Source organism: Tursiops truncatus, chromosome 13 (assembly GCF_011762595.2).
Source record: "Tursiops truncatus isolate mTurTru1 chromosome 13, mTurTru1.mat.Y, whole genome shotgun sequence".
In the NCBI taxonomy this organism is placed as follows: domain Eukaryota; kingdom Metazoa; phylum Chordata; class Mammalia; order Artiodactyla; family Delphinidae; genus Tursiops; species Tursiops truncatus.
Window position 1 is genome coordinate 1,089,659 of NC_047046.1, and position 121,786 is coordinate 1,211,444.

Here is a 121,786-nt window from a genome sequence, read left to right on the forward strand (position 1 = left end):
GCAGGCCCATTGCACCCCAGGACGTGTGCGCCTGCCCTGCCCCGGCCCCCCCGCGCCCCCGGCCGGCCTCTTCCCTCAGATCGCTGCACAACCAGCTCCTCCTCGCTGTTTCAGCTCATTCCCCGGCTCAGGCGGCCTTTCCGGAGCCCCCTGGAAAGCAGCTGTTCACAAACTTCCCCGTGTATCACACTCGCAGAAAGGGGGGGAGGGTAACACATGGCCGGCCCCACCCCCAGCCTTCTGATCAGCAGGCAGGGCCAGGCCCAAGAATCTGCATTTCTACCGGCTCTGGGTGATGTCGATGCTGCTGGCTGGGCACCCCGCCTGGAGAACCCCGGCTCTAAGGCGGCCCCTGCAGGGGCTCTTCGCACCCCCTTATGGCCTGATGCTCACATCACCTACTCTCCTCTTTCTAACCGACACCATTTTTGCTGCAGGTGTTCACCTGCCCCAGCCCGAGGGAGGGGTGCTGATTCCTCTAGACCAGAGGTTCTCAACCGAGGTGACCCTACCTTTGGGGCTATCTATGGCTGCGACAGGGATGGGCAAGGACCGTCCCACCCCCATGTCCACGCACCCCCAGGAGAAGCACTGATGAATCGCTCCCTGCCAGTGAGAGCGGGCAGGCAGCCAGGGCTTCTGGGAAAGGTCGCCCTCCCGGGTGAAGGGGGTACAGCTCCCACTCTTTGCCCCTCCGGGTGGTAGAGCGGTGGCTGCCATCCTGGCCTTGGAGCCAGAAGCAGAAGGAGCAATGGGACGGAGCCACCTCCCTGCACTTCCTGTTGGGAGGCCCTCAGGGGCATTCGGGGTGGCAGACAGCGTCCCAGGTGCCCCACCCAAAACCTTGTCTCGTTCTGCACGTCCCGCACTGAGAGCAGTACCTGCACGTACTCCATCAGGGAGCAGTACCTCCATCAGGGAGGGTTGGGCGAATGTGCCAGAACCCCAGGTCCTGACACCTGACCCGGCCCGACCCCTGCCTGTGGGCAGGAGGCTCGTTTCCCTGAGCTGGGCCTCAGCTTGTCCATCTGTGAAATGGGTGTAATGACCCAGGGGTCATGGAGTCGTCAAGTAAGCGCTGGGCAGGAAGGTGTTGGTGACCACTGCACAGGCCTCCCTGGAGGCCCCCCACCCCAGAGTGCAGGTGGTCTGGGGCCAGGGCTGCACAGGCCCCGGAGGACGCCCACGCTCGGACCGCCTGAGCGCGTCAGGGAGCCGAGCCTGAGCCGTTACAAAGCAGGAAGAGATCATGTTTGTCTGAAACGCGTCACAAGGGAAGCCCACCACGGCCCCAGCTTGGGGGCTCGCCCGTGGAGGCGGCTGCCCTGGTCAAGGCGGCCGGCAGGCCCACTGGGACCAGGAGAGGAAGCCCCACGGGCGGGCGGAAGCACCAGGGGCGGCTCTGCGGCAGGGGACGGGGAGGCGGTGCCCGTGGGCCTCCGGGCTGCTCTTGCCAGGGTCTGCGGACCCGATGTAACGCCCCCAGCCCAGCCTACCCCTGGCTCCTCGGTCAGTCTCCGTGAGATTCAGTCACTCGCTCACCGAAAGGACGGCTTCCGGCCCCAGCCCGGCCGGGCCGTGACGCAACCTCCCCAGCTGGCAGAGGGCAGGCAGGCCAGGCGGGAGCTCCCCCAGCATCCGCGCCCGGGGAGCAGCGCCCTCTGCTGGCCTCTGCCGAGTCGGGGGGCTGCACCCGGTGGCCTCGGCCTGGGGGGCTGGCGGCGCCGTCCCCGTCTGCAAGGCGCGGTCCGCTCTGCAGGGACGCTTGGCTCCGGCGCTGGAGGGGCGGGCATCAGTCCTTGCGCTTTGTGGCTCTGGACTGCAGCCCCTTCTGTCCTGTCGCAGGCCAGCGCCGAATGTCACAGCGCCAGGGCCCGGGCCGCTGTCCACAGGAGGCTCAGCAGCGCGGCCAGCAGTGGGCCCGCGGCCCGCGGTGCTGCGGCGGCGATGGAGGTGCAGGAACAGACCTCGTAGGCGTCCTCTGAGCGGCTGTGGTCGCGCTGCCCCGGCCGGGCGTGGGCCCCTGCCTCTCCGTCTGCGTCCTCGGGGTCAGCGGGCGGGTCTCTGCAGACCAGCCAGTCCCGGGCCGTGGACTGCGGGTACCCGGGCGCCACCTCCAGCTCGCCATCCATCACCTTCCAGTACTCCTTGCCGCGGAAGAAGTAGGCGGCACCTGGGGGAGAAGAGGGCAGGCAGCTGAGCTCCGGCCGCTGCAGCACGCGGGATTCGGTGTAGACGGCAGGAGGACGGGATACAGAGAGCTGCGGGGCCAGTAGGAAGGACGGACGTAGAATGTCTCAGGTGAGAGTCAGAGTCTTGGTCTCAGCCTACGGGGAGCCCATCTGTGGGCACTCAGAGCATTGCAGGCCTGGGAAAGCTCAAGGAGCCGCCTGGAGGCAGGGGGATGGACGAGATGGCCTCTGCTTTCCCCTACTATTTATTTAGTGAGGGCCTACAATGTGCCAGGCTGTTCTAGGTACTGGGGACATGGCTTTGCAAATAGAACAAATGAAACTTCCCGTAGGGGTGGAGCTGCCCCTGTGGGAGGGTGCTGTACTTCTCACTGCAGCCAGGGGGCGCTGCAATGACGTTTGGGCGGAGGCCTGAAGCCGGTGGGGAAAGTGTTGGCGGGGGGGGGGGGGGGGGGGGGGGGGCGCACGGCAGGTGCAAAGGCCCTGAGGTGTGTGTGTGAGAGCAGGAGGCAAGGCTGCTATGGCTGGAGGGGTGACGGGGGCGAGGAAGGGACCCCGAGAGGTGAACAAGAGCCAGAAGGGGCGACCCAGGGGCCCCTCTGGGGGCGGGTGGTGTCTGCAGCGGGGGTGGGGGGGGCGGAGCAGACGCACGCATCTGCCGCTGGATCCCAGCTCCCCAGGTGTGGGTGCTGAGGCTGCCCCGGAGTCGCCCTTCCCCCCGCGCCCGGCTCACCATCGGACCAGCGCATGGCATCGTCGAGCGTGCTGGGGATGCCCCTCCACGGGGGGCTCTGGGCGGGGTGGCCAGGGTCCATGCGCCGTGTGTGCTCATCGTAGCGCCAGTACAGCTGGTCCTTAAAGAAATAAGTCTTGTCATTGTGGGCCCAGGAGAAGGCAGCATCGACGCCGCCCGGCGGGAGGCCGAAGTCCGAGATGGGCCGCGGGTATCCTTCCTCTACGTTATTGTCCTTAAACACCCAGTATCTGTCTCCTGGGGGCGAGAGAAAGAGCCGTGGGCCGGGGTTCGCCCAGCCCGCCGGGCGAGGGCCCCAGCCCTTGCTCCTCCCACAGACGGGCACCCCGATGCGCAGTGCCCATGGCGTAAGTCCCAGGAGGGTTCACCGAGCGCCTGCTGTGCTCCCGGCAGGGGTCCCACACGTGCCAGCAGCCTGGGGAGGCGGGGCCAGATGAGGCGGCCGCGTCACAGCCAGGGGGCAAGACTACCCGCTCCCACCCCGAGAAGCCACTTCGGTCAGCGGGGCCTTGTCCACTTCTGCTGTGAGGCAGGCTGAGCACGTTCACGGGCAAAGCAGGAAGGGCGCCGGGTGAAGGCCCACCGGACCTGCACGTGTGCAGCCTCGTCAGATTACACAGAAGCAGAGCTTTAGAAATCACCAAGAACTTCAAATCCGCACGTAAAGCTTTTGGGAAATGGTGTGATTAAGACCCTTGTTGGGTGTCCTTGACTCTGTGCTCTGGAAACACATCCTCAGCTGCTCCGCCGCAGGCGGGTGGGAATCAAATTTGGGTATGTGTTGTCATGTCCCCCACTCCCACCCGGTTTAGCAACTAATCGACCCTGTTATTTAGAAAACAAATGAGGGAATTCCCTGGCGGTCCAGCGGTTAGGACTCTGTGCTTTCACCCTGCAAGCTGCAAGGTGCGGCCACAGAAACAAACAAAACAACAAATGGAAAAAGAAACAAATGAAAACAGAAGATACAAATGAAGAAGAAGCAAAACATTAAAAAAATCTTTGGCTGGACAAAGGACTGGAATAGACATTTCTCCAAGGAAGATATTCAAGTGGTCAGTAAGCACACGAGAAGATGCTCAACATCACTGATCATCAGGGAAATGCATGTCGAAACCCTAACGAGACACCGCCTCACACCCAGTAGGACGGGCACGATCAAACCCGCCCCCCGAAAACAGCAAGCGTAGGTGAGGATGGGGGGAATCGGGCACCGCTGGTAGGAATGTAAACTGGGAGCGGCTGCTGTGGGAGAAAGAAATAGTCCAGGACCCAGTAACCCCACCCCTGGGTATATACACAAAGGAACTGAAAGCAAGTTCTCAAAGAGCTATCCGTACACCCATGTCCACGGCAGCCTTATTCACAACGGCTAAGACGTGGAAGCAAAGCCAAGTGTCCATCGACAGATGGTAAAATGTGCTCCATCCACGCAATGGAACACGACTCAGCCTTGAAAAAGGAAGGCAATTCTGACCCCTGCCGCACCGTGGATGACCCTGAGGACGTGATGCTCAGTGAAATAAGCCAGTCGCAAAAAGACAGATCCCGTGTGCTTCCGCGATATGAGGCCCCCAGGGCAGCAAGTCCATGGAGACAGAGAGCAGGCTGGTGGGTGCCGGGGGCTGGGGGGGGGGGATGGGGAGTTAGTGTTTCATGGGGACAGTTTCAACTTTGCAAGATGAAAAAGCTTTAGAGATGGACGGTGGTGACGGGTGCACACAGCATGAAGGTACTTAGTGCCCCTGAACTCTACACTTATAAATGGTTAAGACGGTAACTTTTACAGTGTGTGTGTGTGTGTGTGTGTGTGTGTGTGTTTTACCACAATTAACAATAAGTTCTAAAAGATCATCTGTCAGAGACTGGCAACAACTGAAGGAAACGACGGCACAGCTGCAGACAGGGCCCCGTCGATCACAACGAGAAGGGCCGTGAGGACTTCCTCTGAGTGGGCACACGTGGGGTGACGTCGACAGGGCAGCCCGACCTGCTCCAGCGGACGCTGCCAGGCGAGTGCAGAGGCCCCAAGTGCCCACACTGTCTCACATTTCAAGTCTGGAGCTGTGGTTTCTCGTGGGGATCTCCCGATTTTTAAATGTTAAGAAATAATCCAAGTTACTTAGAAGATGCCAGACAGGTGCCCCCACCATGACTGTGGCCGGCCCTTGACATCCAGCCTGGGAGACGGTGATTCCACTGTCAGGGGGCGCGTCAGGGTGAGTGTGGAGGGGTCGAGCCCAGGCACCACACAAGGGAGGCCAGGTTGGAGAGCCTGGGTCAGGGCAGCAGGGTGGCTTCACTCTGGGGAGCTACAGACCCTACACCCCCAAAACACAGCTGCACGTACATACAGCAGTGCGTGAGACTGAGGAAGGCTCACGGCCCCCAAGGCGCCCACAGAACTGGCAGGGCTCAGTCTCCTGCTGCAGGCGGGGCACCTTGCCTTTTCCCCAAAGAGACAGCACGCTCCCCAAGGGCAGGAACCACCACCCCAGCCCCGCCCGGGAGCGGGGCTGTTGAGGGTGAAGTGACACCCCTCCTCCAGTGGACCTGTCACCCTGGACTGAGATGGGAGAGCAGTCTCCCCCTGCTCTTAGGCTAAATCCAGCTCCTTCCTGCGGCCCCTGGCGAGCACCTGCACTTCCCACCCCCGCCTCCTCGCCCTTCACTCTGATCCAGCCTCATCACCCTCTTCCAGGTTCTTTCAATCAGCAAGCTTGTTCCTGCCTCAGGACCTTTGCACTGGCAGCTCCCTCGGCCTGGTATGCTGGTCCCGCAGGTCTACCTGAAGTTAACTCCCTCATTACTTGCAGGCGCTTATCGTGTGTCCCCCGGCCCAGAATGAGGGCAGGGATTTTCGTGTCTTGCCCACTGTGTGCCTGCAAGGCCTGCCACAGTGCAGAGCACACAGCAGGTGCTCAATAACTACAAACTGGTTGAGTGCACACGTGAACGTGAGCCTCTCTGCTCTGAGCTCTGGACCCACAGAGCAAAGCACAGGACTGGCCTCCTGCGTGGACGCGAGCTTTGGGGGTCCTGGGGAGCGCGGGCTGCGGCCCCCGGTCAGCGATGCCCGGCAGGCACCCAGATGGGGGGGCACCCACCTTTGAAGAAGACGATCTTGTGGTCACTGGTGCGCTCGTACACGGCATCCACGCTGTCCAGGCGCAGCGGCAGGCCCCGCCAGAAGCGGTGCACCTGTGCCGGCTGCAGCGACACCAGGTGCCGGTCCCGAGTCAGCCGCCAGAAGTACTTGCCTGGGGGGACACAGGGGGTGGGGCTGCAGGTGGCCGGCCTGGGGCCCAGGTGGGCTCTGCTCCTCTGTCCGTGGCCGCTGGACCCCGAGGGGGTTACCTTTGAAGAAGAAGGCCTCGCCTCGGATCTGGGCTACCGCGTCAAAGTGGCTGCTGCATCTGTGGGGCACGTCCTTCCCGGGCCTGGGGGCAGAGAGAGGGCCGGGCTGGGAGCTGCCCCGGGGAGCTGGGCTGGGCAAGGCCATGGGGACAAGCACCCCCGAAGGACCCTGCACGCCCGCATCACCGCCTGCAGGCCCAGTGACCTGAGCAGTTTAGTCAAGAGAGAAAAGCAGGTGAAACAGCCCCACGCTCGCCGTGCAGGATGCGAGACGGATCGCTGAGCGAGCGCACTGGACGAGCAGGCGCTCTCCACGCTGCCAGAGAAGCGTCGGGAAGCCAGCTGGGCACTTTCTACAGAAGCGCGGAGCGCGCGTGCCGGGACCCCGATTCTGAGTCTGGAGCCCTGTCCACGGACAGTACTCACAGCAACGTCATGTGTGACGACAAAAGGTCAGGAGCTTAAATGCCCGCCGATCCAGGACTCAGAAACAGGGCAGGGCACACGCGTACCGCAGTGCAGCTCAGCCCCGAGACCCAGGCATCTTCACAGACACAGAGGCCTCCACGGGCCCTGGGGCCAGAGCTGAGGCACGGAGCGGCACAGGAGACATCCCACTGGGCTCACGCATGTACATCTACACGCTGGGCTTTCTACACACGTGTGGAATCTCTCTGGAAGGACACGCACACGCACAAATGTCTGCCCCAGGGAGGGGCTGGTAGGTCAGCGGCGAGGACTGACTTCGCTGTGAGTTGCTTTTTGTGCCCCTGGAATCACGCACTGCTGCCAGGTGTTACTTATTCAATAAATAAGTGCAATGAAGACCAACAGTAACACAAGTTACAGCAACATCTGTGACCTCAGTGGCAATTCACCACATACAGCGGAGTGAGAAAAGCATGAAAACATCCCACGTCTGGAAAACCAAACCTCGAAACAAACCAAACCACGGAAGCCTAAATACATAGATTTCTGTTTGTATTTTTGTGTTTAGTGTTTTGTGTGAGCGTGAAGGTGGCACGGCGGCATGCCAGGCTGTGAGGGCAAAGGTGGGAGGGGTGGACGGGGACGCCTCCCTGCAGATTCTGTGGCACTTGTTCCACTGGGGGATGGGGGGGTGAGAGTAGGCAGGCTCTGACTGCTTTCACCACGGGGCTAGACGAATCCAAGCTGGGCCTTAAAAGGCGGACAGCTGCCGCACGGCCTCCAGCACTGCCAGCCCTCCGGATGCTCCCTTGGGACAGCCACTCCAGGAATCCAACCTCCGGCACGGGACACAGATGGTGCCCAGCTGAGCCCAGCCTTCGAGTCAGCCCAGCCCAGGCACCAGACCTGAGGCAAGATGCCCCCAGACGATCCCAGCCCCCAGCAGGTGTTCCCAACACCGTGGAGCCGACCCCCGACCCCCGACCGTGCCCTGTCCGAGTTCCTGACCCACAGAACCCACGAGCCTCACAATATAGTGGTGGTTTCATGCCACGAGGCAGGGCTGCTTGTTACGCAGCCGTCGATGACTGACTGGGATGAAGGGTGAGAGGAAATCGCACATTTGAAAGTCAAGGCCTCTGCACGGTTCTGGGCTGGGGTGAGTGGGGGGTCCCCTCCACTGTCTGTCCATAAGAAAAGAAACTAACTGTCACTCAGGGCTCAGCTGGCCCAGAAGCCCCACGAGCTCAGGACCCGGAGCCGCTGCTGGGGGCCGTGCTGGTCGCAGAGTGGAGACAAGGGGCCCACGGCTTACGGGGTGCTCGCGCGATCATCGGGGGGCTCCGGCAGGAGGGGCGGCTCCTCGGGCTCTGGGGCGTCTGGCTGTGCCGTTGGGGACACGGACTCCCGCACGCCTGTGGAGACAAGGAGGCTGCATCGGGCCCAGCACACCCGCCTCCCTGCAGACCCCACCACCCTTCCTGGAGCCGCCAGGACGGAGCCGGGGCCATCGGGTGGGTGGCACCGCGTCTTGACCGGGCCGAGCGCCGGGCTGCGGCGGCGAGCAGGGCAGGGGAGACTCCGTCCCTGGAGCCGGAGCCTCGGGATGCGTGAGCGGAAGGCGCAGGTGCCCCACTGACTCAAGGGAGGGTTTACACCCCCCCGCCCCCCAACTCCACTCCTGGGCACAGGCCCCAAATAACAGAAAACCGGTGTTCAGACAAAAAGCTGTACATGGATGTGCACAGCAGCGTTATTCATAATGGCCCAAAGGTGGAAACAACCCAAATGTCCACCAACGGAAGAAAGGATAAATAAAGTGATCGGCTGTCAAAAGGAATGAATTACCGATGCACGCTACGCTGGGGAGGACCCTGGAAAACACACGCTGCGTGAAAGCAGCCGGACACAAAAGGCCACACATTGTACGATTCCATTTATGTGAAACGTCCAGAAGAGGCAAGTCCAGAGACACAGAAAAGGGACGAGTGTTTGCCGGGGGCTGGGGAGTGGATGGGACGTGACTGCTAATGGGTGAGGTGGGAGGGCGGGGGAAAGGGGGGCGGGATGAGAACGTTCTGGAAGTGGAGAGAAACGGCAGCTGAACAGCATTGTGAATGTACCAAATGCTTTCAAAGGGTAAAAACCGTAAACTGTGCGTCAGTAAAGGACGCGCACAGATGCCAGAAGGTGGGAAGCGCTGGGGCAACAGCGACGCGGGGGTGGGGCGGTCCAGGCGGGGGGAGAGGCTGCGGCGACGCGGAATGAGGCGAGGCTGGCCTCCGAGGTGAGGCACCCGGTCCCAGGCTTTAAGACGACTGCTCTGGCCACTGTGGGTAGGGGCAGACTGGCGTGGGGTTAGGGAGACCAGCATGGAGAAGGGGGGTGACTGGGGGAGGTTCATCACCCCCACCTTGCTCTCGCAGCTCCCAGGACAGACCTCCTTCTGCCACCTTGCCTGATGTGTCCCCAGCAGAAGGGGGCCCGGAGCTGGCCCTGGCTCAGTCCTGGCTCAGCGCTCCCGTCTCTCAGTGGGGATGTGGCACCTACTTCACAGGTTGTAAAGACTGGATGACCTAATACATGTAAGTGCTTTGCATGGGCCCTGGGTCACCATCAACGTCAGCTGTCACAACCTGAAACCGTCTGGGGATTGGACGTGGGATCTTGCCCGGGGCTCTGAGATGAGCTCCGTGGAGAGGGCAGCGGGGGCCCCAGGTCCTAGGGACCCCTGGCGACACAACTCACCTGCTTATTCATTCTACACACACGGCGGGGCAGCCAGCGTGTGCCAGGCGGCCCCAGGTGCCGAGCGCGCAGCAGACAAGACAGAACCAGCCCTCTCGTGGGGCTCTGTGCTCTGGGGTCCCCGGCATTTCTGCCGTGGGGCTCTGTGCTCTGGGGTCCCCGGCATTTCTGCCGTGGGGCTCTGTGCTCTGGGGTCCCCGGCATTTCTGCCGTGGGGCTCTGTGCTCTGGGGTCCCCGGCATTTCTGCCGTGGGGCTCTGTGCTCTGGGGTCCCCGGCATCGCTGTCCCCATCCCCGGGCGACCCGTGATGGCTCTGGGGGGGACTCACCGTACAGCTGCCAGACGCGTACCCTGTCCTCATAGGGGAGCCCGTAGCGCAGCGGGTCACCCACCGGGCCCTGGTAGTACGGCTGCATGATGGAGCGTGTGGCCGCCACGTGGCTCAGCCCGATGGCGTGGCCAAACTCGTGGACAGCCACTGCGAACAGGTCCATGCCGTGGGCATCTGGGGACACAGGAGCCAGTGAGCCCAGGGAGGCACCGCCAGCTCCTGCTGGGCCACGGGGACGGGACCCGTGGGGTGAGGTGAGATGAGTCCGCCAAGCTGGTTACAGAGGAGGCCCCGGTCCTGACAGACGGGTCCTATGGAGTCACTCAGGGCTTGTCTGCTTCCCAGGAGGCCCTGTGGAGTTCACAGGGGCCTCTCGGGCCCCGGGGGTCTCTTGGTCCCCCTCACCTCCCACGTGCCCCTCACAGTAAAGTTGGCAAACTATTCTGTACGGGCCACGTGGTAAATATTTCAGGCCTTGCTGGCCGTCAGGATCCCAAGTTACAGGGGTCACTGTAAGCTCCCTCAACCCCACAGCACTGAATAGATGCTCCAGGCCCCACAGGACGGGCCTGGGCTCCCATCAAGGCATAAAACCCACAGGTTCTACGGGGCCACTTCTGGCTCCTCCAGCTGGGATGCGCTCCCCAGCCTGGGATATAGACTCACGCCACGAGGCCCCCGTCTCCCCCGCCCGCACCTGCAGCCTGTGCCACGCGGCTCTGCCCCTCGTCCCGCCTTGAAGCTAGGGGCCCGTGACTCCTTTGGCCAATGGGACTTAGAAGTGATGGCGTGCCGAGGCCTCAGAGGCCTTCCAAGCTTGCACTCCCGCTTGGGAGCTGGACCAGGGGGAGGATAAGCCTGGCTCACGGAGTCACGTCCCAGGCCTGCGAGCCCAGCCCGGGTCCGCCAGGTGGGTTGCCCGTGCAGAGGCGGCTGGATGCAGAGCTGTCCTGAGCTGGACAGGTGCCCACGGCTTTAGGCAGGGGACCCGTGGCGGTTTCCTCTTCCTGGGGGGCTGGTGTGGCTCCCTACACCATCGTGGGCTCTGTCAGGGGCTGGGGGTCATGCGGGGTCCCCGGGGCCACCCCAACCCGGACGCACCTGAGGAGCGGAACGTCCAGGCCTCGTCATCGTCAAAGTGGGTGTCCCCTGCGGTGTGGTGGTCGCCCGGGAAGAAGGCGTGGGCCACCGCGCCGCCGGGGCCGTCGAAGGGGTAGCGGTCGTTGTGGTCAGCTGTGGAGAAGTCGATCTGGATGTCGGCGGCGCTGCCGGCCACCTCGTGGAAGTTCAGGGGCGTGAGGTCGCTCCAGACTTTGAGCGCGTAGTGCATGAGCGCGCGCACCGTGTCGCGGCCCAGGGGCGAGTCCCGCGGGAACGTGCGGACCCTGGGGCAGGCGGGGTCAGAGCCGGGTCGGTCACAGGGACAGGCCCAGTGCCCCCGCCCCAGGCTGGAGTGCGCTCCCTGGAACAACTTGCCCCGGGGCGGTGGGGGGCACCGGGGCCCTTATTTGGAAAGGGGGTTTGGGGCGGGGATGGAGATGAGCTCATCCTGGAATAGGGTGGCCCCTAAATCCAGTGGTGTCCTCACAACAGACAGAAGGGGACACAGACGCGGAAGGAGGACACGTGAAGACGGAAGCCAAGATCAGAGCCACGGGCCCAGGGCTGCTGGCAGCACCCGGACAGGGGCTGGGCCGGATTCTCCCTCACAGCCTCCAAGGGACCTGTGGCCCCTGGACCTCGGGTTTCTGGCCTCCAGAACCGAGAGGATAAATTCCTGTCTCTTAAGCCCCGGTCTGTGGGTGCTCATTTTGGCCGACGCCCAGACCCCCGGAAAGGCCAGGCCCGGTGGAGCCCCGCCTGCCCACCTCCATGACAGGTTCCTCTTCCTCCACTTGGTTGGGGCCGGAGCCTGGCGCGTCCTTCGAGCCGGGGCTGCGGCTGGGAGGTCAGGGAGGGAACAGCGCGGGGTTCTCATCAGCGCCAGGGTGGCCTCATCTGCAGGGCGGGCGGGCGGGCGGGGGTCAGGAGCCAGGCCCCGCGCACGCGCACCCCCAACCGGGGATTCCCAGCAGCTCCCCGAGAGCTGGCCCCAAGCTCCAGTCCCGGCCCCTCGCTCTGCACCAGGTCTGGGGGGACGAGGCCCAGGCCTCCAGCTATGTCGGGCCCCCCTGCCAGGGGTGCGTCCACAGGCCAGGAGTGGGGGCTTTCAAAGCATTCACTGACGTACGGCAGGGATCTGAGCAGTCGGAGGGGGCACGGCCCCAACTCGGACTGTCGGCCAACGTTCCCTGCATCTCACGGGACACACACCCGACCGGGTCTGTGTGTGACACACGTGTCTACTCCCGAGAGGCCCGGGGACAGCCATGTTTTGATCAGCTGGCCCTTCGAAAAGTCTTTACAAAATTGGAATTTGTGGCCAAAATGTAAAAAGTGGGGTGCTCACATAAACCCCCCAGATCTCTGGTTTCTCCTGGAAAGCGGGCAGTTTCAACAGCACAGGCCTAGCACCCCAATGGGGCGACTCAACTGGGGCATGGGTGGCCAGACCCCACTCCGACAGCTGGCCTGCCTGGCCCGTGGCATGGAGTTTGAGACCCCACTGAAAGTGTGGAAAGGGGGTCTGGGTGCGGCTGGTACACACTCACCCCCTGCTGTGCCCACGGCCGGGGACGGGGAGGGGATGACGGAGGGATCCCATGCGGCGGGAATCCTCCCTCCATCCCAGGAGAGCAGGGCAGGCTGGAGGGGGCAGTTAGGAGGAACTGGGCTCAGCTCACCCATCTCCCACTGCACCCTGAGAACTGACCCAGGACGCCAGTGGCCTCCAGGCCTCCGAACTGCTGCATGGCCACGATGGCCTTGGACAGCTCCTCTGGCGTCTGCAGCTGCCCTGTGTCGGGGTCTGCTGGGGGCAGGTAGCCGAACCTGCTCAGCCACTCCTGCGGGCAGAGAGTACAGTGAGGGGTGGAGGGGGAGCTCAGCCCCACAGAAGAGCCACCTGCCTGGGGCCATCACTGCGGGGAGGGGCAGGCCTCTCCTAGCCCTGATCAACACTCCAGCCCCTGCCCAGTAGCCCACAGGGCGTCTCATGCTCCTTCCTTGCCTAAGTGTCTTAATAAACTTGATGCCCCTTAGATGGGTGGGTTTGAGCAGTGCACAACCTGTGCGACTGCTCATGGCAGCCTGCCCCACCTCACTCCTCCTGAGGCAGCAAAATGCCCAGGGGACACTTCCGGAAGTGAGATTTTTAAAAGGTTATTTAACATCGTGAGCGCCCAATTCAGGCCCGGAGCTGGCTTGTGAGGCAGCAGTTTAGGACCCAAGGTCTGAAACCCGTGCTGAGAAGGGCAATGGGCTCAGAATCTGGTTTTAGGAATCCGGTTATGAGCTGCATGTGCACAGTAGTTAAGAGCCCAGACTCTGGAGCGAGGCTGCCTGGGTGCAAATCCCACCCAGCTCCCTCCTCACTGTGCAACTGAGGCAAGTCACACCCCCTCTGGGCTGTTTCCTCGCCTATGGATGTGAGGATATAAAGAGTTAGAACGTGGAAATGCTCACATCAGCCCTGACACAGGTACCCTCCATATAAGGTGTGTGTTGTCAGCGGACAGCGCTGATGCAAAGTGCCCCAGTGGGGGTCCTCTGAGCAGGAATGGGGGGCAACCCTTTATACCACGGACACACATAGAACCCCTTTACCATCTGTGGGGGGCCAGGGGACAGGGAGGCACTGATGCCATCCGTGGGGACCTCCTGGGGGGCTTCTGTTTCTTCAGCTGCCACACGGCGCTCATGCCCACTTCCCAAGACATGTGACAATCCCATAAAAAGCACTCAGCCGGGCTTCCCTGGCGGCAGTGGTTGAGAATCCGCCTGCCGATGCAGGGGACACGGGTTCGAGCCCCGGTCCGGGAAGATCCCACATGCCGCAGAGCAACTAAGCCCGTGCGCCACAACTACTGAGCCTGCGCTCTAGAGCCTGTGAGCCACAACTACTGAGCCCACGTGCCACAACTACTGAAGCCCGCACACCTAGAGCCCGTCCGTGCTCTGCAACAAGAGAGGCCACTGCAGTGAGAGGCCACTGCAGTGAGAGGCCCGCGCACTGCAGCGAAGAGTAGCCCCCCTCGCTACAACTAGAGGAAGCCCGCGTGCAGCAACAAAGACCCAACGCAGCCAAAATAAATAAATAAATAAATGTCCTAAAGGATAAAAAAAAAAAAGCATTCAGCCATATGGACGCAATGCCAGGGGTGGGCTCATCAGCCAGCTTCAGATGACCCACAGGTGGGCGGAAGGCAGGGTTTGGGAGATTCTCTGAGCTCCACCCCCTCCCAGACCAGGCTTCAAGAAATGCACCGACTTGCAGGTCTATTTTTTTTTTTTTGGTGGACATGTAAAAAATCTTCGATTCATTTATGCTACCTGCAGGGCCCCCAGAAGCTTGCGAGTTTGCAGCCCCTGCCTGAGGACTCCCCGCCCCAGGGATCTGACCCCACAGGGGGCCCAGAGGGTGCTCAGTGGGAGGGGGTCTATCCTCCTGGAATTCCCAGGGAATGTAACTGACCAGGAGGGTCCTCAATGATTTGCATATAATTTGCATACACCTGCAGCAGACTAGCTGGATTCCCTCCTTTCCAGGAAACACTGAGTCCTTGCTGGGGTTCTCTCTGTTCCGTTACCTCCTCCCCAACTCCTGAAGGAACCCCCAGAATGCACAGAACTGGGGGACCGGGAGACCCCCCTCGACCCAGGCAGCACAGTGCACAGCAACCAAGGGGCGCTCCCGGTGGACACCCGGGTGACATCCTGTGCCCAGACGAGGGGAGCACGAGGGCCGGGCAGGCTCACCCCGACCCGGCTCTGCCGGCTGTGCTGTTGAGGCCTCTGCCACCCCGAGCACCCTTCTTTCCGGAGGACCGCCCTTCACATCACTTCAAACACATTTAAATGCACCCCGTCAGCCGTCAACAGGATTTACTGAGTCCCCCGGCTAATCAGTGTCTGAGAGCATTCCCGGTTACAGCTGTGTATTTGTATCCACTTGGCTGTACTAACAGAAACTGACGCGACATTGTAAGTCAACTATATACTCCGATAAAAATTATTTTAAAAATGTGTGCTTGTGGCTGCACATCTTGGGGGAAAGTTTTACATGTGCTTTAAGGTTTTGATGCTGCCGTTTTCTTTCGGAAAGTCAGAAAACACACACACTCTGCAGCTCTTTGTTAGGATTGCAGGACTGAGCTACAGAGCCTGGAGGCGCCCAGCACCACGAGGAATCCCTCCGGGGTGTCCTCAGACCGGACACGATGCTGGGTGACGATGCTGTCCCCACTCTCCTTACCAGGTAATGGTCCACCCAGGCAAGCGCCTTTCCCCACCCAGGCCAGTTGCTTTGGGTGGGCAGGGGCTGAGACAGCCTGGGGGGACCACCCGTCTCCCGGCTGTCCCCTTCTAGGCTGGGATAACAGCTGGGCGTCTGATCGTAGCAGAGCCCCGCTCTGAGCCCTCGCGGGGCTCCATGGGGCTCACAGAGGAGCTGCGCCCGCTGGTGCTGGGCAGCCTGGCCCGAAGGCCAAGCGCATCTTTGGGCTTCAGGCCTCAAGAGCACCTCAGGTGGTTTGGAAACGTCTGCTAACATTGAAAAGCAGGAGGTTTCAGCTACAGGTCAGAACAAGGGCAGAGCTGAGGGCCTGTGCCAGCCTGGGACAAGCTCTGCTCCGACCGCGGCCGGCAGCTGCTGGCGCCTGCCCGGGCCCTGGGCACTGCAGCTTGCAGCTCCTGCTGCACGCAGGAGCACAAGAAGGGACCAGATCTGAGGGGCTGGCGGGAGGCAGGGGCTCCCTCCCCCTTTCCCCGCAGGCTTGGGCTCAGACATCCCACCTGCCCCCAGTGCAGCTCCCTCCCCCATCGCAAAGCCCGTCCCTTCTCTTCACACCCCGGGCCCACCTCCTCCCCGTGGCCCCACCAGTGGCGGTGGGCTTCTGTGTCGATTCCTGGACGGCTCGCTGGGGGAAATCCTCAGGAGGTGTCTGACAACAGGACGAGCCCCTGGCAGCCACCGACCCTCAGGTGATGCGTGGATCGGGGGGCCTGAAGAACCCACGGGGACCCTAGCCCAGCCTGAGCCATCCTGTTCTGCCTTCAGTGGAAACACAAGTGTCCCCGACAAGAAGCCCCCATCCCTGCTGGGAAGGAACAGTCACCCTAGAGCCCTGTGAGGGAGGGGGCGTCTTGGACAGCCCCTTTCTCTCTCTCTTTCTCTCTCCCTCTCGCCCTGCCAGCTCGTTCCCCTCTTCAGGGGAGACAAGCAAATTCCCGAAGGGCCGGGGTTTCACTTTTTTTCCTGGTAGTACGTACACGCTGGAACATCACAGAGGAACCAGGCTGAGAGCCCGTCCTCAGGGCCGGGTCCTTGCATGGGGCGAAGGCTGACAAAAGCCCTGCCTCGGCTGCCCCTGGAGCCCGCGCAGCCCCGATCCCTGCACCCACCGCAGTGGTGCCCGCATGAGGATGGCCCCTGGGGTGGGGGCCCTGCCCCTTGCCCCCCAATACCCTGCAGAGCCTGTGGGTCGCCTGGGCCAGCCCCCTCCTGTGCTCATCCACTGGTCCTCCCTTCACTGTCACCACGGCTACCGTGTCTCCAGGGCAACGAGGCTGTGTGGGCAGAGGGTGAACTTTCCAGAAGGCTGAGGGGAGGGGGGAGGGGTGGGAGCGAGGGGAGCCCCAAACCCGCAGGGGCTGCCCCGCCTTGGAGAATCGCTAACAGCCAAGGACATGCTTTCACCCTCCTCCCCGCAAGGACCCCCGTGAGCTGAGCCATTACTGCAGATGGGGAAACCAAGGCCCAGAGAGGTGGGTGTCCTGCCCAAGGCACTGGCAGGAAGTGGGGCGCCGGCCCCTCCCGCAAATGCAGTCACCTACCATCCCTCCCGTGGCTTTCCCATTCGCCCTGCCCAGCCCCCGCCTGGTCTTGTTTTTCTCTATGTCGTTTATCGCTGGTTGACACAACGTGCATTCGTTCACAGCGTTAACGATGTTTAACGATGTTTAACGCACACACCACAGAACTCCCTCCTGACCTCCGCAGTCACAGGCCAGTGGGCCATCGCCGCCACGGAGCGGCCCCGCGTTCACGTCTTGAGCGGCCCTCGGCCCAGCAGGTCAGCCGTCAAGTGCAGGCACCTGCGGCCTCGCTGCTGGCTCCCAGGGGGCGCAGCAAACCAACCGTCCACAGACGGGTGGACCAGCGGGCGAGGGAAGGCCGCGCTGCGACGTGCTGTACGGCGCCGGTGCCGGTAAACAAGAAGTGCTTACTGTGTGCAGTGCCCCCGCAGGTCCCTCCCACAGCCCCAGGCCTGGCCACTGCTGTCCCCACTTACGGGGGGGAAATGAGGGCTCGCCGCACGCGCTGGCCGTGGGAGCAGGACCGGAGCGAAGCCACCGGGACCCCGGGACGCCTGTCGGCTCGCCGATGCCCCGTGAGGGGCCCGTGTCTGGCCGGGACAGTGGGGACGGCGGCTGAACTGTCGGCGCCCCCTTCGCCCTCCGTCTCTAACTGGATTCCGCCAGCCTCGTCTGGAGCGGGTATGGAGAGCGGGTGTCGTTAGCCCCACGGCACAGTTGAGGAAACGGAGGCCCAGGGCAGCGCAGACAGCGTCACGGCGCTGGGGGAGCGGAGGCGGGCGGGCGGTGGTTTAGAGCGCCCACCCCCACCCCCAAACAGTAACAGGCCCTTCGGCACCCACTGCGTGCCGCCGGCTCTGCACCTTCACCCACTCACTGCTCAGCACCCACGGGGCGGTGTCACCATCACCTCCACGTGCAGCTGCGGAAATGGCTCACGGTCCCAGGGCGCAGCTCTGGCTCAAGTCTGTGTCTGACCCGCTTGGCCGTCCGGGCGCTAAAGACCCAGAGCTAAAGGGGTTGGTGGCCCCCGGCAGGGTGCGTCTTCCTCCAGGGGCTGCTGGCGGTTGGGATGACCCCTTGCCCCAGCATCTTCCCCAGGGGGATGCTCCCAGAACCTCCTCTGACGGTCCACCCGTCCATCCGACACCCTCACCGAGGGATCCCTGTGTCAGGTGCCGGGGGGACAGGGAAGGTCTGGGGAGACACCGTCCTGCTGTCTACGCAGGAGGGACAGTCTTGCACAGAAAGCCAAAGATAAACACGTGATAAGTGTCACAGATGATAAATGATTAGTGATCCTAATGGCCAACGATTATTGAGCGCTGCTCAATTACAGCACCCACAGGGGAAAGCTGTGAGAACAGGGGTCTGTGGGGTTCAGTTCCCGCTTGGCACACAGTAGGCGCTCAACAGAGAACTACTGAAATGATCTTACAGGTGGGCGCTATTATTATGACCATTTTACAGATGAGGAAACAGGTGCAGAGAGGTCAGGACACTTGCCCACGGTCACACAGCCAGACAGTGCAGAGCTGGGAGGGGAACCCAGGCTATCTGGCTTCAGGGCCTATTCCCAGGACCGCTGTGCTATGAGGGGAAGTGAGACAGGGTGGAGGGGCTCCTTAAATGGGTGCTCGGGGGGGTGGCACCTGAAGGATGAGAAGGAGCCGGCCAGATGATGAGCCGAGGTGAGAATTCATGGCAGTGGGAACAGCTTGTGCAAAGGCCCTGGGGCAGGAACCAGCCTTGGAAGTTCAGGGAGCAGAAAGGAACTGGTAGGACTGGGGTACAGAGGGAAGAGAGGATGGAGGAGTGGGCAGGCGGGCCAGGGAAAGGGGGAAGTGGGTCCCGCATCCTGCCCAGGCCACTATCCATCCCTCCTGAGAGCTGGACAGTGCCTGGGAGGGACACAGCAGGCTGTCGGCTAGCGTGTGACAGACGCACCCGTCACCCCTCCCGTGCTCAGCAGAGGCCCTGCACCCAGAGCATCTCACTGGAAGCTCCGAGCCACCATTAACCGAGAGGCAAAAACCACATGCACGCAAAGCACCCTCGGAAACCCCCAGGAAGGCACTGCATCAGGGAGGACCCTGGTGAGCCCTCAAGCCCTTGTCCCTGTTCCCACACCCCCTCCTCAGAACACGAAGGCAGCTTACTGCCTGCAGACGCTGTGGTGAGAGATTCAGGGGCATCACCCAGGGAACGTCCCCACTGCCCCGCTCTCATGGCCCCACTTTACAGACGAGGAGACTGAGGCCCAACGCTCAGATCGCAGGCTGTGAGCAGAGGCTGGCCCCGGAGCCCCTTGAAAGAGCAACGACATTTCCTCAGCTGCCAGGCTGCTCGCCAGCCTGTTTAGTCAGCTTCCACAGTCCCGGGGCTCAGACCACAGGCGGCCAGGGCGGTCCCGCCCACGCCACAGGCCCCCGAAAGCACCACAAAGACTTCTCAGTCATCCAGACGCCCTAGGCCATGAGTGTCTGGGAAACGACTCACTTGTTGACAACGTGCCTCCAGGGTCGGGAAGGGGCCCAGTTGGGTCCTAAGCTCTGGGAGGGGAACCTGGAGGCGAGGCTCCCCTCTGGGCGGCTCAGTGACACCATCCCTGGTCCCCTCGGTTGGGTTCCCTGACTGCAGCCGAGAGGGTGTTCCCGGCCCCAAGCCAGGTCTGATACGGGTCCTGAGTGCACCGAGGTGCCAGACGCTTGCTGGGGACCCAGAGGCGACTGGCTGAGGCCAGGGTGATGGTCACCCCCGCCACCCCCCTCCCTACCCCCTGGAGGGGGATACGGGCTCACAGGAGCTCCAGCCCCTGCCCAGCCCCCTGGGCCGCTACTCCCGGCCACCCTCACATACTCTCAGCCACAAGCCACTGTCACCGTCTGGGTGTCAGGCATCAAAAGACCTGCCAGCACGCGTGGTACAAGGCACAAGAGCTCACAGACTTTGTTGCTGGGATAGGAACCTGAGAACAAACTTTAGAGGACGGTGGCGAATCTGCCAACATACGATACGTTACGTGCATACCTGTCACCTGGGCTCCCCCAGCATGGGTCCCTCACATACTCACGTCGCAGTAAGCGGGCGTCCTGGCAGCTCCTGGCCATGGCGAACTATTAGGAACAGCCTGCCCGTCCGTGCGGGGGTCTGGCTAATGGACGTGACATCCGTGCAGTGAAATGCGACGGGTGGAAAGAAAGAACCAGGAGGACCGAGACGTTCCAACACGGACCGTTCTCCAGGATAGACTGGGAAGTGAAAACCGCAGGGCGCGCGGCAGTGGGCAGCAGGTTGTCATCCGTAGAAATAAGGGACCGAGGTCCCCATGCCCTTTTACGTGCCCAGACAACCTCTGGAAGGATCCTCAGGAAATGAGGGAGACAACAGCCCCTGCAGACCCTTCTGCATGGTCTGAATATTCTGCTGTGGGTACTACCTACTCAGAAATAAAATAATGAAAACGGGCCCAGAAGGACTTGCGGCTCAGTCGACAACCCCAGGAGGGCACGGGGCTCTTTTGTCCCGCTCGCCGAGGCCTGAAAGCCCACCGTTGGACCGGCGCGTCAGGCCTCAATCCGGTGCTTTGTTCTCCTCTGAGGCTTGGGCGGGCTGGGCTGGGGAGCCCCCTCCCGGGGACAGCCAGCGCACAAGAGACCCGCTGGGCACGGCTCTGTCTGGCAGAAGCTGGGTCACACTTACAAAGGGGCCCTTCTCCTCACTGGCAGCCCTAGATCTGAATATCCAGTCAGTGGGCCCCTGGGGGCAGCGTGCAGAGCTGGGTGGAGGGGAGTCCTCCCTCCTCCCCGCAAATCCCTGCTGGTACTCCCAGCCTTCCGGCACCTCCGGGTCTGATGCGCTGAGGTGTCATTCCCCCGAAGGCCACCAGAGACCGCCCTCGGCCCGCAAGTCGGGGGCAGGAGGCAGGAAGGTTTCTCTCACTCAGGCTGGAGGGGTCCTGGCCTTCCCTGGGTGGGGCGGGGGTCTCTCTGGGCAAGGGCAGCATCCTCTGCTCTTTATGCGCCGGGTCGTATACCAGGGCCCTGCTGTCTCTGGGGCTCCAGGCTGGGGAGCCACGTCCCCTGCCCAGTGCCCCGCTGCCGGGGAACCCAGGGGAGCAGGGAGAGGCGGAGGCATGGCGGTGCAAGCCAGGAGCCGGAGTGTGCACCTGACCCGCTTCCTCTGGGTGGGCGGCGAGAAACTTCAGAACAGCCCTGGGCGAGACACACGCACTTGGCTGGGCTAGGAGCTCCACGCCCTGAGCGTGCGGGCCCGACCCCCAGGAGCCCTCCCGTGGGGCCCCTCACAGCTGGAAGGTGGGAGCCTGGTTCTACTACCACCCAGCCTAGACCTAGAGACTTGATGCCCTCAGACACCCCAGGGCCCGGAGGAGGTGGGCAAAGGCACCCCGATTTCAGAGCAGTTTGGCTGGGAGGAAGCGGCGCTGGGGACCCTCTGGCGTCTGGATGCAGACAGCAGGGACCGTGGTCGTTCCCCCGCAGGCGGCTGCAGGGGTTGCGGCAGCTGGGCGGGGGTGGCCGAGTCCTGCCAGCCACGGGGCTGCGGATGCCGCCCAAACGCCTGCACTGGCCTGAAAGCCACCCGGAGCTCGAGAATGCCACTGGCCTGGGAGAGGAGCCTTATCGGCACCCCTTTAGGAGACTGCCGTGGGCCGGGGGCAGAGGCAGGGAGCAAGGTCCCCGGCCCTGTCCCTTCATCTGTGCAAGTGAGGGCAACTGCAGGGGCGGAAGCCTCAGAAGGAATCTGCTTCATCCACCGCCCTGCTCTCGCCCTCGCCTGGCCTCCCGGGGCCCGGGGGTGGCGAGACCCATAAAGTCTGATCTAAATCTTCCAGGTCCCGAAGAGGAGGCTCCAAGCCTGGCGGGCTGAAAGGGGGAGGGGTGTGGGAAGAAGACACTGCGCAGTCCCCCAGTATGGTTTCCAAGCCAGTGGGACAGCTGATACTGAGGGAGGGGCGCAGGAGAAGGCGGGACGGCTACATCCGAGCCTGGGAATGGGAGGGGGACTCCAGCAGGCTCAGGACAGGGACAAGGGTGGCAAGGCAGGGCTGGCCACCCTGGGGGTGGAAGGAGACAGGGACTTGGGCCAAGATCCATGCCCAGCGGGGGGCTGGGAGGCCGGCTCCCTTGCTCCCCAACGTCTTCAACATCCTCAGCGGAGCAAACTCGAAACCACCGACTTTCCGGGGCGCCCACACTCAGCAGCCCTGTCTTTTTCTCGGTTGTGGGCGCGCACCCCTCCCCCCCGCCACTCCCACGGGGAACGCACTCGGGACCGCCCTGCTCTGGGCGGCTGCGACTGCTGTCCCACCCGCCTCAGGGGCCCCTTTGGGGCTACACGGAGCCGGTAACGGGGCTGGGGCCAGTGAGCCCCCAACCTCCGCGGGCTCCGGCGACTGCGGCGGGCTCTGAGCGCACGGAGCCCGGGAGACACCCGCCGCCTCTTTCCCAGACCCGGGTGCGCGCGCGTAAGACACTCAGACTGTGACCCAGCCTCAGCCTTCCTGCCCAGGAAATGGGTGCAGGGCGTCCGAGTTCCCGCAGGCACCGAGGCGCCCCGCTGGGGTCTCCCCGGCCCGCGGGAGCCCTGCATCCCGGCCGCGCACTCACCACTCCCAGGCTGAGGTCCTCGGCTCGGGGCGCGGGTGCAGCGCAGCCCCCACGGGCGGCCAGCGCGAGCAGAAGCAGCGGCAGCGGCGGGACCCGGGCCCAGGGAGGTGGCGGGCCGGGCCCCCGGGTGGCGCGGCGCCGCCGCATCGCGCTCACAGGGCGGACGGCGCGGCGGTGGCAGTCCCCGCGCCCGTGCGCCCCGCGCCCGCGCGCCCCGAGCCCGCGCCAGGCTGCCTGCCCGACCGAGCCCTGCGCCGCCTCCCAGCGGCGGGGCGGGGCATGCTAATATATGTTAATGAACGCCGCCGCCGCTCCCTCCCTCCGCCTTAAAGGGCCCGCGCCCCGCTCCCGCCAGAGTCCCGCGCCCCCTGGAGGATGCTCAGAGCTCACCCACGCCCCGCCCGGCGAGTCCACACGGGGACCTTGGCTGCGGTGGCCCTAAGGAAGACACTTCCAGAGTGTCCCCAGACGGCCCCGGGGCGGCGGAGGCATGCAGGCGGGGGCACAGTCCGGGGCTCTGTGCCGGCCCCCGGGGAACGGACCTCGCCTCCCGCCCGACCGCTCGTACTTGGACCCCGCGCGCCGAGCACTGTTTCACGGTCAGGGCTGGGGACCCGGAGCGGCAGCCGCAGCGCGCCCGGCGGACGCCTGGGGGAGCCTTTGCACCGTGGTAGAAGGGAGGTGGGGTCGGATGGCGGTTGAGGAGGGAGAGTGGGAGGGGTCGGGGTAGGGGTGGGAGCAGGGAGGGGCTGGGGGCGTGAGAGGAGCCGGGCTGCAGCGGGGCTGGGGGTGGGAGCTCGGGAGGGACTGCGGGAGGGGGTGGGGTGAGAGACTAGGAGGGGCGCGGGCGGCGGCCCTGACTCTGGTGGCGTCTGGGCGCAGCTGGGAGTCAGCGAGGGCCGTGGGTCTGTGGTCGCTGCGGGTTTGAGGGCTGGGTTTTCGGGCAGAGCCTCCTCTCCACTGTCCTCCCGTGGCTGGGGTCTTGCGCATCCTTCCCTGCTGTTACTCTCCAAGCCTGCTCAGAAGACCGTTATATTGACCCGCTGAGATCACTTGCAGTGAAGACCCTGCATACGATGGCCGTTCACAGGCACATCCCCCAACTTTGCTCAAGTGCTACTGGCAAAAGCCTAGCTCAGACTGGCTCTGGTCAGGGAAAGGAAATTTATGGGCTCATTAAACTAGGCCATCTCAGAGCAGGCTGACGTCAGGCAAGGCTGGATCAAGTTGCACCAGGACATGATCAGAATACGGTTTCTCTCTCCATCTCTGTGTTGGCTTCATCCTCAGGCGAGATCTCTCCAAATGGCAGCAAAGACAGAGTGGGCAGCCGCCCCCGACATTCTTCCAGATTAGCAAACCCGGCCGACCGACTCTCAGGCCGCAGTCCCACGGCCATCTCTCATTGGCCGCTGTGGGCCGTGTACCCATCCCTAACCAAGCATGTGGCTGGGGGACGAGCGGGACCAGCTGCGCTGACGAGGGGAAGGGAGGCGTTTTCTAAAGGAACTTTGAGATGCTGACGTCAGAGTGAAGGAGGGTGGGTGGCAGCCAGGGCTGGCGCAAGGGGCTCGGAAGAGATACCGGAGCAGTCGACCCCATGGTGTCACAGTTCTTCCTGCACCTGAGAGGGGGCGCTGCTGAGGAGCTGTAGGAGGCCCTGAAGGCGGTGAAGAGCCATGGCAGTGGCAGCGGCAGGGCCACAAGCATCAGAAGCTGCGGACAGACAGACCTGGTTCTCGCTAGGGAGGTCCAGACGGTGCCTGGTGGACGGTGCGGGAACCAAGGATGCTTGGTGTCGGGGGACGTGTCACTTCGTGGCGGGGGCCGTGTGGCACCACGGCTGCTGTTTTCTCCTCGAGCCTGCCCCTGAATGCTGGCATTTGAATGTGGCCCAAATACAAGCGCTGACGAGAGGCCACTTTTCACCCATCAGATGGGCGATGTTGAGAAAGTCATCTGTCATCACTCACCGCGGAGGGAAGTGGGGACTTTGGTGCTGCTGGAGGGGGTGCCACTGGTGCAGCCTCGCTGGGAGGCCATCAGGGAGCAGCTATTAAAATTTGAAATGTACACTTTCTACGGCCCAGCATTCTTGGTGTCTGCCCTGGAAAAACACGCCCATCTTTGTACAAGACGGCTGATGCGAGATGTAATAGTTAACCAAAAAAAAAAAAAAACCCAGAAACTGCCTAACTGTGTGCTCTGGTGCTGGCTGTGTTCAAGGACGAGGGTGACGGGCAGAGTCCCGCGGCGCCCGTTTGCCGGCCTGTGTTTGCTGCAGTGGGGTCATGTCCCACTGCAGGAATGGGCACTTTTCTAAGACCCGCAGCTGCTGTGTAAGCTGGTGGCTGCCCTGGGATGACCACGCTGGGACGTACCCCAAAGATGGAACACTGCATTGAGTGAGAAAGGGTGAACTAGATCCAGGTGTGCCAATGACGCTACTCAGACCTATTGTTGAGTGAAAAAAAAATTACAAGAAAAAAAGCAGAGAGCAGAAAAACCCCACAAAACAACTACATAGTTACATTTACCATGTGTACCGTGTACAAACACACGTGTCATCTCTTCTGAGCTTGGTCTGCTCAGGGGACCAGATGAGGACCAACAGGTAGATACCAGGATGTGAAGGGACCAAGGCCTTCAGGGTCTCAGCACAGTTTTACATTCTTACCAGGAGCAGCTATTCCTGGTTTACTTGTGTAACTCAAGGTCGGTGAGAAGAGCAGGGTGCATGTGTGTGTTGGATGGGAAAGGTCAGCTTGCTCAAGGAGGTCCCTGCTCCAAGATGGGGCCCCAAGGGGATGTGGTGCCCTTAGACCAGGCCCCAGGCCTTCAGTCCAGCAGAGCGATGGGGCACTGGCCACATGCCTGAATCCCTGCCCTTGTGGGGCTGACACCTGGCATGGTGGGCATAGATGAATCGGGTGCAAAGTGGAACAGTGGCTCCCAGAGGTTCCAGGCCCCATCCCTGGAATCCACGATGTGTCCCCTTATGTGGTAAGGGGAGCCTTGCAGATGTGATTAAGTTAGAGATGTTGAGATGGGGGTGGTCGCAGTGTCCTCACAAGGGCCCTTGAAAGAGGGAGGAGGGGGAGGCTCAGAGTCAGGGGAGGAGGCCACGTGGTGATGAAAGCAGAGGTCGGAGCGATGCAGCCAGGCACCGAGGGATGCAGGTGCTTCTAGCAGCTGGACGAGCCAAGGAGCAGAGCCTCCCCGGGAGCCCCAGAAGGAGCCAGCCCTGCTCACACCTTGCTTTCAGCCCAGCAAAACTGTCTCTAGACCTCCGGACTCCAGAACTGGGGGAGAACAAAGGTGCCTCACTTCGCACCACTGGGTTTGTGGTCACAGTTAAGGGCAGCCACGGGAAACTCCTGTGCATCTTACGGGCGGGGTCAGGAGGATGAGATGTCAGCTTCGCAAAGGCCTGAGGGAAGAGCAGTCAGCCAGGGGGCCAGCCCGTGCAAAGGCCCCGGGGCAGTCTCTGTGTGTTGGAGATTCAGCCATGGGGCTGGAGTGCCAACAGGGGGAGGTGGTTTTAAAACTTGTCCTTGGGACTTCCCTGGTGTCACAGTGGTTGAGAATCCGCCTGCCAATGCAGGGGACATGGGTTCCAGCCCTGGTCTGGGAAGATCCCACATGCCGCGGAGCAACTAAGCATGTGCGCCGCAACTACTGAGCCTATGTGCCGCAATTACTGAAGCCCGTGTGCTCTAGCGCCTGCCTGCTGCAACTACTGAGCCCGCATGCTGCAACTACTGAAGCCTGCGTGCCTAGAGCCTGTGCTCCGCAACAGGAGAAGCCCCTGCTTGCCACAACTAGAGAAAGCCTGTGCGCAGCAACAAAGACCCAACGTGGCCAAAAACAACAACAACAAAAAGCTTGTCCTTGAACTCTTGGCTACGCTCCCCAGCAGGGGCTACACCCCTGGCCTTTGTGTCCACCTCCATCGACAGATGGGCCTGCAGGCTCACTTCTGAGCCTGCCTTAGCAAAGGCCACGGGCTCCCCTGGACCCCCCGGCACTCAGTGCAAGACACTTGCCATCTCAGTGGGGGCGGAGAGAGGGGGAGAGAGAGAGGATGCACAGAAGCCCCAGGGCTCTAGCCGGCGGTTTGCGTCTTCCCAGCTCAGGGGCCAGCTTGTGGGTGAAGAAGCTTCGGATGGTCTGGGGGCGGCTGCAGGGAGGCCTTGAGGAGCGCTGCCCGGCCGAGCCCGGACAGCCGCAGCCGTGGGAGGTAGTCAGGATGGCTGAGAGGTGCTTAGTCCTGCCACATTTGGGATGTTTTTGCTGGTATCTAGATGCCGTGTGAGTCTGCTAGGGCCGCCGTAACAAGCACCCGGACACTTATGGTCCTGTGTCCTGGAGGCGGGAAGTCCGAGATGGAGGTGTCGCAGGGCTGGTCCCCCCGAGGCCTCTCTCCTGGGCGTGTAGATGGCCGTGTCCTCCCATGTCCTCACGTGGCCGTCCCTGTGCGTGTCTGTGCCCTGATCTCCTCCTCCTATAAGGACACCAGTCACGCTGGATCGGGGCTCACCCTATGGACTCATTTCACCTTAATCACCTTTAAGACCCCATCTCCAGGTACAGTCACATCTTGAGGACCGCAACACCCAGATTTTGGAGGAACACAGTTCAGCCCAGAGCAGACGCCCAGATGGAGGGAGAGGGGGTCGTAGCCAGAGGTGAGAGGTCGTCAGGGCGGGGACCACGTGCGCTGGGGGTTGTGCGGGCCGAGTGGCCATGGGGGCCGGGGTGGGGTGTCGCTGGCCCCCCTGGGCCCCGCCCCACTCAGCTGCCAGGTGCAACTCTTGGTCCTGGAGCCGGACCCTCTGCCCAGCCCGTGCCCCCGGGGAGCACCCCACCCCTCCCTCTCTGGGGCACCTGCCTGAAAGGGAGGCGGGTCCCCATGCCACGGCCTCCGGAGAGGGCGTTACAAGAGAAATCAGTTCTGGTTCAGAATACTTGTATTCACCTCTTGGTATTTGAAGAGAAGATGCTCTAACTGCTGGGATTGTCTGTGGGACATGCTTTCCGGCGCTCAGGCTGTCTCGTACCCTGTTGTCTTCCATCCAGGACGAGCCTCTGGCCCCCTTGGCCCCATTGGTCTCTGTGCAGGAGGAACAATTTCAGGCGCCTTCAAGAAACCCAGCTTAAGAGGGAAAATTAGAGGTTAGTTTCAGGCATGGCTGGTTCCAGGGTCTCTGAGCCCAGACTCTGCTTCCTCCCTTTGGCTGACCTCGCGTGCTCCCCCACCCTGCCCAGAAGAGGAGGCCTCCCTTTTTCTGGGCCATGCCATGCGGCACGCAGGATCTTAGCTCCCCAAACAGGGCTCAAACCTGTACACCCTGTGCTGGCAGCTTGGAGCCTTGACCACTGGACTGCCAGGGAAGTCCCGAGGAGGCCCTTCCTAACGTTTCAGGGAAGGTCCTGGATTGTCTCACCTGGGTCTTGTGCTCTTCTCTGAGCCCATCACTGGGCCAAGCAGACGTGAGTTCTGATTGGCTGGCCTGGGTCTTGGGCTGAGGGCCTGTCAGCCCCACCCTTACCACGTGGGCCAAGTCGGGGAGGGGCGGCTTTCCGGAGGAAAATTGGGGTGCAGGTGCCAGAAAGGGGTGTTGGCAGGAAAGAGGCCGGCAGTGCATGTTCCCGCACCCTTTCCAGGCTTGTCGTCCCGTCGCTGTGCTCTGGGAGCTGATCTAAGGATGTACAGACCCAACTCAGTGAATTCTGGGTGCCCTACTTGGAGGCGATGTAGCTATTCCCAATTTAAAAAGAACCAAAGCTGAAAACCTATGTCCACAGACAAACTTGTGCATGAGTGTCCGTTGCAGCATTACTCATAATGGCCCCAAATGGAAGCTGCCCAAAGAGCCACTGACCCGTGAAGAAGGGACACACAGATGTGGTGTACCCACACAATGGAGTATTATTCGGCCCTGAAAAGCTATGCAGTTGTGAGGCATGTTGCAGCGTGGAAGAGCCTGGAAAACACACTGTAAGTGGAAAGAAACAGGAAGATGAGGCCACGAGCTGTACGATTCCATTTATAGGAAATGTCCAGAACCAGCAAATCCAGAGAGGCGGGAAGCAACGCGGTGGCTGCCAGGGGCTGGGGGAGGGGAAGGGGGCGACTGGTAGTGAGTAGGTGGTTGGTTTATTTTGAGGAGGTGGGAATGTTCTGGAATTGCATAGTGGTTGATGTTTGTACGGTGCTATGAGTGTACCAAAAGCCACTTTAAAGGGGTGAATGGCACGTGTGTGAGTCTCTGCTTAAAAGGAGAGAAGGAAACGCGGGGATGACGGGTTGGGGGCTCTGCTCCAGGCGCGCTGGTGAAGGGTCGGCAGGTCGGACCCGCCTGCCCCGTCTGTGCTGTGTGGCCGCTGCTCTTCCGGCCCCGGCTGCACAGGGGACAGCTGCTCGCAGGGGTCAGCAGGTTGTGAAACTGAGAAGAAGCCAAGTTACTGTGCATCACTGAATCAGCGGTACCACGATCTCAGAGAGCGCGAAGAAGGGGAAGGGCCGCCACGCACACGGTGACGGGCTGCTTTGTCACGTGCAGTTGGTTCCCGACTTATAGGAAGAGGTTTCTAGACTCAGCAAGACACAGCCCTTCACCGTGCATCCCTATTAAACACACATTAAAGAGCGAGGAAAGTTAAGCAGGCTGGTGAGGTGTTGGAGGCGCTGTCAGGTCTGTGCTCTGTCCCTGTGTGGGGGAGGGGTAGGCAGAGGGAGGGGGCGGGGAGGGAGGGGGCGGGGGCGGGGGGAGAGGGAGGGAGGGGGAGGGAGGGGGAGAGGGAGGGAGGGGGAGGGAGGGGGAGAGGGAGGGAGGGGGAGGGAGGGGGAGAGGGAGGGAGGGGGAGGGAGGGGGAGAGGGAGGGAGGGGGAGGGAGGGGGAGGGAGGGGGAGAGGGAGGGAGGGGGAGGGATGCTGCTTCTTAAATAGTGCGGGGAGGAGCCTAGCCGGCTGGGAACACACGAAGAGGGTCTGACGCTCCCACTGCCCTCAGCCTATAGCCATGTGCTCCTCAGAGCTCAGGCCTGCTCCTGCACAGCAGCTGGGGTTTCCTTCCAAGGCCCTGTATCAGGGCAAGTGGTGTCCCCGCAAATTCACGTCCACCCCGAACCTGAGAACATGAGCTTATTTGGAAAGAGGTTGCTGCAGATGGAATCAAAGCTGAGGCCGGAGATGAGCCCATCCTGGATTGTCCGGGTGGGGCCCGAACCCAGTGACAGGGTCCTTGGAGAGGAGGTGAGAAGCGGGGAAACACACGGGCAGGTGGTGGCAGAGCCGGAAGCCGTGCGGCCACGAGCCGAGGACACAGCAGCGCCCAGGACGCCGGCAGCGCCAGGAGCGGACGGGCAGCAGCACATCTGCCCTCAGAGCCCCAGCCCTGTGGCAGCCGGGCCTCGGGCTTCTGGCCCCCAGAACTGAGCGGACAAACTCCCGAGTTTTCAAACCCTGCTTAGTGGTGGTTTGGGCGGCTGCCCAGGACCCTGACACACCTCCCAGCTGTCCTCTGTGCCCACCCTGCCTTCCTGCTGTTCCCTAAACTAGGCCCAGGGCGACCTTCCCCACATGTGGAGGGATGGTGCCACCTGCCTCAGCGTCAGGGGCTTCTGCTGTGCTCGGGGGGCAAGTCCCAGCTCGTATCCCAGCCTGTGGGCCCAGCCCGCCCCGCCCCCCCTCACCCCAGGCCTGCTCCTGCCTCAGGGCCTTTGCTCACGCTCTTCGTGGCCCCCCAGCCCCAGAGCTCCCCCAACCCTCTACTTCCTGCAGGTCTCGCCCGTGCCTCTTCCTGAGAGATGCCTCCTTACTGAAGCCTCTGCAAAGCAGCCTCTGCCCTCGCCCCACTCCCCGCTGTGCAGTCTCCACCACCCGCCGTCTGGTACCTTCTTGTCTGTTCATTCCGGGCCCCCCTCAAGGCCGGGGGGCTTTGCTGTCCTGCCCTCAGTGGCTCTCAGCAGCAGCACGAGGGCCTCAGGAGGGATCCTCCACCTTTGAGGGGAGGCTGCCCCAGCCCACTGCCAAGGCGGCGAGGGACTGAGGGGACCGGCCTCTGCCAGGGCTCCAGAGGCCTGGTGTCCCCGGGTCTCCTGGGCCCTCAGCTCCCCCGCCCAGCCCTTCGGTGCAGGCTCCCCAGGGGCTGGTCCCGCGCTGCTCTCTCCCTGCTCTGATGCCCGTGCTGCTGACTCTGGAGGCTCCGGTTACCAGCCACGTGCTGCGGGCACGAGGCCCCTGCCACCCGAGCTCCGGCCTGTTGGAGCCTTTGGCCAACAGCCTCCTCCCTGGACAGTCCCGTGGATGAGCCACGCCAGGCAAACCCGTGTGTCCCCAGCGCCGGTGCTGAAAGAAGCACGTGCGTGTAGTAACCCGTGTGCGCGCGCATATGCAGGTTGCGTCTACATGCCACCTTCCGGAGCCACGTTCAGCTAAACGTGCGCTCCCGCTGCGGTCCCCGCGTCTAGTCCGTCACCACAGGGATCACCCGGCCCCTCCCCTTGCCGACCTGGGACCCTGGGAGTCACTTGGGGCTCCTCTTTCTCTTTCTCTGTGTCTCTGTCTGTCTCCCTCATCGGCCCCTGAGCCCGGAACGCCTGGCCCTGCCCCCATTCGCGCCCTCTGCTCGGCGTCCCCTCTCCCCCAGGCCCACCGACCGCTGCCGTGGACCAGACCGTGTTGTCGGGCCTCCCGCCTCCAGGGCTTTGTCATCGCCTGGCTCGCGTGCTGAGCCCGGGCCCACGCCGGGCTGGAGGGCGCTGGCCCCTGGAGTGGGTTTTGCGTGCCGAGTTGAGAGATGGGAGGCCCCGTGCGCTGGCTGCGTGGACGGCTGTGGCCTGGCCTGTCAGGGGGACTCGGCACCGGCCCCAGACGCCAGGTGGGCAGCCCCCGACCCGCGGGCACGGAGCGGGGTGGACGGCTGGCTCTCGGAGGGCCCGGCGTCCTTCGCACCTTCTGTGGGCAGCGGAGCCCGATTTCCCTGGGGCTTGGCCTGCGTCCCTCCCTCGCCCGGGGACCTATGGCCACGCCGTGCCCGCCGAAGCCCCTGCCGGCGCTGAGCCCGGACAGAGCTGGAGGAAGACGGAGCAGGGCAGCCGCTCGCCTGCTCCCTTGCTGGGAGGTGGAAGGGCCGCTCCTACTGCCCTGCCCGACTCCACCCTCGGCCAGGTCAGTGGAGACGCTCTCTGCCGCTGCCCCCCCGACCCCCGACCGTCGTCAGGGACGGGCTGTGAGGGTCCCCCGAGGAGCTGAAGGCGGCTGAGGGAGGGGCACCGGTCAAAGGCAGGACGATCTGAAGCGTGTGGGCAGCAGGTGACGGAAATATATCAACATTGGCCCCGGAGAGCGACAGATGTCCCTCCTGACGGTGCAGCGGACAGTGCAGGGTGAGGGCTGCTGGCCGGCCTGTGAGAACTTTCTCTTCATACTTTTTCAATAAATCTAAACGTGTTCTAAAGCTTCTTACAGAGAAGATAAAGGAGCTTTCTGTACAGGTGCAGAAGCAGCTCCAAGACGCAGAGTAACTGCAGGCGCAGGGGAAGCAGACACGCGGTTTGCTTTTCTGCGTGTAGGAGACGCGGATGCACATGTGGGCCGGGCGGAGGAGACCGTAATTTCCCACTTCCTTGTAGTTGTAAAAAGCAACTTGAAAGGACACACGAGGAAGTCATATTTAACCAGGTGGAGGAATCACTTATTCAACACAAATGGAACCCCAAACTGCTGAAAGCCGCCTGTCGGTGCGGCCGTCGGATTGAGCTTCCAGCCCCTCCTGGCAGCAGCCCGGCCCCCTGCGCGCTCTGGGTGGCTCGCTCCCGCTGCCCGTCTTCTCATCTCTCTGGGAATCTGGGTCACGGACAGCAAGCTGATCTGGACGCAGGTCTCACCCGGGCGAGTGGGGACATCCAGGCAAAACCTCACTGAAAGCTGGTGGGAATGTGGTTTTTAAAAAAATATTTTATTTTTGGCTGCGTCCTGTCTTCATTGCGGCGCATGGGCTCAGTTGTCCCGCACGGGTTTAGCTGCCCCGCGGCACGTGGGATCTTAGTTCCCCAACCAGGGATCGAACCCTCGTCCCCTGCCTTGGAAGGCAGATTCTTAACCTGCCACCTGCCTCTCCTGCTTTGCGGGGGCTGAAATGGCTGTGGCCTCGCGCCCCGGTGCAGGGCTGGGGGAGCGGGACAGGCGACCCCTACAGCCGTCCCCATGCCGCGCGACACCCACGCAGCAAGTGTTAGAGGCCAGTGACAGACGACAAACAGTAATGAACTCACAAGCCAAACAAGGAAGAAACTGCCCACGGTGACTAGCTAGAAAAGGTGTTTTCTTCCCATTTTATTTGATAATACATTTTCACAGAAACAGGATATTATTTACAAATATACAGGTAAGAGACTGCTGGTCAAAAATCTTAAACCTAAAATGTCATCAAAAATTAATTTACAAAACCCGCCAACCGTCCAGGAGCCCCAGCGGGATGTCTGTGCAGGACGGGGCTCTCTGCTCTGCCAGCTCCTGGGGCCCCAGGCCCAGTCGCCCATGGCCGAATCTCAGGAGGCACTGGTCTGCATGTTTTTGGAAGCTGCGAGCATCGCTCTTACTTTGGCCATGAGGTCCTGTGCGAGGAGAAGAGGGCATCCCTGAGGGCTCCCGCTAAGTCTCAGGAAGGGGACGCTCCACACAGGGAAGTAGCTCGTGAATGTGTTAACGGGTGAAGACCGAGGAAACTGGGGGCAACGTGCTGGGTGGCTGGGGACACACCCAGGCAGGCTCAGGGCCCAGGAGGAGATGCTCAGGCCTGGCCGGGAAGGAGGAGACGGGGCTGACCGGAAAGGGGGGCCCAGGGACCAGCTGCCCTGGGCAACGCTGACACCACCGCCTCCAGAGGACCAGCTGGGACCCCCGTCAGGACCCACAAGATAAGGGGACAGGGAGTGGAAACCAGCCCCCTTAGAAGAAGATGGGAAGAAAGAGACCCTCCCGCCTTACCTGAGTGATTTTGCTCTGCACGGAAGAAACAATTGCTGAGGAGATCTGACCGTCTTTTTCCTGAGAAACTCCCCTAACGCAAGTAAACAGAGAGGTCAGAGGCTTAAAAAATACTTTAAGAAGGCATTTTGTTTTACTTGTTTCCAGTATCCTTAAAAAAGAAATCAACATTATAAATATATTTCACTTTTATGTTTTATGTAACACGTTTGAAATATTTCATAAAATGCAACATTACTCAAAGATATAGGGCTTCCCCGGTGGCGCAGTGGTTGAGAGTCCGCCTGCCGATGCAGGGGACACGGGTTCGTGCCCCGGTCCGGGAAGATCCCACGTGCCGCGGAGCGGCTGGGCCCGTGAGCCATGGCCGCTGAGCCTGCACGTCCGGAGCCTGTGCTCCGCAACGGGAGAGGCCACAGCAGTGAGAGGCCCGCGTACCGCAAATAAAAAAAAAAAAAAAAGATGAAGAAAAGGACAAAAGCACAGAAAGCGGGCGCCACACTCCCAGAGCCTGACCACAACCCGAGTGGGCGCCTCTGGTGCATCGTGAGGACTTTCGGGGCCGTGGACACGACACACAAGTGGTGGTCGGGGCCTGTACTGAGTCACGTTTTACCTTTGAAGAAGCTGCACCTTAGATTCTGACCCACCTCAAGTGAGCTGTGGCCTCTGCTACTCACCCACCAGCATCGGAGCACCGTAACGCACACTTGCGGAAGCAGGGGGTTTACAGGCGCGATGGAGGACCTGATCCCCTGCCCCCGACCCCCGCCCAGGCTCTGGGTGGGTGGGTGTGGGCGGGCGGCTTTTCAAAACAGGACTAGGTCTGGCAAATATCCCCCGACAACCACGGGCAGCCAGGCAACGGGGGTCACCTGCGCTGGCACGGGGAGACCGCGGGACGATCAGCGTGGACGCCGACATCCCCACAGCCTGCGTGGTCAGGAAGTGATGGGTTCACCCCTGCCCGCTTGGGCTGAGAGGGAGCGATGGGTGGGTGGGGGTCCTGGGCCCCTGTCACCGCGGAGTCCAGTGCCCGACCCCCTCCTTTGGTCACACCGGGCTCCCCAGCTCCCACGCCATACGGCCCACGTGAGCACAAGGCACTACCGGCAGGGAGCCTGGAGAGACACTGGTTTGGGAACCGGCCGCTGGCACACTACGCGGCCGCCCCACACCCACTCGTAGGGTTCCCCTGCCCAAGCGCGGGGCGGGTGGCCCGGGGCGGCCTCTGGACCCACCCCTCCGTGTGCGCCCTCTACTCATCTGGAGCCCGAGTGACACCCGGAGGGGGTGGGGCGCAGGGCCTGGGGCCGGGGGTCTGCCAGCCCGCCCCTTCTCGGTACCACCCCCACCGGCCCCCGTGGCCCAGAGGTCAGGGCGGGGTTACCTGGAGCGCTCCTGGCTGGAGCCCCGACTCTCCACAGGAGAGATGCTGGCCGAGTGCCGGCGCGCGGCCTGCTTGCTCGGGGAGGTTGGCTGCGAGCCGGCCTTGGACTTGGTCCGTGACCGCGAGCGCCGCTTCTTCTTCTTCTCGTGGGGGCTTCTGGAAGGAAAGCGGTTTTAGACAAAGGCACAGCGCGGGCTCTGAAGGAGCTCTGGGTGCTCTCCACGGGACAATTCAGCAATTTCACCCACCCTTCTATACACGTTGACTCCTTTTCAAAACCAAACACATTTAATTAACTTGAAACGGATGGATATAACAAAATAAAAGTCGTGCAGAAGTAAAACGTGGACCACCTTCTCGCCAGAAGTCCTGCAGTCAGATGCCTGTGGGTTTAAAACACCATCAGCACTTTATCTGCATTTAAAATAACCCAAGATAAGTAACCAAGCGCTGTTTGTACTGCTTGTTCATTTATGCTGACTTCATGGGAATTTCCAACCAGAAGTGGAAAATCATCAAAACCCAGCACTGCGAGCACAGACGCTAGGCGTGTCCTTGTGGCCTGAGGCTGACGGCCCCCGGGGCCACCCGCTCTCCCACCACCCTCGTGGCCGCGCCTCGCTCTCCGCGTCCTCGCATCCTCCGAGTCGCCAAGGCCCGTGACTCCACGTCAGAAACGACCCCCAGCCCCTCCCCACTCCAGCCCCGCAGCCCGCACTCTGCCTGGGCCCAGCGCCTCCCGCCCAGAGGCAGCTCTCACTCCACGCCCTGCCCTGTGACCCCCCCTCCCCACGGCCCTGAAACACAGCAAGAAAGAGGGTATGTGTAGGTGGTGGAAGCGCTGCGGTGCAGGCCCCTGTCCGCTTCTCCTGAGACCACGGTTGCCCACCCTTCAGAACCCGCTGGCGCCTGGGCTGCAGGCCGCCCTCCTGCTGGGACCATCTCCTGGAAAGTCTCTGCAGGCACAGGTCACCGCTGGTTTCATCAGCCCCCGTCTCAGTTTGTCGCTCCCCGCTTCCTCCCGGGCTGCGACTTGCTGCAAAGCACTAGAGGGTGGATCCCTGGCCGTGGGCAGCTGGGCGACAGGACGGGAACTGGACCTCGGGAGACATTGCCCGATGCCCACGCTCTCGTCCTCAGAGCGCGGCCGGAGGGTGGGCGACGGGCTTCTGGTGCTGTCACTTCCCTGCGTGCCGTCACTGCTCTAAACACGGACGTCCTGGGTCACCGCCTGCACAGCTCACACTCCTCCTGGTTCCTCGGGACTCAGGTGGCTCACAGGCCCTTCCCAACCTGGAGACACCCCGGGGCCTGTCTACACGCCCACCCACCCCACTCGTCGGGGCACCTCCCTGGGGCGGCTCCCGCGGACCCCTGGTGCAGGAGGCTGCTGGCCAGCGAAGCAAGCTGACCGTCCCGCCGGGCAGGGCGTGGCTTTCTGGCTCTGTCTCAACAACAAGGACCTGGCCCTGGGTGGTGGCAGCTGGGCAACTTCAGTTCAGCTGTGGGAAGTGTCCCTAGTGCGCTGGCCTACGTGCAGGACAGGAGCAAGAGAAGTGGTCCACAAAGAAGAGGCTGTTCCCGGTGCAGGGTACACAGAAGCGGGAAGTGCACACCACAGGCCTACTTCCTACATTGCAGACGTTTTGTGACTTTTTGTCACATGGCTAGGATTTCAAAAGCAGCAGCAAATAAAACAATAAATATTTAGGAGCACGTGGCATACGTCCCGAATGATTTCAGCCCCAAATCCGGCTAAGTTCCTACGGCTGCCTACGTGAACTAATTAAAGGTAGGTGAGCAATCCTGAACTGTAGATCACGTTCAATTTCACTACAGCTTGATCTCATGACAAAACTTTCTAAGCGTTCGCTTAAGGAATTAACTCATCTTTTTGCTTTTTAAATTGAGGTGTGCTTTATATCCAGAGAAATGCAAAGGTCTGAAGTGCTATTTGCTGAGTTTTGGCAGACATGGTGAAACCCAGACCCGTCACGACTAGGAACACTCTACCATCCAGAAGCTTCTTCCACTGATGCTCTCAGGCATCTGCATCCCCTGCCCCACCATCCCAGATACCCACTGCTCTGATTTCTACCACATAAATGGAAACTCAGATAAACCGGATCACACAGTGCTAGTCCTCTGTGACTGGCTTCTTCCGCTCAAGCAGTCTGACTCTGAGATTCCTCACGAGGGGGTTCTTTTCGCGGCCGGGTAGTGTTACACCGTATGAATCTGCCATCACTGGTCTTTTCGCGGCCGGGTAGCGTTACACTGTATGAATCTGCCATCACTGGTTGAGGCTCTCCTCTGTTAACAGACATTTGGGCTGTTTCCGGTTTCTAGCAATTACAAGTCAAGTTGCGTCTGTGGTCAGATGTTTATGGCGAGTAAACACCTGGGACTGGCACGGTCAGGCCATGGAGCAGTGTATGTTTCACACTGTAGGAACCCGCCAAACTGTTTCCCAAGCGTTTCAACACTTAGTAATGTCCGTCTGCTTGTTTCCAGCCATTCTTGTCAGTGTAAAGAGCGCCTCACTGTGGTTTTAACCTGCATTTTCCCTGACAGGTGACTAAGGAAGCTGAGCACATTTTCATATGCTACCTTCACTGGCTATTTAAATATATTCTGTTTTTCCACCAAGGTATTTGTGGTTTATTTATCAAGAGAAAACTATTCCTTAGCCCAGATATGCATAGTTCATAGTTTCGAAACACAAGCATGTGACAAACTCCTGTGGAACTCAACCCAAAGAAATCCTTTCCATTCCAAAATAACTTTGCACTCTAAGAGATACCGGCCTTCCGCATCTCCTCAAAATCTCTTATGGAACCGTAACTTCTGTAGACATCTGCATGTGCCTTCTTTCTTGGTTCAACCACAGCAAGCTTACAGACAGCTGCGACACCCGGGGACACAACGAACGCTCCAGCAGTAGGAAAGTGCAGGCGCTTGGCCAGGAGGCTGCCCCGCTGAGGCCTCCTTACGGGACGCGAAGCTCCTCTCTTCCACAGCTCAGTGACAACAGCCTTCCAGGCCGATGGAGAAATGGACCTGAAATACATTGTTATGAAATGTCTTTCAAGCCCTCTGCCCCTCTTCTAATCGGGTTGCCTTTTTGGAACTGACATAGGCCTCTGTCAAAGATGCACACTGCAAATCTCTCTCCCCGTCTGGGGCCTGCCGATGCACTTTCTTAACTGTCCCTTTTGAATGAAGTTTTTAATTTCAATGAAGTCAAATTTATAATTTTTTTCTCTTATGGTGGCGTTTTCTACATCCTCAGGAATCTCTGCCACCTCATAAATGTATTCTCCTTGTTTTCTACAAAAACAGAATGGTTCTAGTTTTCATGTTTAGGTCTGTGATCCATCTTGAGTTAAGCTTGGTATTCGGGGTACAGGTCACTTTTCTTCCATTCTGATGTCCAGTTGTTCAATCAAGTTTTGCTGAAAGACGACTTTTCCTCCCTGCACTGTTTCGGCTCTTCACCCTTTTAAGGTGTGCAGCGCACGCCGTCTGACTCCTGTGGCTCTTAGTAAAGTCCTGAATTGGTATGAGAGTCTCCAACTTAGCTTTCAAGGTTGTTCTGACTGCCAGTCAGCGTGCCGAGGGCACAAGAAGCCGAGGGCGGTTCTGATTGGGACCGTATTGGGCCTACAGATCCTTTTGTGGAGAAGAGCCATCTGAACGACACCGAGCCTTCCAGTCCACGAATATGGACTTTCTCTCCATTTATTTAGGTTTCTCCTAAACATTTTCTCTGAAATGTTTTGTGATTTTCAGTGTAGAGAGATCTTATACACATTTCCTTACATTTATCCGTAAGTAGTTTGTTTTTTTGATACTGTTCCAATTAGTATTGTTTTTAACTTCATTTTTCGGTTGTTCTAGGCTAGTATACAGAAGTAAACTTAGAGGTTCCTTAATAAGAAGACACAGTTTTGCGCTCTCCTTTGCAATCTTTAGGCCTTCTATTTCTTTTTTCTTGCCTTACTGTCGAGGCTGTGAATTCTATTACAGAGCAGACACCTTGGCCTTGTCTCTGATCTCAGGGGGAAGGCACCAGCAGGTGTGATGCTAGCTGTAGGCTTTGCAAAGATGTCCTTTGGGAATTCTCTGGTGGTCCAGTGATTAGGACTCCACACTTCCACTGCTGAGGGCCCGGGTTCAATCCCTGGTTGGGGAACTAAGATCCCACAAGCCACAGGGTGTGGCCAGAAAAAAAAATAGATGCCCTTTACCAGATGGAGAAAATTTCCTTCTATTCCTGCTTTGCCAAGTTTTTTTCCCCCCCCCTTTTCTCTTTTTAATGAACAGGTGATGAATTGTGTCAAATATTTTTTCTGCATCTATTGAGATGTCATATGATTTTCTTCACTTATTCTGTCAATACTGTGAATTACAATGACTGGTTTTTGAATGTTAAAGAACCTTGCATTTCTGAGACAAACCCCATTTGGTCCTGATGTATTTTATCCTTTTAATTAATTGCTAGACTCAAATCAGCTAACACTTTGTTAAGGATTTTTGCACTTATTTTCCTGAGAGTATTAGTTTATGAATAAACACATGCGTGTACACACACATCCACCCCCCCCCCCAACAAAGCACTCCACACCACACAGATGTGCACACACTGTCCATCTGCTTTAGGATGGTCTCATGCAGTGAACTGGGAAGTGTTCTCTCTTCTGTTTCCTTTGAAGTGTCTATAAAATTGGTTACCCCCTTTTCTTGAATGTCTGTTAGACTCTACTGGTAAAAGTCATCTGGGCCTGGAGTTTTGGGGAAAGGTTTTAAATTATAAATTCAGTTTATTTAGCAGATGTGGAGCTGCTTAGATTTTCCATTTCTTCTGCTGTCCATTTGGTAGTTTGTTTCTTTCAAGGAATTTGTCCATTTCACCTATGCTGTTAAATTAACCGGAAGGAGATTTATTTTCTTATTATCCTTTTAATGTCTATAGGGTCTTTCATTCTTGATCAATCTAAAAAAAGATTTATCATTTTTAAAATTATTTTCAAAGAACCATCATTTGCTTTTACTGTTTTCCTCTGTGAGTCTGTTTTCTATTTTGTTGATTTCTGATCTTACTTTTATTATTTCCTTGCCTCTATTTACTTTGAGATTAATTTGTTCTTCTTTTTCTAGCTTTAGACAGAAGATTGGTTTTTAGACCTTTCTTTTTTTTTCTAATAGAAACACTTAAAGCTACTAACTTCCTTCTGAGTACAGCTGCAGAAGGAGTATGTTACATTTTCATTATCATTCATTTCAACATATTTTCTACTCTCTCTTGTGATTTCTTCTTTGATCTATGGGTAATTTAAAATGTGTTAACTTCCAAGTATTTGGGGACTTTCCAGATACCTTTCTACAGATTTTTATGTGTAAGAAGACATACTCTGTATCATCTGAGTCTTTTGGAATGTGCTGGGACTAATTCAGTGTTACAGGGAACGATTTAGCCTGGTGACTGACCCACGTGCATGTCACGAGAGTGTGCATGCTTCACTGCAGGTGGTAGTGTTTAGCGGGTCAACAGTGCTGCTCATATTTGCTGCATCTGTCGTGTTCTACTGCCTGCCTTTCCCTTTAGTTCTGTCAGTTTTGTTTCAAGTATTTTAAAGCTCTTTTATTCAATGCACACATTTAAAACATTATGTCCTCATGAAGAGCTGGCCCCTTCATCATTATGAAACTGCCTTCTTTATCTCTAGCACTACTTTTTCAAGTCTGCATGGTCTCCTGTTAATACGGCCACACCACCTTTCTTCTTATTAGCACTGTACGGTGTATCTTTTAGATCTTAACCTATTTGTATATTTAAAGTATCTCTTATAAGCAGCTTAGTATTAAGTTTTGTTTTTTAATGCAGTCTAAAATCTCTGCTTTTTAACTAGAGTTTTTAGTCTGCTTACATTTAATGTAATTATTTGTATGGATGGTGTTAACAATCTTCTTGTTTTCTAGCTGTCCATTTGTCCTTTTTCCTCCTCTTCCCCACTTTTCTGCTTTCTTTTGCATTAATAAAGCATTTTTATGGTTCTCTTTAACAGTATTGGATTTTTAACCTTTTTATTTTTAGTGGTTGCTCTAGAGAATTATGATATGCATCTTTCAATTGTCATAATCTACACTGAATTAATAACACTTCATGTATGATACAAGAACCACAGAACAGCAGCATATTCCCATTCACTCACTCAACAAGCGTTTGCTGATGTGCTCGGTGAACACTGAGCTGTAGGGATTCAATGCTAAACCCTGCCCCCCGTCCTAACCAATCACATACTATTTACTGTCATAAAGTAACCGGGACTTCCTGTTGGAGTGTACTGTAATATGATTTGGCTAAACATTTTCATGAATTTTACTTTTAAAAATATTCACTCTGCCCAGATCTGGATCTCCAAACACTAAAAGGAACCAGGATTCCTAGGAGAAACAGCTGACCCCAGGTCTGGGGCAGGGAAAGCACAAGCTAAGCCTGGAATATCTTGGGCCAAAAGTGACAAAGTACTCAAAGAACAATGGGGCCAAATGTGAGACAATGTTACCATCAAATAGAATATAATGGCAACGGATTGTTGCACAACAAATAAAAAACAAATCCCCAAACCCAAAGTCCACAGTGATACTAAAACAAAGGGGGGTGTTTAGAGAAGAAATGAGGAGAAAGCTGCTGGCCACAGGACACTCACATTGTTCCAGTGCCACCCCACAGATGACTTGTTAGTTCAAAGAGGTATGATTACACAGCAGACACAACCTTAACCAAGTGATCAAACTCAGTGTCACTGGCAATGGGACAAAGGGACACTTGTGTGCCTCCTGGTGTGATGCAATGGGAAGTTACACAACATCACTATAGAGTATTCTTGCGAAAAATACTTAACATGAACACAACCAAAAGGACACAGTAAGACAAATCCAGAGTGTGGGATCTTCAATGATACAGGTGACCTGGGCTTGTCAAAGTCATGACATGCCCTCACAGGAGGGCATGAGGGAGGGAGGAAGAGGAGGAGAGAGAAAGGAAAGCAAATGTGGCAAAACGTTAACACTGAATCACGCTACAAGTTACATGCAGATGGGTGTTTTTAAGTAGTAAGTTAAAAACTTTCTAGTAAGTTAAAAGTTTTTCAAAAATAGAAGCCAGGGGCTTCCCTGGTGGCACAGTGGTTAAGAATCCGCCTGCCAATGCAGGGGACGTGGGTTTGAGCCCTGGTCCGGGAAGGTCCCACATGCTGTGGAGCAACTAAGCACGTGCGCCCCAACTACTGAGCCTGCGCTCTAGAGCCTGCGAGCCACAGCTACTGAGCCTGCACTCTAGAGCCCATGGTCCACAAAAAGAGAGGCCACCACAGTGAGAAGCCCACACAGCGCAACGAAGAGCAGCCCCCACTCGCTGCAACTAGAGAAAGCCCGTGCGCAGCAATGAAGAACCAACGCAGCCAAAAATAATTAATTAATTAATTAAAAAAAATGTTAAGTTAAAAAAAAAATAAAATAGAAAAAAAGTCAGTGAAAGAAGCACTCGGTGATCAGCCTGTAGAAATAATCCTTCAAATCTGGCAGGAGGCACTTCCCCTCAGTTGGGGTGACCTGACGGGATTAAAGTGACCCTGACTTGGCGGACGGATTAGTCACCTGCTGCCACACTGGAGCAGAGACCCCGAAGCTACTCCGAGTAGAAGGATGAGGGGACAGCCTGACTGCTGGGTAACAAAACGCGCCTGCTAACAGAACGTATTCCTGGCCTACAGAAACTCTGGGTTTATAACCAAGCCCAGGAAATCGACCAGTAATCGTGCACATGTTCACCTCTACTGGGTTCCTCCTGAGTCCACCACTGTCCACGACCCCTGAGTCAGGTCACAGGCTTGATCCCATCTATCAGGGCAGGGTAGCTAGGCCCTGCAGTAAGTTGAATCTTAACTTCTTTCATCTGACTTACTGAAGTTCTGATGATAGCACAAGCTCTGATGAACCCTAATATAATCACCGTCTTCTCTAGTGATAGCTCTTTTAATGCAAAGGTTAATTTGAGGGCAAAGCAAGAACTCTTCTGTTAGGAGAGATCTTCGGCTCCAAGGAATTAATTTTAGACCATGCCCTTTACATACACCAAGGGTGACGATAAATTTCAAATGTCAATTACTTGCATAAGGAATAAAATTTAAAATGGACTTCAATTTTCATCATTTTATCCTGCAACAGTCACGTATGCTTAGCGTGGGAGTTCCAAGGCACAAAGTGAAACTTATAAACAGACGGAGTGAGTCTGTGCGTGAAGCCTTCACTGAAATGTATCAGTTTTACAGCTCCTTTCCTGATTTTTCTGTTTTAAGAAAGAGAGATGACATTTTATCATTTAATGGAACTATTGCATAACTAGCCAGACTGCAGGAACGTTTTTCAGTTAGAAATGCCTTTCAGAACTGCTCCTGCATGTATACATGTAGCTGATTCACTCTGCTATACAGCAGAGACTAACACAACATTGTAAAGCAACTACACTCCAATAAAGATGTTAAAAAAAAAAAATAACTGCTCCTGTTGAGGATGTCTGCTGACGGAGGGGCGTCTCTGAGGCAGGTTTGGGTGATGGCTGGGTTCATTTGTCCAAGAATGGTGGACACCTGAAATGCAGATTTGTCCTCTGGAAGACCCTGGAAGGTTCTGGAACCCCGGGTGTCCTGACACTCAGCAGCATGGCATCATGAAGTCTGAGACTACGATGGGCAACAATGGCGTCTTGCCCTTTTCTGGGTGCCTTGGTCACCGGGCCAGCAATGCTCCTTGTCTACCTACCAGAGCCGGGGCCTGCCTTAACTCCAGTGCAGGGACACAAAAAATGGGAAGCCCTCATTTTCAGAGAGGATGGAAATACAGAAGCCAAGTGACAAAAAGCATTCAGGTGGCATCACCCAGGCTGGACGGGGCGATCCCCAGGTGGCGCCCCTCAGCCGAGAGGGACACGCCCACTGGCCCACCGGCCACGCTCCTGGCTTGGGCCCTGTGTCTCCTCAAGGCAGCGGTGGTGCCAGGGCCTCTGGTGGCAGAGGTCAGCCCCGGAGCGCTCTTCCTGGAAGCGGGGGCAGGGGCCCTGGCTTGCCGAGGGTCCAAGGCCCAGACTGGGGGTGACGGCGACATGGGAACCAGCCTCCCTCACTCTCCTCAACTAGACAGGTCTCTCCTAGCGGTCAAGGGGCCAGAGGACGGGCCCTCTCCCTGCTCTCAGACCCCACGAGGACCCTGCGGCACTCTCCTGGGAGCTGCAGCCGAGGCGTGGCCGCCTGGGCAGCAGGAGGGATCCACCTGAAATCTGAACTTCAGACTCTCCTTGTCGGTCGCCCCTCCACTCCTTTCCCTGCTCAACACGTGAAGGGTAAGGAGCTGCGTGTGGGGGGTCTAGGGGCATCTAGGCTTGGGGGAAATGTGACCCCAAGAGCTCCCAGCAGGGCCAACCACCTGCAAAGACAGACGTGTTCCAGCACAGGCAAGCACCCTCTGCTTCTGAGCTCCAGAGCAGTGAGAACGCTGCCAGGATGACTCGGGATCGGCCAAAGCAGCTGTTCCCCGGCTCCGGACAGCTCTGTGCCGGAGACGTGGGAGCCCCACCTTCCAGCGCAAGTCCCGTGTCTGCGAAAGCTCCGCCGCCTACCTGGACCGGGTCCGCTTCCTGCTGACTCCAGGGCTGTTACTCATTCGGTAGGCAGTGGGGACACTCCTGTCCTCCCGCCGTCTCTCGGGGGAGTGTGCTCGTCTCCGGGGGGACCGGGACCGGGACCTGGCAGAGGAAAGCAGGCATTTCAGTCCTGTGTGGGGTGGGCAGGGAAGCACCTCCACTGCTGAGACGGAGGCCAGCCCTGGCCTGAGCCCGTTGGGCGTGGTGGGTCCCTGCCTGTCCTTTCAAGGCCCGCCCCCAGCCTCCCTACTCTGCTGACCCGGAACTGGATCCAGGCTCAGAGGCAGAACGCTCATCACACCAATGCTAAGCTTCTAAGTGGGGCCCAACTCATGCTGAGGCTGGAGCCGTGGGCTGCTGGTGCGGACAGCCAGCAGGAGCCAGCTCCCGCCCACTGGGTCCCTGCAGTTCCTGGCGGACGCAGGCCCGCTGCTGCTCTTCCTTTCTCTTGCCTTTGCCCATCTGGTCTCCCTAAAACACGTTCAGCTCACTGGTATTGCTGTCAAAATTAGGTAAGCAAAGGCAACAAGGTCCAAGTGAGCTGTTTCCACTTGTTCTGAACACTGGCAAGAGGAAGAAACTGACACGTGATGAAGTTCGAGGACCCCCTGGAAACCTCTCTTGTTTGCACTCATCTTATGGCCTCTCAGCATGAGGAACAGCCTGCAGGCCCACTGGCAGGAAGCCTGAACCTTCAATCCGATTCAGACCGTGCCGTTCCCATGAAAGTTCTGGCTAAACCATTTGTTTATGAGATGTCTAATACTTTTTCTTCCCTTTCCTGTGCCTGGAAGAGGACTATTCCATTCGTGCAGTGCCGTGACCCACACACGGCAACCGTGCCCCAGACAGCAGCACGCAGAACTCCAACTCGAGACCCTCACCCACGGGGTCACGGTCCTAACGGACGGCCCTTTAACAATGGGTTTAGGACTCTTATTTTAGTTTTTTGTCCATTCAGTGAAATTACTGTTTTGGGGAGACCTGAAATAAGCAGAAATCTGGGGGGGGGATTTCTTTCCGTTCTGTTTCTATGACAACCCACTCAAAAAACGATATACAGAAGAGGTTTTGATTTTGTCATCTAAAGAAGTTCTACACGGAATCATTTGAAGTCACAGTAAAACCCCCAACAACGCACACCGTTGTTGCAAAGATCAGCTTGTATCCCATTCCACCCTCTGTGTCACAGGGGGAACGCTGAGTCACTCCTGAAAAACACCGCAGCCACGGAATGACCTGCTCCGGGAGAAACGCGCCTCGGCCCTGGGGCTCCTCTGACACAAGTGCTTTTCAGCTTATACAACGGTTGTGATTTTTGTTTCCAGAGCTTTCCTAAGATTTAAGTAACGATTACAAAGCTGAGGTCAGTCAGACACCTTGACATTTTACCAGGCTTTCCCTCAAAAGGGCTCCAGGAGTCAAATCTGTTCGTGGTGGAGGCTGCCCGATAACTGCCTCGCTGTGCTGCCGCCACTGCCGAGCTGCCCTGACAAGGCTCCGGGCTCAGCATCCCTGGGAGGCCGTGGGTCTGTGGCGCGGAGGCACACACTTAACGTTCAGAATGTGCTGGGCTGCGCGGTGCCAGAGCCCCGAGAAAAGCTCTGCTCAAAGCCACAGCGCCTACGGAACGCTTAAACACAGGCTTCTGCGACGAGCTCAATAATCAGGAAAATAAATCACTTTTTACTGTCTGCAAATCCCTAACTTTGACATACAATACCACTTTGCAGTGGCCACTGGTGCTTTCTTTGAAGTGAGGTGCCTGTGACCAGTAGATTCCAAGTTACCTGGGAAAAGCACATCTCAGAACGGAGGGCCATGAGCTACACCAGATGACGCTTAGGTTTTATTTTAATTAAAGAAGCTCCAATGCTTTTATTCTGCTAAGTAGGGTCTGAATATTGCTACCATGGCACAGTGCAAGGAACAGGAAGTCCATTTTGTAAGTAAATCATCTGCATAACGTGACCGGAGGCCTTCTCATAAAGAAAATGAAATAGTCTGAATTAAAAATTTTCAAGCATGATGCAACTCAGATTTTTTTCTTAAATGATCATAATGGTTTGCTTTCAAAGAGAGTCATAAGGAGGCTTCTCATCTGAACGACAGCGATATTTATAAACAGCTTCTTTCCACCAGTGTTTAACCATTTCAGGAACCCACTTCCTCCATTCCTGTTACTTTACTACTCACAGGTCCTCACGGAACTGAACAAGCAGCAACGATCTGGTACCAACCAGGCTGGGAACCTGGCGGCAAGGATCTGGTACCAACCACGCTGAACAAGCAAGAGGCTCCCAGGTTTTAGTTCTTCTCAAGCTTGAACTGTGGACCCGACTTCACCCGCAAACCCTTCCTCCCCTCCTGCGGGGACAGCTCCTCCCCGCAGCGCTGTTACCAACACGGCGGCCACGGCTCTGCCTGGGGTTACGACTCACTTCCTGGACACCAGCACGTGAACCGGCGCCTGGGGGAACGTCAAGCACCCCATCCTCCTTTAAGGGCCTGGATCAGGAGATTAAACCAACCACCCTCACCGGTTTGCTACGCAGTTTTATCAGGGGGAAAACGTAAGGAATTACAAATTTCAAACTAAAATACGAGCCCAATTTTGCCCGCCTGAGTTCTTTTTGAACATTAAATAGAGCACTTGCAAAAGTCACATTAACCCCCCAGCTCCCAGGCCCCTCCCCGAGTGAAAGCCCTGAGGGAGCCTGACCTCTGGAAGCCACACGGGGGGCCCCTGGCCCTCCTCCACATAGAGCACCTCACACCGCGGGGCTGCAGAGTTCCACCCAGAATCCCCCCAACCTCAGAACAAGCGAAACCAACCCCCCACCAACTAACCAACTATACGACGCTGCAGGTGATCTCATCAAAAGCCTTACAAACAAGCTGAATTTCAAGCTTTAGTCTCATCGAGCTTTGTTTTAAAATACCTACACTGTTACAAGTGGATTTTAATTTTAGGCAGTGAATTGCACGAGTACATCTTCATCCATTAAGGTATAAAACCTAATGTGATATAAAAGCAGAAGACAACAGAGAAAGAAGCCTTCTACTTTAATCAGTGTTGATTTAAAAGACACCAAATACTGTCTTTCGGTAATCACTGTGCTTTCTGAGAAGCAAAAGACTGATTTCCAAAACTAAAAATTTTCCTATGACAAATTCACCTTTGGAGAGCCAGAGTCATCTATAATTTAGACATATTTGATAAATGGGACTTCAACCATACGAGCATTAACATATTAACATAAAAATTACTTATGACATAAAAGCTTTTTAATCTTAACTTTCTATATTTTATACAGGATTTCAGTAATTTAATATACAAGAGAAAATATATTTCAACTGTAATATCCTACAACAAGTAGAAAGAAATAGTAACAAAAGTCATTTTACTTGGAGCTGGCGGTAGTCTTTTTAAAACAAATGATTAAGTTGTGTCAGGCCCAAGAAACAAGTCTTATATATCCTATGCAGACATTATGTCTGTCATGGGTTAGTCTATCTGGAAAGACAGATAGTTAAAGAGAAAATTATGACAGTATCATTAGCAGCTGGTTAAAATTTAAATTTCTTTTTTTTATACTTCAAACAATTCATATCACCAAGAATACCAACCTCTTTCATTTTATAAGATTATTTTATAAATCCAGTTGGATCCCTAGAAATTATTAGTGTGAGCCTGGATTAAGAAAGCAGGTCTGTAACCAGCTTAAGAAAAAAGGCAGTATTATCAAATAAAACTCACTCTTCTCAGAAATAAGAGCCGAAGCAGGATTCTACCTGGTGAAGGTGACTTATCCGACTTATGTCCCCAGGGCCCAGAGACCCACCACGAGACAGCTGGTCTCTCCTCCGTACCTCCGATCAGAGACCTGCAACCCGCCTCTGGGCCCTGAGCTCAGAGGTGGTCTGATTTCAAGGAGCGTCACTGCCACATATAAGCTGTCAAGGCAAATACTCCTGGACAAACACTTTGAAGGTTTGGTTTTATAATATTATTTTAAAAATATTTTATAATAAAGTTGCACTCTGCCTTGACATTTTATCTAAACTGCAAAATCAAACATCTGACTTATTTAGTGAACTTAAGTCAGCTGATTTAAATCAAATTAACTAAAAGTATCACACAGATACTATTGAGATTAAAAAAAATGTTTGGGAGTTATGAAAATACTCATCTCTTTTTACAAACATTTTAACTATAGGTCAAATTAAGGTAAAATTGATGGTTTGCCATCACAGAACTCACACTAAAAATTTTTTGAACTTAACTTTTTCTTTTAACTGAAAATTACAAACTAAGGATTAGGAATTTGCTTCCTGCAGTTGTCAGCACTGAATATATGAGAACAATATAAAATATACTTGAATATAAAATCTGTAAATCTATTCTAAAATAAAAAAAAATTTAAATGTATTAAAATAACATACAAAATGACTTACTATTATATATAGATAGTCAATAAATATCACACAAATCCTAGAAAGTTAGAATTCCAAGTGTTTCACGAACACTTCCAGTTCTGAACAGACCAACCTGGGGGAAAGGTCTGTGGCCATCAAATCTGACCAGACAGGCTCACTTCAGTACTAGACACCGGCACCTACTGTATGCGCTGAGCACTCACCATGAAAACCTACTCATTTCTTACCCTGGGAAACAATCTAAGGAATCCTGAGAGTTACCAGTCCCCTAGATGGGGGTTTATGAATGCATTTTACTCTCTTCTCTTTGAGCCCTGGAATAAAGGCTAACTAGGAAGAATTTTACTGGGTATGTTATTACTCAGAGGGCTTGTACAGGCCTATTTATTTATTTCCACTATATAACGTTATAAGAAATTTTTTCAAGTAAGAAACTTTAAAAAGTTTTGATATATACATACAAGTTTCTGGGGACTTTCAAAAATTGAAAATATGTCAGCAAAGTTGTTCATTTAGTTAAACAACAACAAGCTCTGTGTGTGTGTGTGTCTGTCTGTGTGTCTGTGTGTGTGTGTGTGTGTGTGTGTGTGTGTGTGAGAGAGAGAGGGAGGGGGAGAGGGAGAGAGAGAGAGAGAGAGAGAGAGAGAGAGGAGTGATGGAACGTCTAAAGAACTAGCAAAAACGCAGAAAGCGGGACTTCCCTGGTGGTGCAGTGGTTAAGAATCCACCTGCCAACGCAGGGGACACGGGTTTGAGACCCGGTCCGGGAAGATCCCACATGCCGCGGAGCAACTAAGCCCGTGCGCCACAACTACTGAGCCTGTGCTCTAGAGCCTGCGAGCGACAACTACTGAAGCCCGCATGCCACAACTGCTGAAGCCCGTGCTCCACAGCAAGAGAAGCCACAGCAATGAGAAGCCCGCACACCTCAACCAAGAGTAGGCCCCGCTCACCACAACTAGAGAAAGCCCGCGTGCAGCAACAAAGACCAATGCAGCCAAAAATAAATAAATAAATTTATTAAAAAGAAATGCAGAGAGCCAAAGATCAAATTTATTCTAATTTCATTGTAGACAAGTGTAAATACTTGTCAAGCCTTTAAGGTCTGGTCTGGGTAAAAATAGAGAAAGCATTGTTGTTCTAGGATATATTTAAGACAGGCAGATGTGTATACAAGTACACTTTTTTTTTAAACATTAAAAAATAAAAAGTATAGGGCACCTGCATTTTTCCCACGGAAAGGAAAGAACTAACAGCAGCTGGAGAAGAAGAACTAGATCAGTACAAGTGCTGTGCTAAAGAGAAACTGAGAGAAGTCCAATCAATGTTCAGTAATAAATCACAAGGCATGAAGTAAGTTTTAAAATTAAAAATTTGCTTTCCTGAACCTCCTGCAAGCCAGGTGCTTTAAGAAAAAGAAAAATACCTGCTTTACTAAGCAGCAAATTCTGTGATGCTTACAGGTTTTCATGTTTATTACTTCTGTTGCCTGAAATGTTAAGCTGCTTCCTCAAAAGCTGGCTCCTTGTAAAGGTGGTTTTGGGTTGAACAGTGACTGTGGGTGAGAGGTTTGGAGAAGCAAATTAATCGAGAAAACAGATGTGTGCCACTGTGCTCCCTCCTTTATGTGCACTTGTAGGTGCTGTGCCAGGGAAGCTGAACACAGCCGAAGTACAAATCCTCCTGCTTCGCCATCTGCACATTCACAAGGAGTTAGCCTGGGAAAGCCTGCTCGTTCACACCAAGCAAAAGACCCCCAACCTGTGGATCTTCCACCCATTTCAGCCGATACGCTAGGCTTGCTTCTAAGACCTGTTAAAACGTAAATACCTCTATTTTTTAAAAACCCTGGCAGTAGCTGATGAACCTTAGGAAGTCAGGTTAAAAAAATATTTTGAAAAGACCTTATTTGGGTTGGCAGGGCGCATCTCTCATCAACACACGCAGGTGTGTGGGTCTGTGCTTACGGGGAGCTGGTCTAGGGAGGCCCCACCCAGCTCTGCTGGTGAGCAGGTGCGGGGGTCTGCACCCACACCAGATGCACGGCCGCGAGGGCGCCCTGCACACCCACCTCGAGCGCCGTGCTGTCCGATAGGCACTGGGAAGACAATGCTTTGCTTTCGAGTGGGATCTAGACCTGGACTTGGATGACGAATGGTACTTGGGAGAGCGTGATCTTGTTCGAGACCGTTTTTTGTGCTTTTTCTTTTTCCTCTCTCTCTCTTCTTCTCTCGGCGGGTCTTTGCTTTTGCTTGAGCGCCCTTCCGGAGGCTTAATGTCTAAAGTGGGCAGAGGTCTGCCTCCGGCCAGTAGAGGGCAGGACACAGTACTGGCTTCCTGGGAACAGAAGCAAACGTCTGGATGTTAACAGGGAAAATGCGACATTTAAAAATGTATGTTTATAAGCTTCCGACTTTGGGGCCCTCTCACCAGTAACAAACCAACACCTCCTAGAGCGGACCACGCCTCCCTCTGTGGTGCTAAAAACCCTGCCCTGGCATCTTAGGGAGAATGACGGCTCCTTCGAAGTCAAGAGCTGAATGCCCACCTCTCCCGGCCGAGCCTTCCCGTGCAGGGTTCCCCCCAAAGCCTGCTGCGCTGCGGCAGCTGGATTTGGCGAAAGGAACGCGGCACGAAGGGCACTGTGTTAGGAAAAGAGCCCCGCTTGCTCTTTCGTAAATAATTGTGACCTTCCACCGAAAAGGAGATTCCTCTAGTATCGCGTTTTGATGAACCTCTGCTCTGCCTGAACCAAAAGAGGTTCCTCTTTGATTTTTAAAAAACTCTTTGTCACAAGGAAAATACATTTCTCTCCTTCTTTCTTTGTACCTGTGTGAGGGGATGGATGTTAACTCCTAACTCCTACTAACTTACTGTGGCAGTTATTTTGTTCTATATGTAAGTGAGATCATGCTGTGTACCTTGAACACACAATGCTGTGTGTCAACTGCTAACCAGAAAACTGTCACTCGCCATCTGCTCTACAAGGATGAAGACACTGGCCACTGCCGTCGCTGACCTCTGACACCCCCTGAAAGGAGCTCTGGGTGGAGATCAGGAAGGAGGCCCTCGGTGCTCTGGGGAAAACTGGCAGAACAGATCTTCATATAGTTAGAGATTTTCAGGGGAAGACGTTAAGAGCCCAATTCTAGTATTTCCTCATGTCTAGAAAAGCACTAACATCATTAATGGAGACACCTGCTCCTCGTGACGCGCAGCCACCTTCTGCCAAGATGTGTGCTCGCCTGCACGCACCCCCTCACCAGAGTCACTTATCTACTGACCCCCGGCCCCCAACCTCTGCGGAGCAGTTCCTCGGCGCTCCTGAGAGGCTGTCTCCTGGGCTGTCATCCTCATGTTGCCCCAAAGAAAACTTAACTCACAACTCTCACGTTGTGCACTTTTTTTCCATTGACACAATTATATCTCAGTAAAACTGAAAGAAAAAAATAAAGCCACTAATGGGAATCACAAACAAGATAATCCCATCAGCGCAAGTCAGCCGTGCCCCACACATGTGAACGCACCACACCACGGTACCGCACTTAGTAAGTTATCAGTCATCCTCAGAAACTCTTTACCCAAGCATGACAGACACACAGAAGAGTGCACAGGCCTTCAGGACGCTGCCTGCTAAACTCTCACGGTGGGACACCAGCACACACATCAAGAAGCCACCACCCTCAGCGCTGTGGCATCCAGAGCACGCCCATCGCTGGGACTTTACTGTAAAGTGCTGGAGACGCACACCTGAGGACCACATCGCACTCTACGATGACAGGAATGATAAGCTGCCTGCATGGCCATCAGAAGGGTGCACTCCTGGCTCACTATGGTCCATCCCAGCAGTGAGTCAGTACAAACCAGCTTGAAAGAATGATGTGGTGACATCCTATTTTTATTGACGTTAACACCTGTCCACATCACGTTGTAAGATGAAAAAATGAAAAACCCCAACAAACCCAGAACTCCAAAAACCCACCACCGGTATTTTACACTTGCAGCTGTGGCCACCCACCTGCAGCCCTTCCCCTTGTCCTGAGAAAAGTCATTTCCTCAATTCATTTACATGAGTTTTAACTACAGCCAGTAAATACCACACGAGCCAGTAAATACCACACGCAGAGATATATCGAGATATCTGCAATGTGTCACTTTGTGCCTCGGAGGATTCAGCTGTAAGGTTTACGGAAAACAACCCCAGGCAGGGGCTGTGGCCCGGCCCCGTCTCGTGGGCCGCGTGGACGCTGGCTGCTGTCGGGTGCTGGGCTCTAGCAGGACCGGCCTCCCCTCTCTTCTCCGCAGGTCCATTTGGACAAGGCCAACTGGATGAGGGAAAACAACACTTTGTGCAAATGGTTCTTCTAAAGTTGCGCTTCTTGCCCTGGCGGTGCTCCTGCGGCCGGACGAGGATGCCACCCTGGGTTAGGGGTCAGGGCTGCGACCCGAGGGCAGTGCTCTGCCTGCCTACTGTTTACACTCACAACACCGTCTCTCACACCTTCCCTTCCTTGTGAGCTGAGAGGCAGCAGGGCCGAGAATCGCTCAAGAACAGTAGAACAGTGCGCTCTGTTCCCAAAGCAGTTTGCTCTCTGTAGCCGGGGCCACCGCAGGACGGGGGGGTGCACGGGCCGCCTGCCGCTCCTGGCTGGCTTCGCTCGTCTCCTCCGTGTCAGCGCTGCCCAGTTCATTTTTAAGGCTCTGCCTAAATTGTCTCCAGGGAACCCAGTTCATCGTGAGACAGTTCTTCCTATCAAAAAGGTCTCTCTCACTTCAAATTCTTTTAGTGCAATAATATTTTTTGGGTTACATTTAAAAATAATTGGTTGTTGTTCAACAATTCTAACATGTAGAAATGAACCTTTACTTCTAAGAACACCTAACTCCCACTCTGGCACTCCATAAACTTATATACAAAATGATATGTTAAGACTGAAATAAATAAAATGTAGTGGCCTTTCTAACTTTAAAGGCTGGCGGAAGGGAAGTGCTGGCTGTGCCGCCAGCCGCGCTGCCTAGTAGAGAACCCTGTTGCCGCTCGGCTGCAAGAACCAGCTTTTAGTGCATTTAAAAATCCCAGTAACTGTGGACTCTGAATGAGGAATATACACATCGCACGAACAAGGAGACGGAAGTAGGGGTAAGAGGCGCCAGCGAGCACTTCCACGCCGGATGCGCGAGGCCTCCAGCAACGGGGAGTTAGTGGTCACGGCCCCAGGAGCCACAGGGCAGTCAGGGCTGCTGCGGAGATTTTCCCCGGAGAAGCAGAGACAGTCTATTTTAGGAGAACTGAGACATGGTTTCCATGCCTTATCTAAGTGGTTTGTTGAGTGAGGAGAAACACAGAATGGCTGTCTTTCTCCCTCAGGGTTCTCCCTTCCTGCACATGAGGACAGAACCACGGTACTAATTAGTGATGATTAGTGCTGCACTAAACGGGGGAGAGATGGGAAAACACGCCCCCCATGATGGACGTCTGCAAAGGATAAGAACCAGGTGGACGAGGCACACTGCAGGCGGCCAGTCCAGGACAACAGGAGAGGGTGAGTGGCAGCTTATTAGATGAATTCCTATTTATACGTTATTGCCAACCTGGTAATTTGTACCTCTGAACTTTATTACTGCTTCTTTTGCCTTTATCCTAACTAACGCCCGTCATTAGGAATACTTATTTCACCACTGTGATTATAGTTTAGTACTTCATTTTGAGGCGAGGGAATAAGTGAATCAATATATTCAAAATATAACTCGTAATTAGGTCATGGGGTCTATTTATTCCAATAAAATGATTGATTACCCTTCACCATTAAAGTGAAAATCAGCAACTGAGGTGGGGGGCCTTGGCTGGGCTGAATTAAGATGATGCATTGTGACGACCTCACTGTTTTTCTCAGCCTAAAAGTACTAAGAGGATATTAAAAAAAACCCCGGCAGTTAGACTTGAGAATAAGAAAAAAAAAAAGGATAACCAATCCCACACGCCCAGGGGCAGCCCCCCAACAATGGTGACCCCAGGGGCAGGCTGTCTGTGCCAGCACGTCTCGGGGTCCTGAGATGTACGCTCTCCCCAACACGGCTCCACATCTGAAACCAAGCAACCTCATGACGCGTCCCACCACGCAGGGCGGTGGCTCTCGTGACGACCGCACCAGGGGGAAGCAGGCGCGGGTCACGCCCTTCATGCAGGGTGAGGCTGAAGAGACTTGCAGGCCGCCCGCACTGCCAGACAGGACGGCTGGATGCAGGAGCTCTACCCAAACACAAGCCGAAGGGCCTGGCCTGCCCGGGCCTCCAGGGCTGCTCAGAGGCAGGGCTCCGGTATGTCCAGGCTCGGGGAGCGGCCAGCACCTGGGACACGTCAGGACAGGCGTGTGTTCTGGCCTCTTCAACTACACCCAAGGCGTTCCTGGGTGCACAGCTGGCGCAGGGGGCACGGACTCAACAACACAGAGGGGTGGTTCGTGGATATTAACGACATGAGCCACAGAACTATTTCAGGAAAACATCACTCGGGCTGTTCAGAAAAGCGTGGTGGCCCCCTGCTCTCTGCAGCCCGGCACCCTCTCCCCTACTTGCAAGAACACCGTTGATGTGGACAATGGCCCTTCCTGCCCTCTCAGTGCGTGAATTCCGCATGAAGATCTCCAGCTGAAGCCGAAGACAGACCAGAACATTCTGCTCTCCCCGGCCACCTTGCTACGTTGAGGGAGAAGCACATGACCCGAGTCTGGCCCAGGTCAACAGATTCAAGACCAGGCTGAGCGGGGCGGGGCTGCGGAGTGAGGCACTGAGACAGGGGCCGGAGGGAGCAGAGCTGCGGAGCTCAGCCCGCCCAGGAGGCTGAGCTTGCAGAGGAACCCTCGAGACCTACGTGAGCCCCAAGCACGCTGCGCCCCCCTCACAACTCAGAAAGTGAACCCAACTAGTTACTGGACTTGCTTAAGTCATTTGGGGGCAGTCGGGTGGTTTTCTAGCACGTGTAATCAGGGCCCTGACTGATGCAGCAATCCAGGCTTTCAAACGACTGGAAAAGAGATTTAAATACCCAGCTAGCTCTGTAATCTAGACCTGGCTGCAGTGACGGAAACGTACTGCTTCTGCACTGCCCCCACTGCAGTTAGCTACCAGCCATGTGCGGCTACTGAGCGCTTGAGACGCGGCCAGTGTGATCAGGGACCTGATCCTCAATGTTAATTGAGTGAAGCTGAGACTGCCACGTGTGGCTGGCGGCCACACTGCACAGTGCACGCCCGGAAGGAGTCAATGGCCCTGCTAATTTGTACTATAAATTATACGAAAACCCCAAGACCAAGTCACTGCTGAGTCAACACCCTCCCTGCAGCCCCACACCTCCCTTGTCTAGTTTCTGAAGGCGCCTGGCTGAGGCTCTGCACAGGGTGACCCGTGAGGAGCTGCCTGTGATGCCCGCGGGGGACACAGCAACAGAGCCGTGCGGCAACCAGTGTCCAACAAGCAAAGCGGCCTTTTGGGGATGGAATGTTAATACTCCAGCAAAAATGATCAGAGCACAGATCATCATGGGGTAGAAGAACACACAGGTTGGTCTGAGTCATGACTGGCAAAATCAGGAAGGAACATGAGAAAGATTAGTCATTTATAAGAGTATTTAAGGGCTTCCCTAGTGGCACAGTGGTTAGGAATCCGCCTACCAATGCAGGGGACACGGGTTTGAGCCCTGGTCCGGGAAGATCCCACGTGCTGCGGAGCAACTAAGCCGGTGCGCCACAACTACTGCGCCTGCACTCTAGAGCCCCTGAGCCACAACTACTGAGCCCACGAGCCACAGCTACTGAATCCCACGTGCCTAGAGCCCGTGTTCCGTAACAAGAGAAGCCACCGCAATGAGAAGCCCACGCACCACAATGAAGAGCAGCCCCCGCTCGCCGCAACTAGAGAAAGCCCGCGTGCAGCAACGAAGAACCAACGCAGCCAAAACTAAATAAAATAAGTAAATAAAAAAAAAAAAGAGTATTTAAAAACTTGTGCCCCTTATTTTGGTAACAGTGGGAAACAATACTGATCAGTCTTTGATCACAATAAAGTATTTGTCAACAAAGTAGCACACAAACTAGCAACTATTATTTCCTGCTGTGGGAAAATAAATTGCTCAAAAGCAGACTAACATACATTTTAAAATAAAATCTTATTTCTGAAGTAACACTACATTAACCACTAAATGGGATAATTATATAAAGGACTCAAGATATATTATACGTTTGAAATCAGACTTTGAAACGCATCCTCTAAAACCGCATTTGCAAATGTCTACCAGTGCACATCGAGCCAGAGTCTCCCCAGTCGACCTCACAGGCAGGGCAATCGCCCAGATCTGACTGCTGAGGCCTCTTTCCAGATGACCCTCTCCTGCCCTCTAATCAGCTGTGCCCGCTCAGAGTGCTGTTGCCGCCGTATCCACATTCTTCCGTGGAAACGTACTGCAGCGGTTCAGCCTCTGCAGACCTGTCCCCATCGCCGTGCTGGTTCTGCCCCTTCCTCCACAGACCCTTCATTCAGTGCGGGGTTGGGCCAATCACTGCTGCCTGCGCAGGCTTCCCCTGCCTCTGCAGCTTGTGGGTCTTTGGCCCCAGAGTGCCCTCGCCCCCGTCACCTCTCCAAATGACCATGGTTCCCCAAGACCCTGCTCTGTCCCCAAGCACTCTACGGACCCTGCCCTGGGCCGCCTCTGCTGTCCTGGGGGCCCGGCGCCCTCACCCTCTTGCTCAGAGCTGCTCTGTGCCCCGCAGGGCTGACCTGGTGGAAATGTCCATGGGCAGATGCCAACCACACGAATGCGACTGGTCACGGAATAAGAGACAGGCTTCTAATTCACATCCCAAAGCGCCCTGAATATAACAGAGGCTCAACAAACATGGGCTGATTTTTGTTCCCCTTTCCTTTTCAAACTCTTGTTGGACCTGTAAACTTGGCAGGATCATTAACTTGAAAAAATTACTGTTATCTAAACAATGTCTTGAAGTCTGTTGTTACCACGTAAATGACGGCATGATTCAACAGGGATTCAATTCAAGACTTCTGATTTCTCTTTGTTTTGAATTAAGAGCACAAACAAACACACACCAGAAATGGGATGGTATATACACAGATTTCTAAGTACTACTTATGAATAGTGTTTTAAATATTTTATATACTGCTTACAAATTTAACATACTAGTATCTGTCCACATCAATAAACACACTCCAAGGCATCATTAAAAGTTATACCTGAGTATGTAAAAATCACCTCTCCTAAGAGGTCGATGGAACCGAACAGACAACCATGCACTAACAGAGCATGTACAGCTGGGACTGAGTGTATAATAAAGGGGCCCTTGAACTAGTGCAAAAAGATGTGTGATTTAGTGGGTTGTGTTGTGTCTAGCTATATGCTCCCCAGAATGAAATAAATTCCCAGTGGGGCAGATTAAAAGACAAAAAGGAAACTGTTGGTAACTCTAGTGATACAGAGCTAACACAAAACAGGAGAGAAAAGCCAGCCAGCCAGGAGAAAAGTAAAGGCTATGGAAGGGGTTCACAGCAGGGGAATAAAAAGGCCACAAAACCCGTGAAAAGTTACTCAGTTAACACCTATAATTAAAATATGTAGGTTAAACCAAACAGATACCATCTTTTCCTATCTATCAGACTCACAGAATTAAGGTGATGACAGCCAGTGACGGCAGGGCGTGAAGACAGTTACATTCACGCACCACAGAGACAAACAAAACGAAAACAAACCCCCCCCCCCAAACTGCTATAATCGTTCCAGGCACTAATTTAGCAATAAAATAAATTTAAAAAATTTTAAATCTGAAATTTAAAAATCAATTCCACAGTCAGGGATTTATGCCGTGGATATACTCCCCTCAGTGAGCACAGAAGGCTTAAAGCAGCACTGCTGTAACAGTAAAACCCCAGGAGCGGCTCGCGTTTCCACCAGCAGGGAGGGGTGAACCAAGTACGGCACAGGCAGGCGGTGCCTGATTTCAGGACTGATGTATGCAAGGACTGACAGTCACTCATCCTGTAAACAGTTACCAAGTGTCTATTACACACGAGGCACTACTCTGGCATTGATATGGAAAGATCCCTAGCAGAAGTGAAAAGAATCGAGATACCAGAATATGGACAGGGCACAGTCCTATTATTGTAATATTCAAAATCTGTTCCTAACTAAATAGGATGACGGGCGCCAGGGGCCTGGAGAGGGGAGTGGGGAGCTGGGGTTTAACGCGGACAGCTTCAGTTTGGGAAGATGGAGACGTTCTGGAGATGGACGGTGGGGATGGCTTCACAACAATATGAATGTACTTAATGCCCCTGAACTATATGCTTAAAAAGCGTTAAAATGATAAACTGCATGTATATTTTACGCAATAAAAAATGAATTAAAAACGGATACTTTGGAGACGGCGGGGAAGATGGCGGAAGAGTAAGACACGGAGATCACCTTTCTCCCCACAGATACACCAGAAATACATCTACACGTGGAACAACTCCTACAGAACACCTACTGAACGCTGGCAGAAGACCTCAGACCTCCCAAAAGGCAAGAAACTCCCCACGTACCTGGGTAGGGCAAAAGAAAAAAGAAAAAACAGAGACAAAAGAATAGGTACAGGACCGGCACCACGGAGGTGCAGGGAGGAGCAGGGCGGAGACTGCGGATGGCGGAGGGGGAAAGCTTCGGAGACGTGGAGGAGAGCAACAGGGGTGCGGAAGGCAAAGCGGGGAGATTCCCGCACAGAGGATCGGTGCCCACCAGCACTCACCAGCCCGAGAGGCTTATCTGCTCACCCCCCGGGGCTGGTGGGGCTGGGAGCTGAGGCTCGGGCTTTGGTCGGAGTGCAGGGAGAGGACTGGGGTTGGCGGCGTCAACACAGCCTGCAGGGGGTTAGTGCGCCACGGCTGGCCGGGAGGGAGTCCGGGGAAAAGTCTGGACCTGCCGAAGAGGCAAGAGACTTTTTCTTGCCTCTTTGTTTCCTGGTGCGCGAGGAGAGGGGATTAAGAGCGCTGCTTAAAGGAGCTCCAGAGACGGGCGCGAGCCGTGGCTATCAGCGCGGACCCCAGAGACGGGCATGAGACGCTAAGGCTGCTGCTGCCGCCAAGAAGCCTGTGTGCGAGCACAGGTCACTATCCACACCCCCTCCCGGGAGGCCGTGCAGCCCGCCACTGCCAGGGTCCTGGGATCCAGGGACAACTTCCCCGGGAGAACTCACGGCGCGCCTCAGGCTGGTGCAACGTCACGCCGGCCTCTGCCGCCGCAGGCTCGCCCCGCATCGTGCCCCTCCCTCTCCCCCCGGCCTGAGTGAGCCGGAGCCCCCAAATCAGCGGCTCCGTTTTTTTTCTTATATTATTTTAAAATAATATCCTAGCAAATTCTACCACCATTTGAGTGATTAATAAAAAATAAAACTTTCATTTATTTTCTAGCACCTGAAAACATCTCTAAACCTTTCAACTGAAGTATGTATAGATGAATGTGCAGACCAAAGTAAAAGCATCAAGATAATTATATTTAAAAATGAGTCAGGATTAAAGGCGATGTCCTCCTTTTTAAAAGCATATTGCAGTATTCCAAGTACATATCCTTACTCTCAGCGGCTCCTTTAACCCCGTCCTATGTGAGTGAAGAACACACGCCCTCCTGCGACCTACGCGCAGAGGCGGGGCCAAATCCAAAGCTGAGCCCCCCAGCTGTGCGAACAAAGAAGAGAAAGGGAGGGAAATCTCTCCCAGCAGCCTCAGGAGCAGCGGATTAAAGCTCCACAAGCAACCTGATGTACCCTGCATCTGTGGAATACCTGAATAGACAACGAATCATCCCAAATTCAGGAGGTGGACTTTGAGAGCAAGATTTATGATTTTTTCCCCTTTTCCTCTTTTTGTGAGTGTGTATGTGTATGCTTCTGTGTGAGATTTTGTCTGTATAGCTTTGCTTTCACCATTTGTCCTAGGGTTCTATCTGTCCGTTTATTTTTACTTAAAAAATTTTTTTTCTTAATATTTTTTATTTTAATAACTTTATTTTATTTTATCTTACTTTATTTTATTTTCTTTTTTCCTCCCTCCCTCCCTCCCTCCTTTTTCTCCCTTTTATTCTGAGCGTGTGGATGAAAGGCTCTTGGTGCTGCAGCCAGGAGTCAGTGCTGTGCCTCTGAGGTGGCAGAGCCAACTTCAGGACACTGGTCCACAAGAGACCTCCCAGCTCCACGTAATATCAAATGGCGAAAATCTCCCAGAGATCTCCATCTCAACACCAACACCCAGCTTCACTCAACAACCAGCAACTACAGTGCTGGACACCCTATGCCAAACAACTAGCAAGACAGGAACACAACCCCACCCATTAGCAGAGAGGCTGCCTAAAATCATAATAAGTCCACAGACACCCCAAAACACACCACCAGATGTGGACCTGCCCACCAGAAAGACAAGATTCAGCCTCATCCACCAGAACACAGGCACCAGTCCCCTCCACCAGGAAGCCTACACAACCCACTGAACCAACTTTAGCCACTGGGGACAGACACCAAAAACAATGGGAACTACGAACCTGCAGCCTGCAAAAAGGAGACCCCAAACACAGTAAGTTAAGCAAAATGGGAAGACAGAGAGACACACAGCAGATGGTGAAGCAAGATAAAAACCCACCAGACCTAACAAATGAAGAGGAAATAGGCAGTCTACCTGAAAAAGAATTCAGAATAATGATAGTAAAGATGATCCAAAATCTTGGAAATAGAATAGAGAAAACGCAAGAAACTGTAACAAGGACCTAGAAGAACTAAAGATGAAACAAGCAATGACGAACAACACAATAAATGAAATTAAAAATACTCTAGAAGGGATCAATAGCAGAATAACTAAGGCAGAAGAACGGATAAATGACCGGGAAGATAAAATAGTGGAAATAACTACTGCAGAGCAGAATAAAGAAAAAAGAATGAAAAGAATTGAGGACAGTCTCAGAGACCTCTGGGACAACATTAAATGCACCAACATTCGAATTATAGGGGTCCCAGAAGAAGAAGAGAAAATATTTGAAGAGATTACAGTTGAAAACTTCCCTAATATGGGAAAGGAAATAGTTAACCAAGTCAGGAAACACAGAGAGTCCCATACAGGGTAAATCCAAGGAGAAACACACCAAGACACATATTAATCAAACTGTCAAAAATTAAATACAAAGAAAACATATTAAAAGCAGCAAGGGAAAAACAACAAATAACACACAAGGGAATCCCCATAAGGTTACCAGCTGATCTTTCAGCAGAAACTGTGCAAGCCAGAAGGGACTGGCAGGACATATGTGAAGTGATGAAGGAGAAAAACCTACAAGCAAGATTACTCTACCCAGCAAGGATCTCATTCAGATTTGATGGAGAAATTAAAACCTTTACAGACAAGCAAAAGCTGAGCGAGTTCAGCACCACCAAACCAGCTTTACAACAAATGCTAAAGGACCTTCTCCAGGCAAGAAACACAAGAGAAGGAAAAGACCTACAATAACAAACCCAAAACAATTAAGAAAATGGGAATAGGAACATACATATTGATAATTACCTTAAATGTAAATGGATTAAATACTCCCACCAAAAGACACAGACTGGCTGAATGGATACAAAAACAAGACCCATATATATGCTGTCTACAAGAGACCCACTTCAGACCTAGAGACACATACAGACTGAAAGCGAGGGGATAGAAAAAGATATTCCATGCAAATGGAAACCAAAAGAAAGCTGGAGTAGCAATTCTCATATCAGACAAAATAGACTTTAAAATAAAGAATATTACAAGAGACAAAGAAGGACACTACATAATGATCAAGGGATCAATCCAAGAAGATATAACAATTGTAAATATTTATGCACCCAACATAGGAGCACCTCAATACATAAGGCAAATACTAACAGCCATAAAAGGGGAAATCAACAGTAACACATTCATAGTAGGGGACTTTAACACCCCACTTTCACCAATGGACAGATCATCCAAAATGGAAATAAATAAGGAAACACAAGCTTTAAATGACACATTAAACAAGATGGACTTAATTGATATTTATAGGACACTCCATCCAAAAACAACAGAATACATTTTTCTCAAGTGCTCATGGAACATTCTCCAGGACAGATCATATCTTGGGTCACAAATCAAGCCTTGGTAAATTTAAGAAAATTGAAATTGTATCGAGTATCTTTTCCAACCACAATGCTATGAGACTAGATATCAATTACAGGAAAAGATCTGTAAAAAATACAAACACATGGAGGCTAAACAATACACTACTTAATAACGAAGTGATCCCTGAAGAAATCAAAGAGGAAATTAAAAAATACCTAGAAACAAATGACAACGGAGACACGACGACCCAAAACCTATGGGATGCAGCAAAAGCAGTTCTAAGAGGGAAGTTTATAGCAATACAATCCTACCTTAAGAAACAGGAAACATCTCGAATAAACAACCTAACCTTGCACCTAAAGCAATTAGAGAAAGAAGAACCAAAAAACCCCAAAGTTAGCAGAAGGAAAGAAATCATAAAGATCAGATCAGAAATAAATGAAAAAGAAACGAAGGAAACGATAGTAAAGATCAATAAAACTAAAAGCTGGTTCTTTGAGAAGATAAACAAAATTGATAAACCATTTGCCAGACTCATCAAGAAAAAAAGAGAGAAGACTCAAATCAGTAGAATTAGAAATGAAAAAGAAGAAGTAACAACTGACACTGCAGAAATAGAAAAGATCATGAGAGATTACTACAAGGAACTCTATGCCAATAAAATGGACAACCTGGAAGAAATGGACAAATTCTTAGCAACGCACAACCTGGCAAGACTGAATCAGGAAGAAATAGAAAATAGGAACAGACCAATCATAAGCACTGAAATTGAAACTGTGATAAAAAATCTTCCAACAAACAAAAGCCCAGGACCAGATGGCTTCACAGGCGAATTCTATCAAATATTTAGAGAAGAGCTAACACCAACCCTTCTCAAACTCTTCCAAAATATAGCAGAGGGAGAAACACTCCCAAACTCATTATACAAGGCCACCATCACCCTGATACCAAAACCAGACAAGGATGTCACAGAGAAAGAAAACTACAGGCCAATATCACTGATGAACATAGATGCAAAAATCCTCAACAAAATACTAGCAAACAGAATCCAACAGCACATTAAGAGGATCATACACCATGATCAGGTGGGGTTTATTCCAGGAATGCAAGGATTCTTCAATATACGCAAATCAATCAATGTGATACACCATATTAACAAATTGAAGGAGAAAAACCATATGGTCATCGCAATAGATGCAGAGAAAGCTTTCGACAAAATTCAACACCCATTTATGATAAAAACTCTCCAGAAAGTAGGCAGAGAGGGAACTTTCCTCAACATAATAAAGGCCATATATGACAAACCCACAGCCAACATCGTCCTCAATGATGAAAAACTGAAAGCATTTCCACTAAGATCAGGAACAAGACAAGGTTGCCCACTCTCACCACTCTTATTCAACAGAGTTTTGGAAGTTCTAGCCACAGCAATCAGGGAAGAAAAGGAAATAAAAGGAATCCAAATCGGAAAAGAAGAAGTAAAGCTGTCACTGTTTGCAGATGACATGATACTATACACAGAGAATCCTAAAGATGCTACCAGAAAACTACTAGAGCTAATCAATGAATTTGGTAAAGTAGCAGGATACAAAATTAATGCACAGAAATCTCTGGCATTCCTATACACTAATGATGAAAAACCTGAAAGTGAAATCAAGAAAACACTCCCATTTACCACTGCAACAAAAAGAATAAAATATCTAGGAATAAACCTACCTAAGGAGACAAAAGACCTGTATGCAGAAAATTATAAGACACTGATGAAAGAAATTAAAGATGATACAAATAGATGGAGAGATATACCATGTTCTTGGATTGGAAGAATCAACATTGTGAAAATGACTCTACTACCCAAAGCAATCTACAGATTCAATTCAATCCCTATCAAACTACCAATGGCATTTTTCACAGAACTAGAACAAAAACTTTCACAATTTGTATGGAAACACAAAAGACTCCGAATAGCCAAAGCAATCTTGAGAAAGAAAAACGGAGCTGGAGGAATCAGGCTACTTGACTTCAGACTGTACTACAAAGCTACAGTAATCAAGACAGTATGGTACTGGCACAAACACAGAAATATAGATCAATGGAACAAGATAGAAAGCCCAGACATAAACCCACACACATATGGTCACCTTATCTTTGATAAAGGAGGCAAGAATATACAGTGGAGAAGAGACAGCCTCTTCAGTAAGTGGTGCTGGGAAAACTGGACAGCTACATGTAAAAGAAAGAAATTAGAACACTTCCTGACACCATACACAAAAATAAACTCAAAATGGATTAAAGACCCAAATGTAATGCCAGACACTATAAAACTCTTAGAGGAAAACATAGGCAGAACACTCTATGACATACATCACAGTAAGATCCTTTTTGACAACACCTCCTAGAGTAACGGAAATAAAACCAAAAATAAACAAATGGGACCTAATGAAACTTAAAAGCTTTTTGCACAGCAAAGGAAACCATAAAAAAGATGAAAAGACAACCCTCAGAATGGGAGAAAATATTTGCAAACGAAGCAACTGACAAAGGATTAATCTCCAAAATACACAAGCAGCTCATGCAGCTCAATATCCAAAAAACAAACAACCCAATCCAAAAATGGGCAGAAGACCTACATAGACATTTCTCCGAAGAAGATATACAGACTGCCAACAAACACATGAAAGGATGCTCAACATCACTAATTATCAGAGAAATGCAAATCAAAACTACAATGAGGTGTCACCTCACACCGGTCAGAATGGCCATCATCAAAAAATCTACAGACAATAAATGCTGGAGAGGGTATGGAGAAAAGGGAACCCGCTTATACTGTTGGGGGGAATGTAAACTGATACAGCCACTATGGAGAACAGTATGGAGGTTCCTTAAAAAACTAAAAATAGAACTACCATACGACCCAGCAATCCCACTCCTGGGCATAAACCCTGAGAAAACCATAATTCAAAGAGTCATGCACCCCAATGTTCACTGCAGCACTATTTACAAAAGCCAGGACATGGAAACAACCTAAATGCCCACCAACAGACAAACGGATAAAGAAGATGTGGTACATATATACAATGGAATATTACTCAGCCATAAAAAGAAACCAAACTGAGTTATTTGTAGTGAGGTGGATGGACCTAGTCTGTCATACAGAATGAAGTAAGTCACAAAGAGAAAAAGAAATACCGTATGCTAACACATATATATGGAATCTAAAAAAAAAAAAAAGGGTTCTGAAGAACCTAGGGGCAGGACAGGAATAAAGACGCAGATGTAGAGAATGGACTTGAGGACACGGGGAGGGGGAAGGGTATAAGCAAGGATGAAGTGAGAGAGTGGCATGGACATATATACACTACCAAACGTAAAATAGATAGCTAGTGGGAAGCAGCTGCATAGCACAGGGAGATCAGTTCGGTGCTTTGTGACCACCTAGAGGGGTGGGATAGGGAAGGTGGGAGGGAGACGCAAGAGGGAGGAGATATGGGGATATATGTATAGCTGATTCACTTTGTTATACAGCAGAAACTAACACAGCATTGTAAAACAATTATACTCCAATATAGATATTAAAAAAACCCAAAACAAACAAAAAGCCCACAGTTTTATTAGAAAATATAGATGCAACCATGTAACATAATGGGTTACAGTATCTATGTATGCAGATACCTTTTAATTAAGCCCTATATTCCCTGCGCAAATGACATCAAAACAATAAAGGAAATTAAAGTAGTCCACTCACACCCCTCCCATGTGGCAGCTCCCTCACCTTCTTAAGTTCCCTGCCTGCCCACACTATATGCGCGTTTTTACAGCTGCAGCCATAAACGTGGAGCTGTTCTGTACTCTGCCTCTCCCCCCTTTTCTATCTGTGGCGGTTATAGTGGCTGCATGTTTTCATCACTGCCCTGGCGCAGAGGTGCTCCCAAAGCCAGGGCATGACTGCAGGTGCTTTTCTGGGCCCGCCTGCCTTTGGCCTCCCCAGGCGGCCGCCTCCGGAAGCAGCACAGGGAAGCACGGAGGCGGCCAGGCCGGTGCTCCAGCAGGTGGCCGGGGGCCCAGGAGGATGGCAAGCGCGCCCAGTCTGCCAGCGCGCAGCCCACAGTCCACAGGCTCTCACGGAAGCTGGCATTCGTGCTCCCCAGCCTGATCCAGCTACCATTTTTGAGGTCTCCTGCCAGATTTGAATTTCAGACTGACTCCTGAGGTGAGAAAGCTGATTCGACCTTCAACAGAATGCTGAAAATCTGAACTTAGAATGCTGCTTTCCATGGAGAAACAAATAAACCAGTGGCTACATGCAGCAAAAATCAGTTTTTAGTAACGGCCTTAGACGCTCAGAAATGTCAACATAATTAAAGTAAAAAACGCGCAGCGCCCGTTCTACGTTACAGGAAAAAGGCAGCTGCGAAAGACGTTTGGGGACCCCTGGAGAAGCGGGGCAGGCCGTGTTCTGAGCAGCCCAACGCCCCACGCCCCACTGCCATGTGAAGGGAGGAAATGGGCCGGGGACTAAGCTGTGGTTCTACAGCTTAGGAAAGAGTTGTGAGCATCTGACCCTTTTAAGAGAAGACGACGGTAACCATATCTTACTTTTCTTTTTAATTAAAGTGCTGCTATTAACACAGACCCCTGAGTAAGGTTCTTGGCCGTCAGTGTGAGCTCAAGGGCCACTGCTGTGGCAGGAGCCTCACTGCTCTGGTGAGTCTGTCCAGGCCCGAGGCGGCCCTCACAGCCGAAGCTGTCCTGCAGCTCCTGGGAGGCTCATCACGAAGCACAGGCTCCCAGCCTGGGCCCAAAGGTCCGTGTCTGTGACACTGCACCCAGTATTTGGTGTGCATGTGCACTCAGGGAGTTTTCATCAGGTTCTTACTGACCCCAGCTATACAGTACAGACAGACCTCATTTTATTGTACTTCACAGATACCGCGTTTTTTTTTGTTGTCGTTGTTTGTTTTTTTTTACAAATTGAAGGTTTGTGGCAACTCTGCATCGATCAAGTCTATCAGGGCCACCTTCCCAAGAGCACTTGCTTATTTCATGTCTCTGTGTCACATGTTGGTAATTCTCGTAATGTTTCAAACTTTTTCATTATTAGATCTGTGATCAGTGATGTTACTATTGCAAAAAGATTACCACTCGCTGAAGGCTCAGATGATGGTTGGCATTTTTTAGCAATAAAGGGTTTTTAAATTGAGGTATGTATATATTTTTCAGACATAATGCTATTGCACACTTAATAGACTACAGTATAATGTAAACATAACTCTTATACACACTGGGAAACCAAGAAGTGCATGTGATTTGCTTCGCTGCTATGGTCTGGAACTGAAACCACGGTATCTCCGAGGTCTGCCCGGAAAAGCACGCGATCCCCCGTGGCAGAAGGGCGGGGTCTGCTCACAGCCTTCACGCAGGCTCGAGCGCTGAGCGGCCGGAGGAACCCACACTCAGGTGCTTTTACCAACCACGCTTTGCCCAGAACACAGACGTGGACTCTTGTTTAACTCACCTCGACGCTGAAAGGATTTTCTTCCACTTTCCCGACTTCTGCTTCTGGCAGAGGATTTTTTAAGGTTTGTAAAAATAAAGCTGCCTTCCTTTTACGTTCCGCTTGAAGCTGCTTCTCCTTTGATTCCTTAGACGCCTGGGCAAGCTTTTCCCTGGCAGCAGCTGCCAGTCGGTCCTCCAACTTTTGCTTTGCTTAAGGAATAAACAGAAAAAAAGATGTTTAGAGCAAGCAGTACTGTATAAATATATTGCTATCTTAATTTCCATGGGCAGTAAAAGGGTCGTGAAATATAATGCAGTTATTTTAAAACGTGAATATGATACAGGTTTCAGGAAAGGCCAACAAATCAGGCAAACAATTCTCAGAGCATTAGTTTACAATGCTTTCGCTATTGGTACTTCTCACATTTTACATTCCAAATCAAAGTCAGAAAGTTGTTGGGATTCCACAGCAGTGAAACCTGAAATGATGAAAACCTCGGAATGGTTCTCATAAACATGTGCCCAAATTACCAGGTAAGGAGCACCGTGAAAAGTGTTTTATCCCAAATGACCTGACACACTGTCCAGTCCACACGCAATAAATGCAGATCTAGGTACACATGCACGAACACAAGTGTGCTCGGGGGGAGCAGCACAATGCTAGTTCCCGAGAGCAGGGCATCCTATGGTTAAAGAATTACCTTCCATCAATGTTGCGTGATCTGTTTGTGTATACAAAGAAAAATTCATTCACAAAACCAGTTAGAATAGATAAATACTGCAAACGCAACTGTTAATTCACTACTTTAGTGAGAGCAGAACAGAACTTATTTTGGAGGAGGGACAGAACACGACAAGACGTTCCCCACAAACACTGCTAGCCATGCGTCAGAGGCAAGCGGTGGCCACACCGTGACCCCTGAAGACGAGCCACAGCCTGAAAACCAGCTTGGGCCCCAGCACCTTCAAGGGTCCGATGGTTCTGCAGGGAGATGGCCTCGCAAAGAGGCGTCTCCCAGCTCGGAACATTACCCCGAGCTGGGCGCACAGGCTGAGCATTTGCCCCAAGGCTGCCATTAAAGCCTTCTCGGCCACCCTCAGCTGACCCTCTGAAAACACATCGCCGAGGGCACTGCATCTGAGCTTAAGGAACAGCAGCGCTCCTCACTCCACAGAGAGCTTCTCAGCTGAGCCAAAGCAGCCCGCGGCTCCGCAGTGGTTCTGATCTCCGAAGGCTGGAGACTCCAGCTGGCAGTCTCGTAGTTTTGCCTTAGTAGGTTAATCTTGTATTTATGCACTTTTCTTTTAAGAAGTTTAAAACATATTGACAAACCTTGCTTTGCTTCTAGCTCCTCCTGGGTAAGTTGAGGCCGCTTCTCCTCAACAACTACACAGGGTGGGGCAACTGCCGGGTTAGTGTTTGTAGCACTACTAGAACTTTCTTGGGCTTCTTTGCTTTCTTCATCATCATCACTGTCATCATCTAGCTTAACACGATTTTTTTCCAGGGGAAGTAGATCATTTTCTTTGGCCTTGATTGCAAAGCTTATTGGAGCAAATGAAGCTATTGAGAAAAGGTGAAAATGGTAATACATTTTTAAGTAACTGGAAGCACAGAGCAGAAATCTACACGGGCCCCACCATCCACATGAGCACCAGCTGGTGGAGCAATGTCCTGAGTGGAGCCACATCTTACGCAGAGGGAGGTTCTAGGGGCCGCAGGCAGTGCCTGTGATGTCAGAGGGCATTTAAGAGGACATCACACGTGCTGAGCCCGATGGAGGGGAAGGCAGAGCACCGGCTCCATCTCGGGCCACGTCAGGATGCACACACTGAGTGCCAGCTGGGGTCACTCTATGGGCAAATGGTCAATTTTTGTTGGTGTTTTCCTTTTTTTTCTGGGCTCAGCACATTGCTGAGTTTGCAGAAGTAAGCATATGATGGGACTCCACTATTAAAAGGTACTTCTAAAAAATCCCAACCATAGAAGGTAATCTTTTCTTACAAAAGCAAGCTGCAGAAACTGTTCCTTTATTCAGCAAACGTTTGACTGGGTGCCTACTTTGTGCTAGGCGTTATGTCAGACTATTCTCTGCACCTTTAAGAAAATCTTAAACCTAGTGTAACAAAAATTTAGGTGGTTCAATTTTTCTCTCCTAGAATATTTGGAAATTTTAATTGAAGAGAAATACAAAGGCCCCAAAGGAAACAATCTTCTTCCCCTTCCCCCGTCTACTCAGCACTCACTGAGTCCCTGCGTCCTCAGACTATGGCAAATGGCTCCTAACAACACCTAACTGGTTGTAATGAGATACTTTATTTTTAAAAACCATGTGTTATTACTGATGAAAGCTATTCAAGTAAACCACAGCGAAGGGCAATGTCAAGTGCAGTGCAAACGGGCTGACTCTGAGAGGGAAGTGGATCTAGGTTACCGAAGGCAGGTTCTGATGTGGCTGTAACTGTGGAGGTGAGCTCACCCAGCTGCCCCCGCCCCCCGGGCTTCTCTACTTTCAGCATTTCACGGTTCCAAACCCAAGTGTGACTTGAAGCTGGTAAATAATCTCTGACATATAATCTCTGACATATAATCATCTCTCGTCAATAATCTCTCAAGCTACACAGCACACCCCAAGATGTTAAATGTTAGCAAAGTGATATTTTATAAGTCAGAATGAAAAGGGGGCAAAATCACTCTCTGTGTTGATTATGCAACGCCATGCACTTGCACTGTACGTGGTGCGCTGAGGTCTACCTTCCTAACAAGCCCCAAACAAAGATATAACACGGGGTGGAAAGCACACTTTGCTGGGAGAGTCAATATTAACTATTTTACCGTGGTTATGTTAAGAACGGCCCTTATCTTTTGGAGATAAGTGCGATCACACTGATGGATAAAATGCCATGATGTTGGGATCTGCTTCAGAATATCCTGGGGGTGGGCTGGACTGAGAATTCTAAGATGTGTCCTGCGTCGGCCACGGGCGCTGGATGCTAGCACTGCGTGTGTGACTATTACACCAGGCTCTGTTTCTGTACTTGTTTGAAATTCTCCGTAAGAAAATACTTTCATAATATTAACCGTTTATAGCCTCTAGTAATATGGTCTCTTTAAGAATAGAGTCAAAGAAACAGAGAAAAGAAAACTTCAGTTAAATGTTAATCAAAATTACTCAAGTTAACTTGGGCTAAAGTATTATATCACAAAATAATTTTAAAACAATTACTCCCAATCTCTTCCTCCAAATTAAAAAATATGCAATCAACAAATATATTAAAATGAAAACTTCTGGAACACAGTTTAATGCATGTCGAATACAGTGCCAAACAGCACCACTGTTCGATACATACTTTAAAGTGATTTAGGGACTTCCCTGGTGGTGCAGTGGTTAAGAATCCGCCTGCCAATGCAGGGGGACACGGGTTCGAGCCCTGGTCTGGGAAGGTCCCACATGCCGCGGAACAACTAAGCCCGTGCGCCACAGCTACTGAGCCTGTGCTCTAGAGCCTGCGAGCTGCAACTACTGAGCCCACGTGCCACAACTACTGAAGCCCGTGAGCCCTAAAGCCCATGCTCCGCAACAAGAAGCCTGCGCACTGCAATGAGGAGTAGCCCCTGCTCGCCACAACTAGAGAAAGCCCGCGCACAGCAACGAAGACCCAACGCAGCCCCCAAAATAAATAAATAAATAAATTTATATTAAAAAAAAATAGTGACGTAACAAAAGAACTGACTAATGTGCAGAGTCTCCACGCCTCACCTCACTTAACATTTGCAACCCCTGGAGGAGACAGATACTATCAGGCCTCCCCATTTACAGATAAGGAAACTGAGGCTCAAAAGGTCAAGTAAGCTTCCCAGCATAGCTCAGCCAGAAAGCAGGGGATGAGGAACTACTTTCTTTGGAGAATTACTCAATTACACAACTACTGCTTCTACCTGGAACCTTATTTGCAAGTCACCTCACAACACGTGAAAAGCACTTCCTACAGCCTTCAGCGGTTTCCTGTTGTGTTAAGGATGAGCAGCAGCTGTGGAGGGGCCGCCCCGCCCTGTCTTCTGCCTGGAGCCGTCATCCTTTTCTCATGCCTGGCTTTCTTGCTCGTCTCATCTCAAATGAAGCCTCTCCTCAGACAGGCCCTGCCCGGCCTCTCTCCTTCACGCCACTCTTGACGTTCTGTGTTGTGTGTGCGGTCTGGTTACCCCGGAGCCTGGAGTGGGCAGGACCGCAGGACTAATGTGGCCCCGGTGTGCACTGACGCAGAGTAGCCTGTGCTCAGGAAACACGCGTGAGTGAGCTGACGGCGCCCGGCCCTCCACCTTCCACATCAAATATGCTTCGTTTCTTAAGGTATCAAGTTTCATTACTAACTTTTAACTTCTAAGGTAATACATATTCTCTATAGGAAATTTTGAAAACACAAGTGAACAAAATGAAAGACCAACTGCTATTCAGATACGGGAAAGAAATGATCTGAGCACAATGGTTCCGAGGCACGTACATGTGCATGTGTACAAACACACGAAAAACGGGACCATACTTTATAGCCTGCTGTTTTCACTTAGTAAGCGACACCTTTCCATAGAAAACGTTTAGACATCTTTCCATGTCAACATACATCATTTTAATAAATGGCAACAATATTCCTTAGTATGGACATGCCAACTGATTTCAGTCTCCCATGATGGTTCCCAATTTTTTATTTTTAAAAGCCCACGAGCCTTGGGAGGAACACCTGGTCGAGACGTCCTGGTGAGCCAGACGTTTCTAGGAGTGGGAGGGCATCCGCATTTAGGGTTTGGTCCCCATCACTGGGCTCTCCCCTGGAGAGGCCTTACCGACAACACTCCAAGGACAACGCACGAGTGAGGGTCCTGCCACTTGCACGCTCTCTGTTACTTTCTAACTTTACCAAATTGGAGGCAAAGAACAGTATCTTGTTAGTGAGGATATATTTTAAAAGTTTAGGACTTCCCTGGTGGTGCAGTGGTTAAGAATCCCCCTGCCAGTGCAGGGGACACGGGTTCGAGCCCTGGTCCAGGAAGATCCCACATGCTGCAGAGCAACTAAGCCCACGTGCCACAACTACTGAGTCTGCACTCTAGAGCCCGCGAGCCACAGCTACTGAGCCTGTGTGCCGCAACTACTGAAGCCTGTGCTCCGCAACAAAAGCCACCACAATGAGAAGCCCGCGCACTACAATGAAGAGTAGCCCCCGCTCGCCGCAACTAGAGAGAGCCCGTGTGCAGGAACAAAGACCTGACGCAGCCAAAAAAAAAAAAAGTTTATTCACTGACCAACTGTTTTCCTTCTTTTGTGAACTACCTTTTCATGTCCTTTGTTTTTCTACTGCAGTGACTCTTCTTACTGATTTACAAGAGCTCTTTCTATAGCAAGGACTTTGACCTTTATCTTCTGTTATATTAGCCATCACTGCCATCCTGACGTTTATCTTTCAACTTTATACAGGCCCAGTTCCCATCAGACCTATCTTTCTTTATCATTCATGGCTTCAATTCTTAGAAAATCCTTTCCACTCTGACTAGAAAAAAATTACCTTTATTTTCTTCTACTTCATGATTTTATTTTTTATGTTTAAACACTTAAATCTATCTGGAATCACTATAATTGTCAGAGGTAATGTGAGAGTCTTATTTTTTTCACAATGGAGAGCCTGTTTTTGCAACGTCAATTACTGTCATACTAGGGAAGCTTTATCATAAAAATCTCAGCAAATGTTGGTGCTTTTCCAGCATCTGCTAGCAAGGTAAGATTGTCCTTGGAGGCTTTTCTGGCGGGATGCCGCACTGGGATGGCTGCAAGGAGCCCCACCTGCTCACACCTGCTCTCACTGTCGTTCCCAGCTTGCTTCCATCTGAGGTGCTAACATCTGGGTTTCCCGGGGTCCTGGCCTGCAGACTGCTAAGCTTTATGGGGCTAAGGTGCTAGGGCTGGAGAGCTTCCTAACTGTCCATCTTTGGGCTCTGGAGTAGCTTTAATCAGACAGGCTTTCTCTTTCTTGAGGGAAGTTACCTTGACCTTAACTTTGTCCTGGCCTGCCTGCTTTTAGAGGTATTTCACTGACCAGTTTTCTAAATTCTTTCAGGCCTGTAGATCTGTCGTCTTACTGCCTCTCTGGAGACATTTTAGCAATTGATCAATATATTTTCTTAGACAATTTTTTTCAGTTATTTTCAAATTTATTCAAATTTAGTTAAATATATTGTTCTCGTGTACTTAAAAAACACCGTGTTTTCTCTCTCATTATGCTGTGCATTTGCTCTTTTTTCTGTATTAAACTTGTACAATGATGATAAGTTTTACTGGTCTTTTATTATATCCTCACCCATTTCTGCTTTGATTTTTACTGATTCTCCTTTTCTGCTTTTCTTACATGCATTTTTTTGTTTGTTTTCGTTTTTTTGCGGTACGCGGGCCTCTCACTGTTGTGGCCTCTCCCGTTGCGGAGCACAGGCTCCGGACGCGCAGGCTCAGCGGCCATGGCTCACGGGCCCAGCTGCTCCACGGCATGTGGGATCCTCCCAGACCAGGGCACGAACCCGTGTCCCCTGCATCGGCAGGCAGACTCCCAACCACTGCGCCACCAGGTAAGCCCTCTTACGTGCATTTTATAGAAAGTTTCTTCCTAGGTCCTTGAGTTGAATGCTTGCTTTGTTTTCACTTTCTCTTCACCAACATAAGCACATGAGGTTGTAGGTTTTCTTTAAGTTTTCACTGCATCTGATAAGTCTGGATAATATGCTCACTGCCCTCACCTTCCCTGACTGATCAATTTCAGGGTGCTGACATGTCTGTAAGAACCTTTGTCCTCCAGCATTCAGAACACTTTTCATTCAGAAGTTCAGATAGATCTGAACTCCCTGGCATTTAATGCTGTAGATACACGTCCGATGCGCCAGCCTCTGCTTTTTCTCCCCCGTGAAGGACAACCTGTCTATTTTCCCATCTGGATGCTTTTCCTTCCATCTCTATCCTTTCCCTTGGAAATCTGAGAAAAATTTTGAACTTGTCTTCTCACCCAGTCTGATTTTTAGTGTTTTTATTATATTTTAAAATTTGGCAATCTTTTTCTAAACAATCTTTTCCAGATGTCAGATTATCGGTTGCACTAATTCTACAGTACCTTTAATTCTGTGAGAATATGCATCAGAGACTAAAAGAATTTTCCTGTCACTTAGTAACTGTTTCCAAGGTGCCCACGTGCTCCGAGGCTCAGATCGTGTTCTCCTGAGCTCCTGCCTCTTTGCGGAGCCGAGACTCTCTGTCTCCTCGTCCTCACCCTGACGGAGCTGAGGGTGGGGTGCGTGCTTTCGGACACCCGCAGCTCTCGGGCGCCTCAGGCTCAGAGGGTACGACGAGGGAAGTGGCGAGCGAGCACCATTTCGTCTGCTGAATCCCAAGGCGCTTGCTCCCGGGAGCGGGGAGGGCGCTCCATGCGGGGGCTGGCCCACTGCGCCCCGACCACACCCTGTTGGGGCCCTGCTGCCCCCTGGACGCTCCTGGTGGTTCTGGCCTTCTGCCCGCCCCCTTCTTTGGTTGACAGTGGTTCCCCCGGGGTCACTGACACTGAGTCCCCAAATGTCCTACTCTTTCCTATGAACTGAAGTCCAGGTGGCCTGGCCTGTCCTTCTTAAACATGAACAGTACCTCCCCCTGCTTCTGGAGCAGTAACTGTTTTTACTCTCCTTACTAATACATTCCTTTGGTTATTCCAATGAGAGCTGAAGGCGGCTGGGAAGGGTGAGAGATTAAACACGTGTGCTCAGGTGACCTCCTGGACTGAGAGGCTCACAGGCACTTCCGTAAGTTTCCCAGTTACCCATCTGGGTCATTTGGGTTACTCCTGATCGCCATCTTTGTATCAGAAAAGGCATCTGTATGCACAGAAAAGGCCTTCCTGCAATCCTGGCCCGTCTGCCCGTCCCGCGTCTCCTCTGCCTTTCCTTTTAACCCGGGCACTGGCTCCTGCACCGCCCGGCCACGCCCCCTCCTCCACTTCAGGCCACCAGCTCCACCCTGAACCCCCCGCATGGCTTCTCTGCCTCGATCCCTTCACACACTCACCATACTGCATAAAGTGATTCCTCTGATCTAAGCCACAAGGTGTGCTGTCCCTGCTGGAAGCCCCGGGACCCGCCAGGAAGGCAGAGCCCCACGAGCTGCCCATGGTTACCTGGGCAGGTGTGCCCCCCTTGACACCCGGGTCCCTCAGACCACTTCCCGTCTCTGAACAGGCCACACGGCTCAGACCACGCCGTCCCGCCTGGCAGCTCCTCTGGCTCTGAACCCTCTTCCCTCTGCACAGCCCTTCTCATTCCCACCTGGTGCAACTCACTGCTTCTTCACACGTCCAACCACAGAGTTCTCTGCTACCGTGCCTGTGTCAGCTTTTTTTTCTTTCTATTTATTTATATTTGCTCTTTTCATGTATGTCTGTCCTGGTAGATGAAAAACTCCTCCCAAGAACATAAAAGGTAACTGAGGGGCTTCCCTGGTGGTGCAGTGGTTGAGAGTCCGCCTGACGATGCAGGGGACACGGGTTCGTGCCCCGGTCCGGGAAGATCCCACGTGCCGCGGAGCAGTTGGGCCCGTGAGCCATGGCCGCTGAGCCTGCGCCTCCGGAGCCTGTGCTCCGCAACGGGAGAGGCCACAACAGTGAGAGGCCCGCGTACCGCAAAAAAAAAAAAAAAGAAAAGGTAACTGAAACGGAGCGAGTGGAATACCGCCTGGTAGAGACCCTCAAGGGACTTGCCTTAACAAATAAAGAAAACGAATTCCATTGGCACAATAGTTTGCATATAGTTTCAGAAGTCCAAGGGGGGGGGGTACAAAACATCATTTGAAAAATTCTAAACATTTCCATTAAATTGGTAGAACAGGCTGTTAGCAACAACCTGTAGAACGCATACCTAAGATGAGCTTATATCCAAATGACCCCAAACCCGAAATCAGGAAAGTACTATGAAATAAGCAAGTTTTATTAATAACAGCAACTTAAAAGGGGCAGCCATTTCCTCCTGTCCTGTGGCTAAAGGCACCTGACCTTAAGCGGTCCAGCGTTCTTCCTTGCTAATTTGAAGTGACACCTGTGAGGTACAAGGTCAAAACTGGAACCCTTGGTAGTGAGGGCAGCGTACCTTTCACCAGCTTCCCGTCGGGGACGGCTTTGCTGCACGACAGCTCCTTCTTCCCCGAGGAGCCACCTCTGCCCCCTGCGTCGGCCACATCTTCAGACACACTATCGTCCCCAACGTCACTCGGCTTTTCAGGAGCAGACTCTGCAGGAGCCTCTTCCGGTGCTGACACAGCCTGCAGAGGTTAAACATGACTCTGAACTGCTCCATTGGAAATGACACAGGATTTGTCAGAAAAGATATGCAGCACATACATTTCATGGGACAAAAGCATGGCTACGTTACTGCCTAAGTAACACCACGGAATATATTTTCTAACTCAGATTTACTATTTTCTGATACAACAGAATGAAAAGAGGAACGGAAGGAGGTATTTTCCCTGTAATACTGTTTTGGGAACCAATGCCCACTAGCTCTTCTTTGGAGAATGACCACTGAGAACACGTTTAGAACACCAAATTATGCCCAGCACCTACAGATGAGTCCATTTTCTTCAGTTTGAGCAGTCAGATAAAAGCCTGTAGAAATCCACTGATATGCAAAGCCTACGTCATCTCTCTATCAAAACAGGTTTTAGAAAGACATTAGGGTGCCCATGTAATTGAGGAGAGGAGAGGAGAGGCAGAAGAAAGGATTACAAGGACAGGAGGAAATGCTTCTAACAGGTGCCTGAGAACCAAGTGTGGGGACGTCTGCAGGGATGGGAGTCGTGAGGCGAGCTGCTGGCAGGTGGCGCTCGAGGCCAGTGGGTGGGTGGCACCTGTGTGGCTCCAGCCTGTCAGCTTGGAGCATCTGTGGTTACACTTAGGCATTTAAGTACATGTTAACACAACAGAAGTATAATACACAGCTTCCATCCAAAGTAGTCAAGAACAACAGCCAACCAAAACACCAAATGCCTGAAGAGACAGGATTACTTTGTTTACAACATTCTGGACAAATGATCATCAATGAACTATGAATACGGGTCAAAGATTTCAACAGACGTAAAACAAGAGAGGTGGGAAAAGCTAAACTCGGCAAATGCAAGACATACGTTACACGTAAAAGTGAGTGTAAAATCAGCCAACCCTGTTAGCGCACATCCCGAGGATTGCTTCCTCCCAGACACACACCTGTGCGCTTTCAGCCCCTTCTTTCTGGAGGAAGAACTGCTTCTTAAACTCATAATAGGCATTATACTGGTGCCACGGCTGCAGGAACTCAAACCTAGGAACAGAGAAGGGGACGAGTCATTCAACAAGACACGCTCGCTCGCTGTGACACCCCTCGGCTCCGACGGACCACACCTGCTGCTCTGAGGCTTCGCAGTGACTGACCCTGGCGATCACACAGATCGTGTTGCGACCACAGCCTCCTGTTGTTATGTTACGACCCGAGCACGGAACATTATTTGATGAAAAAAACAAAGTGCAGTGTGTGTCTGAATTTCCACAGCAGATTCTTGAAAAGCATGAATTCCAGCTTTTTATTTTAGGGAGGTTCAACATTTTTAAAAAAACAAAGCAAAACAAGTTAAACAAACAAAAAAATTATAACAATAAAAAAGACAACCACCCCAACTCTAAGTAATTTAACAAGATATATTTATCTAAACACATAAGGATAAAAAAAAATATATGTGTGTGTGTATATATATATATATACACACACATATATATACATATATATAAACAATTATGTAGCTAGATTAAAAAAAGAAGCTAAACTAAACCCCAAATACCATTCATCTGCCCCACATAAACTCCTTCACTCACCTTTGATCATTCTTGGCACGAACGCTGGTCTCAAACTTAAGGCCGTTCCTGGCCACGTACTCTGCCAGCTTGTCAATCACGGGCTGAATGTCGGGGGGCGGGGGGATGATGGCGGCCACGGAAGCAAGTGCACTGCAGAGGAGAGCTGGGTCACACACACAGTGCCAGGCCCTCCTCCAGATCAGCGGCAGGGGGGCGGCCAGCAAGGCTGCTGGGGGACTTGCACTGTCTCAGTTCACACCGGCAGGTAAGTTACACACAGACAGGGAGGCCCTTATCTGAAATGACTGGGACTACAGAAAACTAGTCAAAGTCAATCCATTTGAAACAGGGACCAAAATATCATTGCCAATGATGAAAACAGGGGTTTTACTCAAAGTAAAGGTCATGAACACAGGTTCATCTTTTCTCTCCTCACATTTCCCCCAGTTGCTAATTCCAGAAACAACCAAGGACAAATCAAGTGTGAATTTGTGTATATATATGAAGGTATGCTGGCCAGCGTGACTCATCATCCTTCGTTTCCTGTTTCCTGCCTTAGCATGATCAGGAAGCGGGAACCATCCAAGTGCTCCGTCAAGGCTCCTGAGCGGCTGTCCTGTCAGCTTGAGACGTGCCAGTGCCTCTTAGGAAGTGCTCGCTCACCCGCAGACGCTCTTCAGAGCCCCCTCCACGCTCCCCAGGACAGGCGCGGGGGTCCAGTCCCTGCCTTGCTGGCTCTGTTAGTCGATGGTTAGCTGAACTAACAGCAGATCCGCATTTCCTACCAGCTTGTGAGCCATTCACTTGCATCGGCTTTTATGAAATCCTGCATTTTGGGCAGAAGCTGGGCCTCGCTTCCCACTGCCCGTGCCTGGTGCTGCCCCGCCGAGGTGGCGGCACACGGGAGAGAGCAGATGCTGGGCCAGGGCAGCGGCGCGGGACGCTGTCTGGGAGCTCATTTTCTCAGTGGTTAGACCTCACTGCTACAAGTGCTTATGTCATGACAGTTTCCGTTGCCCAATCAACCCTGTAACTCGGGGATTTGGATAATAAGTACCCAGGTAACGGAGACCCTCTATGGGACTCACACTATAAAGAAGCCCAAACCAAGAACACAGGTGCTGCAGGTGACCAGCGGAAGTGAGAGCATACCTTGTGGTGATGGTGGTGGAGGCCACCCCACTACTCGTCTCTGCTGTGCTTGGGGGGGGCGGTGGCGTGGTCCCTGGAGGGGGCGGGGCCGTGGCTGTCACTCCAGCGGAGCCGGACACGGCCACCCCGGCAGGCAGGGTGCTGTAGTAAGTGGCTACGTCAACCCCTGGAGGGGGAGGTGCCAGGCAGTAGGTGCCGTCGGGCAGCATGTAGTAGCTGTAGTACATGGCTGCCACTGTCGCTGTGAAAAGACACATTTTGGGGGCGTGAGAGTGGCAAAAGACAGGCTAGTTGGTGAGTATCCACAATGCAGGAAAAAGGGACACTTTTCCAAATGCAATATCACTGCTGTCCAATGTCAACCACATCGTTTTGTTTTTCGGATATAAGAAAGGCTGCCCAGGTGACACAGAGTTTGGAAGAATCAGGCAATGCCCAGACACACACCCAGGGACGATGGAAAGTGAACATGCACGGGGACATTCAAGGCAGCCCAACGTGGACCTTCCTACTACACAACTGATGTCCTCCCTAACCGCAGAGCAGGCAGATTAGGACAAAGTCCACTGTCCAGCAGCACTAGCTCCCTTCCTGTGTGGCCTGTGAGGTGATCCGTCTGAGGACTAAACACCCTTCCCTGGCTTCCCCGTTTGACACCAGCTCTCCACTCTCTCCTCTCCTTACTTTTCTCATTTAAACATTTGTCTGGGCATAAATCACAGCCATGTATTCTTAGGTCAGTCTCCCAAGGCACGACACAGAAGCAAAAATAAACAAATGGGACCTAATCAAACTTAATAAGCTTTTACACAACAAAGGAAACCACAAACAAAATGAAAAGGCAACCCACAGGATGGGAGAGAACATCTGCAAATGATGTGAACGACAAGGGCTTAATTTCAGAAATATACAAACAGCTCATGTAGCTCAGTAACAAAAAAAACAAACAACCCAATCAAAAAACGGGCAGAAGACTCAAATAGACATTTCTCCAAAAAAGACATACAGATGGCCAATAAGCACATGAAAAGATGCTGGACATGGCTAATTATTAGGGAAATGCAAATCAAAACTACAAGGTACCACCTCACACCAGTCAGAATGGCCACCATTAAAAAGTCTACAAATAACAAATGCTGGAGAGAGTGTGGAGAAAAGGGAACCCACCAACAGTGTAGGAGGGGATGTAAATTGGTACAGCCACTATGGAAAAGAGTATGGAGGTTCCTTTAAAAACTAAAAATAGAACTACCGTATGATCCAGCAATCCCACTCCTGGGCATATACCCTGAGAAAACTCTAACCGGTAAAGACACATGCACCCCAGTGTTCATAGCAGCATTATTTACAATAGCCAGGACATGGAACAACCTAAATGTCCATCAACAGAGGAATGGATAAAGAAAATGTGGTACATATACACAATGGAATATTACTCAGCAATAAAAAAGAATGAAATAATGCCACTTGCAGCAACATGGATGGAACTTGAGACTATCATACTAAGTGAACTAAGACAAAAAGAAAGACAAATATCATATGATATCACTAATATGTGAAATCTAAAATACGATACAAACGAACTTATTTACAAAATAGAAACAGACTCACAGTCATAGAGAACAATACCAAAGGGAGAAGAGAGAGGGAAGGGATGAATTAGCAGTTTGGGGTTAGCAGATACAAACTACTATATACAAAACAGATAAACAACAAGGTCCTACTGTATAGCACAGGGAACTATATTCAATATTTTGTAACAAACTATAATGGAAAAGAATCTGAAAAAGAATATATATTATGTACAACATTCATATAAATGAATCTGGTATGTATTTCTTATATACATGTAACTGAATCACTTTGCCGTATACCAGAAACTATCACAACACTGTAAATTAACTGTACTTCAATAATAAGCAAACAAACACTTGTCTTGGAAGTCATCTTGTCTACAAAGCTGTGCTGCTCTGTAACCCCTGCATGCCTTCACCCCAGCACAGAGACGTACTGCAATTGATTTAAGAAGTCCTGACGGCACTGAGATCATTTGGGGCTCTATTATTATAAACAGTGAAGTACAATCACTTCCTATATATTTTGCCCACCCATGCAAGTATCTGTAAGACAGAGCCCATTTTTTAAAACAATCAAAATTCCTGTAAATTTATTCATTTTTTATTTGGGGGGAAAATATTCAAAACCAGTGAAATCACAGAAGATCCAATGAACTAATTAAGAATTTAAATTTCTAATTCTGCTGTAGATAAGCAACTGGTTCTGACTACACAGAGATTTAATTTCCTCTGCATTAGAGCATGGTGAAAGATTTTTCTCATTAAGGAATTTTATTTTGATCTTCAGTTAATCTACTTTAAAACAAAAACATTTGCCAATAGTGAGAGCCTTTACACTGACCACAGTTTCCCGCACTGGAAGCTCCGTGGGGAAGGTGTCAGTGGTGCAGCAGCTCACAACCCGTCCTTGACAGCTATACCCCAGCCTTTCCGCCTCGGCTGGGACAACTGCATCACTCACACGTGCTGCAGGCATATCCGCGGCTGGTAGCGACTTACTTTCCATGAATTATACATGTCTGAACTCCCAAGTTGTGAATCGCTGGCTCGATGCCGTGCACCAACCACTGTTCACGTTCACCACAGTATTCCACATTTTCAAAAAAAGATGTGTGGCCTCAATATCCTCTCTGTGTGATCTTTAGCACAGAGACATTCAAAGCATATCTCTGAAGGAAGGCGGGGGCAGAGGGCAGGAAAGACACGTTTGTTCTGTAACCCCAGCGCTCAGCACACAGAATCTGTTGGGTGGACAGATGGATTCGATGCTTCAGATATAAGCTTTTCCTAACCCAATCAGGTATTCAAATATGAACAGAGGCTTCTGTGAGCTGTATCATCCTCCTTGAGACGATGGAACGACTTCCCCACTCACCCTGCACTCGGTCGAGTGACGGGGGCCCTTCTTCTCACCCCTGGGCACAGACACCGCCACGGAGGAGGGGTGAGGAAGCAACGGCAAGACCAGAGCGTAGCCCCGCCCACAGAGCACCCCCTGTCTTGGGAGGGGCAGCAAGAGCTGCTACTGCCCAAAGTGTCACATCTCAAGGACAGGACAGACACTCCATGTCCCTCCTATGCCAGGTGGCCAGCCTCTGGCCTGAAAACAGGCCAAAATACATCTCAAAGTCGTAGCTACAACCAATGAGGCGTCTGGATTAGAACAGTTTACAGTTAAGTGTCAACTATATATTATGCAATTGCAATTTAATGCATTCTTTATGTAACAGAAGTGAATAAATTATTTTCAAAACTAAGGATCATCCCTTTGAAAGAATGAATGCAGATTAACCATCAGTCTGTACCTGAGTCACCCATCAAATTAAACTAAAACAAAGTCTAAAAATAACCCTGCCAGAAAGACGGCAGATTAACTCAGGAACTCACCCATTACAAATACCTAAAAATGCTTGTAAAATATAAGGGAAAAATTTAAATGCATAGCTGAGCTCACAAAGAGAAGAGGCTCCATTTCCATGTGTGAAAATCAAACAAAGCCTCCAAGCCTGAAGGCAGCTCCTAAGCCTTGAGCCAAGTCTTACTCCGGAGGCAGGGATCCCACACTGGAAGGCCAGCCCAGGGCACGCCCCTGGGGATCTTGCAGAGGAGGACAGACTGGAAGCAGAAACCTAAAGACAAGGCACGCAGGATGCCCTCTCACTTCTCACCCACGCGCTCTGTGAGTCCTTTCCAACGAATTCTAATTACACCTTGCAAAGGTGAACAGGAATTTGAAAATCCCTCTGTATCCAAAACTAACCCTGATGCCAATGGAACACCTGAGGCCTGGCGAGCTGAGAACGCAGACTTTGCTGCTGCGTGGTGCCTGCTGGGGCAACGCCACAGCTGAGGGCCCAACAGTGCAGCCAACTGTGCACTGTTTCCCTCAGATTCCCATTTCATGTGCAGGATGTCATAGATGAAAAGATTTTAGGGAGAAGGTTGTTTCTGTCCTTTTCCCCACAGACACTGAGGCCCGGGGCGGATGTGACAGTGATAGGCCAACCTCAGCCCGGAGCCACGCCTGGCCTGGCCTGCCCCCCAATCTATGGTGAACAGTATCATGCCCCTCATTTCATTTGCAGGTGCCAGGGGCAGCTCCAAACAGTGTCTTCTGCCTGCTGTGAAGCCCCTCCTAAGTTTTACCTCCAACAAATAACAAAGGTTGGCGAGGATGTGGAGAAAAGGGACCCCTCATATGCTGCTGGTGGGAATGTAAATTGGTCCAGTCACTGTGGAAAACAGTACGGAGGTTTCTCAAAAAACTAAAAACCAGGGACTTCCCTGGTGGCGCAGTGGTTAAGATTCCACGCTCCCAATGCAGGGGGCCTGGGGTCCAATCCCTGATCAGGGAACTAGATCCCACATGCACGCCACAATTAAGAGTTCGCATGCCACAACTAAGGCCACATGCCTCAACTATGGAGCCAGTGACCCACAACTAAGGAACCCGCCTGCCGCAACTAAGACCTGGCACAACCAAGTAAATAAATATTAAAAACAAACAAAAAACCCCCTTGAAATCAAATAAATATATATATAAAAAAATGAAAACACTAATTTGAAAAGATACATGCACCCTAACTTTCAAAGCAGCATTATTTACAACATCCAAGATATGGAAGCAACCTAAGTGTCCATCAGCACATGAGCTGATAAAGAAGATGTGGTGTACACACACACACACACACACACACACAGTGGAATATTGCTGAGCCATAGAAAAGAATGAAATAATGCCATTTGCAACAACATGGATGGACCTGGAGGGTATTACACTTAGTGAATTAAGTCAGACAGAAAAAGACAAATACTGTATGACATGACATATGTGGAATCTAAAAACTAAAATGAGTAAACATAACAAAAAAGCAGATACAGAGAACAAACTGGTGGTTACCAGTGGGGAAAGGGAAATGGGGAGGGGCAAGACAAGGGTAGGAGATTAAGAGGCATAAACTATTACATATAAAATAAATAAGCTACAAGGACATACTGTACAGCACAGGGAATACAGCCAATTATTTTACAATAACTATAAATGGACTATAACCTTTAAAGGTTGTGATTCACTATGTTGCGTCCCCGTAACTTACATAATATTGCACATCAACTGTACCTCAATTAAACCAAAGTTTTTACCTCCAGAACCATCTCCCACCCCAGGAGGCCCCTGCTCTGCCCTCCTGCACACACATCCCTGGGGCAGTTCTCTGCGATCAGGGCTATGGTCCCAGAAGGCAAAGCATCTTAAAAGCAGTGAGAGGGAGGCTGCACAGCTCCCAGGTTAGAGCAGGCACTAGAGAAGCGTGTGACAAGCAAAGCCCGCTGACAGCAAGGTGCGTGCTGAGGTATTCCGCAAGAGCAGGAGCCAGCCGCCGGCACCACCCCGTGGCAGACACTGCAGATGTGCGCTCGTCGCTGCAGTGGGGCCTCAGCTCTTGAAATCCTTGAATTGGAAATCCTTTAAAATGACTACCAACTAGAGAACATGTGTTTTTGTGTACAGCTCCCAACTCCCAATTCTCACGAATGCTAAGTTTTGAGAATCGCTGGACCAGACAGAGCAAAGGACAGACAGAGGTCTGGCTCCCTGGAGCTCACCGTCCCATCCTAGACACGGGATGGTGTGGTGTGCAGGGTTCCAAAGGGTGCCCGCAGTCCCACTTCTCACCGGGCTTCCAAGGCATAACACTCCTTACTAGGGCTCTTGCTGTTCTCAGGGCTGTCTGTTGAATTTTTAAAGAGGGAATTGGGTTTTACACAAAGTTAAATGCCGATGTGATTTTAATAAACATCATGACAATGTTTACTTAAACATGCCTACTCCAAATAAATCCAAGACAGAGATGCCAACGGGTGCCTCCACTTCCCAAGGGCAGGCATAGCTGTGTGGAAAGATCAAGCCGCTTAAAACCACCGGCACATTCTTAAGCACTTCCTCCCTGACACTCTGTGCGCTCAGAAACGTACAGAGCTGCGGAACCCAGGGTCAGACAGACCTGCCTAATTACCTTCCAAAGCCCTTCTATTCAACGGGCTTCTTGCAAAAATCAGAGCCAATTTACTGATTCTTGTATGTGATCTTAATCTCGTACAAATCTAACTCTCAGAAGAGAATGTAAGCCTTGGAAGGGTTCTTGGAGATCAGCGGGCTGGTCAGCAATCCCTGCTGTCAGTTCAGAAATATAAACGTGTGTCTGTATTAAGAATGAAAGAAAATAGCTTTCCTGAGCTCCGTGGAGAAAAATAAGTATACTCTTAAAAGACCGATCTACTTTATCCACACAAGATCGTGAAAAAGAAGCGCTGTGCTACCAGCTGAGCGGGCCTGGGCAGCAGCAGCAGCAAGACTGCCCGCCCGCCCGCAGCGGCCCTGCCCACCCCCGGCAGCGCCTGGCCCCTTGGCCTCCGTCACTGGATGGCCAACCAGTCTCCATCCACCTGCATCCTTGGGACTTCCCTAATAACTTCAACGGCTTTAAATCCTACGTACACTTGCTGATTCCAGAACTGCTGTCTCTAGCTCTGAGCTGAACTGGTATGTTAAGTGCCTGCTCAACACGCGCACTGGGACATCTCATAAACCTCTCAACGGGACGCGTCCAGAACACAGCCGTCCCCACACACTGCCGCTCCTGCTTCCTGCGGCCGCGCCTCCTCCCGCTGAGTCAGCCCGGGCTCCGTGGTTTCTCTCGGACCCATACCCGCCTCCTGGGAACCAGAGCCCTTCCGGCCGCTGCCCTAGAGGCTCCAGGGACCCCTTCCCAGACCAGCCAGAGCCCCCATACTGCCCACCCAGCCGCGTCACTCCCCATCAAGGCCCCAGCCACGTTCCCTTTCTGTGAGGCACCTGCCTCGGGTCCCATGCCCCCTCCCCACCACTACCCAAATCGGGCCTCACCCGGGCTTCCTCAGGCCCCTGGGCCCCGGAAGCCTTGGCTCGAGGGCCTCCCTGGTTCCGTCCGCCAGCACTGCGGACTCCCCCAGGGGTGTCGCTGATTCTGCTCCACGATGGTGGGAACGCCATGCACTGCTCTTCCCAGCATGGCTTGCCCGCGATGCCAGTTTGTTCAAGGAATGTACAAGTCACGTGTGGAAGAACAGGAACTGGAATGGCACAGGGCAAAGGCTTCTAGGAGATGGTGGCCTGGAACCTTCCAAACTCTGAAGGGCGATATTCAAACCACAATTCTGGGCCCATCCAAATGACCTACCATGAGTGAGAGCAGAATTAGGGCATTTTCAGACATTCAAGAATCAAAAAAAACGGTCTTCCTGGTACCCTTTCTTCGCAAACTACTGGAGGACATGCTCTAGCAAAATACAGGAGTAAACAAACAAACAAGGAGAGAACAGCACTAACAACACAGGAAAGCAATGAATGGAAGTCAGCGGAACACCCCGGGTTACAGGCTGGGAACACGGCCTGTCCAGATTGGTGCCAGCAGCCAACAGCTCAAGAAACACAGCTGTCGGACTTCCCTGGTGGCGCAGAGGTTAAGAATCCGCCTGCCAATGCGGGACACAGGCCCTGGAAGATCCCATGTGCCGTGGAGCAACTAAGCCCGTGTGCCACAACTACTGAGCCTACATGCCACAACTACTGAAGCCCGCGGGCCTAGAGCCCGTGCTCCGCAACAAGAGAAGCCACAACAATAAGAAGCCCATGCACCACAACGAAGAGTAGCCCCTGCTCACCACAACTAGAGAAAGCCCGTGCACAGCAATGAAAACCCAACACAGCCAAAACTAAAAACAAATAAATAAATAAATATACTAAAAAAAACCCAAAAAACCAGTCTACTTGACTGGAGAATCTTTTTCTGCCTACAGATAAGAGTTAGCTTTCTCACACTGAAAACCTTTACCTGAGGAGAGGTTAAACTATAGGAGTTTAAATATTAAGCATCAACAACACAATTCAATGGTAAGCAAAATTATCACTGAATTCTGCATTTTCAAGGGGGAGGAAAGTGCCCAATAATCCCAGGGAATGTTAAAAACGTTCAAGGTGCTTCAGAAGTAGAATGAGAGAAATCAAAGCTGAAACCTCCCTCTCTATCCCTTTTCTTAAGACTCTCTTATCCACGCAACTGTCTCTTGATGTCTGTTCTCAAGCCTTCTGGCTTCACCTCATGGACTGGGATAATTTTCAGGACTTCCTTAAAAACCCCTCCTGGCCGCCGTTAGCTCTAGGCAGAGCACTTATCCACTAGCTCTCTATCATATACAATTGATGATACAATTGTGTATTATACACAATTGCAAGGGAAAATTACAGTCAAAACAAAAACTCCCTCCAATTCTACATCCACAGTTTTTAAGTAAAAAAATATGACCCTGGGACTTCCCTGGTGGCACAGTGGTTAAGAATCCGCCTGCCAATGCAGGGGACACAGGTTCGAGCCCTGGTCCGGGAAGATCCCACACGCCGTGGAGCAACTAAGCCCGTGCGCCACAACTACTGAGCCTGCCGCGCTCTAGAGCCTGCGAGCCACAACTACTGAAGCCGAGCGCCTGGAGCCCGTGCTCCACAACAAGAGAAGCCACCGCAATGAGAAGCCCGCGCACCGCAACGAGGAGTAGCCCCTGCTCGCCGCAGCTAGAGAAAGCCTGCGCGCAGCAACGAAGACCCAACGCGGCCAAAAATAAATAAATACATTTATTTAAAAAATAATATATTATGACCCTCCCCATGCCCCAAACACTTAAAAGCTTTCAGCATCTGGATCAGCACATACCGTGTCTAAAAACCCTGGGGCTCCTCTCACCACAGTGAATGGCGGTGGCCCACGGCTGTTAAGGGCTCAGAAGCCAGATGCTAGAGAAGATGGAAGCTCAACGTGGGCTCACAGCAGCCACCCTGCTTCATTTCCTTCACTGTGACATCCAGACAGCCCTGTGTTTAAGGAGAAAGAATCCCCAAACAAAAGGAGACTTGTTTTGCTGTCACCAAACTGGAAGAGGAAAATCTGAAGACTTCTGTAGTGACACGGAGAATTTCTCACTTGTAAACGCACTGGAAACCACCCAAATGGATCCGTTTTAGATACATGAATGTGTGACTCAGGAACTTTAAGGCCAGTGTTGAAAAGCAATTGCTCTTTTTTTTTGCTTCTCAAGATGCCTTGTCTCCAACTATTACTTAAAGTCTTCATCAGTGACCCTCAAGCAAAATGCCCTGGATTTTTCATACCGTGTGGAGGGTTTGGAGGCAAGCTACCTAAGAACAGGTCCTGGGGAGTCCGGGTGGAACCATCAGGCAGCTCAAGCGCGAGACCAGGAGCTCAGGGTGAGGCAGAGCCTCAGGGGTATGGGAGGTGGGAGCCTGCGGCCCGGGCTCTGTGCTGTCAGAAGTCTCCCCTGGGCCCCCGACTGGGGGAAGGACATCTGCTCCAGGGCATTTTGGGGATCTCGTGAGAGCAGAGAATGGAGTCTCCAGAGGAGCTGCACTTGGGAGGGACGACAAAGCATCTCAGGGCAGGTGAGAACGGTGTCGAGCAGGGGTGGCCAGTGCTGGGATGAAAGGTCTGGATGGAGCTGCCGACCTGAGTGGGGGAAGGTGAGAAGGACAAGGCCCAGCAAAAGGAGCCCAGGGAGGAACATGCCGTGCAAACAGCAAAGAACGGAGTCTGGAAGGAGACAGAACCCAGGCAACCCGAGTTCTCTGGGCCACGGACGAATCTGGAGAGACAGGACTTCAACTGAACACAAAGAAAAGGAAGTAAGACTAGTAATGAGATGGAAGGGATCCTGCTGAGCAGGGCCAGGAACTGGGCCCGTGCGCCTGCTTCAGCCCAGCTCGGGAGAGCTCAGGATGCTTTTACATTTTCAAACAGTTCAAAAACAAACCCAAAACAAACCAACAAAACAACACTTCATGATGTAAACATTCTATGAAATTCAAGGTTCGGTGTCCATAAATCAAGGTCTATTAAGGCTCGGCCACATGCCCTTGCTCCCGATGGTCAGTGTGGCTTTCATGCTCCACCAGCACCAGCAGCCGCCACAGAGGCTGCTCGGCTGCCACACTGGAAACGCTTACATCCTTTACAGAAAAGGTCTGCAAACCTGCTGGAGAGTTTAGAAAACAAACCGAGGCCCAAAATACCACCATTATCGACTATAAGGAACACAACAGTCACAGCTGAAAAAAACCAAGTCACCAACCAAGGAGAAGATGGATGGAAGTGGATGTAATCATGCTGAATGCCAAAGAGAAACATTAAAAAAAAAAAACAAAAGAAAATGACAGATACGGAAGAAAAAGATGATCCAAAATAAGGAAGCTGGTGTCTTTTAAAAGAAGTTCAGAGGTATAACAGAAAATAATTTCCCTGAAATGAGAACTGCATCTTTGACTGAAAGGGTATACAATGAATTCCAGGAAAACGGGGGGGCTTTATGCTGATTAAGTTATTAAAATGTAAGGGCAAAGAGAATTCTTCACGTATCCAGTCAGAAAAAGCAAGCTCTTAAGGGGTGAGGGAGGGGAAGATGGAGCTGGCCTCACCCCTTCCACAGCAACATGCAGCAACGCTCCCAAGTTCCAGGCAAGTGTGACTAAGTGTACTATTCTCTGCCTAGTTGCTATTTATGTCAAAGGGCAGCAGACATTTTCAAACATAAGATCTCAGAGAACAGCACCCAGGAGCAACTAATGAAAACCAACCAACTAACTCACTCAACTAGTCGGTGGCAAAAGTCAGCCAACCCAGGTTTCTCTGATAGGAAGGACCATGTGAGATTCTAGTTTACAAGATCTCAGAGAAAGAAAATACAACCCAAGTATTTTATACCCAGGCAAGTTTTCCTTCCTACACCAGGGTCAATGGCAGGCACTTTTCAAGAATGCATGAAATGGAACCCTTGTAAAACTGACTTGTTTATGAAATTCAAACAACCAAGAAACGAATCAGATAAAGAACTCAAAGACAGATGCTCTGACAAAAAAACTAATCCGCAGAACTCAGACTAACCAACCAGGGAAAAGAACAGAATGTAAATACTACTTTAAACTCTCACAATCTAAACACGGTATTTCTTAAAAAAAAAACCTCGCAGTTAGGGGAGGGGTGAAGGGAAGGCATTTTAATAGTGCTGAATTTTCTCTACTTTCTTAGTTGATTAATAACTCTAAGATAAAAAACATAGCTTGAAAAAACCCCTACAATTCCAACCTCTCTGATGTTCTCCTTTTAGAACTGAATTCTTGAGGTATGGAAGAAACTTTTAACTGAAGTTCAGGAATTACTTCATTTTCAGTTTGATTACAGTTCTTCAGCTAAATTCAAGTAAAATTATAAAGCTTATTTCTACTTTAACACAAATATTTCTATCTATACATTAACTTTTTAATCTACCTTTGCATAAAAATTATCTTTGTATTCTAAAGATATGAGCTTTCTTTTTTTCCCCTTTTCCCACAATAGCTCAGTCTTCTTCACTGTGTCAATGATGCTCACTTAATGTTAAAAATGGCTATTTCTGGATGGTGGCATCTTGGGTAATATTTTTACTTTTTCCCTTTTACTTCTCTTGAATTATAGTACAGCTACTTCTAAAAAAGAGCTTGCAAGGTAAGTAAAGCATTTCAAGGTCACGACTTTGCAGAAAAAATGCTAAAAACAATAGCAAAACCACATTTTAAAAACTGGGAAGAAGCATGAAAATATCTACTGCAGCCATGTGACGTGGTTTAATTTCTCTTAAGCTATTTATAGACCGAAACATCAAAAAACCCAAGCTGGCATTTTATTTAAAAAAACTGCACGCTGTAATAGTGGGTGGTATTTCAGCATTACTGCTTCCGGCATAATTTATTTTTATTATGCTTTTTTGCAAGGATTTATAGATAAATAGCAGAAGACAACTAAATAATAACAGAAAACAGCATGAAAGACAGTTCACTGTCAGGCTAATAAATGAAAGAGATTGTTTAAGTTTCGCATATCTATATTTAAGGAGCTTCTAGAAAAAAATTCTTTTAAAATAAAAATAGGGGCTTCCCTGGTGGTGCAGTGGTTGGGAGTCCGCCTACCGATGCAGGGGACACGGGTTCGTGCCCCGGTCTGGGAAGATCCCACATGCCGCGGAGCGGCTGGGCCCGTGAGCCATGGCCGCTGAGCCTGCGCGTCCGGAGCCTGTGCTCCGCAATGGAAGAGAAGCCACAGCGGTGAGAGGCCCGCGTATCGCCAAAAAAAAAAAAAAAAAAGATGCTTTTCTTCCTAGACTGCCAAATCTAGGAAAACCTCTGATCAGCAGAAAGTAACTAACAAGGGACGACTGAGTCCATTCTAAGGTGATTATTAAACACCAAGTAATGTAAAAAGACGGAAAAGCTCAGTGACTTCAGCTGCCTGGACGGGCCCCAGCCGGTGGGCTCCCTCGCCGCTGTTCGGGACACAAGCTGTCACAAGGACTGCTTCAGCCTCAACAGGATACAGGGAGAGCTGACAAAACAGTCTTGCCATTAAAATCTCAAAACTGCAAAGAATTAACTCAGGATACGAGTGTTTCAAATGAGCATCACACACACCTGCAATTTTTCTGAGAAGGTTCAAAGTGGTACAAATGGCCAGGGAAGGAGTCACCCCCTCACCCTGAACCCTCTTCTAAGCGCACCGCTGGTACCAGTCTCTTACCTGCCCCTCTAGTCTCACACCAAACGCCCCCTTCGGCCCCACCCTCGCCCACCAGGAGCCCCAGGCAGAGCCTCCAGCTGCCGCTGTGCCCTAACCCTACTCCACTCGTCCTCCCTGAGGGACACACAGGGCATCTCAGTCTTTTGCTGCTAATAAAAATCGTTCTTACAGTGAACATTCTTGTAAGCTCAGCCTTTACACACGTAAGCTCAGTTCTGGGTCAAAGGCGCGCATTTTAGGTTCTGGTCTACACGGCCAGCTTGCCCTCCACAAGTCTAGCACTCCCACCAGCAACATGATGTCGACCTGTTTTCCTTCTTTGCTTACGTGACAGCTGAAAAATGGCGTGTCTCTCTTTTATTTAATCTCTATGATTACTAAGAAATTCAAATAGGTATACATGAAACAACATTTCCCACAGCCCAGAAACCTCGATTTTATCTGAAGACTTATAATTTCAAAGTGTTCTTGTGTGCCTGCGAATGGGTATTTTTCCACCATAACAGAACGTCTCGGATTCTTCATGTATTTGCTGTAGCCTGATTTAAATGAAATGTTGGATTTTATTTTCCACGGAGGTTAGGTTCTAAAGTCAGCAGATACAATGCCATCTGAGTGAGCAGCAAGGGTAAACCTTTAAAAAAATTTTTATGGTCATTTTTACCTTTGTGAATTATTCATACTGCAGTTCACTTTTCTACTGGGCTATAAGTTGTTTTCCTATTTGACTGTAAAAGCTGTTTCTGTTAGTTTTTTCCTGCTTTCTCAACGGTTTTGTTTTTTCCATTAGTTGAATATAATGTCTGTTGGCTTAAAATAGATGATTCTTGTTCTGTTATTTTCGGGCTTCCCTGGTGGCGCACCGGTTAAGAATCCACCTGCCAATGCAGGGGACACGGGTTCGAGCCCTGGTCCGGGAAGATCCCACATGCCACGGAGCAACTAAGCCCGTGCGCCACAACTACTGAGCCTGTGCTCTAGAGCCCGTGAGCCACAGCTACTGAAGCCCGCGAGCCTAGAGCCCGTGCTCCGCAACAGGAGAAGCCACCGCAATGAGAAGCCTGCGCACCGCAATGAAGAGCAGCCCCCGCTCGCTGCAACTACAGAAAGCCCGCGTGCAGCAATGAAGACCCAACGCGGCCAAGACTAAGTAAATAAAATAAATTAAAAAAAAAAAAGTCGTTACTTTCCTGAGAACTCTCACATCTGGCACGTACACCTGGAAGTAGTTTTGCTGTTGGATAAAAGGTGAGGCTCTAATGGGATCTGTTTTCCGAACAGCTTTTCATAAGCCAGTCCTTCCTCGTTTGAACCTGTCTCGGGGGGCGCACTCACCCCTCCCCGCTGAAGGGCCTCCTGGGTCTTGGGCCGGGGAGGCCCCGGAGGCACTAACACACCAGGCCAGGGCACTGCTCTTGAGAACGCTGAACCTTTCTGCTTTTTACCAGCAGAGTTTTTCACTTAAACTTTGTCTGGTTAAACGTACTGTAATTACGTATTTAATTAAAATTTATGCGAACAGATGAAATCTGAGTGAGAAAAGAGAATTACTGATTCTGTGAAAATGAAACTGAATCCTCTGAAAAGATCAGATAAAAACACCAATTGCTTAAAAAACAAAACCAAAAAACTGTTGTGGAACCCAAGGAGGGAGAAAGAACTGTGAAAGCCTTGAAGTAAGACACTGCAAGCTTGCGGTTCTGCTCTTGGGCGCCTGGCGTGCACCTCACCTCACAGAACTCAGGCTGGCTGTGCTGAGGACGCGCGTCAGAGGCAAGGCCGTGGCCCACGTCAGAAGTGGGTCAACAGCAGCACGTGTCAGGCACGTACGTATGTAGCATTTTCAGACCTGTTTTAATCACACATTTTGTGTAAACCACCAATTACTTAGGCCTCCCAAGGACTTCTATTATAACATCTCATTTTATTATCTGATGAGCCATGTTGCCTTTATTTGCCTCTTTTTCAAATTTTTCATATTCTTGCTTGCTACTTTTTAAGATAACCATAGACTCTAATTACAAATAAAAACATCTTTGAGAACCCAAGTACAGGTGTCTGTGTTCATTTCTTCTAGGCATTTTTCTGATCTAGATCCAAATTCTAAGGCCACCTCTCCCATCCTATGACTCCCGGATGCTAGATGGGCTGTTGTCATGGCAACCCAAGGGGCCGATCCTGGAGGCAGGGCTCTCAGAGAACATTTTCTCCACTAGGCACTGCCCCTCCCCTCTTCACAAAGCGGCCCCGTGCTCAGGTCTCCACTTCTACACCACCCATTCACTTCCCACCCGGGTGGAGTCTGGCTTTTGTCCTCTCCATTTTAACGAAACTGCTCTCACTTCCCAGCACGATGCGTTTAAATCTGTGTGAAATCTGAAGGCCACTTGACAGCCCCTCCCCAGTTTCTGGGCAGAGCTGACTACTGCTGAGCATGGTCTCCACAGAGAAGCTCTGCGACCTCCCTCTGTCCCGCTGCCCAGGTACCCTCCTGCACCCACAGCAGAGGCTGGACACGGGCACCTATGAGTAGCATCTGGCTTGCCTTATGTTTTGTATTTTTATAAAATACGCCGTGTATTTTTACAAAATATGAATTCACTGCTGACATTTGTAAGTTGAGATGTTTCACCTAAACACGCTAGGTTCCTTGCTTCTCTGGAAAACCCAGAACCTGGTCCCAGCCCTCTGGCATGGCTGAAACCCACGTCTCAGCAGAACACACTCTGTCAGCACCGACTCCCTCCTTCCCCTCCACTGGCCTGGGCACACGTGAGGCTGGCCCTCAACGCAGCGTGTGTGTCCATCACCAGGCATAACCCCCATACCGCCTCTCTTACTCGTGTCTGTCACTCTTGCATGTGTGAAGAAGATGACTGTCAAAACAATTATTTCACTGAGGGGAAGAGGTGGTCACTAACTGGTGCTCCACTGCTGGAGCACCTCCGGCTGGGGTCAGGGGTCAGGGAGGGGACCAGGACACCCCGCCCACGGACTGGCCTGCAGGGTTTGCATAGAGCAAGGGTGGGATTTCCCCCGGGCGAGAGGCTGTCAAGGGTCACCCTGGCCTCTGGGGCCCCTGATGAGTGGCAGGAGGGACTGAAGTCATGGGGCTCCAGGCTCCCTGGGTCCTGCCCACCCCTCTCATCCTCCAGCCAGCCGTGACTCGGCCCAGGCCGTGGTCAACAATCAGAGCGTGGGACCTCGCAGTAAAACCCCGAGTCACGGAGTGGCCTCCCTCGGCTCCCCTGCCCAGTCCTACAGGCTATGTAGAAACGCAGAGCCGTTACCGACCTCGTAGTTAACTGCACGCACACTAGTGATTAGCAGCGCGGATAACCGGATAACGGCCACTCAACCCTGAATTTTTATTCCTTTCCGATGCAAGAAGTTTAATAGCTCTAGAAATCTAGAGGAGGCAAAGGGACACTGCATTCAACTTGTGCAAATTCAAAGACAGGTGTGAAAAGAGAAAGCAAGGAAAAAGGAAGCCAGAGACGTACCACTCAGTGAGCTTATAACCTAGACTGAGGTAAAGATGGGGGCAGAAGCTCCCGGTCACGCCCAACTCCTGATTCACGGGCTTCCCCGGGGTGGGCTGGCTGTCAGTACTGAGAGCCCCGCCGGGAGGCATGAGGAGTGATTTACAAAGCGCTTCCCTGGTGGCGCAGTGGTTGAGAGTCCGCCTGCCGATGCAGGGAACACGGGTTTGTGCCCCGGTCCGGAAAGATCCCACGTGCCGCGGAGCGGCTGGGCCCGTGAACCATGGCTGCTGAGCCTGTGAGTCCGGAGCCTGTGCTCCGCAGCAGGAGAGGCCACAACAGTGAGAGGCCCGCGTACCGCAAAAAAACAAAAGAAACAAAGAAAAACAAAGCGCTGCAGGGATTACCGCCCACTCTGACGCCCACTGCACCCCCAGCCCAGAACCAACAGGCAGGTAAGATGAGACCGCACCAGATCCGCTCTTTGATTTGAACATTTAAAGAAACTGTATTTAACTTGATTTATGCATTAAAGAAATTATCTGAGTTCTCTAAGACATTTTTTTAAAGACACATACATTAAGTTCACTCAAGTAATTGATTTTTGAAGTCTAAAAATGTTAATTTAGCACATCAAAATTACACATTGCATGCCAGCGCCAGACGGGAATGGCAAAGGGACACAGTTATCATTTTTAACAAAAGCTTCTTCCTAAAGTGACAAGCAGCTTACGTTTTAAAAGGGAATTAACCTCAGGCTGACCCTCCAATCTCTAGCTGAGAGTGACAGGCTTTATAAATTCATTGTATCAGGTGTCCCTGTGAAGTAGGCTGAAGAGATGAATTCCCGTGGCTTTGCTAAAGGTTCTTCTCATTCAGTATTTAACCTCTGAATAAAATAATTTTAAAAAGACCTGATAATGAGACCAAGGTTAAATACTTTCAAATGATTTCTTGAATAGAACTTCAAGATTCACCTTCTATTAATAACCTTTAAGTAATTAAAAAGGGAAAAGAGTAGCAACCAGCAGGAGCAAGCCAATTCCGAGGTGCACATTAGACCCCTGTGTCCTTTAGGAAAGCAACCCCGGCAAACAGCGGCACAACACACGTCCCCCGACGCCCACTTTCCCCGTCCTTCTTAACAGAACTCTGCTTTTGTTTAGGGCAGCGACGTAGCCGACTGAAAGCCCACTTCCCAGCCTGTGCTGCAGGACAGCAGGACCATGAGAAACTGCTTTCTGCTCTTGCTCTTCCTCTTCATCCTTCCTGGAATGCAGGGCTGATGCTGGTGATGGGGCAGCCATCTTGCCAACGTGAAGTGACAGGCAAAAGGATGAGGCCACATGCTAAGGGTGCTTAACATGAACGCTCCTCATGGCACCTCTACCGGACCTGCAAACCTGCCCCCGCACCTGACACCCTGCCCGGAGGCGCACAGTGAGGTACTCACAGTCAGTGGTGTACTCCACCTGGGAGGGCTGCACGGCCGTGCCATCTGCCGTGGGTGCAGTGGGGGCAGGACTGTCGGCCTGGGCTTTACGGACCAGGGCCGCAAGGGGGTGATCTGGGTCCACCACCTTCAAAGGCTGCAGAGAGAGAGGGTGCAAGGTCACACCACATCCTGCATTCTGAGTCACGCAGAACCCTTCTGTGGCAAGAAGGCTCTAGGACGGTGTCTACGCTTCAGAAAAACCTCAGCACACGCATGCACGCAGCACACACATGCACACCACACCCACACACGTGGGCAGGCGCACAGAGGGAGGCCCTGACCGTGGCCGACGAGAACTCTAGCTGGTTGTGAGTTCCAGAGGAACTGAATAAACAAATCACCTCAATCTTCCGAATGACATGAAGGAAAAGGAGGGATGACCAAGACTAGATTGCTGCTGAGAAAAGTGTAAGCCTCCAGATTCATGCAAAACCTCAAACTCTGTCCATCCTTAAAGCAATTTCTGATTTTTAATCACCAACAGCTTTTAAAGCCCAATCAATCAGCCGCACTGCGTGACTGCTGAAATGACATGCTTAGGTCTGATGGGCCCCTGTTTTTTCACATCACAAATGGCACAATGAATGGTGTGGATTAACTCCTTATAATAAGAATGAAAAGAAAATTTTTCTTTAATTTATGTTTCTCACTAATACATTATGTTATCCGTGACGGTAACAGACTATTTCAAGCGGCACATACCCTGGACACCTATGAAATCTAATCCTGTTTTAATAAAACCTGAATGAAAAAGTAATTTTCCAAGTCTTAACCAACATTTTACTTATTCTAAATATCCCAAACAGTAAAACTATAACAAAATGAACATAAATTGCTTGTGATTTTATAAAATGGGATATATAAGCAATAAAGGGAGCAAATCCTTTGCCACCAAGCCAAACAAAAAGGCGAGATACACGTCAATGCCAGTAAAATTAAAACAGCTATTATCATACAAAGAAACGCCTGCTTAACCATTTCCCGAAGTTAAATGAGCAGTTTTGCTATGGCATAAAGCTACAGCTCAGTAACGAGATGAGAACCTTCATGAGCTCCTCCAGGCGGCTGCACTTCTTGGAAGCGAACAGGGACGGGTGCAGGTAACTCCCGCCCTCTTCGTCATCGTCATCTTCGTTGTCAGAGCTGACCCCCGACTCTGAAAGCAAAACACATGTCAAGACGTCAAGGTACAAATAAACTACGTAAGACCTCAGACGCACACAAAGGCAGAACTGTATGCAGCCATTTCTTGGTTATCTGTCCAAAAACCACCTTCGGAAAATATTCCCTAGCTTGCTGCCACCCAAGTCGTTCAGCAGAATGACATTTGCTTGTGACTTTATCAAGTGGGATCACAAGAAACAAAGGCAGCGACAAAGGAGCCTGACCTCGGCCCCGCTGGCACCTTCCCTCCGGCATTTACTAGTCCGGAGCCACTGAATATTTAAATTTTTTGGAAAAAAGGCAAAAATCGTACTGATTTTGAAGGTAAAATAACAGCAACAGATTTTTTACTGAACTACAGCAAACGAACAACCGTGGAGGAGAGGAGGTCTGGGGTAAGATGCATACAACTGATTTTGAAAATCGTGTTTCAGCTGGAAGAAAAATTCAATGTAGACACATGTACTGCTGTCTCAGAATGTCATTCAAAATACTTAATTGGTCTTTGTAGTAAGAATTCCAAATTTAGACACTTATAAAAACAACAGCTTAAGGCAGAGTAAAGAAAAGAGAGTAAGATTAGGCACTTCATTCTGTGGACTTGTGTAATTCAGCCTCAGGCCCTAACACGGGGTGCACGCTAGAACGATGCACGGAGCACGAGGCTCGCTGTTCTGTCTGTGACATGTTCAACAACCAGAATGAGGGGGAGCGTTTCCAACCTAGATGGTTATGCTCTGATGGCATCAACATTTAATTCATGTCACCCATCTTTGAAAACGTTAATTAAGAATCTAGGGCTTCCCTGGTGGCGCAGTGGTTGAGAGTCCGCCTGCCGATGCAGGGGACGCGGGTTCGTGCCCTGGTCCGGGAAGATCCCACACGCCGCGGAGCGGCTGGGCCCGTGAGCCATGGCCGCTGAGCCTGCGCGTCCGGAGCCTGTGCTCCGCAACGGGAGAGGCCACAGCAGTGAGAGGCCCGCGTACCGCAAAAAAAAAAAAAAAAAAAAAAATCTAATACATGTTCAGACTTATTGCACAGCAGGTTTAATCCTCGTGCCTTAGTGGCAGGATTTCACAAACGTTCAGGAAGTCCTACAGCGCAGATCTCAACCCCTCCCCCAGCCCAACACGGGACAGAAACAGTTTCACATACTCTTTTTCTCTTCACTTTTGTTTTCTGCCAGTACCGTATACCGTCCTTCTTTCATAGCTTTCTGGATGAATTTGTAGTAGGGATTGAGGTAGTGATCAAAGCGCAGAAAGTCGAATTGAGAGTTTCGGGCCTGTTTGGCCTTCAGCATTATTTCAAACTGTGCACCCTGTTTGCACACGAAGTTGGCCGTGCGCTCAATAATGGCGTGCATTTTGGCTGTTGGTGGCTACAAGAGAACACACGCATTCACGTTATCAGTCTGTCCTCTTTTCCACTGAGCGTGTGGCTTAAAACACAGGAATAACCCTGGTTTTACTACTGACTAGAGACATTTCAATGGGAAGAGTCCAGTTTGAACAGACTGTGGCGCTGGCCCCGTTACACGACACTCAGTTTCTGAATTTTGCAGTATTTTGTGGGAAGAAAACTCACCTGCTGAGGCAGGCCATTCTAGCTTTGTACTGAACCCACAGGAGGCAAGCTTTTCCGCACCAATCAATGTGTTTCCTATATTGGGGGCCCTTAACCAGGGTTCCGTGATAGGGTTCAGGGGGTTGTGAATCAATCCTCTGGGGAGTTGTATGCAAATTTTGCACATACACATGCAATTTTCTAGGGAGAGGGGTGCATGTTTCAATAAGTTTCTCAAGGATCTAAGAATCATTTCTCTTCCCTTTTTCTCAGCAGGGACTAATGTTTAGAGCTTTGAAAACACTACTTTTGTACATCCAAGGAAAGCCGCAGGCTCACGCCCAGCCTTTCCTTCTGCACCTGACCTCTCCTCACCCCGTTCCTCCTTCTTACTCCCTGTAAGACTGCCCCGTGGCGCCCGTTCATCAACGCTCCCACTTAAAAGTACAAAGCTCCAGGGACTTCCTTGGTAGCGCAGTGGTTAAGAAACCACCTGCCAGTGCAGGGGACACTGGTTTGATCCCTGGTCCGGGGAAGATCCCACATGCCGCGGAGCAACTGAGCCCGTGCGCCACAACTACTGAGCCTGCGCTCTACAGCCCGCAAGCCACAACTACTGAGCAAGTGTGCCACAACTACTGAAGCCTGCAGGCCTACAGCCCGTGCTCCACAACAAGAGAAGCCACTGCAATGAGAAGCATGCGTATCACAATGAAGAGTAGCCCTGGCTCGCCACAATTAGGGAAAGCCCACATGCAGGAACGAAGACCCAACGCAGCCAAAAAAAAAAAAAAAAGTAGCGCTCTAAACTGAGGCCGAGCTACCTGTGGTCTGGCCAGAGCAGAGACGGTTTTACCCACATTTACTGGGCAAGTCATCTGGTTGCCTTGAAGTGCATTCACTACCTGGAACCAGACCCCACCTCTCTCCTGCATGTGCTGCTAAGTTACCTCCGCCACATCATGAGCTGAGCAATTCCTACCCACACAAGGAGCCCCTCGGACCAGAAGCTGGAAGCCACACATCTGAAATACTTTTAATATTAATGAAGAGATTAACACTAGAAAATTACATGCAAATAAAGTGGGAAATTATTCTCATTAATAACGGGTGGTTAAGAACTCAAGATGCTTACTGTAATTTCAGGGCTGAATCCTTCACAAAATACAAACGCCTTAATTCTCAAATGTGATTCCTGAACTAATGTCCTTCACACTTACACTGGATAAATGTCTATGACTAAAGTTACTTACTGGTCCCCAAATACACCAGAGTCCATGTCAAAGGCCCCCTGTTGCACCGAGGTGCGGATCCTGATGCACATGTTCAGTGGCTTTGGCTCAACAGGAAGATTCATTTTTGCATTAGTGTGTTCCGTATATATGACAATTGTGCTTCAGAATGATGATCCTTAAAGGAAAATACAACCCCTCCCGCCGCCCAAGTAGAGATGTTCTCCACTGACCAAACCAAAACGCTGGTCTAGAACTTCTTAAAAGCAGGCCCTCTTATGATGTCACCTTATGGTTACAGCAGTCACAGAGAGTGTGTGGGTCATTTTACAAAGCAGCTTACGAGCACCCTTCCAGATGTGCTACTGAAGCAAGTGGATATCAGATAAACATTTGGTTTGGAAAAAGTCATTCTCTGCTCTCCTTATCATGTAGGTTTTAGAAAAATCCTCTTCTATTTAAGAATATGATCATTCCTACCATAAGATGGGATCTTAAGGATGTAGCCAACACATAAATACGTATGTGTTACAAAGACTGACTGGTCCAGGGGAAAATGCTTTTCTAATTTATGGAAGCCTTTTAAGCAAGCAACTGAGCCCAGAAAGGGGGACTAACACCTCCCAGCATCTCCAAAATTAACGTGGCTCTAGAAACTCGAATAGGCATCGGGAAATGGGACAACAGTATGTGATGTCAGAAAACCTGCATCCATTTTCCAAAGAGCTTTGGAAAATGCTGGAGCTCTGATCCCTGCAGCAGGGTGGGGCTGGGGGCCAGGCTGGGCGGCAGGTGGGGTGAATAAGCGAGTAGCCCCAGGGGCAGCTGGGCTGGCCCTCTCTCCTCCTCTGTGATCAGAGCCCCAAATAATATCAGACTGAGGCACGAACTCAACTGTCAAAACAAAACTATGGAAGTAACAGCAGGAAGTATAGGAAAATATTTAAAAACTGTCAGGGGTGGAAAGGTCTTCTAAGACAAGATTCAAAATCCTGAAGCCAGAAAGGAATACAGTGACATATATGGCGACATAAATGACTTCACAAATACCTTTAAATTCTGCACGGAGAGAGGAACAAACAGGTAAAAGACAAAGCGTCAGGAGAACAAGAGTGCACGACGCTGACCGGACCAGGGCTTAGCACTCATCATACTGACAAGTCCTCACAAACCCCCAAGGAGAGGCAGGACTCCACAGGAACACGGGGTAAATCGTGCTTCTCTTGTCTCCCCACCCCCATCCCATGGCAACACAGCACCTGAAGGTACGGTGAGACTGACGCGCTAATCAGAACAACATTCGGTAAAGCGTAACCGCAGTGGCTCTGGGCTGGAAGTGCAGGCCTGACCCTTACAGGATGACCCGGGGCGGCTGCTCTCGACGGCTCTGCCCCGTGTCCCCGTCAGAGGCACTGGTGTCGTGAGGACAGAAGACCCGAGCTAACACAGCGCCTGGCACACAGCACGTGCTCCATGAATACTCACTGTCTGATGTTGTTACTAACCTACTGGTGCCACCGCGCAGGACCAGGACGGGAATCGTACATTGTATCCTCCCCCCTTTTCCTTCTGTCCATAAAATATGTTAAACAAGCACATTTCGCTCGTAAATACACTCAAACGGGCGTGCCGAACAAGCAGCACTTCCGCCCCCCTTGCTGACCCCAGCGGAACGTGAGGTGTCACACAACAGGCGGGGGCTCACGAGACCTCGCGCGCCTCTGGGCAGTGCTTGTGGAAACCTCGTTTGGGCTCAGAACCCGGATCTGCGGCGTCTCGGGTGGGTGAGAGACTTGGCTGAGACGCGCCCTCCACCTTCCCCGCAGTGCAAGACAACACAACACAGCCAGAGACGGACCTGGGCACGTGTAGAACTCAGGAGGTGACAGAGACAGGCCTTCGGGTCCCTGGGAAAGGGACAGGTAACTGAAAACACAATGTCGGGACAGGTGATGCTGGGCTACATATTCCGGGAGAAAACAGTTCCTTACTTCCCAAGAAACATACAAGTGGACAAACAGTCACTACGAAAAGCTAAAATAAAGCTGTGAGGTCACCTGAGGAGCTGGCGTCTAGAGGCCCAGTGGGACCAGGCGGCCAGCCTCGAGCAGGCGCCGGCACGCGGCTTCCAGGACGCTGTGACCTCTCACTGCTCCTGACCCTTCGCACGGACCCCCAGAGACCCTGCAGCCATGGGGTTCTACTCCAAAAGCCTAGTTTAAACCTGAGACCCCCTCAAGCACCCGCTCTCTTCACCACCCCGCCTCCGCCGCTGCCCGAGCAGCCCCTGCCCACCGAGGCAGCAAGCGTCACCTAAACACGAGCCGGCAGTTTCATGCTCGGCCACCAAGACGGAACGTACGACGCAGACACCTGTCTCCTAGGCAGTCTCCCCGCTAACGCGGACACGACAGTGTGTGACGCATACAGCAAATCACTGCCCCGATTCACAGCAATTCTGAAGAATGACATACTGCTACCACCGTACAGGAAAGGCCAGCTGTCCACAGGCCACCTGGTGAGCACTCACACACGGTTTCTCCACAATCGCGAGATTTCCTACCCGGGGGACCATTTCATACGAACATCGGGAGAGAGCAGACCACTATACGCCAGGCTTGCTGTGCTCTCCACGGGGAGCAGACGCTTCGGGTCCCGGCAGGCCACCACGCAGCCTAGTGGTGCTGACTCTGGGAACATACAGCCATGAAATACTTCAGTAGGAATTAAGGCAACAAAATCTACTACACTTCTATGTTTATGTTCGCATAAAAGCTTAAAAATGATCTTCATACCAAAACTTAATAAGAATCTATAAAGTCAACCTTAAATAAAAGCTTTTAGCATTACGTGTGGGTAAGAGAGCAACTGTTTTTAATGCGTCTCTCACGTAGAATAGCATATTCCAGAAAAAACAGAAATACAATACATAAAAATATTTCAATACAAGTCTCAGGATATCAAATCTTCAGAAAACATTTTCAGTTTTAACTGTAGCAAACTGATCAACGGTAGAAACGGGAACCAAACATAAATAGTGATTCTACTTGGCAAAATCCAAAGAAATTTTTACCCATATTTGCAAGAAAAGAGAAAGAGAAGGAGAGGATTTATAAATGAGTAAGTGGAGGAAGAAATGGGTGGAGGCAGGAATTAAATTCTGTTCTCTCCCATCGTCACATAAAACCGAAGGGCAAGAACCAGCAGATTCACGCTGCGCTAAATAAGGGAAGTATCACGTGCTAGTGTGGGGAACACAAGAGGCTCCTTCTATGGGGAATTTTCAGCATCCACTGTTTATTCAATGATGCTGTAGCAGGACACTATGAAGGGGCTGGAATACCCACGTCCGTGGTGCTTGCAATCCAGTTAGGAAGATGCCAGAGAAAAACCTTTACTCTGAGCACGAATATCCCTTTTCCAAGCATGTACACACAACACAAATATTTTAAACGTCCCTAATGACCATGTAAGAATCCCACAAAGCACAGCGACTCAGGATGGCACAACGGCTAAGACCATGGGTTAGAGGTCCCGCCTGGCACGCACGACCCAACTTCTTCACTTTTCTGCATCTGTGAAAGGGGAACAGGAAGCTACCTTATGGGGTTACTAGCATTAAGTAATACTTAGAAAATCCTCAATGGGGCCTGTCACAATGTAACCCTGACTGGACGTAGCTGAAATAGCAAAGTGAGATCAGTGGGAACTAGAGACCCAGCTGCAGAGCACTTAGGCCAAGAGGATGCGACCCAGGTGTCCCTCCCGAGGGCAGGGGCCGCCTGGAGATGCCACAGGGCCCTAGTCATAACGGAGAGGAGAACCGGGTGGAAGGGTGCCAAGAGAATGTTATAGTAAAGGTCCCCATCTTGAGCGCCCACAAAACCACACCAGCAAAAGACAGGACACAGCAACGGTACTGAAAGCCACGTGCCCTGAGCAGGAGGGTCTCTGCATCTAAACGTGGCTAACAGTCTCCTCACCAGTAGTTCTGACTGGGTTTTTCCATGTTGGTAAAGTCTGGGGATTCAACCGTATGGTCTCCGAGAGCGAGCCAGCTCCCCAGGCCCCTGATGCTCTGGTCTGGTGATTCTGCTAGAATTTCTCCCTTTTTCTTTAGGGGGGAAGAGGTGGTGTGTGATTTTTTCTCCGTTAACTCACAAATAATTTTAAAGCATTACACACCCAAACTAGAAAGCAACTGTGATCATGGCGGGGTGCTCTCACCAGTACTTCCCGATAAGTAGTAACAAAGGTTAACAGTATTGTGAACGAGAAAGACACCTACCAGCTCCACATCAGACGGCACGTTCAATCCTAAAGGGGCAATGAAAGGCTCCTCGTTTTCCTCCAAATTTTCAGCCTCGTGTTTTTCTGTATAAAAAGAAGACATAGAACTTCAGAACCGTGACCTGCAGAGGAGGCACACCCACCAGCCGTAAGCCACTATGGGGCCGGGGGGCGCGGGCATGACGGGCCCTTCCCGGTTCTGTCGCACACCATCCCTCCCAGGAACACTTCCGTTCTCTGCTCGCTCCACCACGTGTGGGCAGAATCACTTTACCAAACCCCCGAGGGGCTGGGGGTACAGACACAGCTGCGGCAGCGTGGACTCCCCGGCCGTGGGGAGGGTGCAGCGAGACAAGGCACGTGAGCATTTCCCCAACAAGGCTCCGCACTCGGCAGGCACTCGACACACGCTAGGCTCTCCTCCTTCCCAGCCCCTCTGACCTGCTAGGACCGCCCTTCAAACTATCGCTGTGGGTCCCCCAGAGCGTCAGGCACAGGTGCTCAATTCCAAGACAACACTTTCACCGCTGAACCGTAAAACCCCAGCATGTAACTGCCAAGACTTCTCCCCCCAAGCAAACCACCTCTCTTTCCACAAATAATCAGATGTATTTCCAATTCTTCTTCTTCTTCTTTTTTAAAGACGTATTTATTATTTATTTGTTTGTTTATTTATTTATTTATTGGGGCTGCATCGGGTCTTAGTTGAGGCACGCAGGATCTTTGTTGAGGCATGCGGGATCTTTCTTTGCGGCGAGCGGGCTTCTCTCTAGTTGCAGCGTGCGGGTTTTCTCTTCTCTGGTTGTGGTGTGCGGGTTCCAGGGCGTGTGGGCTCTGTAGCTGTGGCGCACGGGGTCCAGAGCGTGTGGGCTCTGTAGTTTGCAACATGTGGGCTCTCTCATTGTGGCACACAGGCTCAGCAGTTGTGGCATGGGGGCTTAGTTGCCCTGCGGCATGTGGGATCTTAGTTCCCCGACCAGGGGTTGAACCCGCGCCCTGCATCGTAAGGCAATTCTTTACCACTGGACCACCAGGGAAGTCCCTCCGTTTCTTCTTTAATGGTTCATTTAATAAACATTTGTCTACTGTATATTAGACAAGGCACTACACATTATAGCTTTCTGAACTCTAAGGTACCTATATACAATTCAATCACTCAGAGGATCAATTTAAAAGAATATAGTGAAATGTACAAAAAATAGTAGAAACCCTGTAAAAGCTAACAGTTTTAAGGATTTCAACATCTACTTAAGTTTTTCTTTCAAAAAAGATGACATGAGATAAATATTAAATTTTCATCAAAACAAACATTTCCATCATACATAATAGAGTCTCTTGAAGAGATGAACAATTTCAAAAGTCTCCTATCAAACCTAATTCTCTGTGAAGCCAAGAGGGCATTTTAAACAGGCTTCACAGTACACAGGGACCCGGGGACTGTAGTCTGATGAGATACAGACTGATTACAAGTTCCTATTAGATAAGAGTATTTAATACTGTCCCACAAGCTCATGCAGCCTTACTCTCACCCAAGGGCTAAAGACTTACTGTGGCCTGAAAGCTCCCTGTAATCAACAATACCCCCGCTCAGCTTCAGTAACCAAATGACACACTGAACTGGTAGATATTAGAAAACACTGGTTTGCGACATGCCAAGTAACAGCTCCAAATCCTCAATTTCCTTTGGGAATGAAGCCAGAGGTGTCTCTATGAAAGTACAACTTTTACCGTACCTCCCTAAAATGACAAAGTGATGGAAACTAAGGAAACAGCCTTTCCTTAGTGCTAAGTTGTTCTCAAAAATAAAGCCACTGGAATCGAAAGAGCTGTCTGGAGCAGGGGTCCACAGCTTTGCTCTCTCCTTATACACACCTTTCTTTACAGAAAAACGGCTTCAGCAGCACAGAATAAAACCCAACCATTGCAGAACTAACTCAGAGTCAGATGAATTTAAATAACTTTCTCTTTTTTAAAAAAATGGATATGTAATAATGATGAACAACAGAAAATTTAAAGGATGGAACTGGGATGAAAACAGTAAGCTGCAAAAAGGGAAGAGAGAAGTTAAGTTGCACAGAAATAAAGGTTCCATCAAATGCTTCTGTTTAATGTCACAAGGCTTTAAGGTGCTAAAGACGCCCAGACAATGCGGTCATCCCTCAGTACCTGCAGGGGAAACCAAAATCCGTGGATACTTAAGTCCCACAGTTGGCCCTCTGTACCTGCGGTTCCACATCTGTGGATTCAACCAACAGTGCAGTACCGTTTGATTGAAAAAAAAAAAATCTGAGAATGAGTAGACCTGCACAGTTCACACCTGTGGTGTTCAAGGGTCAACCGCATAGTAATTCTGGAAATCAAGGAATATTTAGACATGTTGGTGACTCAGGAAAACAAACAAAAATTAAATTTTCAAATTTTAAGATAACACAGCAGTAAAGTAAAGTTTGGCTGTTAGTGGTGCTGGGCACCGAACACCCAATGTTTGAATTCCGTCTACAAAGTGCGTGAATGTATAGGTACACATCCACGTACGTGTATGTTTGTGTGCATGTGTACATGTTATTCATAGATGTGGCATTTTATTTATATTAGTGTAAATTAAACATAAAGTGTCAAGCTGTAAGGTTTACATGGGCCCAACTTCCACTAAAAAGTTAATCAGCGTACCAAGCAAAGTTCTGAGGATGTGATTACAGAAAGAAACAACATTTTAAATACAGAGAACGTTACGTTAAAGAGAAAACATACTAAAACTTGGAAGAGAAACCAAGTCACATGGAAGTTCTTAAAATGCAATAATCATAGCAAAGTTCAGCACCAGCCAGCCCAATAATTACACCAAGACAAGTGCCCATCACCTAGAACAGGGGCTGGCAACCGCTTTCTGTAAAATGCCAGACAGTAAATATTTCTGGCTCTTCTGTCTCATCTACTCAACTCTGCCATTGGAGTGCAAAAGCCACACAGATAAAACGTGAACAAATGAGCACAGCTGTTCCAATAAGACCTCACAGAAACGTGCCAGCTGGGCCTCGGTCATAGTCTGCTGATCCCTAATCTGAAATGTTAAGGAATGATTATTATACATTTTTCCAGAGGTGGTCGATGGGCCTTGCAAAGGACATCTGGGCGCTATAGATCTCAACTCTTCACTTGTGAGATGGCGGCAGTGCGCATTCCTTCCTTCTGACCAAACACTAGATATTTAAAGCAGACATGACGCATATGGTTCAGACACAACAATGAAACAGGAACTATTCGGAATCCCAAAGTGGATGAATTATTTTGGATAAAGGAACGAGTGTATACTTCTTAAACCTGCAAGAACATGTCTACCGCACCCTAACTTCTGAGGTATGGTCAGATCCAAAGGTCAATGGCAAAAGGTGTTTAATACCTTAACCACGCTTTAACTCAATACGGTTAAAACTACACCTGGAAAAACTCTTTAGAAGCTCGCAGAACAGAGCTGTGCAACAGTGATTCTTATGTCCATCAAGTAATGAGCAGAAGGAAAGGAGGGGCAACAAGGCAGGTGTCTGTACTGCTCTCCCAGGATCACGCCCCCGGCGAGGGGTCGGGAGAACCCGGGTGCAGCTGCACCGTGCAGGGCAGACAGCATGTTAATATTAAACTGCTATAATTACTTCATACGTGTCAGGAGGTTTGTTACTTAAGGAGGAAACAAGCAAGTCCCACATCACAGGTTCAGTTAGCTCGAAAGTGAAATCCCTCTATGATGGGATTCCTGTTCATTATTCTGAACGTCTGACTAGGTTTCTGAAGTTCTCCTTCTCTTTAACAGAACACCATGAGGAGAGTGATCCACCCTCAATGACTATCATCACTGACGATTCACGACTGACCAGCATGCAGGGCTATAACAAAGGTGCTCTCAGGTCTTGCCAAAGTGACTGCGGACACCCGCTCCTGAACTGCACATGGGTCTGGATGTTTTAATAGCACTATTTTTTTAAAAAATAAATATTCTGAGTTAATCCAGAAAGGCATAAATTTAAAATCTTTAATTCTATGTAAACATTATTTTGAAATACCATATGGTTAAGTCTATCCCCTAGGGCCTACTGAGCCTAAGCAGGACATACTGTGCTGCTTTCTGTCTGGTAATAACTGACCCCACAGGCGTCCTTCCACTGGGCATCGGCCACTGTTTCAGTCGTGGGGGGATGTGAAGGAGCAGGCTAGCAGGAGGGTGGTTAACGCCTGTCCTGTCAACGGCCCAAGAGCAAGTCACTGCGGATTTCAACACATATACTGTCTATCTAGAAACAAAGAATCCAGCGTGAGTAACTTCCTGTTCCCTGAATCCAAAAGAAATAAAGGAAAGGCACCCAGATCCTAGACAGTAACTAAAGTCTGAATTCACTCTCCATCTCCATTAACAATTCATCTTCTGGTTTTTAGCTTTGTTTTACCCTAATACCAATGATGTTCTCTTTCTGTCCCAGCGATGCTATAATTACTCAGTGCCCGTATCGTGTTTGGGAGACTCTACCGCTGCACGTAGTACCTGCCCAACGTCATCACCCCGGGCAGCCCCCCACCTCGCTGTTTAGAAGGCTCCTCTTCCTCTGTTGGTTCGGACGGGTCATAGTAATCACTGCCGTAAGTGAATCCCACCGCATTATAGCTCCCGTCCTCCGCCAGCGCTTCACTCAACCGCTTGTATTCTTCCTCTTGAAGAAAAATAAGAATTATGTTAACAAAAATAGAAATTTACTGAGAAAAATTTTATATATTTCTAAAGTTGTAGCTATCAGTAAAGTATACAGCACACTTTTTCCAACCTCTTTTTGAGGCAAAAATGTTTCTAAAAATTCACACTTCATATCTATCAATATGTACTTTTGCCAGTACATGTTTACCACAGACAGCAGAATACGTGTCTTTTGTGGAAAATTTCTTCCTGCTGAGAAATTTGGGGATTAAGAACTGTATTAAAGATTGTTAAGGCAAAGACAAGAACATCAATTTTAATTTATACGATACTGTTAAAGAAGAACAGTTAAAGAGTTTGGTTTTTGTTTTTTCAAATCCCAGTCTGCCCTCAAAAGCTGGGAAAATTCTTTGTGGCTCTATATATAAACTATCCTGAGGTCCTCTCAGAACGCAAAGACTCCTGTTTTTCCAATCCACTGGGTACTGTCAAGATAATATCAGAAAGAGTGAGTATAAAAAAATGAATGGGAGTAAATTTTTAAATACTTAAAAAATTTTAAAGAGTTTGTTGCTTAAATAAGTTTTTCTTGAGCAGTACCTTGCCTTGCCTCTTCCTCAAGCAAGTCCGTATGCAAGGCTAAATACCTCTCTTCATCACACAGGGCCTCTATTCGTGCCTCCTCTTCAGAGAGCTGGTAATCTCTGTTCCATGTGGAATACTCAGCATCGCACTCAGAAAGGTCATGCAGGTGACCGCGCCCATCATATCTGTAATATGAACGTGCTGGTCAACGGAAAGAAATTAATGTCTGGGTTGGTTTGTGTGGGATGTTTTATACATATACTTACCGATTAAGATAAAGAAATAAAAATAGGAAAACAAACATATAAACTCTTCTCAGATTTATATTTAATTTGGCTAGTCATAGCTCACCTACTTTTAAGCTCAAGTTATCTTAACAAAGTCTAAGCTCCTTTCTGCAATATGATAAAACTTATAATTAAAGGTAAACAATCCTTTAATAGCTTAAAATGGTATCCACTTCAGTGGCAGTTCTTACCGTGTATGGTTTGGTTAACCATTCAATGCCATTTGCAAAAAAAATAAAAAATAAAAAAAATTTTTTTTCTGAAAAGTCAAATATCATAGCTTACATTCACACAAACCGGATACATAAATACCTATCCGTAAGAACCAAACGGTCGAAATTTCCTCGCTTCCTTCTGCTAGTCCCGAACTCTCAGGAGAGATCTTCACCAAAGAAACTTGCGTCCATTGGAGGTAAAATCTTGGCTAGGCTCGCCCCCTAGCCACTTGGCTGAGGAAATAAGTGCTGGGTTATGTGATAGAGAGACACACATACATAGGAACAGTGACATATACGTGCAGTTTAAGGAGGTTCACTCGAAACAGAGCAAAACTATTAGGAGATGCAGGATCATTATTTTCTTCCAGACTTTATGCCCCCAAGATATAACATACATGAAGACGCATCCACGTGTACTTGCATGGACCGATAGATACTTTAGCCAAATTAAGAAGAGCACTTCCTGCCATGCTTTTAACACAGAAGATTCAGTGAAGATGCTGCCAATGCGCACCTCTCAGATAATGAGTGAATTAGTAAATTTCACTTAAAACACTCAGATTTAGGGTTGCAAAAACAAAGGTAGAAAGACAAACAAAAGTCTGCTTAATTTTTTAATGCTGACTTTTGTAATGAGCACCAGAAAATACTACAGGTAAAAAAAGACATTTACAAGAAAAAAAGGCCAAAAATTTCAGGGTAGCCAAGTTATTGCATTTTATTAAATTTCAAAATTATGTTTACGATGCTGTAAACCTCCTTAACTTACAAATGTAGATCATTATTTTAAAATATTACACATGTACATGTGTGGTGTTTGCTCCCCACTGGTTTTGGAAGACCTAACTCCCCTCGTATACAGAATGATATGGAAAACTGTCTAAAAAGCTCAGATTTTCTCGCTTATCAAACTTTAATAATAAATACCGCAAGTAACACTTTGGAAAAGGAAGCTGCCTGACAGCTCAGGCAGCATGATTCCATAGGAACCATGGTTTAAAGGCACAGCATGCTTGAGCAGAGCATGGGGGCCCTCAGGTCCAGACCTGAGCTGGCCACCCTCCGTCCATGAGTCCTTCTTGTCTAGATCTAACTCCAAATGGAAACGTCGGGGATGGAAAAAGCCGTCTGGTCATTAACGTGTCCATTCTGGCCAGCTCAGAGGTCATCCCTACAGTCATGTTCCAGGGCTCTGCAGAATCCAGTTTTAATTGGCTCAAACGATGGGCTTCCTTCACTCGGAGACTATTCCACAGTCTAATGGTTGGTCACGGTTACTTTTCAGTCCGGGCCCCAGAAGCAGAGTTGCCAAATTGGCAAAAACCAAACCGACAAACAAAAATCCCAAGGAGAAGGAAAGAGGGACTGAAAACATGGGAGGGGAAGAGAGCAAACAACCTACATCACGTAAGGGCATCCTTTTCAAATCAAACATCTTTAGAAATCCAATCCCGGGAGCCCTCTGCCCAAAGTGGCTGAACACCCTCCAGGGTGATTACCTAAAGCACCTTTGATTTGAAAAGAACACATCTGTATCCCAGCCCCACCCTTCAGTTGTAAGAGACAGTGAAACCAGCCCTAAGGACGCTACGTCTAAGAGCAAGGCCAGTGTCTGCACGAAGTCAACTGGCCTCCAATTGATTGGCAACTTCACCCTCCGCCTGAATCTGTCAAACTCCTGGGATTAACACAGGATGGGGGAGGAGTCGGGGGGAGTCAAATGTCAAGCCGGCAAAATATGCGCGCTCCACAGAGAGCGCTGCGGGCACGACAGTTTCAAAGCCAACTCAGGGGACCCAAGAGGTATCTAATTGCGGCATCAAGCTTGCGGCGTTTCGGGCTGCCCTCCCACCCACACCGAGCTATGGGAGCGCGGAGGGCTCCAGAGCGCCAGTCAGGAGAGGCCCAGGGCCCAGGCAGCTTCCACTGCCCGGAGTGGCAACTGCAACCCAGCGACAAGAGTGAGAGGTCGCGAGGTGGCTGCGGGGGCAGAGACGATCCCTCCGGCGACAGACGCGACACGCAGCTCCAGCCAGGGCCTTAGGGCCGGTTTCACCGTCCCCCTCCCCCCGAAAACCAGGGGGATGTGGGGACAGGGGAGTGGGTGTCCCCCCGGATCCCTGATGGCTCCAGAAAACCCCTCTCCAGTCCTGGCCATCAAGTCAACATCAGACGAAATCAAGCGGGCGAGGGAAGGGGAGGACCGGCGGGTGGGGGGAGGAACCGACCTGTCGATGAGGATCTTGTGGTCCCCCATCCAGGGGATGAGGTGCTGTCCCTGCTCCTGGGCCAAGGCCCGCTCGTCGTCTCGGAACAGCTTGCAGGCATAGCCGAAGACCAGCAGCTCCACTCGGTTCCCCCCACCGCCGGCACCGCCCGGCCCGGCCTCCTCCTTCGCGCCGCTTTTCCTCTCGGTTTTGGCGCGGCCTCCGGTCGCGCCGTACATGACAGCGTCCCCGGCGTCCAGGCTGGTTCTCTTCTGCGCCGCGACGATGTCCCCGATGTCTCCGCCTGGCCTACCCCCTCAGTCAAACGCGCCGCATCCCGGCCCCAACCTCTACACCGCCGCCATAGCGGGCAACAAAATGGAGGAAGCGCAACTTCCGGCGAGGGGCGGCCCTACTTCCGGCTAGCAGGTTCTGCAGATTCGCTACTCCCGGGGCAGTTTGAGCCGCTAGAAAAGATTTGGCTTTAGCCTTTCGCATTCGGAGGCGCCGCCACGTTCGGGGCTGCAGTTATCAGAGAGGAGTGTGGTTTTCGTTTTTATTTTTCTCCGGCGGCCGTCCAGGGCAGTGGCGAAAGCGCAGCTTTGGATCGCGCGCTGCCCACACCCTGGCCCTTCCCGGCTCTGGGCGGAAGGAGGGCGGGTGCTTCGTGGGCCGAGTGCGCGGCTCGGTGTGGGCGGGTATATCTTTTCTGGGCGGGGTTTCCTGTTGGCTGCCGCCTGGACCGGGGGTCCGTGGGGTCGGGTGCTTTGGAGCCGGGGGTCGTGGGGTCGGGTGACCTGGGGCCGGGACTCTGAGGCCCGGGGGGTGGCTGACAGGCTGTGCCCTGGGATGGGTCGCATGGCTTTCTGGTGCCCTGGTTTGTTTTCGGTCCTGGGGGTCACGACCCTCGTCTCGCGTACCACGGAAGGTTTCCTTAGCGGGTGTCAAAGAGCTTAGTAAACGGGAAGCCCTTCGCGGTGACGGACTTGGGGGTCCTGGGACCCATGTGGGAGAAAAGTGGTTGGGGGCGCTGGTGGCAACCCCGTTTGCGGAGACCTGTCACTTGGATGCGGGGTGACTTTGCTTTGTTTTGTTTCTTATTTTATTTAGTTTATTGGTACAACCCCTTTTTAAAACCGTCGCTATCTAGTGAAGGTCAACATACTTACCAGTACCCAGCATTTCCACTTGTCTTACCTGATACCCCAAGACCTGCAGGAGACTTGGACTCAAGTGTTTATAGCAACTTTTTGTTTCTTTTTTTTTTTTACATCTTTATTGGAGTATAATTGCTTTACAATGGTGTGCTAGTTTCTGCTGTATAACAAAGTGAATCAGCTACACGTATACATATATCTCCATATCCCCTCCCTCTTGCGTCTCCCTCCCTCCCTCCCTATCCCACCCCTCCAGGTGGTCACAAAGCACCGAGCTAATCTCCCTGTGCTATGCGGCTGTTTCCCACTAGTATAGCATCATTATTGAATGACCCCAAACTGGAAACAGCCCAAGTGTCCATCAACAACAGAATGCTTAAATAAATTGTAGTATAGTAATATACACAGTGGAATATACAATGAAACCGAATGAGCTGCAGTTACAAGCAAGAGCCTGGATGAATCAGAAACAATTTTGAAAGGAAGCAAGACGGAAAAGTACAAATAGTACTTTTGTGATTTCAATCCTAAAACTCAAACAGGCAAAACTAAGCTATAGTGTTTAGGTGGTAAAAGATTAAAGCAAAGGGAACTTCCCTGGTGGCACAGTGGTTAAGAATTCACCTGCCAGTGCAGGGGACACGGGTTCGAGCCCTGGTCCGGGAGGATCCCACGTGCCGCGGAGCAGCTAAGTCCGTGCATCACAACCACTGAGCCTGTGCTCTAGAGCCTGCGAGCCACAACTACTGAAGCCTGCACGCCTAGAGCCCGTGCTCCGCAACAAGAGAAGCCACCGCAATGAGAAGCCCGTGCACTGCAACAAAGGGTAGCCCGCGCTTGCTGCAACTAGAGAAAGCCCACGTGCAGCAGTGAAGACCCAACACAGCCAAAAAATAAAATTTAAAAATAAATAAATAAAATTGAAGGTGCTTTTAAAAAGAAAAGATTAAAGCAAAGTAAAGCAATGTTAAAAGAGATGATTACGTGAGGGATGTGGGGGAAGCAGAGCGTTATGATCAGGAAAGGCTGATGGGATGCTGCAAACATTCTATTTGTTGAGCTGAGTGATAGTTACAAGAGTGTTGACAACTCTGTGGAGTGCATTTTTTAAAATAATTTTATTTATTATATTTGGCTGCGTTGGGTCTTTGTTGCTGTGCGCAGGCTTTCTCTAGTTATGGCAACCAGGGGCTACTCTTCATTGCAGTGCGTGGGCTTCTCATTGTGGTGGCTTCTCTTGTTGTGGAGCACGGGCTCCAGGCATGCAGGCTCAGTAGTTGTGGCACACTGGCTTAGTTGCTCTGCGGCATGTGGGATTTTCCCGGACCAGGGCTCGAACCAGTGTCCCCTGCGTTGGCAGGCAGATTCTTAACCACTGCGCCACGAGGGGAGTCCTGTCAAGTGCATTTTTGTTTAATGTTTTTAAAAAGAATAAAGGGCATCTCGGGTGTAAGCTGTTATCATTTTTTGATATTTTTGTTTCAGCCACACACACATATGGTCATAAGATGTAGTTCTTATTGTGGACCACAGTAAAGAAGTTTGCTTATATTATCTGGAAGATTCCTTCCTATTCTGTAATTTGAAATGGCCGATAACTTCCATTAACATTCTTCCCACACAGGAATGCCTGCTTTTTAACACAACTGGAATCTTAAAGTGTGGGTGGGTTTTGGGCAGTCGTGATGGGTAGGATGGCCAGCCCTGTCCATTGCTGTGGACGTTAGCTCAGTCCACTCAAACTGGAGCTCTTTGATCTCCAGTTACTTCATCTGTCCAATGAGGCTAAGAACTTTGCCAGGTCCCTGCCATGAATGCTAACTGGCCACGTGAATGGTAACTAGTCAGAGCCAAGTTGGGTGAGGCCATAGAGGAAATGCCTCTCCTAAGATCACCCCAGACTGGCAGGCACAGGCTGTGAAGGGGTGATACATTTTTGGAAGTAAATAGTCATAGAAAATGGGTCTATATGGTCTAGATTTCTAGGTCCATCTTCGTGCAATTTTGTCCTTTTCAACCAAATGTGATTTAACTTTTATACATTTGCAAGAGTTTGTGTGAATAATGCAGTAAATCAGGAATATAAGTCCAATGTCAGGTCATGGGTCCCAGCTTGCATTCAGGTTTATGAAAGAGCATATCAGTCAACCCATCTCACCTGAGCACTTACCATGCGTCAGGCGCTTGAGTGCGCCTCACAGGACTGTGAACTCCTGGGTGATAGGAAACGTGTTTGTATCCCCAGTTGGACAAAAATTAATGACAATGCCTTGTCTATCGTTTGGAAATTTCATTCAGTGGCCGATAACATCGCGGCCCCTAGGTGAGATGCATTGTCTCCTTGAATAAAGATTCTTTGCTAACAAAGAAGGCAAGAATGGGTATTGGGTGGGCAAATAAGCAATGTCTGTTACATTTTACATTACCCCTACTCATAAAAGGCAGGGGGAAGACATGTAAACACATAAATACGGTAAAGGGGCATGCAATTTCTATGAATCTGAACATGCTTAATTTAAAAATAATAGCTTATATTATCGAGCATTTTTCAATTAGGGTTCTCTTAGGAAAACAAAGGTGGTTCTACAGAGGGAAGTTAGTACCCTGGACCGGTAACAAAGGCGTAGGAAGAGCTGAAGACAGGAGTAGGTGGGGCAACCCTGAGACAAACGAGAGCTGGCGCCCCAACCATCCTGGATGCTGGCTGAGCACGGGGAAGGTGGCCCCGTCAGACCTGGGGTTGTGAAGGAGGTGCTGTGCAGAGCCCTGGAATCAGGAAGAAGATACAGATAGAACAGGAGATGCCTTTCAAAACAGAGAAGCGGGGCTTCCCTGGTGGCGCAGTGGCTAAGAGTCCGCCTGCAGATGCAGGGGACACGGGTTCGTGCCCCGGTCCGGGAAGATCCCACACGCCGCGGAGCGGCTGGGCCCGTGAGCCATGGCCGCTGAGCCTGCGTGTCCAGAGCCTGTGTTCTGCAATGGGAGAGGCCACAACAGTGAAAGGCCCGCTTACGGCAAAAAACAAACAAACAAACAACAGAGAAGCAGAGAGATACACAGGCTTCTCCCCTCACACCCTCCAACACCCGAACTGTCAGCATTTGCTGGACGGAGGTGACGCCAGTGGGCAAGGGAGACTGGAGGCTCCGCCTGCAGGCCAAGCCCCTCGTGACACTGGGCAGAAGGACCATAGTGGACATGAGGGCAGATAGGTGCCCTCCTGAGCACGTGTATTATCCAATTGGTCCTCACGAGGCCTGGCTAAAAACAAGACGACCGTCCCCAAATGGAGTTGATTATGCTGAGCCCCACATCACCAAACTAAGACCTAATTTAGTAACGGCTTTTGCTCTCCAGAAATGAGATTTTAAACCTGTGAACCAGGAATCACTAGATCAGCACCAGTTAGGTCACCTGCCTCTTAGACGCCTGTCACCTGCTACAGGAAAGTAACCTTGCAATGACCAGCCCATGTTCGGTCTAGTATGACTTCCTCGTTCCTCTTCCCTTCTGTCTATAAAAGTCTTTCATTTTGTACAGCTTCTTGGTGCTTCTTTCTATCTGTTAGATTGGATGCCGCCTGATTCATGAACCACTGCAGAAAGCCAGTAAGATCTTTTTTTTTTTTTTTTTTTTTTGCGGTACGCGGGCCTCTCACTGTTGTGGCCTCTCCCGTTGCAGAGCACAGGCTCCGGGCACGCAGGCCCAGCGGCCATGGCTCACGGGCCCAGCCGCTCCGCGGCATGTGGGATCTTCCCGGACCGGGGCACGAACCCATGTCCCCTGCATCGGCAGGCGGACTCTCAACCGCTGCACCACCAGGGAAGCCCAAGCCGGTAAGATCTTTCAGGTTTGCTCAGTTGAATTTTCTTCTTTTATGGCCCCTTCATGAAGGTGCTCTGTGATCTTAGTCTTACCTGGAGATGTTTGTTAACTTGTCCGAGGTCACAGATCCCTGGCTGCCTGCCCCCCGGGCCTGTACTCCTGCCCACCAAGGAGCTTCATCTTTCCGTATAGACGTGTCTGGGTGTCAGTACCCACACGTTCACTGTCGACATGGCCTCGTATGGCCAGAGGGACTTTGCAGATGGGATTAAGTTAAGGGTCTGGAGTTGGGAGATTATCCCGGATCATTTGCGTGGGCTCAACGTGGTCACAAGGATCCTTGTAAGACGGAGGTGGGAGTTTGGGGAGCCGGCCTTGAATACAGAAGCAGATTGGAGGGACGCAGGCGCCTCCAGAAGCTGAAAGAGGTGAGAAACAGACCCTCCCCTGGAGCCTCCACATGGAACCAGCCCTGCCGACACCTTGATTTTAGCTCCTTTGAGACTCCTGACCTCCAGAGTGAAAGAAAATAATGTGTTGTTTCAAGCCACTGAACTTGTGGCATTTGCTACAGCAGCGGCAGGAAGTTAATACATATGGTAACTCTGTATTTAACTTTTGGGGAGCTGCCACGCTGTTTTCCAGATGGCTGCAGCATTTTCCATTCCCACCAGTACTTGGCATGGTCCATCCCTTTGATCTTAGCCATTCTAGGGGGTGCGTACCTCACTGAGGCTTTAGTTTGCTTTTCCCTAACGATGAGTGTCTTTTCACGTGCTTATTAGCCATTCAGATATATTCTCTGGTGAAGTGTCTATTAAAATCTTTTGCCCATTTAAAAATCATGGTCTTGGGATTTCCCTGGTGGTGCAGTGGTTAAGAATCCTCCTGCCAATGCAGGGGACATGGGTTCGAGCCCTGGTCCAGGAGGATCCCATATGCCACGGAGCAACTAAGCCAGTGCACCACAACTACTGAGCCTGCGCTCTAGAGCCCGTGAGCCACAACTACTGAGCCCACGTGCCACAACTACTGAAGCCCGTGTGCCTAGAGCCCATGCTCCGCAGCAAGAGAAGCCACCGCAGTGAGAAGCCTGTGCACCGCAGTGAAGAGTAGCCCTCACTCACCACAACTAGAGAAAGCCCATGCACAGCAACGAAGATCCAACACAGCCAAAAATAAATAAATTTATTTATTTAAAAAAAATCATGGTCTTTTCCATATATCATGATACGCTGATTTGTTTCCTCCTTAAAGGTAGCTGTTCCCTGACTTTTATCATGGTAGATCAGTTTTGCCTATTTTTATGTTTTAGGTGAATGGGATGACGTTGCATGTGCTCTTATGTATTCAGTGTCTCACTCGTCATGTTTGCAAGTCCTCCATATCATGGTGTATGATTTCTAGATTTTTCATTCTTAGTGCTGAATAATTTCCCATTGTGAAAAGCCACCAGTAATCTATCCATTCGACTGTTTATGGCATATGAGCAGTTTCAGTTTGGGTCAGTGCTGCTATGACCATGCTTGTGTGTGCCTTTTAGGACGCAGGGTTACACGCTTTTGCGCTGAAATCGACACGTATATACCTAGGGGTGGAATCGATGTGTTACAGCGCTCAGCTTGAGAAGATGCCACCAAGCTTTCCCGCTGGGGGTGTACAGATCCAGACCAGGTTGCTTTTGTCATTGGACATTTTCACTGTGAGGACCACACCCAGGTGACACTGTTGTTGATCAGTGTGGCCCGCACTGTCATCTTGGAGCTGTGGAAGCACAGGTGAGTGTACAGATTGGAAACTAGGACTGGGCTGGGGAGAGACCAAGGTTGGTGTAGAGATGGGTTAGTAAAGGTCTATTCAGTGCCTACTCTGAGCCCAGCACCCCTGCAGGAAGCATCCAGCCCCTCATGTTGGGGGATTTAACTTAGGGGCATGTATGATCTAAGTGTGTGCGGGTTTACTGGTGATCTGTGAAACAGGTGCGAGAGCATTTAGTATTTTCTGCTGTTGCCAAGTTACATCCTTTGCCATCTGTCAAATGAGCCCAGAAAGAACAGAAATGGTGGCATCAAACTGCCGTCACCCGGGGGCATCCGAGAACGACCCTGTCCTCCACCCAAGGCGCTCCTCCAAATCAGCGGCAGAAACAAAGTTGGAAAGCATCTCCTTTCCACTGAGACCAACTCTTGGTGGATTTCCTTCCACAAGGAGCAGGTGGTCTATGGAGTGGCTGACTTACCCTGTATTAAATCTCCCTTTTCTAAGCCTCGAAATCCTTACATCCCTCTAAAACAACCT

At 51.4% G+C, this 121,786-nt stretch overlaps 2 protein-coding genes and 2 long non-coding RNA genes across 7 annotated transcripts; 2 read left to right on the top strand and 2 right to left on the bottom strand.

Annotated features, from left to right (window-relative positions):
- Nucleotides 1-1,233: 1,233 nt before the first annotated feature.
- MMP17 (matrix metallopeptidase 17) lies at nucleotides 1,234-22,601 on the bottom strand. Of its 2 annotated transcripts, none has more exons than XM_073789918.1 (10): nucleotides 22,358-22,601; nucleotides 12,625-12,757; nucleotides 11,681-11,753; nucleotides 10,914-11,197; nucleotides 9,810-9,986; nucleotides 8,048-8,147; nucleotides 6,304-6,386; nucleotides 6,054-6,206; nucleotides 2,926-3,183; nucleotides 1,234-2,173 (listed from the first exon to the last, which is right to left on the bottom strand). In XM_073789918.1, exons 1-10 carry the CDS (start codon nucleotides 22,502-22,504, stop codon nucleotides 1,860-1,862), a joined length of 1,722 nt encoding a protein of 573 aa, XP_073646019.1. In that variant the 5' UTR covers nucleotides 22,505-22,601; the 3' UTR covers nucleotides 1,234-1,859. The 2 variants fall into 2 exon arrangements, with proteins under 2 accessions (XP_073646019.1, XP_019797963.2); XM_019942404.3 differs by having other exon boundaries at nucleotides 11,681-11,810; nucleotides 22,358-22,600.
- On the top strand, nucleotides 17,270-19,108 carry LOC141276128 (uncharacterized). The gene is made up of 3 exons (XR_012325088.1): nucleotides 17,270-17,408; nucleotides 18,697-18,823; nucleotides 18,972-19,108. It is a non-coding gene; the product is annotated as an uncharacterized lncRNA (long non-coding RNA).
- A 10,070-nt stretch (nucleotides 22,602-32,671) lies between the features above and the next one.
- Nucleotides 32,672-114,884, bottom strand: SFSWAP (splicing factor SWAP). 3 transcript variants are annotated; one of them, XM_019942391.3, is made up of 19 exons: nucleotides 114,528-114,884; nucleotides 111,810-111,979; nucleotides 111,097-111,228; nucleotides 106,527-106,612; nucleotides 100,596-100,821; nucleotides 99,320-99,432; nucleotides 98,235-98,370; nucleotides 80,576-80,816; nucleotides 79,442-79,573; nucleotides 78,800-78,893; nucleotides 77,688-77,859; nucleotides 69,861-70,091; nucleotides 68,547-68,737; nucleotides 50,954-51,223; nucleotides 45,826-45,977; nucleotides 44,423-44,548; nucleotides 34,744-34,899; nucleotides 33,354-33,426; nucleotides 32,672-32,980 (listed from the first exon to the last, which is right to left on the bottom strand). In XM_019942391.3, exons 1-19 carry the CDS (start codon nucleotides 114,743-114,745, stop codon nucleotides 32,915-32,917), a joined length of 2,985 nt encoding a protein of 994 aa, XP_019797950.1. In that variant the 5' UTR covers nucleotides 114,746-114,884; the 3' UTR covers nucleotides 32,672-32,914. The 3 variants fall into 3 exon arrangements, with proteins under 3 accessions (XP_019797950.1, XP_019797915.1, XP_019797934.1); XM_019942356.3 differs by lacking the exon at nucleotides 45,826-45,977 and having other exon boundaries at nucleotides 50,958-51,223; nucleotides 114,528-114,882; XM_019942375.3 differs by lacking the exon at nucleotides 45,826-45,977 and having other exon boundaries at nucleotides 50,958-51,223; nucleotides 111,857-114,670.
- Nucleotides 72,530-82,507, top strand: LOC117307597 (uncharacterized). Its single transcript, XR_004521369.2, has 3 exons — nucleotides 72,530-72,879; nucleotides 75,004-75,137; nucleotides 79,983-82,507. It is a non-coding gene; the product is annotated as an uncharacterized lncRNA (long non-coding RNA).
- Nucleotides 114,885-121,786: the final 6,902 nt, after the last annotated feature.

What these genes read in the sequence shown, in the direction of transcription:
- SFSWAP (XM_019942391.3), bottom strand. Translation starts at nt 114,745, where the DNA reads ATGTACGGCGCGACCGGAGGCCGCGCCAAAACCGAGAGGAAAAGCGGC. An exon ending in GGAGCTAGAAGCAAAGCAAG is followed by an intron (nt 68,738 to 69,860) that starts GTTTGTCAATAT and finishes TTATTCCTTAAG; the next exon opens with CAAAGCAAAAGTTGGAGGAC. An exon ending in CAGCACGGCGCTCGAGGTGG is followed by an intron (nt 45,978 to 50,953) that starts GTGTGCAGGGCG and finishes TCCGCGCCACAG; the next exon opens with ACCCACGGCCTCCCAGGGAT.
- MMP17 (XM_019942404.3), bottom strand. Translation starts at nt 22,504, where the DNA reads ATGCGGCGGCGCCGCGCCACCCGGGGGCCCGGCCCGCCACCTCCCTGG. An exon ending in GGAGGCCACTGGCGTCCTGG is followed by an intron (nt 11,811 to 12,624) that starts GTCAGTTCTCAG and finishes CCCGCCCTGCAG; the next exon opens with ATGAGGCCACCCTGGCGCTG. An exon ending in ACGCGTCTGGCAGCTGTACG is followed by an intron (nt 8,148 to 9,809) that starts GTGAGTCCCCCC and finishes TTGTCTCCACAG; the next exon opens with GCGTGCGGGAGTCCGTGTCC.